At 39.6% G+C, this 144,179-nt stretch overlaps 2 protein-coding genes across 4 annotated transcripts; both read right to left on the bottom strand.

The window, feature by feature from the left end:
* Nucleotides 1–21,412: 21,412 nt before the first annotated feature.
* On the bottom strand, nucleotides 21,413–117,051 carry ARHGEF10 (Rho guanine nucleotide exchange factor 10; the record flags this gene model as incomplete). 3 transcript variants are annotated; one of them, XM_079550698.1, is made up of 28 exons in its annotated part: nucleotides 21,413–21,915; nucleotides 23,944–24,066; nucleotides 31,276–31,450; nucleotides 37,132–37,274; nucleotides 48,555–48,712; nucleotides 49,897–50,120; nucleotides 51,332–51,418; nucleotides 54,075–54,196; nucleotides 55,422–55,522; nucleotides 56,022–56,149; nucleotides 57,799–57,914; nucleotides 74,370–74,545; nucleotides 76,770–76,915; nucleotides 78,742–78,912; nucleotides 80,163–80,255; nucleotides 81,807–81,923; nucleotides 83,204–83,383; nucleotides 83,635–83,712; nucleotides 87,994–88,106; nucleotides 89,900–90,014; nucleotides 91,166–91,282; nucleotides 94,446–94,609; nucleotides 96,004–96,060; nucleotides 97,336–97,415; nucleotides 98,318–98,384; nucleotides 99,666–99,956; nucleotides 102,238–102,408; nucleotides 117,015–117,051. In XM_079550698.1, 28 exons carry the CDS (start codon nucleotides 117,049–117,051, stop codon nucleotides 21,413–21,415), a joined length of 4,053 nt encoding a protein of 1,350 aa, XP_079406824.1. The 3 variants fall into 3 exon arrangements, with proteins under 3 accessions (XP_079406824.1, XP_079406823.1, XP_079406822.1); XM_079550697.1 differs by having other exon boundaries at nucleotides 98,318–98,381; nucleotides 99,666–99,962; XM_079550696.1 differs by having other exon boundaries at nucleotides 99,666–99,962.
* Nucleotides 117,052–139,793: 22,742 nt separating this feature from the next.
* Nucleotides 139,794–141,054, bottom strand: CLN8 (CLN8 transmembrane ER and ERGIC protein; the record flags this gene model as incomplete). Its single annotated transcript, XM_079550045.1, has 2 exons — nucleotides 139,794–140,108; nucleotides 140,512–141,054. 2 exons carry the CDS (start codon nucleotides 141,052–141,054, stop codon nucleotides 139,794–139,796), a joined length of 858 nt encoding a protein of 285 aa, XP_079406171.1.
* Nucleotides 141,055–144,179: the final 3,125 nt, after the last annotated feature.

Here is a 144,179-nt window from a genome sequence, read left to right on the forward strand (position 1 = left end):
CTGCCTACTGAACTTATGCCTTCAATGTATGCACACTCAAGTTGCATATGCATCCTCCTTGTAACCTCTCAGGGTGCTTTAATTTTCTCCCAGTATGCACTGGAGGTATGCATCTTTTTATCTCTTAACTGCAACATTTTCATACAACCAAGATGAAAAACAAACATCTAAGAAATGCAGCTTATGACTACGGACCACACAAGGAACATGTGGGTAGCAGTTCCTCATCAGGAACTCAGAGGATAAAAAAGGGTATGAGTGCATCCGGCAGCATTAGGGGAGAGGAAATCAGTCATAATAAAAATGTTATCAAAATCTTGATGAAACAGATACTCTAGCTGGCAAGTCAAACTAAAAATACACAAGTTTTGAGGAGTCATCATGACCGCAGAACGGCTTTCTTAACAGCGATATCTGTGGAGAACAACATTCTCTAGTTCCAGTTTAGACTCTTCAGAAGTAGTTAAGGAGCAGTGGTGTCTCTCTGGAGTTCTCACACCAAAAAGGAAATAACACTCCCACAAAATCCAAAGCTAGGAAAGGTTAAGTGCAAGTCATCTCTAAGTGCAAGTCATCATCTGATAGAAGAAAAAAAGTCTAACAAAAAAGAAGGTCAGAAGCAGGGCTTTGCAGGGTTACAATGCCTCTGGGGAAAGCTCTAGGGCTGATGTCTTTGTCACTAATGGACTACAGAGGTAATGGTATGGCAACAGAGAATCCCCTCTAGTTCTAGAAATAGCCTTGTAATTACTGTTGAGATACAAAGTGAGAGCCTGTGGTCATGTCTATGACAAACTAAAGTTTGGTTACCTTCGTAACTGATACTGATACAATTGTATACCTAACCAGACCGGGACAGAGGCTAACACCACACCATTAAATGAGAAGCTGTACACGACCCACCAGTGTAGTGCTACAGCTAAAAAGACAAATGCAGTCCATGAACTGGGTACACTGGGAAACAAGGAGCAACAGAAGGGAGAAAGATATCTCTGCATCTACAGCATCAGTCAGTTTAGATGATCAGTCAGTGAAGATGGATAGATTGGATGGATGGATGGATGGATGGATGGATGGATGGATGGATGGATGGATGGATATTCCAGGACCTACACCTTGGAAGGAGTATAGATATTATAGACAGTACCGAATAACTTAAGAACCATAGAAAACCCTTCAGAGAGAGACAGTGCAACACTGCAGCCAGACACTTGGTTACTTCAACTCCTCACTGAGTGTGCTTTCCTTTGGCACCTTGCAGCTACACATCCATGTCTCGGAGAGCAGGAAGCTCATGCCAGCAGCTTGGAGAACAGGTAGTGCAAGCTGAGAAATGAAGTGCACACACTTCTTCAGGGCTTGGGGCTTGGTATGTTTGTTTTGTGACTCAATGACTGTGCACAAGTATGGATGCATGAAAAGTCTGCATATGGATGGTGCTCGTGGAGAAAAGCCTGAACAAACCAATGGATGGAAGCCTAAACAAAACATTTCTAGCACTAAGGAAAATTTAAAAAAAGGACTGCCAAAGCATATTGTGAATGCTAAAGGTTTGCATGAATCAATGAGAATGAAGAACAGGCTCATGGAAGGGAAGGTATTAACTGAAGAGATTAATGAATACACATGCTAAACACTAAAACTGTAACGAGTTTAAGAATATGCCGAGCTGAAAAGTGATCAGAGTATTCAAAGATAAATTACTTTTATGTGAGGAAATACATATTTTTACCTTGTTGCACATTTCTTTTAATACTAGATTGTGGTACATGTGGGAGGCTGGATGCTGGACATTTGATCTGATACAGGAAGACCCTGATTTTCAGCAAGACCAAATGCCGGGTCCTGCACTTTGGCCACAACAGCCCCAGCCAATGCAACAGGCTTGGGGGAGAGTGGCCAGAAAACTGCGTAGAGGAAATGGACCTGGGGGTATTGATTGATGCCGGGCTGAACATGAGCCAGCAGTGCGCCCAGGTGGTCAAGAAGGCCAGTGGCATCTTGACTTGCATCAGAAACAGTGTTGCCAGCAGGAGCAGGGCAGTGATTGTCCCCCTGTACTCAGCTCTGGTGAGGCCGCAGCTCGAGCACTTTGTCCAGTTTTGGGCCCCTCACTGCAAGAAAGACTTTGAGGCCCTGGAACGGGTTCAAAGAAGGGCAACAAAGCTGGTGAGGGGTCTGGAGCACAGGCCTTATGAGAAACAGCTGAAGGATTGTTCAGCGTGGAGGAGGCTCAGGGCAGACTTTATTGCTCTCTATAACTACCTGAAGGGAGGTTGTAATGAACTGGGAGTTGGCTTCTTCTCTTGTGTAACTGGTGATAGGACTAGGGGGAATGGCTTCAAGCTGCACCAGGGGAGATTTAGGCTGAAAGTTAGGAAATACTACTTCTCTGAAAGAGTGGTCAGGCACTGGAATGGGCTGCCCAGGGAGGTGGTGGAGTCATTGAGCCTGGAGGTGTTCAAGGAACGTTTGGACGTTGTGTTGAGGGACATGATTTAGTGAGAACTATTGGTGATAGGTGGATGGTTGGACTGGATGATCTTGAAGGTCTTTTCCAACCTTGCTGTTTCTGTGATTCTGTGATTCATTCCAGTGCTATCAATCTCTGAAACAAAAAATGAGAACTGCTGTGTTCTTTAACTCTAGGAGTTCTACAAACAAAAGTCTCGCTGGAAAGTACTTTGCAGCACAGGAAGGATTTAGTTTGACAGGACCTTGAGAAAGACCACACAATATGTGCAGGACAACAAAAGTATCAGACCCAGACAGAACAGGTTCATAAAAGGCAGGTCCTGCTTGACCAACCTTCTATGATTGAGAGACCCTTCTGATAGATGAGGGAAAGGCTGCTGACAAAGCCTACCTAGACTTCAGCAAAGCCTTTGACACATCTCCCACAGTATTGTTCTGTAGAAAGTGGTCTTGGACAGGTATGCTCTCCACTGAGTAAAGTACTAGTTGAATGGCAAGGCTCAGAGAGTGGTGGTGAATGGAGTTAAATCCAGATGGCAGCCAGTCACAAGTGGTGCTCCTCAGGGGTTGGCTTTTGGGGCCTGTCCTGTTCAGTATCCTCACTGATGACCTGGATGAGGGGATTGAGGGCACCTTTGGCAAGTCTGCAGATGACACCAAGCTGGGAGGAAGTGTGGATCTGTCTAAGAGTAGGAAGGCTCTACAGAGGGATCCAAACAGACCGAATTGATGGGCTGAGGCCAATGGGATGAAATTCAACAAAGCCAAGTGCCAGATCCTGCACTTTGATCACAACAACACAACAGGCAACGCTACAGGCTTGGGGTAGAGTGGCTGGAAGACTGTGTGGAAGAAAGAATTTGGGTCTGTTGGTTGATGCTCAGCTGAATACAAATCAGCAGCATGCCTAGGTGGCCAAGAAGATCAGTGGCATCCTGGCTTGTATCAAAAATAGTGTTGTCAGCAGGAGCAGGGAGCTGACTGCTCCTCTATACTCAGTTCTGGTGAGACTGCACCTTGAGTACTGTGTTCAGTTTTGGGCTCCTCATTACAAGAAAGACATTGAGGCCCTTGAGCATGTCCAGAGAAGGGCAATGAAGCTGTGAAGAGTCTAGAGTACAAGTTCTATGAGGAGCAGCCAAGGGAACTGTTCCCTCAGGATTGTTCCATGTGGAGGAGGCTCAGGCAGACCTTATCACTCTGTACAACTACCTGAATGGAGGTTGTGGCAAGGTGGGGGATGGCCTCTTCTCCTGCATAACCAGTGATAGGAATAGAGGAAGTGTCAAGTTGTGCCAGTGGAGGTACAGGTTGGACATTAGGAACAAATTCTTCTCCACAAGAGTGATCGGGCACTAGAATGGACTGCCCAGGGAGGTGGTGAAGTCACCATCCCCGGAGGTGTTCAAGATATGTTAATATGTCGTACTAAGGGGCATGGTTTAGTGTGGAAATACTGGTGGAAGGTTGATGATTGGACTAGATGATCTTGGAAGTCTTCTCCAACTTTGGTGATTCTGTTATCAGATTAACTGATCTAGTGATCCTTTCCAACTTTAACTTCTGGAAATTGCCATGCACCGGGTGTAAAGACATTGAGCAAGGCATCAGCTTGCGATGACTAAAAGCCTAGCTGTTGTATTAGTGTGGTTAATGTTGATTGCAGAAATGTTTTTGAGATTAAACACCGCTGTCAACAAATAAATAATTAAAACACATTCAAAGTCTCTGGAAACACTTTGGTAATGATGATCCTAACAAAAGAGGGAGAGAATATGCATCAGAAGGCCAAGTCAAGCAAACCAGCAGATTTTTACAAACAGATTTCAGGAAATATGAGAAGATTCAGGTTTTGTTGTGTGTTACAGTTTGATGTCAATGAACGCACTGAATTTTTATTTTTACACACAGAAGACAGGCCAATAAATTTGGATGAAATGAAATTCCTTGCTTAAGATAAAAATGGGTTTTGCTTTTAATATCATTACAGAAAGGAACACGCATTACAGAGCTGAAAGCATGAGCCATCTACCAAAGTCTATCACCACTGTGCTTGAGAAAGAACTTTAGAAGTAAATATATACTTCAAAGGACAGCCAACAATATCCCATTCTTCTCAGGCTTATACGTAGGAAAAGAAAGTAAAAGGAAAACTTCAAGAGAATGTTATAATAAAATCACTTCTTCCAGACAAAGTCTAAGTCAGGTACTTAAGGGAAAAAAGTTCCCCTTTAGACTGAACAGGCTCATTGATTTCTTGGCCAATTAGGTGAGTGATACTTAGAAATGCAGAGATCCTTCAGATATGCAGTGAATGACATCCTTCTCATTTTCTGACAACATGTAGTTTCCTTGCTATTTCTACCAATACATTTTCCAACTGAAGGTTTAGAACCACCCCAACCACAGCTAAAGGTCACAGTACATCTAGTTAGATTCATAAAATAGCTTTAGATTTCTGTAGATGTTATCACAACACAGCCTGTGGACTGGATTCAAAGATGCAGAGATGCGCCATTGCTCTGAAGCGTGGCAAAGGCTGACTTTGAGGGCAGTTCTATACAACAGATGGCAATACAACAGAGATAAACCTAAGAGCCAGAACAGACAGGAAAATATAGTCCAACATGACAATCCATACTCCCTAATCAGAAAGGAAGCAAAGATTTAGCTTGCACAGACTTCCATCTGCCATTGAAGTGCTGTTGGTATAGTACATTGTTGAACCTATTACCGTGAATTATTAGGTGACTCATGAGTCTGACATTTTTTATTTATTATTCCATGGAAACCAGGCCAAGGTAGAGAGGGATGGTGCAGGCCTGGAGCCATATTCCTACACAGAACTGATTTGTGGGTGGGATGCACCTCCCAGTTCTCCCACAGGAAAAGAGACAAATGGATTTAGTGTCTGAGATGTATGGTACTGCTGATCCATCCACATCCAGCTCCTGCAAAGGAATCTGCAGCATACAGATACACAGCATGCAGGTATAGATGTATGCCAATACAATGGGATCCCTAAGTAGCAGCACATGAGAGCTACAGAGGACTAGCCAGTGGAGAAATACTGAAGATTACAATGCTGAAACGCTTAACACAAGCAACTAAGAAGTGTTAATTCTTGGTTTGGGTGTCTTAGGCCAGAATTGTGTCCAAAATTTTAAAAGATACCAATAATGACACTGCTTCTCCTTCCTTTAACTGACAAGCTTAAAAAAAACCCTCAAATGAGCAACCAAATCATCAAGCTATGTACTATGAGAGGAAAGCTACTCTCCTTCATACTACAGCTTTTCAGAGAAACAATCAAAATGTTATGGAAAGAGAGAAAAAAAGAATATAGAGTTGTGCTCCCTGATGAAAGGGAACTTCCCATTTTTCTTCCCATCATACTCTGTGGGGCAGGGCTCAGCTGAGCTGTCTGGGGACACAGTCTGTCCCAGCTTGTGTCATGTTTTTAAAGTACTTTTGCTGATGTCAAAGCAGAAATATATGTTGGAGTCAAGGTATTTCTTGTGGCTAGACTCCCCTGCCAGAAATACCCACACAGAATCAGCAATGACTCCACCAAGCAGTGGGGATATGTCTGCAGCAACAATGAAACTGAGGTCTCAACAAATTACGAGTCTATGCCATGTCATCACTGGAACTAAACAAGGGAAGAAGAGAAAATTGAGTGAGATGCATGCCGTTTGCATTACTCGAAGGGAACAGTTTCTGGCCAGTCTGACACAGAAATACAATGGGTTCCTATTAAAACACTTTTGTTTCCACAGCCTGACACTTCCTGCATTTGGTGCATGACATTCTTTTTTTACCATATTGTGAACTTTATAAGCTGAACTGAGTGTTGAGGCAAAGGTTTTCTGGCTGCAGTGATTTCTCAACTTTGACATTTACAATTTAGTGTAATTCACTATTTCTTGCAATAAATAGATTTTTTTTTTTTTTTTTTTTTTTTTTTTTTTTTTTTACATAGCAGATTCGTTAACAGTTAATAAGCCTGAATTTAAAGCACAGAAAACACTGTCTGGTTATCTAATTTATTCCTCCAAGCACAAGCCAAAGAATTTTATTCCTGTACCAAGCCAACAACTTCTGGTTGAATTAGGTCAAAGCAATCTTCTGTTCAAACAATCTGTCCCTCAGCATAGAACTTCTCTGTTTCAGCTAATGACCTTGCTGGTAAATCAGGTGTTGAGTGGATCACTGTGGATACCTTTAAGGAATACACATGCTGTGCTTTACTTTGGGGTTCACTTTTTCATCTTCTGCAGTCTCGTACATGTTGACATGCCTATTTTCACCAAAAGATTCGTGCTCCTTCTGAACAGACATATCGACTGGCAGCATAATCATGAAGGATGATGATGATCACAGCTATCTTGGAACTGTCACATCTGCTCTCTGTCTTTCTTACACAGAGAAGAAGGCTGCAACATGGCTGCCTACCCTACCATTCCTTTGCGTACAATATTATAAAGCCCTGTTAATATATATGGTTAAATCTGCATCAGATACAGCAGCTGTGGTGTTACTCTTGCATTTGTTAAGCAGCAACCTGGGCAGAACTGAAGATGGCCAGACCTGTAGTAAGAACCGATGCCATTAAATCAGAACATGAGGCAGACAGGTGCTTGGTTTCACAGTTAGGATTCTGAAGCACAATCCAGAAATCTCAATTTGTGATTCTTGACCATTCTGAGATTTTGATCATTTGCATCCATATGTGAAGTTTTGTTGCCTCTGACTAGACAGAGATTTAGATACCTATCAATGGCATCTTCTCAAAGCAGATGGCAAGGTTTTCAGACACTGTTCTCTGCAAAGTTGCCTCTTTTGGGGGATACAACAGAAGTATTTATTACCTTGTGAAGCTGTAGAATGTCTTGGCAAGGATTCTGTCCAGACACGGGGCTAAGATACCAACAGTCTGACAGACATTTGCAACTGTGCTGCCCATTACAAAGACCTTCTGATCAATACCTCACAAAAGTAGAACACCAGAGTGGTACAGACCTCATCCTGACAAACCAAGTGCACCTGTGAAAGTCACTGCCTGAACAGACGTGAGCAGTCTGTGCCTTCCTTTTCCAGCACCACATTGCAACCATCCTGCAATATGCAGCAAATTCCAAAGTTCACAAAGCAGTACACTCCAACAATATTTACTCTAAAGCTTTGCTGTGAAAATCGAAGTCCTTTGAGATCCTAATGTCAGTTGTTATTAAACAAGAAACATGTTGGCTCTGCGCTGACCACTTCATCTCATTTTCACTGTGCTTTTTGATAAGGGCAGAATCTCACAACACATTAAATCCCACCCCTGTTGTAGCCAAGGGAAAATTCCTATTAACTTCTAGAGCATCAGGATTTCCCACACTGTATATACAAATGTGTACAGTAGCTTGTATTGAACTGAAGAACTGAAGGAGTGCAGTGAAGAAGAGATGAAAGAAAACTACAGGCTAAGAGGAAAGCTCTCCCATGATGAGATTTGTCTTTGACTGAGTGAATCAGAGCATTTATTGTTAGCATGCCATTCCCATAGCAAAGGGTTGGTGTTAGGTTCTTAGCACACAACACTAAAAAATAGGTCGCAGAAAGCAGAATTTATCTCCAGCTCTCAGGGCCTGTTCTTCCCATTTACTTACAAGAGAGAAAAGAAGAATTGTTTCCAAGGGGGAGAAAAAAAAAACACCAAAAAAAAGAAAAGCACAATACTGCCAATCTCTGACAGGTTGATAGTCCAAAATGAGACAAAAGCCTGGGAGCCTTCCAACAGCAGGGACCCACTCGGGAGGCTCACTCTGCTCCCAAAATATTCCTGGGGGAGTCAGTGTCCAGAGAAACAACAAACAGCTTTTGTTGTTGCATGTATGCACTCTGTGCATGTGTATGCACAAAATAATTTCGGGACTATTAATTAATGCCAACCTGGTTGTGATAGAACACAGCATGGAAGCTGCTTGTCCAACTCATGTGGATCTGTATGGAGAGGTCACAGTTTCTGGCGTGCTTCCATGTGGATTTACAAAGGCTGTCAGCTAGGGTGTGTGAGCCAGAGGCATAGCAGTGGCAGCTCATGAAACACTGCACCTGAAAAGCATTTCTGTGACACGTCTTTCTTTTCCTTCCGATGCTCTGCGCACAATCTGAGAAACCACTGGATTTTTTTTTTCAGCTTGTTTTGCATAAAATAAACTGACTGAACTGATTGTGAATTCCTGTCCATTGATGTGGCGTAAGGATGGAAACGTGCACTGCAGAACAAAGGATGCAGCCAACACTTTTTTGTATTGACACACAGTTGTATTAACAAGTAGATTACTGACAAAATTTTTCAAAGCCATAACTGCTGGTCAGCAACCAAGGAGGACAGAGAAAGACTACAGGATTGCCACCACCATCTGATTAAGAAAACACAGTGTTTATGGTCCCAGCCTTGCAGATTTAAATGCTAGAGACAGGATCAGCCCCAATCATAGTACTAAAGCAAAAACCTATGCCAGTAAACTGCTGAGGTCACTGCAGAGGGAGGGTGAAATCTCCATCCATTCACTATGTTGCCACATGCTCTGCAGCTGGCACAAGACAGGATCTCTCGGCCCAGGCTGGGGAAGGAACAAGGTCTTCTCTCATTTTATGATGTCTCAGCCATAGATCAGGTTAAGCTGGTTGTCAAACTCTGAACTGCTGTAAAGTAATTCTTCTTCAATAAAAATAATTCTTCAAATAAAAACAAATAAATCACACCTGTTCTCCAACAAAACAACACTCAGAACAAAAGCAAAAAAGAAACAATGGCAGATGACCATTCCAGCGAAAAGAAAAGCAGCACCATGTCCCAAGAAGGCCAATGAGATCAAACACAATAAAAACATCTAAAATGAGTGCTTCTAAGCACCTAAGCACCTAAAGTAGTAAGAAATAACTTTTCAGCTTCTGTTCTTGGGAAAGAAATAGCTTCCTAACTGCAGTGCTGCAAAACTTCACTAAGTGTCAATATGAAAATCCCTGCAAAGTCCACACAGGATCTCATAGGATCAAAACGAGCACCACCACCACCAAGTTTAATTCTGCTCTAAAAGAAACTGAAGTGCTTTCTTTCAAGTTTTATTACAGCCATCTTTTGCAGCCAGCTGCCCTTAACATCCTCTTGCAACAAGATACTGCAGGATGCTGAGCCCCCATTAGGCAAGATCTGGATCCAGTCATGTAACCACAGCCGTCTCTAAGGTAACCCGGGCTAGCCCTAAATACTATAATCCTGCTTTACTATAGTAAAGCTAGTTAATGGCTTTCATTGAATGTGCTTGCCAAACAACAGCAATCTAATATTGATTGATGTTTCAAACAATCATTCTGCCCGCCTATTTGGACTAGTTGCTACACACACAAAAAAGTGATGTAAGTGAAGAAGGAAGGAAGCTATTAAGGATTTCAGACTTTCTAATAATTGTCAAAGGCCCAGAGCTGCAAATCCCAGCTCCAAGTGTGATCCTGAGTTCAGTACCACTGCTGCCAGGAACAGGACCCAAAGGCTGAGGAGTGCTGGGGCAGCAAGGGGTTGGGCTTTAGCACTTCCATGGGTCCTGACCAGACAAAGCCATCAGTGCTGGATGGCTGGAGGACCTGCCAGCATGCAGCAGACGTCCTAATTACAGAGAGAATATACAGCGTGGGATGGGCTCTGGGAATACAGCGTGGGCAGGGAAGGTGGCAGGCCAGAGCTGTAAAAACCAGGGAGTACTGCAACACAGTACTTTTGTATAAGCATTTAATTCACTTCTGGGAGACAGGCGGTTAAATACGTAAACAAATGGAGGCCATTCGTTAGTGTCCCAAATCATATTAAAAGGATCGCTCTATTTTACTGCTATTCTATTCTTTATTGCTTTTCTATTTTTTTATTGCCCTACATTTTCCAGCTTTCTGTTCTAGTTTTTCTATTCTTCGTTTAATTGCCGTGCCAAAAGATTCAGAACGGTATTTGTAGAGAGCTTTTCCCCTTGCTGAGCTGGAGAAGTTGGCCGTAGAACCTAACACCGACTGTCATTTTCCGCACTACGTGTAAGCTGGGGTCGGGGAGCTGCTTTTGCAGCGCTGAAGGCGCAGACCTACAACCATCCTGTTGGCAAACCAACGCTATTCGGCGGAACTCACTTGTCACTGCCGGAGCCTGCCCTGCCGCGGAGCCGTGTGCACGCACACACCGAGTGCCGCACACGAGCTCTCAGCGAGCCGGGGGATCACGCCGTAAAGCACTTACGGCGGGAAGCAGCCGCCGTGTCGCCGGTACGCATCCCGCACACGGCTGCAGGGCGCACCGCCAGCAGGTCAGAGCGAGTCAGCACGGAGAGAAACGCGCAACGCTGTGACAGGCGGGGGCAGACGCTCGTAGGGCCGGGCAGCGAGGCGCATTAATGGGGACGGATGGCAAAGCTCAGCGCGATTAAACCCCGCGGTGCGCCAGATGCCAGCTACGAACGCGGTTACCGCGGGGCCGCAGCCCCATCCGCGGCTCCTCGGGGCGGCAACCCGCGTACTGCCCGGTCCCCTCCCCGCACCCGGGGACACCGAACGGCCCGGTCGCCGCCGCCGCCACCGCGCACCGCCTCGCTTACCTTCGGGCAGCGCGGCTCCGGCAAGGCAGCCCGCGGGCAGTCCCGGTCCGGGCGCGATGCCCGTCGCCCGCCCACCCGCGGGCCCGGCGTTGCAGAGCAGCTCCGCGGAACGCCGGCGACAGGGGGGGGAGAGCGGTGGGAGGAGGGAGAGGGAGGGGAGGAAGGGGGAGATGGAGACAGAGAGAGAGGCGGAGGGGCGCTGCCGGGCGCTGCAAATGGCTGAACGCGGGAGCCCGCGCCGCGCAGAAGCTGCGCTCGGCCCCTTTGTTTCCCGGCACAGCGGCGCGCACACACGCACGGAGCGGGAGGAAGCGGCTCTCCCGGCGCCGACCTGTTGCGCGTGGCGGGCAGCGCTGGGACGAGCCGCTGCCGGCCGGGGAGCGCGCCGCCCGAGGGGCGGGGAGGCGGGGACGGCCCCACCTGGCCGCGCTGAGGGGAGCTCCCCGGCGGAGGCGCCTCCGGGAGGGGACGGGGACGGAGGGCGGCTCGCCGTGCCCTAACGCCGCTCCCGCTGCGGGGCCGGGCCCCGTCCGCCAGCCGCCTCGGGAACCCTCCCGTCGGCTTCTGGGCGGATAGGGCAGCGGGAGCTTCCCTTCCCCTGTGTTTCGGTCGGCTGAAACGGCTGGACGAGGGCCAGGTGGTTTCCGTTTGGCTGCAGTTTGGGTCTGGGTTGCAAATTTATCGCGCTTTTCAAGGCTGAGGTTCTAATCAAAGTTCTCAGAATTAGAGAGGCTTCCCAGTTTCTTGAAAATGGAATGAGCCCTTTGGTCACGCTGCGCGTGCTCTGGCTCTGCTCTCTTGACGGAGTCAGTGGTTCTCAGACTTCCACTGTGACGGTGTGCGGTGCCTCCTGAACAACGACGCCGCATTTCCAAGCCTTCATAAACCATTAACAATGCACGGATATTTCATACTGCTTTCACAATGCATCGTTTTCCCATTGTGCTTTTCTCAAACCTTGCTTTTCTGCAGTTTTTCTCCATTTCCTCCTCTTCTGGCTCTGGCGTCCTGTTGGACTCCTCAGCAGCACCCAGAGGCTCTTCGCTTTCCTGAGCAGAGCTGCTCCCTCCTATCCTCTCAAGGACCCCATCCCTTCATTTCTCCTTGTGCTGGCCATGCCACCATTGTAACTGCACACTCCTAGAATCGTTAAGGCTGGAAAACAATGCTAAGATCACCAGGTCCAACCATCAACTCACTCCCACCATGCCCACTAACCCGTGTCCCTCGGTGACACACCTACCCTTTTCTTGAACACCTCCAGGGATCTTTCTGCTCCATGTTTATGGTGGATGAGCAGCGCTGCGTGTCTCCTCAGTCATTGTGTCCCTTTGCTCCTCTTTTTCACCTCTGCTACAACCCTTCCAACCCAAACCATTCTATGTTTCTGTCCCCAGGACGCTGCAGCTCCTGCCTGCAATGCTGGATAAGTGTAACCTCTTGAAGCTATTGGTTCTACTCATCTTATGCGCATACTTAAGTGCAGTGCTTAACTTAATGCTAGTTGTCAAGCTGAGGTCATGTCTCATCTCTGCTGAGAGACCATTGTGCTTTCTGGGACCATGAGGTGAATAAGTAATAATAATACAGTGTTGTGGGGGTTTTAGAATAATTAGTGGTTACAACATAAGTCTTCAGCATAATAGTGAATTTCCTGCTCTTCTCTCATTTGGGTCTGTTACTGTGCAAGGTTTCATTCCTGGCTTGTTGGAAGAAGTTAACACGTGATACTAGCAGATCCATTGCAGCCTGCCAGGAATGACTCTCCTGACATCAGGAACCAATCTTCCTGCTGTTTGGTGTGACTTTACGTGCTATATATTTCAAAATGGCACTGAAACTGGACAACAAATAGAGGTCTGGGAAATGATTTTCAAAAGCCTCACTTCTGTTTTCATTAACAAAACCGTGCCAACAGCATCATACCTGGGATCATTTAGGATCATTTTGGCTCATGTTTTCTGAATATACAATGACTTTAAGCACTACAGAACTTGTGTAGCTCTTCATCAAGTTTCATGTCACATCAAACTCTAGTCTATGTTTGCACAGAGGTGTTTGAGCTTGGGATGACTGAGAATGGTTTGTAGATAACCAGTGGCTTGGAGGTAGCATATTTGTGTGTATTACGGGGTCATCCTTGCCCTGTGGCCAGGGCCAGCAGAAGACCTGTGCAGTGAACTCTACGGAGGTTCCAGATTGAGAAGCCAGGTAGCATTTGGCTTTGCAGACTTTATTCTCTTTCCCTCATTGAGCATTTTCAGAAGTAGATCAGGTAAGATAACTTCTGTTCTTTTTTTTTTTTCTTTTCTTCTTCTTTTTTTTTTTTTTTTTTTTTTTTAATTCCAGTTTTTGGCAGCCCAAACTTTCTGAACTCCAGCCTAAAGCCCATTCTTTAATTTTCTTTCCAGTCCCCTGTGTACATTTGTCCTCAAACCTTTAAGTGTAAACAGATAAAACATATTAGCTGACATATGCTGACATATTAGCATATTTTTGCAATTACAGCTGCTCTGTGTTTCATAAGCTGGGAACGTCCCACAGAGAATAAGGCTGCTCATCAACTAGCCTTGCAGTTCTTAGTGGATCTGGAGATGGTGCTAAAATCTGTGGAAATCATCTTAGTTCTCATTCTGCGATTTCTCTGCAGTTCACTGAGGCTGCACTTATAATTAATGTACTGCAATAAACATGTCTGGAGGGCAATATTTCTCGCCTAACTTAGACATTATATCTTTGGATTAGTTGAATCGTCTTTTGATATTGCCTATTTCTCTCCATTAGCTGTAAAGTCATGCTGGTGTAGTAGTAAATGACTGATTTTAAACACCTAACTGAGAAATGAATTGTCCTAGTGTAGAGTAGGCACAACATTGGGAATAGGCATAGGAATATTGCACCTAAACTTGGAGACAAAATAGGCACCCTTCTCACTTTTGATTCCACATCGGGATAAACAACAGATTCCCAATTTCTTCTTCTTTGAAGACTTCAGACTGTGATGGCTCCAGTGGAGAAAGGGGCAGCAGAGCTGAATACCATTCTCCTGGCAGTGACACCCAATAGCACCCATATCCAGATGCACGTACAGGTGCTCAGATCTTATCAGAGCACAGCACAGCCATGCTGACAAGGACACAGAGCTGGGCACAGGTCTGTGCTCCATCATTTACCCTGCTAATTGGGTGTGTTGTGTAGCTTGCTCTTGCTGAGTCTGTCATGCTGTGGGCACACGTCCAGCACACCAGGTAGGACTTGCATGCCTATACAAACTAGACTTGTTTGCACAATGTGCAAAGCTGTTGGCAGACTATTCTTCTGTGGTTTGGATTGACATGTGGGTGTACTGGACAACTAAACATTGCAACACCAAAATTCTGGGAGTGGCACAGGTAAAACCCAGTAGTATTTCACCTGTGCACAGTGAGGTAAGTATCAGGTAGTTAGCAGTAGTAGCTGATAACAGTGGTTCCTGCAGCATCCAGAGATCTGGTTCATGGCTAGAAGCCAAAATGTAAGCAAAACAAAACAGGGGAAAAATACTGGCTTATTTTGCTCATCCTGTGTTTGACAGCTTACTACTTGTGTGCGAAATGCTTCTTTTTCTATAACATAACAGCCTCAAGGGTTGGTGTGATTGCTATTGCTGGCTCACAACAACAGCTCATTATACGTCTGCTGAGCAGCCCAAGACGACTAAAATAAATCCTGTATGTCTGGACTACAAACAGCATACATGCTGTAGGCATGTTACACAGCATGCATCATAATCAGAGAACAGTATTTCTGAGGACTCGAGCTGATCTACCTTTGTGTATTATATCCTTTGTATAATGCACTCAAATATTAGAATTTGAAGATCACTGTAAAAGTGATCAGGTTGTAGGAGTAGTAATAGCCATAAGGAAAAATAGATCATGAAAGTTTCTTCAGGGTTGGGTTGCATGCTTTTATGCACCAGAGACAGATCAGTATTATTTATAAGAGAAAAGAACAAGGAGCACAGCAAAAGAGAGTGGATTACTGAGAGCTTTATCACCCAGAACAGTGCTCTGAACAGGTAGAAAAGCTGTTAATTTGGTTAAAAGTATTTGGTCAGGTTAAGAGGTGGGGGACTTGCAGTGTTTACTTAGATGGACCATTGGGAAAACAAGCACATTTTCTCCTAATTTACTAAAAAAAGATCATAAAAACCAAAGGATTTGAAACAGAATTAAAACCTAACCTTGCTCTTTGCAGTAATATGAGAAATCCTGTCAGTGTTCTTTCCCAGCCATAATCAGTACGTCCATAATCAAAGTACGTCCATGGTCAGCACTACGGCTTGGGAGCAAAATACCTTGTGATCAGTACATTCCTTCCAAATACTGGCACGCCAATGAAATGTCAGCACACAGAGCTACAGGCTGCGGCCATCTCTGCTTGCTCAGGTAGCGGGGCTGGTGCAGGGGTGCGGATGGCTGGAGGATCCCACCTGGCACAGTGGGTGCGTGAGCAGCATTTGCTGTGTGCAGCAGCACAGAAGCAGCTTAACTTTACTGATGGCATCCATTGCTTCTGATCTGGATTAAGAGAGTCACAGGCTGCTTGTAGGAACGTTATAGAAAAGATGTTTACGCATCTTGGCTAACCTAAGAATAACCCATCTCATTAAAGGTCGTGGTGCGTGCCACCCAATTCTCCAGGAAATAAACCGTTTTTAAAAAAGCATATTAAACACTGAGCGAAGCCTCACAGGTGAGTTCTGAAATTCCAGACACTGGCAGAGGGAAGGAATCAAAAAGTCCACAGTAGACAGCCTTTATGATTTGCTTTGGTAGGTGCAAGTTAGCACATTTCTTTGTGTCAGCATTCAATGTGACCCTGATGCACAAGGTGAAACCCCATAATGCTTCTCTCCAATTAGGACTAACAGAGCAAAAATGAGAAGTCCATGCCTCTGCAGCCAAGATGCATCTGATCTCTTGAGTTTAAAGCCTTTCTTGTTGGTATTCAGGAATGCAAATACACAGATTTTATTTGTAACTTGGTACTTCTGTGCCTGCAAAAACTGCAAGCGGCCGACCTTAACTTTCTGATGTCAAAGTATCCCTAATGTACGGTTTCCAGTGAATGCTTACAAGGATTTCATCTTCCCCAAGGCGTGCTGTCTCCCTCCTAGGTGCTCTAGCTCAACTTCTGGGCTGAGACACACGTAAGTGATAACTGTGATTATCCCTGGAGTATAACAATACGTGCATCAGCAGAGCGTGCAGTTCTGCTGTCAAGGCGTGTTTTGCTGCAGGAAAAAAATCCCTTTGAACACCCTTGAAGGTTGTGCTGTGAATGACTAACTGCCTTTTACTGAGCAGTTAATGGAGCTTGGCCAAAGCACTTCTGGTGCTTTTGGTCATACGTCCACATTGTTGCATTTCAAATAGACTCACAGTAAATCTTCATTTGCCTGGGAAATTTTGAGATCCTTTCCGTGCTATTTCAGTGTTGCTATTTTCATGCTTTGTCCTAAAGGCAAAGAGTGTTCCTGGCAGTTTGGTAATGGCGTGCCTTTAAGGACAGCGCCGGGATCAAGTAAGCACAAGTACAAGGCAGCAGCAAACCAACTGATTCTGCAGATGTTGAGCCAGATTTCTCAAAACCAGACAGTAGACAGATCCAGCAAAGCACATACAGCACTTGTGAGAAAAGCAGATTGTAGATCCCCCACACAACTATAAAAATGACAAGTCTGAACAGTGATGGAAGTAAAGTAGAATTCTGAGCTCTGGCATAACGCAGGCAGCCTATTATCCACCACAGACTTGTGGTCCTCCTTGCACCAGTCACTGGTATCTCCATGGTAGGAGTAAAGTCTGTGCTGGTGTCTCTGCACACATTATAATATCATAAAATGTTTAAGAACCAGCCCCTGTGAGCACCTATTTCTATTGTCTCATGTAAGAGACTGCCCTGCTCCTGCCCAGTATGCAGAGTGGGCAGTGCTTAGCCACACACATGGAATGCCTGCAAAGAGTAGCATGGCTTAAAAGGCTCATCAAGGGCTTAGCAAGCTGTAATATCTTTAATCTGTTTTCTTTTTCAAACTCATCATATGGCTTCAAGTCACTTTACAACTCAGTTTCTTCTGAGCTACAGATAATAATCTGCCTTCTTAATACTTCCTGCACTAATAGTCCTGCTACTACTATGAAGATATAATAAAGCAATCAAAAATACTGAATTAACCCCATGGTATCACTCACTGAAATACAGATAAACTCTTGTAGAGCCCTCCATTAATCGCACCTTTCAAACTGCAAGTTTTTCCCACCCTTATTTATGCACTTTAAGAATCAAATTGGTCTTAGAGAGAGGAACCGTGAAGTTTAAGCACTAAAACACAACACAGGATCTTTCCCAGCATTCTGTCACATCTCAAAGGGGCAGTGCACAACCTGTAACACTCAGCATCCCACCCATACAGCAGTTGCAAATTTCCACTGGGACTGAACCCATCTTGAGGCGCGTGAGTTCACAGCATCCTGCAATCATGGAATTTGATTTTGTTTTTTTTTGTCTGCTACTTCAGCAATCAGAATGGCAGGAAATGGAATATCAGTGCACTTCAGGAGAGGGAATGAAGTGTCAGTGTTTTCCAGAGCAATACATAAAATAGACATGGTGTCAAAAACAAAGAACAAAGGGCAGGCTTTAATAGTTGTTCATTTTACCTCTTTTCAATAGCTCTTTATTTGTAGTAGTGCAGGTACACACGAAAGGCCATTCCTGAGCCTGATGAATACAAGTCTCAGAATTTAAGCACAATCATGGGATTCCCTATACATCCTTTAGGGCACATTAATTAGCATGAATTGCCAGTTACCAAATGAAAATTAATTTCCTCTGCTAATGCTGTGTTCTGCAACACTCACTTGGAACACTGCATCTGACTTTTATGTAACACGTGCTACTCAAATGGTGTGTAATCCTTGCAGACAGCATTGTGAAAATGTTCAATTTGTGTCCATTGATACAGAAGTCAAACTTACTGCGAGTCCACATCGTTTATAGAAATTGCATATGCAATTAAATCCTAGAAAGTATTAAAACTTTTGTTGTCCTAATTACATATTATTTCATTATTCAGTAATGCAAGTCCCAGATTCTAGCTCTCTTGTTAATATAGCGACCCAATAAATGCACTTCTGAAATTAAGTTGTAGCACATTTTTTATTAAACAATTTCTCAGCTTATACTTTGAACATAAATACGTACTTTTATGGCTCATGTTACAAAAGACCCTACTGTATGTTAGAAAACATATACAGAATATATCGTAGTGGTTACACTTTCTCCCCCTTTTCCCTAAAGTCTTCCATAAATTCTACAAATCTAGCAAAGCAGTACCAGAAAGCAAAATCCAATCTACCCAGCAGCAGTCAGAAATAGCTATAAAGTTTACTTGCTTGCTGTAAGAGAAACTTTGGTTCCTGTCTGCTTTCACTGCAAGGCAATACCTTATTATGGAAGCTATGTATCAGAAAACAAGCATTGCATGTCATGCTCCATCACTGAAGGTCTACTTCAATTCATATTTCCAAAGGTGTACAGCTTATCTTTGTTTTTTCCACTTGGTAAGACAAATACATATCTTTACTTTCAAAGCAGTATAGTGTAAATGAAGGACCTATTTCTGTTCTTACTGAAGTCAGTGGCAAAACATCAATGGACTTTCTGAAGGGCAGATTTGTATTTTGTTTCTCCTGTTCTCTTGACTAAACTGAAGAAAGCTACATTTCAGCTGGAAGGTAGGATGAATATCACTGAGAATTTTAAAACTCTTATGCCTCATTGCTAGCACCTCCTGTAATAACTCCACACGTGGGTTTCCAGCTTATTACATGGGTCTTGGCTTACCATTCTTAATGAAAAAGTAAGCATAATCTTCCAGCCCCAAAAGCATGGACATGGAAGCCCACACCTGAGGAGCATGCAGAATCACACCTGTGGTCTTTCTGCTCTAGTGTAGCAAAGAGACATCAGGTTATATAGGCTTTTTACGCAGGAGAGGCTTTATACACACCTCACACTGTACAATTTAGTATTTCCACACAGTGGGCAAAGATAAACCCCCAGGGCCTATGGAAGAATGTAGAAAACGCAGCTGGTCTTGAACCCTCAGGCAAGGAGACCAGGCACAAGGACAAGAAGAGGAAAACTTTGGGGAAATGTTGCTGGCAGCCTGCCTTGGAGACACTGCTTTTTATTTCACAGGGACTGATGCCGACACCAAGTCCATATCAATGCTGGGAGCACCCAGCTGACACGGTAAGAATCGTGGTGAAAGACACAGAATAAAACCACAAAGCAGTAAGGAAAACTCCAGACCTACAATCCAATCTCTAACAAAAGTTCTTTGTGACTTACTGGAGTTTGTGCTGTTATGGCTCAAGCTGCCTTTTCTGATAAGGATGTAGGATGTGAGCTGACCTCCTGGAAAGAAATGTAGGTGTGTATCTGATTGTTGAATCGTCTGTTTTGGTGGCAGCAGGAGGTTTGCTGCAGTAGCATTCCCTCTGTCCTGGTTGTGTGCCATGTGGCAGCAAGGCAGGACACCACCTTACTGCAGCACTCCATCAAACTCAGTGACTTTCACTGACTTTCACTGACTTTCACTGACTTTGGTGTTGGCTTGATACAGATTCACTTTTCAGAGCAGACCGAAAATTTAGAGTACATTTATAATTTACTGGGACAAGACAAGCGCCAAAACAGCCAAAACTTGCGCTTGATTTTAGTCAATGCAAACACCTGATAGACTTTTGCTTTGGATATATTTAGTTTATATTTTACTGAACTGATGGACAGTATTAGAGTTTTTAACACACCCAAATTAAGCCTAAGAGCTTTAATCTCTCTGTATCTTTCAGTTTATTGACAAGGGAAGAAGATAGAAGATAGAAGCCCTCATTTCACACATATTAAGTCCGTTGTGACTGAACAAGGTGTCTCATAACCATTTTTTTGCAATATCTTTCTGAGCTGAAGGCCTTGCCTTGTATTTCACATGCAGAGAGTATAGTGCAAAAAGCAGTGTCAATAGTATCCCCGAGTTCAAAATTCCTTTTGGAAATATCCATTCATTAAGAAAAAGAAGATTAACTGGGTCCCTATTTAAAATTCGGCCCTCTAAAACAGTACCAAAGCAACACCTTGTCCCACTCAGTGAATAAATGCAAGAAATTGTGCACCCTAGTTTTACAATATCTATTTATCAGACCATGCTTGGCTGAATCTCTGGGTGAGCAGATTGGACCATAACCTTGCTGTCTGCACTTGTGGACTGACATTATCTGATAGGTATTTGCCTGAGGACATAGCACAGATCCACCGATGTAGGACGAATATCCACAACAATTACTTGCGCCTCCCACAGATTATTTCAGTATATTTCTGAGCTCATTATTTACATCTGGGATATGCATACCTCATTAATAATGGCACAGTCCATATCTACCTTTGACACAAAATTGCCAGGAGGGGAACGCATTACCAGCACTACAATGCACAGCTGTTCTTTATCTGTACTTTCTATTATGTGTGCCACGATATCCTTACAACTTTCTCTGTATGACATAGATGAATAACAGACACATTATACCTACCAAGAAAATTAATGGACTTTTTATACTGCAACTTTTTTCATAATACTGAGCATTAAGAATACAAAGAAAAAATCTATTGTCTATGTTGAAAAAAAAAAAGTTTCAATTAATATAACTGTGTTTGTTCAGAGCAAACTCTGGCTTATGGAATGATATTACTAACTGTTACAGTAATTGCTAATATTAGCTTTCACATTAGGATTTTTATTGTTAAAAATTTTGTTGTGCTAATTTGTTAAAATCTACGGCCCATGCAATATGTCGGTTTGGAAAAGGAAACAACAGCTGATTTACATAAGCAAAAACCAGCATGTGACACAGCACATGTTCCTTGCCTTCCCCAAGTGCTATAGAACATAATGACGATATTTATAAATGTGAATATAAATAACACAAAACTCCTAAAATCTTTTAAAATGTCTGACAAATCCTTTCTGTTCTAAGTATCAAAGATAGCATCAACAGCTAGACATTTTCCAATACCCTGACACCACAGAATGTTCTACGTATGTAAAGACTCTGCTTTGTATCCCTTAATTCTGTGATCAAATCCTACTGAAATTGCTCCCATGTCATAAAGTCTTTTGGCTTGGGTCCTAAGCTGGCATTTGCTGTATAAAGATATCAGACTTTTTAATAGCAGAAAGTATCTTGAATTTAGTTCACTCATATATTTAATAGTGGGATTTGCCAGACCATCACTGAGGACACTAATTCATCTTGTCGTTGCTGCTTGGTCTTCTTGTTCACTCTTCTGTGTCCTTGACCACCAGAAATGACTAATACTGAACTTGCTTTCATTTTCTTGGATCTCTGTCTTTTATTTTTAAAAGAGATATTTTGATCCTTCAAAAGCTCATAAATGTTACTGTCCTCTGGCCTATGCTCTAGGGAACTTGATGTAAGGGATCCAGAAGACGAAGACAAGTCACTTTTTTGTGCAATGGATACTGCTGAACCTCCCAGCCAAACTGAAGTATCAGGGTTGCTGCTATTGGAAGAGCCTGGTCTGTCACTGTGCAGAACATTCCTCTGGTCTTTGTCTTTAGATTCTGAGCCATGAGGCAGGCTGTTCCTTAGCTTGTTTTTGTTTTTCTTGTTTATAGATGTAGCCATTACAAGAAACTTGACCGGCCCATTGTGCGCGTGATACGACACCATTCCTCTCCCTGCAGCCAAAAGAAAAGACGACAATATTTTAATTACAGCACTCTGCAATATTTACATCGTTAAATTTGCTTAGGAACACATAACTCTTAAAATCCTGTTATATGCATTCAGTCCATCCACAGACTGTCTGTTTCCTTGTACATAAACAATTTAAAGAACAGTGTAGGAAAAAATATTATCTATTGTGCCATAAGGATGTTTTCGGACTGTGTCAATAAACCAGTTGGAACACAACAGAATGAATTCAAGTCGACTTGTGCTGTGTTACGGCAGCATGAATACAGACATTTTCTGCTAACTTTTTTTTGGCATTGACACAAAAATAACATTCTGAGTTTTCTACAGTAATCCACAAAGAAAATATGTGGTTTTCAGTTAATCCTACCGTGCCCCTGTACCATTCTAGAAAAGCATACGAACATCTCTTTCATTGCAATACCTGCTAGTAGTACAAGGAAAAATTACACATGAAAATCATAAGAATATATGAGAAACAAATTGCATAATGCCAAATTCAGAAGCTCTAACAACATCAGTGTATGGGGCTCTTACAGCAAGAAAAAAAAGCATAGCATTATACAAAATCACCTATAAGATGAAAAGAAGTTAGGTTATCAAAGAAAAGAAACCACTACTCTACAGGTCACCCCATCCATCTCTAACTCCCTAATACATTCCAGGTTATGATTAAAAAAAAAAATAAAAATCTACTTTTGCAGAAAGTGCAATGGCATAAAGATGAATTATCAGGACTGAAAGCACAAGTGGGAGAAGTGCAATTTTTTTTTTTTGTTCAAATTCTAAATACTTGTATTGCATTTATTTTTACCTACTATTGCTTCCATAACTTCTAAGAAACATTTGTCATATGTAGGGGCCTATAGGAAAGCTGGGGAGGGACTTCTTCTAAAGGCAGGTAGTGGCAGGCTGAGAACAAATGGCTTTAAACTGTAAGAGAATAGATTTACACTAGATATTAGGAAGAAATTCTTTAATGTGAAGGTGGTGAAACACTGGAACAAGTTGCCCAGTGAGGCTGTGGATGCCACCTCCCTGGAAGCATTCAAAGCCAGGCTGGATGGGGCTGTGAGCAACCTGGTCTAGAAGGAGGTGTCCTTGCCTATAGCAAGGAATTGGAACTAGAAGATCTTAAAGGTCCCTTCCAACCCAAACCACTCAATGATTCCCTGATTATTGCTGCATATGTTGCTGAACACAATTCATTTTCATTCTGAAAAGTTACATATACTTTTTTTTTTTAATCCCTGAAGGAGGTTACAAATAACTTGCCTCATAGAATATGACAGCTTTTCTCCACAGCTCAGCAGCTCTAGTAAAATTGTGAAACTGAACTGTAGCATGGCAAAGTAGTACTTAATTGGAATTACATACATTTAAAAAAAAAAAAAATCTCACTTCTGCTAGCAGCTTAAACATTTACAAAATGATTCAGCAGCATTCCTACGTTTCAAACAAGGCAATATGAAACTAACTTACGAATGCACCAAAATGCAAAAATACTGGTGGTTGTAAAAAAAAAATAAAATAAATATATATATGTATGTGTGTGTGTGTGTTCTCATATGTTCCAAGTCTCTAGTTTTGGTAAGAGAGGTCACAAAAACAGTGTGCCAAATAACCAGTCAGAGAATGTACTGCATTGTCAGTACCCATGTCTCTAAACCTAATGCATCAACCTTCTCCAAGTATGGAAGAAAGAATCTTTGCAATGCCCTCTCTTCTCTTCTTGTATTTTTTTTACTGTACTCTGATAGGATTAATGCCTACCATGTTCTTATTCCATAAAGAAAAAATGCTGTCCTGACTCAAACAACTGAGACAAATCCAGATAGGCATGTGAAAATACTTTAATGATAAGGAAGAAGAACAGATAGAATTTCATCACAAAGCCCTGATGAGTACTTCCACAACACACATAGTTTGGCAGAGTCATTTGAACTACTGACAGCAAAAAAATCTTCAGCATAATGACATCCTACCAAATCCATTTGAGAAATGTCACTCACCAGTTACTTTGGGAATTCCCTGCAAGCGTGGCACTGGCAATGCTACTATTATCCCCAGATTTGTTCCAACCAGTAATAAGCCATGGCACACCAGCAGACTGGTCACAGAAACACGCTGCTGCCCTGTGAAGTGCAGGAAGTGCTGTATTATTTATGTAATGATCTTTGCCAAGGTCAAAGTAACCTCAAACACACAGTCAGCTGTACAGCTGCATTCAGCAAAGCACTCATCAGAAAGGCAAATGCACTGCGGGATTGTATTAAACTTTACATACATCATAATTTAAATACAGCTGAACTTGCATTATCTGCCCTACATCTCTGAACCACAGTATCTAAAAATAGACACACATTACCTTTACAAATATGCTTTTACAAATTTGACCGTGTTTGCTCTTAATAATAAAACTGAAAGGCATCCCACTTCCCAGTGCTCAATAACGTATTACAACAACACACTATACTTGAGACTCAAACTTGTTCATGATTAATTTTTTCTCATGGTTTTATTTTTGTGAAATAAAAGTATAAAAAGTATAAGAAGTCCACATTGTCCACAGTATCACATCCACACTGGGGTTCCCCTGTACAACAATGACATTGGCATACTGGGATAAATCCCAGTAAAAGCCTATTAAGATGAACAAGACACTGGGGTAAATAATGCACAAAGAGAGACTGAAAAATACAAGTTGTCTGCACTTAATGTACACAGAAGAGACTTTACTCAGATGTGCTCAGTGACAGGATAATACACCACGGGTCAAATTTGGAACATGACAAATTTGCTTTAAACGTAAGAAAAACCTTCTTCACCATGAAGACAGCCAACCACTAGATGCTCAGAGAGATAGCAGAGTATCTCTGTAACTGAACATACTCAAATTTGGACAAGTTCTTAAGCAACCAGATGTAATTTGCCTTGTTTCAAGAAGACAGACAAAATGAACTCAGAAGTCTAGTCTCTGACCTCATACAAATCTCTTCTATTGACAAGATTTTTGTTTTTCTTAGGAAAATAGTCATTTCTGCTTACAATGCTTGCTAAATATTTAATTCTGGGTAGTTGGACTTACTTTCAAAATGCCCTTGACAGGAAAATGACAAAAATAATTCCTGCCCAAACTTCTGCCATGATTCCATTTAGAAGCATTTAAACTGTGGTGAAGTCACCCAGGTTCACAGCTTACATGTTCTTGGATTTACAATTAACTTTACATGATAAGAGAGCAGTCATTCCCATCTTTATCATAGCCCTCAAGTTGTTAATCACTTCACCAGTAAGTAGGGAATGTGGATTCCACTTCTGATATAACTTAGATGAACCTACATGTTCCACACCTTGAAAAAATATCTTAATTACGGTACATCACAAATGAATGAATTTTCCATCTCTTCCTTTGAAGCTGGGCCAATTTACAGCTAAGAATGCATGAATCACAGACCCAGTTGGAAAGCAGGGGAGAAGCAGTTTGACTGAAGCCTGAAGGTTAAAGCACTCAACTGGAAAGCAGCAGGTGGACTGCAGTCCAAGTCTTTCTTCACAGAACTCTACAAAACCAAAACATTTATCCAGTAATGGTTTATTGTAAAAGGCACATATTACCTGCAGGGCCAGATCTGAATTCTCAGCTTTGACTACCCTAAAACACATTCTAAAATACCTTAAAGGCAATGAGGTCACAGTCAATAGTTGTAATTAGCGTGAAAAAGTTGAAGAGCTTCCATCTACTCATGGAGGCCTTCAGTGAGTGTGGTGAGCTAAGCTCTACCATATCACTCCAACTCCTCAAAAGAACAGAGAGAAAATGTGATGAAAAATGCTTGTGGGCTGAGGTAAGGACAGGGAGATCACTCACCAATTACTGTCATGGCCACATAAGGAATAATCAGCATGAGGGAAATTAATTTAATTTTTGCTTACTAATAACAGACTAGAAGAGAGCCACCTATGGTTTTTCCATAAACTATCATTATTTCTTTTTGTATGATGGCACTATCCCTCTTCAGGTAGATAAGCATACATGGCTTATGTCCTTAGACAAATTATTAACCTTTGGAAGGCTTTATTTATTTATTTTATGAGATGAATTTAGTTTCCAAAGCAAAGCACACAAGAACACTCTTTCAACACTGGTTAGTTAGATGGACAGTCCTCTGGGGAGGCACAGATTTCTACTTCTGGAGAGAGAGCAGTCAAGCGACCACACACTGTCCAAAAACACATCAAAACCCACAGTGATGACATGTGGTAGCCTTGAGAGTGAAAGAAAAACAGTAATGCACAATAAAAGTCTGCTTGCGCTGTTTTCAAAGCCGTACATACAACATGTGACAACCATTTGTCTTCCTCAATCATTTGCTAATACAGATTTTACATTTACCTTTATAACAGGTCAAAACAAGTTCAAATGTGGATGTTCAACAACCTCTGCATATTGGAGTCGTCAAAAATCAAGATTTGAACTTTGTGATTTAGAGTTCAGATCTGCTCAGGCTACATACACAGGATATTTAAGATCTCCCACAACCTGTGTCACAGCAAACACAAGGTAAACTGCAGGTTGGCCTAATCTCACTCCATTTCACTTACAGTTGTTTTACGAAGTGCAAACAGAAATATTAAAGTGCAATTTTCAAGTTTTTTTAACCGTGAAACACATCAGTTTTACTTCTGCCTGACAAAGCCTTTGAAGAAGATGCTCACATTTCTAACAATAGATCTTTAATATCTTTTCAACTGTTTAAAATGTAAAAATAATATGCATGACTCTATACACCAACCCTGAAACTATGTACAACTACTAATTGTTCCCAGTGAAAACCAATAATGCTCCTCACTGTTTCTGTAGGCGAGAACAGCAAATTACCAGCCAGCAACTTAGAATCTTAAACATGGAACACAGCCTTAAGCATGAAAGATCTACAGTGAGGTCAAAAGGAATGATGTTTGCTTTGAAATCTTTGAAAAGCAGGAAACATCTGCATTTGAAAAAATACTTTGAAATAGCATATAATAACTTAAAAAAAAAAAAAAGAGAGAGAAAATACCATTCAAATAAATAGTAATCTTAAATACTTATTTCTCTGCTACCCAAGGTTTGAACTCCTGCTTTTATTTGTTATTCCTTGACTTTGTATTTGTACAGATTTCAGATCAAGAGAAAAAAGTAAAACCAGTTCTCTACAACTTGTTGAGCAGTAAGGACAGAAATCAACGAGCTAACAGGGGTAAGTCAGAAAAACAAATCCCAAAAACAAACAAAAATTACTTTAAATAGGAAAACTGCTAGATCACACTGTTCCAGTGCAATGATGGAATTGTCAAAGTCATGAAATAATCTTACCAAGATCTTGAGTCTACCAAGAACTGAAGTCACCAATTAGGCTTACACAAGGACAAATAGTTTTAATATATTTCTGCTTTGTGTTCAGCCTTTCTCAGGTCTCATCTTCTGACTCAGATTCAACCATGTGCTCCCTAGCTACGTGCAAGGACATACTGGTGCATATCCTCTTACATGACCTTGCTCTTCCTGCTATATAAAAAACTGTCTAAAAAAGCAAATCAAATGGGCTGACCTCAGATTTTCATGCATCTTTTAATCATTTCTCAGCAGCAAAATCATAAAGCAACTACATTTTATGCTGTGGCATCTGGTGAGGTGGGAACAAAAGGAAACTAAGTCTCAATGTATAGTTTGTTTTCTGCAGAAAGGAAATGATACCATTTTTCTTTGCCTTTCCCATCTGTGTCCAGGAAACACACGTGTGCCATTAGAGCATACACAGATACAATCAGAGTACAGCAACATCAACAGAAATTGCCTCTCTGTTCTGCAGGTAACCTTTCATCATTCATATGAGCAGAGAAATACAGTGAACTAAGGTCACAGAAATCTCTTAAAAAAGCATGTCTGAGGAACATTTGTACAACAAAGTTATTCAAAAGTGTCAAATGAAATTCAAATGAAATTGAAAACAAGATTAGTAATAAAACCAAGAACTGTGTACTCACATGCTGTAAGATTTTAATTTATTTTCACTAACCAGGCTGTGTGAGATGTGACAAAGATGGGTGAAAAGTTACCTTTTAATCACTAAGATTCAATCACTGGTCATAAATACTAAGCTAATAGGTGAAGCACATTAGTGAGTTTTTACATTTGTCTTCAAATATTATTTTTTTTCTCCTACTCAGTATGTCAGTTAGCAGACAGCTGAGCTTAGGCCACTTAAAATCAGTCTCACTGTACTGTACAGTTGTATGGTCTGTAATGATGACGATGCTCTTCCACTCAATCTTCTTCTTTCATACTGTCCTTGTGCTTTTTGGAGATATTTATTTAGTTATTTCTAAAGAGAACCTAACTCTGTTATACAATATTAGGAAGTATTTTATGGCTTGTGGTTTTGATGATACAGCATACAACGCTTCCGTGGAGTGCTCTGTACTAAACAGAAATGCTATGGAAAGTAAGCTCACGTTTATTTTTCAGACCTGTGTCCCTACGTACAAACTTCCCACAACTCCAGAAAATCATCAGCTTGAGCACAGAACAGTCACTAAGAGTATTAGTTACATCCCTTGTATGTGGACTACCTAGTGACTGAGCACAGCTGAACGACAGCTTGCAGGGACACAGTTGATAGAGGGTGTTTTAGGATACAGTAGTTATTCAGAACCCACTCAGATGTCTCAGCAGATTAATTGGTCTTTTTATGCCATTTAGCTGACATATTCGACATGAAAATTACCAAAATATGACCTATATCTAGGTGGCACTTTTTTAGTCAAGCTCTTTCCTTAGCCAGACCTCTGTGAACACAGTATATAAAACATTTCCACAAATCAATCATGATTTAAAAATATATATATATACTTTTGGCTTGTGGTCCGTGGCTCTGTCTCCTTTTTTACATTATTAAATTCCACTGAATCATAATGACAGTAATTTCCTGTGCCAGTTCCTTTATATTTCATTATTCTTTGATTCTCTCCTACTCGGTGGGCTGCTGAGTTATCTTTCTCAAAGTAAAGGAGGCACATCCTTTAGGAAAAAGAAAGTAAGCAGTGATATTAAAAGCTGTCTTCTCCCCAAAATGGAAAAAATCTAACATCATGAGAACTGATTAACAAGGGTATGAAAACTTCCTCTCTTCTTAATTGATTACCACAAGTACCCTCTAAATATAGCTTTGTAATTCAAGTAGCCTTTCTGACACAGTAACAGTAAATTTGTCTTTTACTTCTACTGTATACCTACAAAATAATGATAATTTCATTATGTAAACAAGTTATGTCCACTGCATTAAGTGAAGATGCAGATGACCTCTCCATGCAGCCTATTAGGCCAATATCATGCATCGCTGCTCCTAGTAAGAACTTGGCAAAAGGAGTCCAGCTTCAAGAAGTTATATAATGATAATCATGCACTCTTCTTTTTAATCTCTCCTCCTAAGATCCTTAGCAATATTTTTACATCAATTTCTTCTGCCTCATTTCAATACAAGCTGAATTTTTACTTACGTGCTCTTTTTGCATATTAAAGAACTCCCACTGGATTTCAGAAAGCTAAGAGTTGTTTCTTTTAAAAAGTAAAAGATGTCCTGTTGCACATCACACTTCTAAACAGTAATCAGTTCATTAAAATCCACAGAAAATGTAAAAAACATGTGCATTTTGTAACTACGAAGCCACTTCATTCTTCCTCCTGTGTCAGATTTTTGTTCCTTTTTAATCTGAGTGTATACTACACAGTTTTATTTATTTTTTTGTTCCAAAAGCTCTTAGTGTTGCTTATTATGTAAACCTCCTACTACTCTGTCTTTTAGCCTTTGCTGGTGTAGCATTATTGGGATAACATAAGCATGCCCAAGAGCTGCTGCTAAATAATTGAAATTCATTTCACTTTTAGAATGGATTCCTCCCTTGGAACATTTGCTGTAATAAAAAGTGCTGTTCTACTTCTAAAATAAATTTCCATTTCCATTCACTGAAGTGCATTTTGGGAAAAGACAGAGGGGAAAAAAAAAAAAGAGATTAAAATGGGTAAGAATGACACCAAGGAGATATAATTAGCTAAAACTGTTCTACAGAAAAAAAAATAATCATGCGTTACATCATCAGTTTTATTACCATGGCTATGAATACCAAAGCTAAATTTGTTTGAAATTTAGCATAAAATGTGTGTAAGGGAGGCCCTACTTCCTCCCCCTTCCCCCACAGACAGCAGAACATTTTGAAAGTTAATCTTTTTAAAAACTGGTCTTGATTTCTTTTCATAACCACAATTAATTAAAGCATACAATCTATTTAAAGACAAGACATTTGCTGCTGGTTTGTAACAGTGCTACAATCAAACAACGTGTTAAAAACATCCTACCTAGAACACTATAGATGGACACGATTTAAAACAGATTTTTACTGCAAGGCTAACATGGTCATTCTCATTTCTCTTACCTGATGCACATGTGCTCATTACAGCATAGGGGAAAGACATCCCCAAACCTGTGTCCATTAGTACTGCATAGGTCTAAGAGTCATATTGGCCTACATCAGTCTGTAATAACATCTGTGCATGGCATTTGAAAAAAGGTGCCAGAAATAAGTTTATCTCTATTTGGTATGTGTCTAACTACCAGAGTCATTCACTTGTAAATCTGATACAGACCAGAACAGCTGTCTGTGACACTGATGATCTTAGTATGGTTGAACAGTTTCTGTCTTAAAACACTTAAAGGTTTGTTAAACATCACCCTAACAACCAGAGGTTCTATCTTTGCCTATAATACAAATGTTCTTAATTCAACAAACTAAAGCTCTAAACAAGAGAACACTGAACACAACACACTCCTAAACAGAGATGCGAGCAGTTCCACTGACTTCACTGTAAGCAACTGACACTGAGCAAGTGCTTTGTTGGGTGGTTCGGATCCCAGGCTGACTGACTCCATCACGTACTTTAATACCAACTTCCAGAAGAAAACACTAAAATTTGAAAAGGAAACACATTTTCATGATAGACTGAATCACTCTCCTGTTTTATAGTCACAAAAAAAAAAAAAAAAAAAAAGAATCCATCTGCTTATCTATATAATATAAATTTAAAACCACCGAGGAGAACTGACACTCAACAAGCTCATTGCACATGTCTTTCTTTTGGGCAGACAAAGGACTGTGATTTACTAAAGTAAACAGTCACACAATAGCTATCAAATACTGAAACAGGTGTTCTGATTCTGGCCTTATCTACAATCTGGAAAAATAACAGTGATAGAGACAAAACAAAACAGTTGTTTTTTTTTTGTCATATGGTGTGATTCAGCTACCTGGCAACATATTGTGAACAGGCGTGGCAATGTTAACATCCTGGAGGTGTTTCAGTGTCTCAGTGTGGAACAAACGAAGCGTAGATCCAGATGTGAAAGCAATCCAGACTCCCACTCCAGCAACAGCCATGTGAGAGATTACCATACCTTCCTCTTGATGTGCTTCAAAATGGTTCTGTAAGAAAAACAAATAATCTTTGAGGAAATGTTACATCATTCAACCTTCATTATCAGCTTCTCAGTACAGGCACTGTGTCTATGTCCTCCATGCCAACAACAAAGCTCATTTTCTTTGCTTTGCTCAGGATATGTCCTGACTGCTTCATAAGATTTGTTATTTTCTATGCTCCCTTTTTTTTTTTAAACAACAGATATATATGAATGCATATAATAAGGTGATGCACAAGCAATTGCTCACCACCTCCAACTGATGTCCAGCCAGAACCCCAAGCAGAGGAAAGGAGAGATGAACTCCCACCGCTTTCAAAACTCTTTCTGCATGATGTCACATGGGATGGAATATCCCTTTGGCCAGCTTAAGCTAACTGTCTTAATCCTGTTCCCTCCCAACTCCTTGGGCCCTTTGCACCATCCCAGACACTAAAGAAAGAAATTCCAACCTAGCTGAAGCTAAAACAAAAAGTCAAAATGCTCCTTCTGATGACAAATAACTATGCCAGACTTTCAGATCTAGTGCCTGAATTTTCTTCCTTGATCTAATGGCTTCATAGTTACAACTTCTAAATAGCTTTAGGAAGGCTGAAACTTCTCTACATATTTCTGTTAACATGTGAAATAAAATTGCAGTAAAGGTCTCTAATCATTAAGAGGAAGTAGCGATATTTTGGTTTCATTTTTTCTTCTAAGTAAGCAGCCTATGAAGTTAAACACAGCCTTTTAATGTTGTGCCAGCTATTATCAAATGCAGAGGGCTAATCTGATAAACATAACATTTCCCTAGCTAAATAAATGGCAAACTGTTCTTTGAATACAAACCCCTCCCAGAGGGATATAGGAAGTAAATATCTGCAGTAATATTCACAGTTCTTATTATATACTCTTAACTATATTCATAGATAAAATGCAAGAGTACCTCATTCCTCACTGTAAAATCACACTTAGATTTTCTATGCATTAGAATTAAGAGCTACATTTTAGTTACTTTGCATCCCAATTTAAATAACACAATTCTAAGGATAAGCTCTTAGCCTAACACAAGTGTATTTTGAACATATTTGCATTATGCAGTTCAATTTCTTCAACTAAATTCAATGAATAGATGAAGATCATAAATAAGAATAGAACTCAAAGCTTTCACAAAGTATAACTTCTGATACCTTACTTAGAGGTCCTTAAGTAATAAAGTATGAAAAGCAAATTCACAATAGATAATAATTCATAAACTACTACTTTCCACCACAAAATTGGCTTCTTACAAATAAGGGAAATTACTTTAAAAAATTGTTTACATTTTTCTTTTAACGTTCAGTTATAAAAACTTCTCAGGCCACTGAAGTGAATCCTGCTAGCAATCCACACTGTTTGGAGTAAGAGAAAAACGAAGCTGATCATAAAAAATTAATTTTCTTTGGTTTTCTGACCACAGACAACAATTGTGTGAGTGCAACTGTAAACAACTTCCACAGGCATTTTTGTCACATTCCATTTTTAACAGCTAACTTGTTATACTCCCACTTTGTCTACCCTGCAGTTGGTACAGCTGCTTGTTGAAATGTTTCAAGAAAAACTGTAATACTGTCAGAACCACAAAAAGCCTATAAAAAAAACTATTCTTCTCTTTCAAAGATGGAGCAGGAACATACCCAAACCTGAACATTCTTTTGCAATTGCTTATGTTTTTGTATAGAGGCTTTGACATCTGTTTCAATTACACATTTATGTGAAACACAATTTTTTTTCCAAGATTTTTTTTTCTCATGAAATACAATTATTTAGGACAAAAATGGCTTATTCTCTTTTTTAATAAAGGAATTGAGCTTCATTCCATTTTACTCTTCATAACTTCATTCCTTTCTGCCTTCTATTCAGATCCTTTTTCTTGTTTGTTTTTGTTTTTCTCAGACAGTCTTGTTCTAATTCTATGGCAACATCACAGAGGCAGAACACTTTCTGGATGCCACAGTGAGTGTCTTGCAGTAGAGTTACACATAACTAACTATTGTTTCAACAGCGTGTGGCATTGCTGAAATCTTTCTTTTGAAGGGTTCCGCACTCATACCGAACAGCTGTGCCAAGAACTGAACTGCAGTTTTTCAAGCTTAATGAGAGATGCATAATGGGCATCATCACTCACAAGGTGAAACAAATTACTCACTACTTTTAAAAAAGTACAATACTTGGGCAAAATGCACTCAGGTATAGGATTTTCACTTGTTCGGTTTATCCAGCTGAACATTTCAGCTTATTCTACATCCATTGTTAAAACAAGAATTGCTCATGTATGGTTAGCCAATTATTTAAAAACAAGACAAACCAAAACAAGATGTAATAACATTCAATTGGTGACTTTACTAAATTCTCTGGCTCTTTTCACAGTTGTTTTTAAACAAGCACAGCCTGCCTTTGCAGAGCCTAAGGGTCTACAAGCACAGAGAATACTCCAGGATCAAGGTTAATACTTGAAAGCAATACAGCTCACAGATCTAGGATCAAGACTAAGGACAAGTTTCTTCTTCTTAGAAAGAGTACCAGAAAATATAATTAATATTTAACAATAGTTGTTGCATTTCACACATGTCCCATCCCAAGGGGCTTGAGGTGTTGATGACAAAACCATTTCCTGAAATGAGGGAGACCTCAGTACCTAAAGGGAGCCTACAGACAGAAGGGGAATCAACTCTTTGAAAGAGTAGATAACAGGAGGACAAGGGGAAATATTTTTAAGTTGAAGGAGGGAAGATTTAGGTTGGATGTCAGGGGCAAGTTCTTTACAGAGAGAGTGGTGAGGTGCTGGAACAGACTGCCCAGAGAGGTTGTGGATGCCCCGTCCCTGGAGGTGTTCAAGGCCAGATTGGATGGGGCCCTGGGCAGCCTGGTCTGGTATTAAATGGGGAGATTGGTGGCCCTGCATGTGGCAGGGGGGTTGGAGATTCATGATCCTTGAGGGCCCTTCCAACCCTGGCCATTCTGTGATTCTGTGAATTGTTTTATCCAAGACCGAGAAAAAAAAAAAAAAAAAAAAAGAGTTGCATAAAGGGAAGACTAAGAGTTGAACACTGTGCAACATCTGGATTCTTGTTGACAAAGCAGAGGTGATTAATATGCAGAAATTATGAAGCCAAATCTTTACTACTAAGTGAATTACCTGTTAACTGGAGAGGACAGAGGGAGAATAAACATTTATTTGCTGCTATTTACCTCCCAGCAGGAAAACTTACACACTGCAAGATAAGAAAGACGTATCTCAAATATATTTTGGTTCTCGTGACAGTAAAATATGCATTTTTGAAGCAGAGTCTAAATTTCATGGAGTCACAGAATCACCAAGGTTGTATAAGACCACCAACACCATCCAGTCCAAGCATCCACCTACCACCAACACTGCCTCATAAACCATGTCCCCTAATACAACACCTACGCACTTCTGGCTCTAGGGACAGTGACTCAACCGCCTCCCTGAACAGCCTGCCCCAGTGTCTGACCACTCTTCTCAGGAAGAAATTTTTCCTAATATCCAACCTGAACCTCCACTGGCACAACTTGAGGCCATTCCCTCTAGCCCTCTCACTAGTTATGTGGGAGAAGAGGCTGACCCCCAGCTCACCAAATCTCTTTTCAGAGAGTTGTTGAGATCGATGAGGTCTCCCCTGAGTTTTCTTCAGACTAAACAATCCCAGTTCCCTCAGCCAGTCCTCAGAAGACTCATTCTCCAGACCTTTAGGTTAGTGAGCTGTTTAGTCTGGTGAGATGATGAAAACAAGATTGGTACCTGTATCTTAGGATCAGTAAAGAGGCAACAGAAATTTATCACTTATTTGTAGATCTATGAGGAAAACCATATGTTATAGCATGGCTATTTGTCTGAAATAAGCATGACTGTCAGCCCGTCATGGAAAAATTAATCACATTCTTAATTAAAACTATGTTATGAAAAGCATTATTCAACTCAGACAAACCATTTTCGCACTATTTCAAATATAACTATATATAGCTATAAAAGTAAGTGCATCTGATCTCTATAAACAATGGGTGGATTGGTTTAAAAAGCACTTTGGAAATGGAAAGAAACCTCCTACGATCTGAAAAATGAAATTACTAGGTCTGAGAGAGAGTGACAGAATATTTATTTTACCTCTCTGAACTTCTGCTTTCTCTACTATAATTCACTATTTCTCTACTATAATTCACTATTTCATTAAGCTTTATATATTCTTTAGTCCTCAGAGTCTGTCTCCTGCTTTTGTTCTGCTGTGCCAAAACTGCATAGCATAATCCAAACTTTATCCAAAAACATCTATGAAGAATTTTATTATTGAATTAGTTGAGAACTACCAAACTTATTTACAGTGATTTGGCCTTATATAGCCAAATTCAGGAATGATCTGATTGTGCTCTACTACTGTTGCTATGCATTTTTCAGTAGGAATCAATGAGAGTCATAGAATCACAGAATGGCCTGGGCTGAAAAGGACCACAATGATCATCTAGTTTCAATCCCCCTGCTATGTGGAGGGTTGCCAACCACTAGACCAGGCTGCCAAGAGCCACATCCAGCCTGGTTAAAGGAACCATCACAGAACTGTTTAGGACAGTAATTCTAAGTGTCCAAGAGGCTAATCCACTCCCCCAGTTAAGGTAGCTGGAAATCCATCACAAGTACCTATCCAAATCCCCTTCAAAATCTTTCCCTTATCATAATACCCAAGCTAGAAACAATATAAGCATTGGAGAAAATACAAAGGAAGAAAACATAAGGTTCAAACATTTACTTAGATGAAACAAGTAATCCAGAAAGCCCAGATACAAAAAACAAACAAAACAAAACAAAACAAAAAAAAAAACAACAAGAAGAAATTAGAACATTCACTATTTCCCTTCAAACCCATGACAGTGACTCACAGAATCAATTGTACTAAACAGACAATTGGTGGGAGAAAACATGATCATCAATGAAACAAAACAAAGCACACAATGAAGGAGGCCGTGATCTCACACAGATTCCCGTTAGAAAGAATTTTGTGGCTGTAAACATCGTGGCACTCACTGTAATTCTATCACAGATTGAAGGAGAGGTGTTAATTCCTCATATTTTGTGAAATAAACTTTAGGCCACTAAGATGTTCTGTTGATGTTATACTGCAGTTTTAATGGAAATTAAGGCCTTACACTTTTTGGAAAACATGGTTGTAAGCAGAGTCGGAATCCTTAACATTTTTCTGCTCTTCTACATGAAGAACATTTCTGTAGGCCACTGAGAACCAAAACTGATACAAATTATATTAGAAAGTAGAAGTCACATTTAACTATGCAGAGACAGTCTCTTTTAATTTAAGTTTTCTGTAGTTAACAGGCAATTCCCACATGCTGTTTCTTTGCTGCCCTTCCCTCTATTCGAATCTAATTTTTAAGCAAACCCCCAAAATACACTACAAGTACTTTATGGAAACATGGCAGGGAAACAGAAGCAAATCTACATGTAATCAGACAACAGCAGAGAACATTCCAGTAAAATTTCAGACTGCAGAGACTGGGATTTAACAGAACTGAAACCACAGTTCATGAAAACCTTCCTAAATCATGAAGCCTCTAAGAAGAGATTTTAATGTCTAGATTTTATCACTTTCACCTTGCAGCATAGTGTAGCATGTGAATAATTATTAATTTTAAACACATTACCTCTATAAAATGAGTCACTGTGCTGATTATAAAAATTTGTCCACCACATGCAGCCCAAATGGTATCTTCCATCACAAGCAGACTTCTAACAGGCAGAACCCCCAGTTTAACTGTCTTCTGAGGTTCCGTGTGCCATGTTCCATCTTTAAGAAAAAAAGAATAAGAAAGACTGTAACACAATAAATAAAATTGCAATCCATGTTTAAAAAACTTCTGAAAGCACTGATCAAGAAGCACCTAGAAATGCAGCTGCACAAAGAATCCTACAAAGAACGGCCGTAGTGATATCAGAGAGCCTACCATTCAGATCTTCATGAATGGCCACTTCAAGCTGCACTCTAATTTACATCTGTTTAATTTTAGCTTTTATGGATAGCTTGTAAAGGTAATACAACAATAAAGGGGAAAAAATGCTCATGTATTTCTTAACTGAACAATTTTTATCAGGATTAACTAGTAAACAAATAAGTCCACATTGCTGTTCTCATGTAACTGTTTTTCTTCCCAAAGAAAATGCAGCCAGAAAGCCACTATTCTCCAGAAAGCAGTACTCTCAGAAAGCAGTATTCTACAGCTCAGGGGCTCACAAGAAAACTATTTCACAATAAATCAACTTTCAACTGGTCAAAATCACATTTCATGTGAAAAGTAGCCAGCCAGTTCTTTACAGTAGGTTCTAATGAGCTCCAATAGCTCTCTAACTCTGCAAACTGATGTAAGGGACTTTCTGCTAGCAGATGCTTCACAAAACAAGGGGGGAAGGGGCTTGTTTATTTGTTTTGGTAGTTGTTGTTTTAATTACAACTGAGTGCTCTGCCATATTTTCACTTAGTTTCTATTATTCCCCTGTCCTGGTTTTGGCTGGAATGCAGTTGATTTTCTTCACAGTGGCTGGTGTGGTGCCACATTTTGGATTTAGGATGGGAATAACGTTGACAACGCAGAGATGTTTCAGTTGTTGTAGAGCAGTGCTGCAACAGAGCTGACGATGTTTCAGCTTCTGGTGCTGCCCACAGTGAGGGGACTGAAGGCGCACAGGGAGCTGGGATGGGACAGAACTTGGACAGCTGACCCATATGAGTCTAAGGAATATTCCATAACATATGGTGAGACGCTGAACAATAAAACTGGGGGAGCTGGCCAAGATGAGGGGTGCTACTGCTCAGGGACTAGTTCAGTTATGCATCAGTCAGTAGGTAGTGAGCAACTGCTTCTGCTTATTTTTTTTTTTCTTCTTCCTTTTCTTTGTCCTTGTCCTCTCCACCCATCGGTTCTTGAACTTTTCCATTTTCTCCCCATCATATTATGTGCAAGGGGGATGAACGAAAGGTCACTGGTGTTTAGCAGCCTCTGCTGGGTTAAACTTCAACATCCCCCCAGTGACAATCCATGGTATTTTCTGTCCACAGAAAATTTCTGTGCATTTAACAGGTCCAAATTACACCATGCACACGCACACTGCATAATCAGTTATTGAGACCTTCTAAAAAAGCTGCATGCCACCACTTACCTCTCCAGTCACTTTCACTTGCCATCTCTTTTCAACTAGGATGAGCAGATTATTCTCTCCAAGTTTAACAGCTAGGGACACGCATCTTACATATATAATTTTTTATATACAAAACTGACTAATCATTTTAATACTTTCATGAGTTTATTCTGGGGAGGAATAATTGCATGCACCAGTACAGGTTGGGGGGTGACCTGCTGGAGGGGAGCTCCGCAGAGAGGGACCTGGGTGTCCTGGTGGACGACAGGTTGGCCATGAGCCAGCAGTGTGCCCTTGTGGCCAAGAGGGCCAATGGCATCCTGGGATGCATTAAAAAGAGCATGGCCAGCAGGTCGAGGGAGGTGATCCTCCCCCTCTACTCTGCCCTGGTGAGGCCTCATCTGGAGTACTGCGTCCAGTTCTGGGCTCCCCAGTACAAAAAAGACAAGGATCTCTTGGAAAGAGTCCAGCGGAGGGCCATGAAGATGGTGAAGGGCCTGGAGCATCTCTCCTATGAGGAAAGGCTGAGTGAACTGGGTCTGTTCAGTCTTGAGAAAAGAAGACTGAGAGGGGACCTGATCCAGGTCTATAAATATCTAAGGTGTGAGGGGCAGAATGGCGAGGCCAGTCTCTTTTCAGTGGTGAAGGGTGACAGGACAAGGGGAAACAGCTGGAAACTGCAGCATAGGAAGTTCCGCACAAATGTGTGCAAGAACTTCTTTACAGTGAGGTGATGGAGCACTGGAACAGGCTGCCCAGGGCGGTGGTGGAGTCTCCTTCTCTGGAGATGTTCAAGACCTTCCTGGATGCCTACCTGTGCGACCTGCTGTAGGGAACCTGCTTTGGCAGGGGGTTGGACTCGATGATCTCTGGAGGTCCCTTCCAACCCCTACAGTTCTGTGATTCTGTGATTTCTGTAGCATGAACTCACTGAGCATCTCAAATCCTACTTTCCATCCTTTGTTTAGTATCAAAATCCGTTCCATCTGTTTTTATGTTGAGACTAAATGATCCCAATTCCTCACTTGAAAGCCCTTTGATCTACATAAACTGAAGAAATGTTGCTTACATTACATTACTTACATTACTGCTTCACAATAACAGTGGTAACAGCAACAATGATGTCTCTGCTTTGGAATACTTGTGATTGCTTCTGCCGTCTGCGTTATACAGTCTTTGCCGAGTCATTCTCAGGATGTGACTGAGTTCTCAAAGCATCTTTGTGAAAAATGGCATTCAGTTTCAGACTGTCAAAATCATTTTCACGATTTCAGTTTGCAAGAGAGAAGCATGTCTCCAATCATTACCCTGCGAGCTCTCTCAGCAATGTCAGTCACTCAACCTTCACAACTCATGTTTACCATTAGTAATATAGTAACTTCTGGAAAAGTTTGCGTTTGATAGAAATCACATTACTCTGAAATTAAATTGTTAACTGCAAGCTGCCCACACCCTGAGAATGCTGTCAAGTGCAAAGCCTTCCAAGAATAAAGCTGCACATGCATGTTTATCCTGGTTTTCACTGCCTAAGTTATACACAGTAAAGAGACCACTGCAGCACCTAGTACGTAGCACCCCCAGATTTCCTTTTTAAGGGATGAAACCAGCATAATTCCCATATATTCATATTGTCTCTTCTGAAGGATAAAGACTGAATTTGAACAGAGAACAAGCACGCTGAGGAAGAAGTTATCTTTTTCTCCTGTAGTTACACTTTCCACACTCAACACCACGTTACAGAGAAAACTGTTGATTGAACTCAATAGCTCTCAAACACATTCAATCATTAATCTGTACCTAATTCATAGTTGATTCTCAAGGAACAAGCGAGCTGGGATTTTCAAGATCTCAACCTGACTCTAAGACTTCAACTTTAAATTTCATTTCATTCACCTAAGGCACTTTTTGATTGTGTGTCTTAATGCCCTCAAATTCTGTGCAACTCCTCAGCTAAATGTTAATCTACTTCATTAATTTTGATCTAGTCTTTTAAAAAATTATTATCTAGCATTCATAGCAGTCTGAATGAAAAGGAAATCAGTATCAGTGCCAGGTGGATGTCAATTTTGAAATAAAATTGCTAAAACAATTTTCTACAAGGTAAGAAGATGGAGTTCAGATGTCACTGTTGAATACCAATATGTAGAATTTTGATTTGACAAATATATATCAAAACTCACCTCTCACAAACATATCTTCAGTACAACACTTTAACCAACCCAGTTAGTCTTAAGATTACAGAGTGGAAAAAAAAAGGAAAAAAATTGAGATAGAGACTGGAAGTCTTTTCTGTTACCATGACTTTATGCAAAGGAAAGGCAATCCCACTTGATATCATGCTGGGAAAAATCTGGATCTCAGTATCATGTTATCTACAAACCCTCACCATGTGATAAGGACAAGCTGTTGTACTTTTATTTCTTTCTGTAGCCATTGCTGTCCTCCTGATCAGACAGCATCTGAGACAGATGAGGGAAAAAGAGGGCACAGAGAAGACTCTCTAGTCTGGTAATGAGGGCAGTATTTAAATGAGCTGTGTTCTTGTCTCTGCCACAATTAATGCATAATTAATCATACAGAGCAGGGATAACACCAGAAGGAGAAATCAAGCAGTGCTTCCCTCTCTTTATTTTGTGGTGGCCAGGAAAATGGAAATCTCTTGAGAACTGGAAGCATGGGTACTAATCTTCTCAAGCAGGGCAAGGGATTAAGTCTGGTAATCCAACACGCTTCTGAGAATGCTGTAACCACAAGCTCTCAGCTAAAAGCAAGGTCAGGACTTTATTTTGCTGATCAAGACTTTTTTTTTCCCCTCCATAGCCAAAATTACTTAACAAGTCTGAATCTAGTTCACAAACTGTTTCAAGACTGTCAGAAACACACACTCTGCTTCTCCCTCCAGATCTCACCAGACCCTATTCAATACCTGCCTGCACAGATTTCATGTTTATGTAAACAGCTGCAGGTTCACACACAGTGCAACAACTTAATTGGCACTACTTATCTACTTAAAACTGGGTGCAGCCCTTGCAAAAGATATGAAAAGCTTTCATTTGAAGTTATAAATATTTGGTTAGTCACTCAAGTCATATATTGATTTCCTTGTAAGGAAAATTAAAAAATAAAAAATAAAAAAAGCAAGAAAGAGTAGCTGAAATAAAACTTTTATCAGCAAAAAATTAAAGCACACAACAGGACAAAGGCAGACCAAGAAGCTTAGTGTAACTTACTGTAGAGTTTTCTAAACTGTTTTGTGAAAAGCAGGAACTGATCAAAAGAAAAATAAGTGATGGAGGTGTACACATTGCTGCTCACAGAAACCTGGCAGTAGAATGCCTGTGACAGTGTCCACAGAAATGGGGCTTAAAATTCTTCTCTACTGATACCTTGTTTCTGTTCTCTTTAATCTTGCATAGATTTTCTGGATTTCCTCTGTCTCCAGTGTACTGAAAAACTACAAACTCTTTTTTTACCTACAAGTATACAGATACTGTAGAGAGACAATATGCAGTACATATATCCTATCTCCAGAGGCTTGTCTGCATGCAGAAAAATCAGTTGCACCCTGAGCAAATAGAAGGTCAAGGCCTGACACCTGTGGAAATGGGAAGAAACAGGGAAAAGTTTTCCTTCTACTCCATAAGAAAAGCCTGTGAAAGTATTAACTATACATAAGGATAACTATGTTTGTGAGATTTAGTGAACTCAGATATTAAACTGATCACATCAAAGCAGGAATCTATTATTACGGATGAAGAGCTAATCCAAGTAATATGACAGTCTGTGGCAGTCTTTATAAACATTACTGTAACAGAACAGTTATCAGCATAGACTGCAGGCACAGATGTTTGCAAGAATGAGAGGTGTCCACAGAGTACAGGATCAAATACAGAAATCAAATACAAGAGCCTCTATTAAAAACACGTTATAATTTCTGATATTTTCATCCTGTATGAATATTTAAAACATGAGGACAATTTTAAGCACCTCTGTACCTACACACCAATATATGTTATGTCATTGTTTATAATATCCTCTGAAAATTACACTTTTCCACTGTGACATAGTTTACATCCCAGCACTGAATAGTACCCTGCATTGCCCATATCGGGCTGCTCAACTGCCTCAATTTAAGATATCTTATGCTCATAACGTTATCTCTAAAATTATGCAATACTTTTGTAATTTGTTGGTGCTTTCAAGTCTTCACAAGATTACCTGATAAAATACAATTTACCTCCTCAGAAAGCCTTTTCAAAGTTTGTAGCAGCTTTCCCTTCTTTTATGCCTTCAGTAGAGCTGAACTATATACACTTTTTTTGTTGGTAACTTCCTCTCTTGTTTAGCAGCACTATTGATGATTTCAACAGAGCTGCCAACACAGCCCTGGGAACAGCAGTTGTTGGTTAATTTGTGCAGTGAAGCACAAACATTTTTTCCATCACATGGTACATAAACCAGCACTATTGAGGAGTATGACGGTAGCTACAGAACTAAAAAGAAGTTTAGAACATTTATTATTGCATGGCTATAAGCTGAAGGATCCAGGTTTGCTCTTGTAAACAAGGTGTAAATAGGAAAGTCCTGCACCACACATGAGGCAGTTGACTTTTCCTAGACATGTAATAAATTCTTCGTGCTATGTAGCTGACAGCACCCTACCTATAACAACAGATAGGAGTGGCACTGGAAGCTCCAGCATGAGATATGTAAACAAGACAAACAACATCAACATATTTCTGATATCAAGTATTAGGAAATGATGCTTACAGCAATAACGTAGTCACGACAACAGCATTAGTTTCTTTTTTTGGTATTACTGCTTTCCTTTAACAGCTTACTACAATTTCTTACTTCTCATAGCAATACCAGAACATCACTTCTACCTCAGGTGTTGATCATCACATGCCAGAACTGCACTCTCCAGATATGTCACAACAGTGCACAGACCCACCAAGCCTTGAAGTCTGATATCTTTCCACATATTCATCCTCTCTTGCATTTGTCAAAGTACATGTACATTCTTCAATTTCAGAAGACTTCCATCTTGCTAATGAAATGATCTGATCTCTCTTAAATGTTTGACACTTCCTTTTAATTTTGTTCCTTTTCCTTGCTCTTAATCCTCTCAAATATCTTCAGAGCTGCCTTCGTTTGTTACCAGTAAATTCTAGCTAAAGAATGTAAAATTCTGCCCCACACATAGCCAGAACTACTTCAGTTTTTGTTCTCATAGTGCATTTAAATTCAATTTTAATTCTTAAAGCTGAGCTTTCATTCATTTCTTAAACCTCAGGGCCAGAGCCAAAGGAACAAGGTCTGAAAAATCTACTGGCCAAACATTGCTTTCATTAAAATATATAAGATGCTTCCTCTTAAGGATATGTGAACTCAGTTCTCTCTATGGCAAAAGACGACTCAAATCAAGCATCTTCTGACTTCCTGAGGAGACCTCCAGTTACGTGGGTGAGGGCTACTCGAAATGGAATTGGCAATGCTCCCAGTCACTTCTTCACGTCAAAGCTGAGCAGCTTTTCAAAGATCATATTAAAAGACCGGGTGAGAGGGCAACAAAGCAGAAGTTTATGCATTCAATAATCATTTCACATAAAAGAGATTTCTTCAGTTGGGGATCTAGTGCCTTAGCCACTAGGATACTACATGAGAGACTACACATCTTCTTACTCCTATCTTTTTTTTTTTTTTTTTTTTTTTTTTTTTTAATACAAAAAGAAACAAGATTCACCCTAAGCTTAAGAAACTGATTATAGATGCAAACTCTGCACTGTGAATCACAAGTGGAGAGTGTCACTTCTCTAGCTCAGCAGCACCTAGAAGAAGGATGACATTAAGAAACATCACGTTTCAATTCCTCTTTGGCTCATGTGGAATTACTCAGAGAATGAGGTTGGAGCATGTCTAGCCCAAGCCCTGATCAAGCAGGGACACCCAGAGGAGAATGCCCAGGTGGCTTCAGAAGATCTCCAGGGAAGAGACTCCACAGCCTCCCTGGGCAACCCATACCAGTACTCTATCACACACAAAGGAGTTTACTGATATTCAGGCACTCAATTGCCTCTTGCTTCTTGTCCTGTCCCTGTGCATTACTGAAAGAAGCCTGGCTGCATTCTCTTTCCACATTTCCTTTAGGTATTTATATAAATTGATAACAACCTCTCCAAACCTTCTGTTCTCCAGACTGAAGATTCTCAACTCTCATCATCTCCATGCACTTTACTGGACTCCTTCCTACAGTTCCATATCTGTCTTTCACTGAGGTTCCAGAACTAGACACAGTATTCCAAGTATGATTTCATCAGTGCTGAGCAGAGAAGTATCCCTGAGCATGCCAAGTGCTGTGAATTACATTTTTTTGGGTTGAGCACACAAGGACTTGCTGTAAGTTGTAGCATATGCAAGTGAGAAGCTACAGACTGCAATTATGTGCCTAGAAATTAGGCACTGTAGTTAAAGCAGCAAGCCTTCCTATTGCATCTGCTCTCTCATCTTAATGAATTTTTGCTGAAAAGATTAATATGCTACCAGTATTTTTATGAGTAATATGTTATAGTCTTCATCATAATCATTCTGAGTTTTTATTTCTTTTTACTGTTTCTCTTCATATTTATTATAGGAACGTTATGAGAAGGAAATGTATATTACTGTCACAAAGAAAGGAAGTATCAGGAACTGACAACAGTACACCAGGAACAGTATATGTGCATTTCATAAAGACTGTGATTTCCTTTTCCTAAGACACTTCTGTGAATGGAAGTCAAACATGTGCTGACCTTTTTTGGTATTATGTCACTCAGAAAACACATCTGCTGGGCTGTCTGCAATCATCACAAAGGGATTTTTGTTACTTTTTTTTTTTTTTTTTTTCCCTAAACAGAGAGAATACAGTGTATTTTCTCCTTAACCTCATTTAGAAGTGTTTTTCCTGGACATATTCCTAATAATTTGGCCCGAAGCAAATATTGGATACACAATATTTTGGAATGATAGTCACACAGTTGCTAGCCCTATAAACAGGTTCTCAAATGTGAAGTGTCAAATAAACTTTACAGCCCACATCACCACTGTTCTTATATAAACATTTAATGCACTAGCAGTTTTCTGGTCCCTCCCATTACTTTTCTCACTCATAAAAGATTACAGATTACTGGGATAGTTATTAAGGCTCCTATTTCTAGGATCAATGTACTAGTTTATCCGAGTTTGTTGAACTTACATTCTATTTCCCATGATATTTTCACTGATCATCTATTTAGCTCAATTGAGGAACTGAGTGGATTTTAAGGTATCAGTTCCCATTAACTCTGCCTCCTAATTTGTTTGAATACATTCAGGTTCAAATCCTTTTTAACACGTAAGTACAAACACAGCGATACAGAGTTGTCTGAGAAAACATGACTGGTGTCCATAACGGAAGAAGTCACAGTGTGAACCTTCATCTTTCCCCCTAATACAGCAGGTGTTCCTCAGTTTACCATACGTGTTTTTTATTATCTGCTTTAAATTACTTCAAGACAAGGCTTTTCTATAACCAGAGAGCACTCTGGGTGATATCAACTGGAAGAAGCTCTGTGTTGTGAAGTTGTGAAGAAACTCAAAAGAGAATACTTGCTATTTTTAAATAAGCTGGAAGCTTACATGTAATAAGCCATCTAAAAAAGCCATGAGCAAGTAGAGTAATTTGCTTACTGAGCATCGTATAACAGAAGTCGTAGATCTTTGTACACATGAGCACTGAATTTCAGCAAATGAACAGATCCCTACACATTTTATCTATTTAGGAAGAAACACGGATTACAATACTAATAGAAACTGGCAGGTGGATTTTTATCCTGGAAGATTACTTCCTCCTTTTTATTCAGAGTATCACAATAGGCTGCAAAACCAATTTACCTGTGCATCACACAGCATTTGTCCTTCTCTATGTAGTCTTCATATCAGGATGTTCTGTAACACAGTTGGCTGTATTTCACTTTCACTTTTAGATATTTCCTTAATCTCCCTTACACTGATAGGCCAGGAAACAAGTTGGTTCATATATGGTTGCAATGTAACCCTCTTTGTAGAAAAGACGACAACACTGATGAATTGCACAAAGCTCCTATTAGGCTGCATTCTCTGTCCATCCTATTTCACTACTCAGACTCCTTTGTTTGGTAAAATAGGTCAGTGCACATAAAAACACTCCTTTAGGGCTGAAGAATCACATGACCACAGCAAGCCATAAGGAATACGAATGCTAATATGGGAGGCAGCTGATTTGCACTACTTTCATGAGGCCTGGAAGACTGAAATACAACAAACACAGACCAAACTGCAAAGGAAAACACTACATGATGAATCAGAAAAACAACAACAACAAAAAAAAACCACACGTGTTTCTCATCTCAGAGCTTCAGCTATCCTGAAACAGAATATGACAAATTCCTAGAATATTCAGCTGCAAAGAACGGTGCCTTAGAGGAAGAGAACATTATGACCCTCATGAATACAATATAACCCCCAGTTTATAATACAATCCTGTCTGATTAACAGCTCTGCTCCATTCTTAACTGCCTCTGCAGAAATGCAAGCCTATGCATCCTTTCTTATCTATGCTACTAAGGATGCTGCTCATGTTTTTCAAGTGGCCCTTTTCAGACAAAGTTGAGTAACAGCAATTGCACTCATCCCTTTCAGAGAAGATAGCAGTTCAACTTTCTACCCCAGACAGTTACACACAGAAAATGAAACATCAAAAATGATGCTGTGAGAGTGGGATCAAGCTCGTCTTCTCTGTCTTCAAAACAAGGAGAGATTTGCTATTTAGTGGGAAAAAAATGTAATAGTCTAAAATGTTATGTCTGATTTCAGACAGCTCAATAGGAAATCCACTGTATTGAAGATGGCAACTGGTAAAGGAAAATTTCTTTCTCAACCCATCTTTCAGATTCTTTGTAGCTTGGGAAAAAAACAAAAACAGAAAAAAAACCATACCCTTTCCCAAGGTCAGTGCTCATGACAGTAGGTAAGACAAATGATATATCGTTTCTTCTCCAGATTCTGGACCCCAAATCTGTCTTCCAGTTGGAGGCTGGCACAGACTCAGTGGACAGTAGTGCCAGCTTTGTACTTTGCGGGGTGTCTCTGTGCAAACACTTTGCTTAGAGCTACCTAGAAACTTGTGTTTCAGACTGAGCAAAACCCCACTGCTTTTGAGCTGATCTGTAGATGTATGCAGTACTGTATTTATGTGGGATGTATGTGGGAAAGTTCTGAGACGTCAGGAAAAGCACAGACAAATACACACACCAGCACTGAAGAAGCTAGCTCTGGCTCAGAAGCATTATCTGGGATTTTCCTTTACTTAGATTATTTTAGCCAATTATTTAACTAGACAGAAAATAACTGGCAATGTAAAAGGAGTTCCATGAAATCCATGAGATGCAGACATAGGAAACATTTATATCTGTTAAATAAAAATTGATTGAGTCATCATTTCAAATGAGATGTACAGAAATCTCTACCCATGGGAATTTGCATTTCAAAAACACAGCTATTAGGCAGTAGAGTGGAATTAGCATAGCGTTATGTAAAATACAGTAAACTGTCTGTTATCACATACAATTCAGGTCTTCTGTGATACCCCTGTGAGACAGGGGTTTAAACTGGGGCACAGATCAGTTCTCATACAATGTATTTTGCAGTAGCAAATAAAAAAAATAGAACACTATCAAATTATTTAATATCTTTCAAAATGAGAAGTGAAAGCATGAAACTAAAATAATTCAGAATCCATTTTTTCCCCTGTAATTGTGAGTAACCTTACAACAGAACTTGTACAGAAGGGAAAATATGATCATGGAAAACTATTTCTGCCAAAATATACTGACATGCAAGTTCCTCAGGATGTTATTGAATCACATCACTACGTTACCTTCTCCTTTTGTGTAGATTGCAATGTTTCCATTTACCAAGCCAGCAAACAGGTATTGTGACATATACGTCAAGCTCATGACAGTTGATTTCTCAGGAGTGAAGAAGTGTTGAAGTCGAATTTTCTTTGAGCCCTGGCAACTTTTGTAAATAGAAATGCTACAAAAACAAACAAACAAACAAAACAAAACAAAAAAAAAAAAAAAAAACAAGAAGAAGATAAGTCTGCAAAATTCTCAACAGAATATCTACTAATAATATACTGGGGAAAAAATATATTCTTCTTCTGTACATAGGAAGACAAATATGAAAAGAACTATTTTGACCCTTCAGAATATCTAGCTAGATAATTTGCAGTTACTTAACAAAGACACTGGAAGTATAGGGGAAAAAAAAGAAGCATTTATTCAATTAACAAAGACACTGGAAGTATAGGGGAAAAAAAAGAAGCATTTATTCAATAAAGAAACATAGTTAGAATCATGCTGCAAGTTCCTTTTACAAGTCTGTCCAAAACTTCCCATTGGTTAGAAAGAAGAAAAAAGATTGATCTAGGGAAAAGAGAAGAAACATTCACTATCACACATCAAATGCACTTAACATTCTGATACTTCTTACAGATTGTCACCATGGGTATGTTAGCAATACTGAATAATTAAATCTAGAATGAATTGCATCTCAAACTCAAAGGCAATTAGTGCAACCAGTTTTTGGAATTGTTAAGAAATACAGCATTTTCCTTACACAGATATTTTTTTTTCCCTGCATGTATACCGGTTGGAAACCTCTACAAAAATTGCATATTGTTGCATAGTTAAGTTCTCATGAGTCAAAGCAAGATTTCTTCTCTTACTGAGTCACAATTTTAGAAAATACAGCTTTTTTCAATTGGGCCATGACTCAGTAAGGTCATCAGCTCAACCAAAGCAAAATAATTCACGTCAACAGTAAATAGCAATAGTATTTATTTGCATGACAAATCCTGCACAATATCACACTGTAGGAGGTTAATGGGTTCCTCATTTAACACTTCTCCCATTTAAAAAACTTTCCAATACTTAACAATTATGCTGCAACACTGCAAAGATAATATTTATATTGTTCAGACATGATGTATGATGAATTAAGCCTCTTTCATTAAGTAAAGGTTTTATTTTTATTTTAAATAATACACAGTATATTTTAAAATCATGCAGAGCATATTTTTTCTTTAGGTGGACTTAGATAAAAATGAGGTAATTTTAAAAAAAAAGAACATTTTCTAGGAAGTAACTCAAATTTTTGCTGTAGAGTAATAAAACTAATGAATAAATCATACACAGCATGCTAAAAATGAGAATCACCTTCCTTCTTCCATGCCAAGGCAAATAGTAGGCACATTAGAAGCTTTTGTAGGAACATTTTCAGAGTTGAGAGACATATTTATCTCCTTCATTTTCTCTTCTTCTGGTATGTAGACCATGCAGAGAATCCGCGATTCCACATTGAAGCACTCAATAACCTTAGGGCCAGAGCTTTGAAATGAGACTATTGCGATCTGGCCCATCTGATTAGTACAACTGCCAATCTGAATTGGAAAGAGAAGAAATAAAAATAATAGACAGAGATTGATAACTGTCTCCAGCAGGAGCAGCATTAACAAGGAGGAATATTGGAAAGTTAAAGAGGGCAACTCAAGATGAACAAGAAAATAATTCAGCTCAGAATGTTTTAAAACTTTACATAAGAACACAGAATTCCCCTGTATACTCACAGAAACTTTTCTTTTTTTTTTTTTTAAAGGACAAATATTTTGGCCTATTCTGAAATGTACATACAGAATATATTACAATTAGAGTGAGCAGTTGTGTAATGTATTATTTTTAAAAACCAGCATTCTTAGTTGTCTCAGCTACTCTTGAAATTGATAATATAGTTGAAGCTTGTCCTTTGAAGAGTAATAGGTCTACACATAAATGCTCTGCTGCAACAGAACGGGGGATTACCAATATCATCAGATACTTGTTCTTCAATTTCTCCTTGATCCAAATCTAGATATCATCAATATGTTCACAAATATTTTAGGAAGCTGGGAAGAGCAGAACAATAAATTGTGCACCTAAGCACCAACACATGTTTATACAGTGACTCCCTATGCATCTATGAAATGAAAAAACACGGCAAAGAAGAAGAAAGAAAATTATGCAGTAGTAGAAAAACTTCATTGACATGTATTTGTGATGACTGTTTTCAATTAACAAAAAGAAAATACACAAGTCATCCTGAAAAAGACTGCTGACAAAAACTACTTTTAACTTTACCTTTTAACTTTCAAGGGTTCCAAAATGATGTCCCTTAAAATCTCAGTTTTGCAGTAACAAGAAAACCTGATGAAATTTTTAGCATTTAAAAAACAAAATAAAAATAGGCGATGCCACTTTGCTAGAATATCAGCACATTTAGGTCATAATAATGTGCTAGTACATTATTTTCCTATGTATACACTTAAACAAATTGCGTATAGCTAAAACACTTTTCAAATATGGAACAGACAAAAGGACGGTGTGAGCACATACGGCTTTAAATAGCATGTAACTCAATCTAACAGTGCTCACCTGATTTCATTCTGTGCAACAGTAACAATCACACATAAATAGAGTACAGTACTAGTTATCTTCTACAGAAGTCCATCTTAAATAATTAAACAAAAATAATAATGATAATAAAATCCATATGCTGCTGATTGTCACAAAAAACATCTCCAGAAAGAGACAAAGTTCTCTGCAAGACTAAACTTACCCAAAGAAAACCATGCTCCACGGAACAGGAATCTGACTCTGTTTCTCCAGAGAGGTACAGTTCAGGGTTATAGGCAGCACATTCAATCTTCAAACAAAAAAAAAAAATGTGGACAGTTAAGGTTAAAAAGATATGCCTGATTCAGTTCTATTCAATCTGTAATTAACTAAATAAATCATTTAAGGATATCACAACGTCACAGAAAAGAAGCCAAGAAGTCAATCTAGCCCATCCAGTTCCAGTGGGCAGGGCCAACTGCATGTGTATCATTCCTAGCACATTCTTGTCTACTCTTACAGACATTAAAAGCTAAAGACTACAAATTATTCACCTGATCTGTACAAAGGCTTCACAGAGCTTCAAATTTCATTACTCTTTTTCCAACCTAAAGTCATCCCTGATGTAAATGCTAACCTTCTCATCTTAGCAATCAGATATTACCTTCCCTTCTATAGCGTCCTTTCACATATAAGGCTGCTATATGTCATGACCCCCTTTGAGTCTCCTCTTCGTTAGGCTCAGTGAGCACAATCACTAATTCATTTAATTATTTAGCTAAATCTTGTTTTAAACTTTTTAAGTTAGTTTCTAAAATTCTTGCTTATGACTGCTGTTTTACAACTGGCATCTCCCTACCAACTCCATATATTTGGAAGTGCAGAACTATGTGAACTAAACACTCTTCTTTAGCTGACCTGTTAAATACTTACTATGTAAAACACTACATAATGATTACCTTCTCTGAACCTTGTTTGGATGCATTCCATTGGTTATTCGCACTTTGTAACAATATCACATTTTTAACCAATTCTTACCTTGTTGCTATCTTAGAAATTGCTTTTATGGACTTTCTACTCAATCATCTCCTCAATCTGTACTTGTGTAGGTACTTAATTCTGCAAGAGAATACTGTGTGCCTGTCCTAATTACTACCACCCTCTTTTATTTCTTCAAATCACTCCTTCAGGTGTCCTACTCATTTTGAATGTTAATGCTATGCTTCAAAATACCTTCACTCCCTCCCACTTCTTGTTATTGTGTCACTGTCAGTAAACTAAAAACTATACTCAGGACTTTATCATCCAGGCCAATTAAGGAAAAAATAAAAATAATCAACCCAACCCACTCCTCAAGAATTCTGCCAGATTCAAGATCAATGTAAGTCTTTCCTTGCTCAGAAAATGAAACACCAGCGTACAAGCTCTAAAAAAGGCCTTTTTTGTTATTTGTATCTATTTTCTCTGGTTTCCCCTAATAAAAAGACTACATAAGCACTTCTCTATTATGAACTACTTGCACATATTTTTAACAGAGTAAAAAGGTTCTCAATGAGGTATGATATCATGCTTTTAAAAAAGACAGCATCCTCTACAATTCACACTCATGTGCTTGTCTCAGACATCAGTGACATAATATTACTTGTGATTCTGGAAACAAGTTGCTTAGCATTAACTTACACACTTCAACAGAATCTCGCAACATCATCTCACTACACTGAGACTGTTTTTTTTTTATTTATTATTTTTTTGAAGGAAACAAGGGGTCATAACTTAAGAGTTCTAAATTTCCAGTTTGTTTTTCAGAAGTGCAAAGAATTTCAAAATTCTCCCTGAAGTCAGCAGGCATTGCCGAGTGACTAGAAGTAGTAATAATGGTATGTATTCACCAAAGCAATACAGAACAAGGAAAAAAGACAAAACAGAAAAATAAAAGAACTATCTTTGCCAGTCTTAGCCTGTCTTATTTAACAAATACTGATGCTGTGTACTCATAATGGTGATTTACAGTAGCTGTGACAGCTAAGTACTTCACTAACCAACGAAAAAGTTAACCTGCTGGCTGGGTATTTCTCAGGCTATTTCTTACATCTCTATGTCACTTTATGTCTTACTCAAAACGGATGATGTTTTTCACAGTCAAATCCTAGTAGTTTAGCTCTCCATTTCAATAAGCCTTTTACATGATGATGTAAATGTGCTCTGATGGCTATTACTGACTCCCTGTACTACCAAGCAGTCTGAGCAGTATGCTAAGAGATAGCAGGATCAGCCAAGCAAAGGGCTCTTCCCACCCCAACCTCTACCCCTACATCAAAACTGCAGCTGAAGCTGCAAAAAAGCAGAAGAAATATTTAGGTGATTTCATCCAGGAATATCAAGGCATCAAGAACACCAGGTGTGACAGCTGGGCTTCTGTGTTCTCCTTTGGATCTGTAAAACTACCAGAGCCATCTCGGAGCTCAGGCAAACTCTGCCTGCAAAGAGCATTACATAAGTCCACAGACACGTGACCTTCCCTTCCTTTTAAAAGAAAAAGACCCTTTTGAAACTTGATTACAAGGGATGAACCTGAGCCTTTAAGGCACTTGGCACAGACCTACAGAACTTACGAATACACAGGCTCTACGGAAATGCAAGTATTTAAAATTCCCTTTAAAATAATTGGTTTGGTTATTTATCCAACTGTGACACAGAAAATATTCAATAAACATAAATCCAAGTGTCTAGTAAGATATGAATGACATATAAATCTACATACTTTGTTGTTTGAGGGCTCAAATACTGTGTTCCTGCAACCCTCTTGGACTTTCTATCGCTGCTGGTCTTATACCAAAGTATACATTAGCAGTAACTTAAGAGAACTAATAGGTGAGAACTAATAGATGTATTTACATTACAGTTTTCCTTAGTAGTGACATCATGAAAGAAAACAAACTGTAATTTCGTATAATCGTTCTATTCACCTTAAACTCCTGCTGCTTCGCCATCATCACTGGCATGTGTCTAACAAGGAGAGGATGTTTCTCCTTTTTGATTTGATTCCCATCATCTTCCACACAGAACCAACCTAAAAGGTTATCCTCCGCTGTAATGGAAAGAACAAACAAACATCCCACAGCACTTTCATTGAATAACTGCTTACATCTCTCTACAGAAATAGAAAATAATTATCTTACAATTGGCTAGTAATAATCAGGCTCTTCTCATGTCGTATATACTTTTGTTGGAATAAACAATAAAACTATGAGCAGAAATTCAATATAGTAGATTATGTAACTACTGTTAATGCCAAAAAAGCAACACTTAATACTAGCAAAATGTTAATGATCTTATCAGTAGCTTATTAAAAGAGTAAAGGTACCCTTCCTCTTCCTCTTTTGAATCCTTAAAGGATACCAAACTTTTCCTCAGACCTACCAAATCTATCATCTGCAAATATGACAATTTTTCTGCAAAAGTAAAAGCAAAGTAGCATCACTACAATCTGCTATTTATCATCCTTACAAGGATCCACTTCCTGCACTGATGATGTCCAGTTTTCTTTCCTTCTTTGTTGTTTTATCTGCCTATTGTGAGATGCCATAAAAATACCATATTTTGAAAAAGTGCTGACAAAAGCTGCTTTCTACTTTGCATATCCTCAATGTTTCAACTTAAGCATTCAACATCCCAGGTAACTTTCGAAACTTAGGCACTCTGAGGAAACACAGGAAACTAATAATATCATAGGACAGCACATTCCTTGTTGCTCCCACTTAGATCAGACTTGTTAGTGATAATTTCTCTAGTGAAAACTAAAAGCTTATACTAAAAAAACTGACTCTGGTCCCAAAGAGAAAAACTTATTTCCTATATCCAACTAAAGAAATATTTCATCAAAATGTCATGAATGTTTATTTCATGCTCAGGAAGCTAAAAACAAATGAACCAACAGCTTTACTATCATTTCCTAGCTAAAATTTCTTGAGCTAAAACTGAAAAATGTGAACCTCAAAGGCATATGGCTGAAAAGATTGTAATATCTGAAAAGATATGTACACAATGGATGTCATGTATCATCATCAGTCAGACATGTAGTGTAACTTCATTCATTTTGATTTAGATATATCAAATAAAAATTATTATCATAGATCATACAGATCATCATTACTTTGTAAGTCAATCATTATTATCTACTGTATTGCAATTTCAAGATCTGTAGATAGAACTTTGTTAAAAAAAAAAATCATTTTGTATGAAAAAAGTATTACACTGTACATCTTATATATTGTATTGTAACTTGATAGGAAATGTAAGAAACCAAGAATTACCAAGGGCTAGTTTAGCCATTTGCAAATTGTTGATCCAAGACTGTTTGATGGCAGGGGTAAATGTATTGAATACAGCTGTAAAGAAAGTAGGCCGCCCAGACCTGCAAGACAAAAAAATTTAATAAAATAAATGAAAAACAATTACACAAAAAGAGGCCATTCTAAATGTACTAAGTATGAGATTCAGACAGGGCTAGAAAAGTCAAGCAAGACAAAAATCCAACCATCTTCCTTTATCTTAAAGGACATAGCTCAGATGGGCAACGATAAGCCACACGTCCTTCTTCTCATGCTTTACATGAAAAGGTATGACAAGAACAATCCTCCTTGACAAATTAATATAATAGCGGCTATTCCTTGTCAAGTGCCATCACCACAGTTCCTCTCTTATCTTGCATCAGGAACTAAATGTTGAGGAACAGGAGTAAAACTACACTGCCGTTCTGAAACATGGAAGTTGCAAAAGCTTCAGTACAACAGTGCAATTTAGAGGCTAACTGTACAGGCAAGAGAGCAGGAAGACCTAAAGATTCCCTGGTACATCTCTATCTAACACACAAAGCCATTTAGAAAGTTTCACAATCAAGAATTACTACTGACTTGTCCTGTTTTCCTGGAAGCTGCAGCTGAATTCTACAGCGATCTGCTGCTCTGATTTCATCTTCTTTTTTCAAGATCAATTTTTGTAAACCCGAAGTCCAGTCATGTGCTACCGATTGGTTTAAGTTCTGAAAAATTGAAAAAAGAATGCTAAGGATCAATATTCATCTACCAACCTACTTCCAATGAGCTAAAGGTGATCTTTGTGTACAAAGAGTTCCCAGTACTTGGCTCTCATTTAGTTCTCATTTTTTAATCATGTATAATTTAGACAGATTTGTAAACATGCTTTAAAAATGTCTGTAAAGATTGTTAACACATATTAGCTGATGATTTACTTGCACACTGTTCAGATTTTGATGATACATACATAACACTCCCAAGGATTTGTCAAACTATGAAATGCAGATTTGCATCAATTGCTCGTACAATCCTTTTACTTCATTGCAGTGAACAGCTACCAAGAATCTATAAATTCTCTTTCTAAAGGAAGTCTCAAGGAAACCTCTGTAAATCACACTGCCAGTGTTTTTGTTCAAATCTTTGAGGCAAAATGTTTACGTAGCCATCGTGGAAGCTCTGTATAGTTGCAGAGCTTCTTAATCCTCCCACTTAAGTAGGATGCTGAAACACTCATTCTCTGTAACCTAAACATAACAAGTTATTCACATGCAAGAGCACATGAATTACCCATTGTTAAAATTTTATGAAAATTAAAGTATTTTTTTTAAATAAAGAAACTGACCTCATTCCTCATCTAAATTATTTGAATTATTTTAAGCAGCTCTGTCTGGAAACATTGATTAAACGTTATATTTTTTAAATGTAGTTGGCACTGACTGGTAGCAAAAGTGGAAAGGTTTTGTATATTTTGATTCTATCATTTTAGTGGACGAAAGTCCTTTGGTATCTGTTGCACACCTCATTCCAATAATGCAGCTGAAATTCACCTCCACATTCTGGTGAAATTTTTGTCCTAACAGACTGCTTCCATAAATGTCCTTCACAGTACATATTTTCATCAATTTTTATGTTCTACTTAATGTCCTTGCCTCTGAAGTCAGGATATTCCAAGAGAAACTCAGCTTTCATATACACAAACATTTACTTACAGTCTGTGATGGCAGGTAGGAATTTTAAAATGTACTCAAGCATACATAAAACATATAAAACAAGAGGCAAAGAAGAAAGCAATTAAAAATATATTATTGATTTCTTTTTAAGTCTTATGAATGCGGAGAATGGAGAATTCATTCCGAAATTCAGTGTTAATGTTCTATATCTATTTGCTAGAACAAAGGCTAAATGAAAGCAATGTGAACAAAACCAAAGCAAATTGCTTTCAAAATTCATCACAACATCTATTAACATTTTTGTGATTTGCATTTAAGTACAATTTCTCCCCAAAAGCTAGAATTATAAGCTCATATGAGCATTAAGAGCTTCCTCCAAGCAACCATCCTCCTACTACCTCGTCTAACTATAGGAATCTAATTTCAAAAGACCAAAACATAATTCTGTTTCCATATAAGCTTATCAGCTACTGAGGAAATGTAGACTCTTGTTTCCACCTACACTTAAAAACAACGAAGCAAAACAAGATTAAAAGACAGCTGTAATCTACTTACAGCATGAAACATTTAAAAGCAATTGAATTACTGGAGATAAAAATGATTTCTTTACAGAGAGAATATCTTACATTGACCCCAGGGAAAAACAACTGGGCTATTTTACAACAAGAATACATTTTAAAAATAAATCCAGCTTTGTTTATTACCTGATAATTTCCTTTAAGGCTGCCTATTAATTGACTAATTTGACCAACTACATTCAAATCATGTAAAAGGTTCTGCAGATCATGGTATAGTTGCCCTGGTCCCATATACAGCTTGTCTAAAATGAACAAGAACATAATGTTATATATAATAAAAAGAAGTAATTCTCAGTTAAAGGAGGAAAGCATGACAAACATAATATTATTAACATATATCGCTACTTCTTAACACTATGAAAATTAGGTTTATGAAAATAGGCTTTGCTCTTTCTAGATCATAAAAACAACTAACGCATCAATATGCAGATAGGATCATCCAAAAATCAGTGTTTTATTTATATGTATACCATAGCCATCTCACTTTCCTGCTCCAGGTGCTTTCGGTGCTCCTATAGACAGATACTTATGAAATGCATCATGGGAAGCGGTAGCAGTATATGTTATTGTATACTAGCTTTGCATATACAGGTGTTACCATTCTCATTTCCTTGTAGTTCACCATATATTGCCTTTTTCAGTTTGTTCATCTATTATGAAGGACAGCATCATCTGTAGCTTTACTAGGAATGCACTAAAACTATGACAAATAGCAAAGTTTCACCGAGCCTCAAATCTGTAGATAATTGAATTTTTGCTTAACACCAACCAGCGGGCTTGCTGTTACATGACAATGTGCACATCCTTCAAGAGGGCTGCTTCTCATTACGTGACATAGCCAAAAAACTTATCTGTAGCCTATACTAAGGTGGTTTAAAAGTCCAAATTTGTTTTAGCAAAGTAATTCAGGACCTTATAGCTACATCCAAACTCTATCCATAAACCTAACTCACAAACCTATAACTTCGTTGAACCACATGAAATTTTACTGCAATCAGACAAGTGGAAAAAGGATTTGCACTGAAGATAGCACCAAGTATTAGCAGCAGCAGAAATATCTTGCCCAAGCCATTAGTAAGTACATATGTTTACAAAGAAACACTAACTGAGAAAAAAATATTCTGACTAATAGGATCAAATAGGCAGTTTAATGTGCAAAATTTCTGAAGCACTGCTAACACCTTGGCTCCCAGACATGATTCTAGCAGAGGGATGGCTATACAGCTCTTGCAGAAACAACACTCTCTCCCCCCCAAGCCCCACACTGACTCACACAGAGTCGGCATGTTTCCCTTTGGAATGACAGGAACCAGGCTGGATTATTTTTCCAGGAAACCCCTGCAGATTATTTATCTCATGCAGTGCAGCATTCAAGATACAACTCCAAGCCACAGTTTTGGAAGCTAGTCTGCGGGAAGCAAATCATCCTGACCAGGAGGTTTTCAAGACTGTGCTGGCAAGAATATGAAGTAAATCTAATTCTAGCTACGTAGACCACGTCTATGTGCCAAACCCCGTCATACAAGGAGAATGCTCTCAAAATATGGTTTGAATTTTGAGTGCTCCTGAGGACTCAGTGGCTCTTGTGGGTCCCTTTTAACACAGGATATTCTGTGATTTTGCTATTAATCTGAGGACTGCAGCTGGTGGAAGACCAGGAGCACTCACTGGCATGCTGCTGATCCCAGGCAGCCTCTTCCTCCCAGGTAATTCCACAGCCTGCTGCAGGAGCACAGGGGCCAGCAGCACAGGGATGGCCACAGTGTGCCATGTGTGGTGGGCAGGGCAGATGGATGTCAGCACTGCGTGGCTGGGACCAGAATGGAATAAAACACCAACCAGGAGCCCAACAAAATACAACAGACCAAACACAACACTATCATACAGATCAAGGCCATCACTGGACATTTACATAATCCACTACATTAAGGCAGGAATCCGTCTGAATTCTTGAAGGCTGAAAAATCACAAGATCTAAGGGAAATGGTAAGGGTTACTTAATTTACGAATTCTCCACTTTACTGCAGGAAAACACAATGTAAACTGGAGATCTTGCACTTTTCTGCACTTGCCCAGAAAACTGAAAGTTACTCTCATGCTTTTAGATGTTCTGCTAAATGGAATGAAAGGATTTAGGAACAACTGCACTTACACCATTTACCCAAGCAGAGAATAGATGCAACTTTCATCCACTCTCCTTTGCCTGTTCTGAATGTTAATTGAAAGCACAATGGAGCCTTTCTTATCCTCACAAACAAATCAGTCTTTAGGAAAAGATCATTATATTTACTGTACGCAATGAAAGGAAATAAATCCAAAGTAGACAGACCTAGGAGGAAGAGCTTTTAGGTGCTGTTCAGAATTGTTTTTTTTTACACATATTTACACATACACAATACAAAATTTTAACACTTCTGCAATTGTAGACCATGAACTTTCATTAGGCTGCATTTTCATTTTCTCCATTCCAAATACTTGAAAAAAGCAATATCTGAAAATCTCTCCTTGAATCTCTCTTCTTCTGCAAGGTTAAGCCTTTTTACTAAGTAATCTCAACAATAATTACCAATTAGAATTCCTAGTTCTTAGTCAAATCAAATTGCTGATTTCAACTGGGCAACACTCAGGGTTATAAATCTGGTAAAATCTGGTTGAAATCTGAATAATACATTCAGCATTGTAAAGAACACAAATGAAATAATTTTTGCCACAGATTTCTGCACCAGAAGTTTACAAAACAAAATTAAGCCTGATTCTAAGTAATTAGTAGTTAGCCGAGTTTCTGGCAGAAGCCTGTTCACCTGCACGTCATTTATAAATTCCACAGCTAAACAAAGCAAACTGCTGCACTGAAAAACACATCACAAATACTTCCAAAATTTATACTCATGGGGCTGACCAACACAAAACATAAAGCCACAATGTCGTGAAGAGCTGAAAAATTGTGATAATTCCCTTGTATAGGATGGATACTTTCACCTGAGTGAATTTCAGCTATATTACTGATGAGCTGAGAGAGCTAGAGCTCTTCAGTACAGGGAAGAGAAGTCTCTGGGGGGACCTTATAGCAGCCTTCCTGTACCTGAAGGGGACTGACAGGAAAGCTGTGGAGGGACTTTTTACAAGGGCACGTAGCAACAGGATGGGGGGAAATGGCTTTAAACTAGAAGATAATAGATTTAGTCTAGATATCAGGAAGAAATTTTTTATTGTGAGGGTGGTGAGACACTGGAACAGATTGCCCAGTAAGGTTGTGGATGCTCCATACCTGGTGTTCAAGGAAAGGCTGCATGGGGCTTCAAGTTACCTTGCAGGTTTAATTCCTGCCCATAGCAGGGGAGTTGAACTTGACCTTAAAGGTCCCTTCCAACCCAAATCATTCTATAATTCTATGACTACTTCTGAAGTTTAAAAGCCAGGATCACTCCTTGCAGCTTCATAAAGACAGAGTTAAAAGCAAATCAGAAATAGGACACTATTCAGCAATGTACAATAGCAAGCATTCAGTCAGAAAGACTTTGTGCTGTAGTCTTCAAAATAGGCCATACAGCAAGTTTTAACTACTTATATCTATGGATTTTCCTTGTGCTGCTATCACACCAGAAAACAGATCTCCTCTACTCCCTCCTGCATCTCCAAATGCTTTTATAAATATTCTAGTTTCAGCCTTGAGAATAAGGGATAAATCTTGAATTTCATTCACTAATGGCCATCTGAGTCTATTTTGTCTGCATCATGCAAGTTTTATAATATTTTAATAAATCAAGATAAAAAGGAAGCAAAGAGAATGTCAAAGCAAATAAAATAACCTGGCAAATGAAATTCTGTCATTTAGAAAAAACAAACTGAAGTCATTTTAAGATCAACCATTAAAGGGCAAGTTCTTAGTACAGAAAAGAAAACAACAACAAAAAACAGTAAATAAAGAGTGCCTGTTTCCATCTTTGATGTCCCAAGATGACAAATTAAAATGAAATTGTAATGGTCAGCCACAGCAGATATCAAAAGCCATGGCAATTGTTCTTTCCTGGAGGTCCTTAGCAGGCAGAAAATGAAGCAGAAAAATAACTGAGATCATAACAATGTCCTCATTGGGAGAGAATTCTCTTAGATTTCACCACTTGATTTCTGTCAGGATGATGGATTAAAAATTACAGCAACTTCACCACTGAACTGGGTCCTGAAAGGGCTACATCTTTTAAAACAGAATTGGGTTGCAGAATCGTTGGTGGCTAACAATACATTAACTATCAGTTGACTCAGCTCAGAATTGTCTGATGGATGATATTTCCTGGGTGAAAGTAGGTGGTAGTGGTGAGTTGGGGGAATGCAGTCTGTTCATCAGATATGTTTCTCAGTGCAGAGCCAAAGTTCTGCCCGCTAAAAATGTTCCCTGACCATTACATTGGTGGGTAGCTTGAAGAGTGTTCTCTCTTTTTCTCCATAGAAAGCACTGATAAACTCTTGGTTTCATTCCAAGGTGGATGATATGGTAGATTATTTTTTTTGTACTTTGAAAAGTTTTAGAAATGATAAAGTCATTTCCTTCCCATTTCTAAGCCACTCCTGCTATCAAGCTCCAAAACAATTTTATTGTATTTTAATGTGGGAAAAAAAAAAAAAAAAAAAAAAAAGCAGGAATTCAGGGATAGTTCTTCCCATCTCCGCACATCCGCCATGCTGCAGAGAATGGTGTGCTTGGGCAGAAGGAGAATGCCATCTGCTGTAACCAATAACCATGTATCTCACTTAGGATGCAAAGTTTTGCATTCCACCTACAGATCAAGGGTAAAATCTTGGCATGACACGCAAGTCAGTAGAGGAATTTTTTTCATCAAATCCTTTGTTGCTAAGATATCACCAGAAGAATTTGTGCCTCCTTGCAGCAGGCAAGTTTAGTGCCAGCAACCAAAAATTCATGCAAAATGCCTAATCCCTTACTCAGCATTATTTTTTAAAGTATTCAAGACAGATCCATGAAGAAAAAAAAAAAAAAAAAAGCTACCAATTTCTTTAAAGAGAAGGAAAAAAAAATTAATTTAATTTTTGCTGCTAAGTTAAACTGATCCTTGGTAGAGTTTATGTGAGTATAATACTAAAACTTCTACCTGCTCATTTCCCAGCCCTGTGTTCTGGACCATCATGTTAAATTCACCAGCTTTACCTGATTTGAAGTAATTATAATTGAAGCAAAAGCAATTTCAGCCCATTAACATCAATCCACTCACAAAGCCCGCAGGAAACTCCCTGGGTGTGGTTAAAATCTGCTTAACTTGGTTCAGGCAAAATTAGTATTTGTGCATAAATATACGTATAGAAAAAACGCTTAGATGTGGTCAAAGGGGAAAATGACTCCTTACCATCTTTATTTAGAGGAGCTCCGTCATGCTCTGGGACCAACACGAGCCAGGACCTGAATTAAAGACTCATTCCAATGGTGTTTTTCCCTTCCTAGCAGCCAACCTTCCTGTGCCCACCCCTAGCTGACCCGCCCTGCACCACACCGGCAGACCCACAGCTGCACACTGCTCTGCTATGGAGCGTGGCCAGCAGCTGCAGATCTCACTGCATGGCCAGCACAGCAGCAGCTGCTTTAATGGGTGCTGGCACAGCACCAATCCCTCGGGATCGCCGTCTATCTGGCTCCACACAATTTTAAATTCTCATGGGTACTACAGGCATATTGGGTATTGTACTCCTGAACTGAACATGCCCTGTTCTTGATCTCAAAGAATTACCACGGGACTGATTTATTTACCATGATGATTTGTTACTCAGACACATTTTCTACAAGCTTCTGCTGTCTTCTGTTTCTCAACTGTGAGTTGATATGATAGATTCATGCTGCTAAAGGGGAAAAAAAGTGTTGCCATGCCTAAAGTAGATGCAGACACCTATAAATTAGATGTCTGTTACTAGATAAGCAGAAATAATGGCTCAGGCGGTCCCTTCCAATTCAAAACTTCTATTTAATTCCTGATGAGGAGGATTTTTTCAAGTAATATTACATATATCCAAATGACAAATACATAAAACAGAAGCCTCATCTAGTATTAGTCTCAATAATGCAAGTACTCTTGCAAGTATTTCTGTATTGCATGTCATATTAAAGTGGAAGATGGTTAACAAATACCTTCCTGAGTATCTCATATACTGCAAAGTAACTAATCTTGACAAGATTTGCTTCAAGCATAGTTATAGTGATGACCTTTTCCCTCACATGGATCAAAAATCAATATAAATTGCTTTCAAAACAACCTCTTGATGTGAACTGAGAACCAATGCATCAGAAAAATTCAGAGTCCTCAGACAGATTATTTTGACTGAGAGATGCAGAGCACTGAAGTCAGGCAATGCATAATACTAAATGCAAGTTCACGAATACGGTGATTGAACAAGGAGAAATGGTTTCAAGCTTGAAGAGGGTAAATTTAAATTAGATATAAGAAAAAAGACCTTTTACAGAGAGGGTGGAAAGGCACTGGAACAGGTTGCCCAGAGATGTGGTTGATGCCCCATCCCGGAGACTTTCAAGGTGAAGATGGATCAGGCCCTGGGCAACCTGACTGACCTGACTGATGTGTGTGTGCCTGTTCTTTGCAGGGGGAACTGGACTACATGGCCCTCAGAGGTTCCTTCCAAGTATAAAGTTACTATGATTCTGTGATTCACATGTAAAAGCCATAACCAACTGAGAAAGACTAAAGCTTCCAGACTAAAGCCGCAGCATCATTGAAGGGCAACACGAAGTTAATGACATGCTTGAAGAACATGCCAGATTTGAAGAAAATGCTGAAAGGCTGATAGATCCCAAATTTGACTTGCCATTTGTGATATGGTCTTTGAAGCTGAGCACACTTACATTGCTTCCTCCCACTGAGCCATCTGTGCGTAGCCAGGCAACATACTGAAACATCAAGAGTTACGAAGGAAAGAAATTTGGAAAAGATTCAATCCTCATTTTGAGCATAAAAATCATCCGGGATCTGAGGAGAAGTTACGTATGTAGGAGGTAACTTGAAAAGCTGCTGTTGAGAAAGGCATAAGGCATTGCTACTTGAACAGAACTACGCACTCGGAACAAATAATTAAAAAACAAGTCCCTTCCACAACACTTATGTCTACATTTTAACCTAATACATTTGTGCAGTGTGCTGGAAATGAAATCATCATGATACCAGATGAATTCTTGATCACTTCACAATAAACTGGAAGGATGTCATGAGACAGTTTATCCTAAATGTATTAAAAATGATGATGTGGCAATAATATATTTAAAAATATTTCCACGCAATCAGAATTGCTCCATTGCTTTGTTTTAGATGTGGGATTTTCCTGCAAGTTTTTCTGTGATTTTCCTTAAAAGGAACAGCAGACAGAGAGCATCCCACAGTTCAGTTTATAATGTTCGCTCTTCAGGAAGGATGAGGTTGGAGCCAGAGGCAGTCTTGCACCTTAAGGAAGATAGTTTCTAGTTTTCCAAAGATCTTGAGAATTAACTTACAGAAGGAAAACCAGAAGGCACTAATAAAGTCCAAAATTCAATTACTGCAATTTAGGAATTCTTCCTATACAACTTGGTATAAGATCCTGCACTTCTGAATACACCGCAATGCAAAATACAGAGGACAAACTCTTTCTAGCTGCTATGGATAACAGATTAAGAAAAATATTCTCCCTAAGATGGTCAAGTGGAATTAGTTTTATTGATGCAAATAGAAAAGATTATTTACATGATATGATGAAACTCAAGCCATCTATCTCAGCAACTGATCAACTCAGCTGGGAAAAAGATACAGAATACTGGGAACATTGGTGATATTGTAATTTACTTAACAGTTGATACTGATGCTCATTGCTAAATACTACATCCTTTCCCTTTGAAAACAAAAACAAAAAACCTTTTTAACAAAACATCCCACTTTCACTGGAAAGCGGGTGGTGAAAACTGCCCTGCTGTACCCAACGGCAGCAGTATGCAGTGAAAGTCTCTTCTTCTATCTTCCAAGTCCTTCTGTCAGAAAATTCTTTACAAATCTTACAGCCAGTGACAAAGAAAACAAGGATTTTATTTTTAGATGCTGAACGAGCTTCCTGCACACACAGTTATGTAAGCCAAGCACTTGACAACTCCTCCCACGACATCACTCCTATTTGTGCCTTTTGCCTTGCTTACACACGCTGGTCCTGTTTCCATAGGCACCTCAGCAAAGCATGCGTGCAGGTTTTGTTTTCAGGTTTTCTTTGACAACACTGTTTCAATAGCCAACTGAAATTCCAGGAAAGTACCAAAAAAGTAGTCTTGGGAACCCAAAACCCCAGCTTCAGGGAGAGAATCTGAAGGCAAACAAGCCCATAGATGAATGGAAAAAAAGAAAAGCAGACTTCTTCTTTAATGACATTTCGTTCTTTTATGCCAGATCAAACTCATGATCTCAATGGTTGCGTACCCCTGAAAAGTATGAGCTGCTGTAGTTCAAATCTAGTTCAATTCTGGTTTCATAAAACTATCAGATCCAAACTCCATAATGTTTACAGGGTTGTACTGGTCTCTAGGTTTGGAAACAGAAGCAAATGGAAAACCAGGAATAATATTAGAAAACAAAAGCTCAGTTTGCAGCCATCAACGAAAAGAGGAATAGCTGTACTCATGCAACTTTATACCATGACCCTAAATTATAACTATCAATGTTATTAACAACACTGTACAGGAAGAAGCAGCACATACACATACTACTAAGCGACAAGCAACAAAATCCTGAGATCAGCAGAACATAAATTAGTGAATTCAGACTTAGAAGCTGGCCTAATTACCAATACAGTCTGGACATACCATCATCATTGTCCAACATGAGAAGCATTATCATAAACATGAGGAGGCTTTATTGAGCCTAACCCCACAAGGGAATAAATTCTAATCACACTTCAGTCATGTAGGAAATTAAAAGTAATTTCTAGGAACTTAATTATTGAATCTGATAATCTGAGCTTACAAAATTCTTTAATGTATTTATTCTCACTGCCATGCAAGATGGGAGTTTTTGAGGCCTTTAATCACAGATAAAGAACGGAGTCCCAGAAGCCACCAATCACACTTAAAAGAGATCTGGGAAACAAACCTCCCAAGTCTTAACTCTGGCAAGTCTTTTTAACATGCTTTGCCTTTGTGACAGCTCTTAAATGGTAATTACGTAATGCTGAGACCTACCCCAATATTGTGTCAGATCTGAGCACCAAAGAAACAGGTTGCACAAAAATTACTGTCCAACCACAAAACTGCTTATTCACACAGCTTGAGTATAATATTAGCACAAATAATATCAACAGCTTGCAAGTGCAAATAGTGTGCAAGGTATCAAATGCAAGCAGTTTATAGTGCTATACTACTCACAAGTAAAATTACGCAAGAACACCAAGCAAAACATTTAAGAAGAAACAGAAGTAGCTCATACATCATGAGCATGGCTTAGGGATTATATTAAACTCCAGATAATCCTGACAGTGTGGGGAATTGTAGAGGTAAAACATGATAAATATTTTTTCCTGGTGACAGAAACAGTTATGTCAGAAGACAGGAAAACAGGAGGTCCAACGCAGCGACAGGCACGGAGCATGCAGGCAGTTGCTCTGTGGTACACCAGCAGGACAGCTGTGTTTTCCTGGGCTGCATCCTGAGTGCAGTTACAGGTCAGAGCTCCTCCCGTCCCTCTGTCTCCATGAGGATGGAACATCCTGGAAACAAAGGGACTGTGGAATGAAAGAGGTAACATTTCTTTCTCAACCCTTCCTCTTTCAGGGTCCCAGAGGGACCAATGGAGGATGGAAAGGAACTGGAAACCTCTGCCCCATGAAAAGAAAGAGAAGCTGCACGCAGCCTCTGTAGTGCAACTGCACGGGTGTAAAGAGTGAGAAAGGAACTGGATGTGAGAAGACAAACACCAACATAAACAGGCAGAGAAAGTACATGCATGAACATGCTTACACAAAGTACTGCATTAATCCTGAGACAGGTCTGCAAGTCACCAAGCTGCCAGAGGTTTCTATTGGAGTTCAGACTAGATTATCTGTAACTCGTGGAAACCATGCTGTGAGGAGCTTTACCTCCCTCTTCCATACTCCCTTGAGCATAGCTAGATGTCAGCTTCTTTCACCACTCTGTGTCAAGATGTGAATGAGAACCCTGGCAAACCAGGAAAAGGATTCTAGGAACTGAACATGAAAAAAATCATTTGAAAAACAAAGAGAAGAGTCTCTTCCTAAGTAGGTGAGACAAAAATGTAGCATCTGATTTATTCTATGCATAATCCACCAGCTGAAAACTTATCTTCTCAAGTAGAGAACTATTTCATGTCACCAGTTTGCTGTGTTTGAAGTGAGATTTATTTAAAATCTCTGGCCTTTTGTTCACATATATCAACGGCAGTTTACATTTATGAACATGTTACATCTGCTTTAGCACACAGACTAGCTTTGAAACAAAGATTTACATTGTTAGTCTACACATATGTCACAGAGATGAAAGTTGGTTCAACTAGCAATTCATGCTATTTTCATCAATTTAAATCCTTATCACCAATGCTGAAGTTGATATGCCATTTAATACTTAAGTCTTGCTTACTTTGGACATTCTATTACAGTCATCCAAGCCTTAAAGCTATGACAAAACTTACTATTTCCTTCCTATTATTTTCCTTCCTTAATTCTACAGTTCCAATTAGACAAACCAGCAAAAGTCAGCTTCAATGGCAACAGCTGACAGCAGCGCTACTTCTGCCCTTCCATTGAGTGAGACACTGACAACAGCACAAGCACAAACTGTGGCCCATCAGACACCCCACCTGTTTCCCTGGTAACACTCCGAGATCTACAAGAACTGATTGCATAAAGCAGAAGTATCACGTCTGCACGTCAGTGTGTTACTACTACGTTTGACAACAAACAAAAACAGCAGAGATCTAAAAAACAAGCAAATGGGAAGAGAGTACAGATTTAACCTTCTAAGTCCCATCAGAAAAGTAAAGAAGTCATAGTTTAGCAGAGCTGAGGTTCAATTGTTATTGTGAACTGCAGACCTGCGAAACAAAAAATAAAATTTTGTCATGAATAAAAATGTGCTAATTATTTTTTTTTCATTTTACTGCCATCTCCTACACTGATCACTGCATGATATATTGCTGTACAGATGGGTCTTGCTCATTTTCTCTTTCATCTTTTTAATTAAAATGAAATACTTCTTTCCACATGCAATAGCCTATGTTGTGTATCATTCCTAATAAACGTGATTAGCAACAGAAAGCCGAGATGCTGCTGACACGCACAAGCTTCTCACACAGTGCAATATGTTTATGCCTCTCTCTCTTTGTTTCTTTGGAGCATCTACTGCCTCGTATTAAATGTAACAGTGTGAAAAACTTTCACAGCTCACTTTTTGTTTTTTGAGCTGCCTCGAGGATCAGAAAACAGAAAACTCAGTGCAGTCACTGCCACAGCAGCACCAAGCAGGATTTCATCTCAGCACAGAATCCACATTTGACCATCCATCAACAGTTTGAAGAAATTGCAAACTCAAAACAATACATGCTGGGGTCTAAGAAAAAAACAGTATGTTCCTATACTCATCTTCAAAGAGCAGTGAAACAGACATATTCTCAGTTACTGTTTGTAGAAGGATGATCTACAAGTGAAGGTCAATTTCTGATTCTTCTAGAGTAGAATATAGTGAACATAGCACATTTTTATAATAAAATTACAAATTTGCCTTTGACTGTATTTTTTATAGCTTTTGGAAAGAAATATTTAGGACTGGATTAAAAATAAGTTGTATTCACCATTCTTTTACCCATCCTCTTTTTCATCTTAAGAACACTGGCAGCATTTCATTTACTAATTGCGCTCTTTTCACAAATTCAGCTTGTCCTCTTTGACTGAATGAATACCATTCAATAGGATACAGCCCTGCAGTAAGCTTTCTCAAAAGCCAATAGAAGAACAGAAAATCCCTAATAAACAATAAAACAAGGAAATGGTCAACAAGTAAGATCCTTCAACTACTACAGATCACTGAGGGGGCAAAAAAAGACATCATAACAAATGCAGCGATTAATTTGGAATCATAGAATGATTAAGGTTGGAAAAGACCGCTAAGATCAACTAGTCCAACTGCTGACCCATCCTCACCTTGTCCACTAAGCCATGTCATTCAGTACCACAAGTACCCTTTTCTTGAAAACTTTCCAAGGATGGTGACTCCACCACTTCCCTGGGAAGCCTCACCATTTTTTATGAGAAGAGATTTTTTCCTAACATCTAACCTAAATACTTACAATGCTTAGATAATCTAAAATAACAAAAACTTAAAATTGAGGTTAGCAATAAGCTTGTGCTTGAACAGTCATGGATTACCCTTCAGTTCTTCTGTGAGAAAGCACAATTATCCACGGTACTCAATCAGATGTGGGTGGTTTTTAGAACTGTAGTCTCTAATAGATCCCTTCCAGACAGATTGTGCACAGCATATTTTATTGGTGAGGAAATCAAGATGCGGAACATCAAGACATACCCATGAGGAAAAATCTAAATCCATGACAGAGCAAATAATAAAATTCAGGATCCCTTAAAATTCAGGAGCCTTTAAAATGTTCATTCTCCCAGAACCATAATAAGTAGGTTACCTGTAATCACCCTGGACAAAAGAAAAAAAAAATGAAAGGAAAAAAAACAAATAAAACTAATAGGTCAGATGTGAATGTTGAATCCATCACTTTCAGTAATTTAGACAGAGAAGGCAAAAACAATGCATGTATCAACAAAATTGTCTGGAAGAATGGAATTCACTAACTGACATTAAGTACTGAATCTGTGTAGTTAACTGTCTCTTCTTTTGAGCTTTCCAACCACTTATTACCTCAGTTTATCCCCATATTATACAATCCCTTTGCCAAGTTCCTTTTAGGTCCTGAATCACAGTTCTGATTTGTCACACTAAGAAACTTTACTGAGTGTTATAGTATTTATTATATCTTACCAAAAAAAAAACAAATCAAATTTTTCATAACCACCTAAAACACACTTCAAATACCAATTACTGAAATACATCATACAACACAATTCTTCCAGTAAAGTAAATAGAAGTAAATAAAAATCAAGAATATATAACTTCCTGTTCATAACTACAATACTCTTTTTTTCCCGAATTAATTCAACTTCTCAGCACTATAAATGGGTCTCAGCTTCTTCATATGATCCAGCACTATTAAAGGGATTGGAAAATAGAGTAAGCAACAGCCTCACTGTAACAGAATGTGGATTTAGTGGGAAGAACTCCATCTTGCAACCTGCAAATGGTTCAGCTGATGAAAATTAACACAATAGACCTCACAGCATTAAGGCAATGATTCTGCTCGGGATGCTAGAGGCTCATCCTCACAGGCTTTCAAATAAGACTAACTCCAATACAGGGAACAAGACTCATCCTGATCTACTCAGAAAGAAAAAGAAATACCATAAACGTGCTGTTTTTTCTGTTTGTGAAAAAAAAGAAAAAAAAGTGAAATGTTTTGTGCTTCAAATATTGTTACAGGGAACAAACACAAGCTATAACTTTACTCCACTACAAAGCATACTAAGTTCCATACAAATACAAGAACTCCACCAAACAGCCGAGGCTTCAATCTTTCTCTACATTCATTAACTAAAAGAGATTGGTTTTGGAATAAGGCAAAAGCACATCAAAGACAGAAAGAGCATAACAGGTCAGGCTAAGAAAAATGTTTTGCTTTCCCCACATACTCCTTTCCCCTTAGGCCACACAGTATCCCCTGGAAAATGACAAGAAAGCTTAAAAAGAGATGAACTGAAAAACCCATAAATGGGTTCTCCAAAATTCAGAGACGAAAAGTACTGTTACACAAAGCAGAACTGAGTAGAAAGCTGCAAATGTATAATTTTTGCCACTAAAGAAAGATGCTCACACAACCTTTTTTTTTTTTTTTTTTTCCTTCTATCTATAGCAATGCTGAAGCATGCCCTTGACTTATAGGTACTAATAAAACTTTTCAACCTTTCAGCAGTTGCATATTACAACCTACACAAAATAAAAATCCAGCTATTACTTTTTCCATAGCATCAACAGTAGTCTGTATCTTTAAACTATCCTATCCTTTCTTGCAGCATGGTAGACAGCTTAAGGTGCCAATTGCATTTAACCAAGAACAGTGAGATAACTTACGGTAGTTGCTTTCTCATAGCAAGAATTTTGGTGGAGAAAAACATGCCACAATAAGACCAGTAATCCTCACAAGCACACAACCAAAAACTATCAAGAATCCCTGCTGATCACAGCAATAACATGAGAGTCTCAACCTTACCCGCATGTAACCTAGAATACTGCGGATAAAAGTGTTCCTTTCTCAGTTCTCCAGAAATAGAAGAGATGTCTCCTCATTATTTAATGCTTTTACACAGAATCATCACTACTCTGCATCTCTCCAGTTCGCAAAAACTGGAAACAAGAGCTGAAATCACAGCTCTGCAAGATTCTATCTCATGGGAACCCAGGATTTTGCCTGTAGCATCCCAAAGTGCTACTGACCATTAGATATTTAAGCTGTCTTGATAACAGATAGAGTACAACCACACTGTATGAGGCCACAGCAGTATCTTGATATAGGTCAACAGCAGAAGGAAACACAACTTTATGGCGATTAGGTCATATTTAATGCTTTGTCATTTGTGGTAAAGCTTTTTTTTTTTATTTGAAGATGACATCATCTTTGTCTTTGTTGTGCTGCACTATCAGTGAAATTTCTGGCTATTTTGATAAGCACAAATAAGCAACAAAGAACAATTACACAGTCTAAACAGTCCTTTCTCTCTACAGGACGACTATTTTCTCAGCTTCTTTAATCTTTAGAAGCCAAGAAAGCTAGAACTAAGAGGACACTGCTACAGAATAACTAACACAATTAAGTGTCTCTTCAAACTTGTCTATGCAGGCCAATTCAGGCAAGTCTGCATTTGGAGTAACAGCTAGTGCTGACAGTACCACAGGTGAAAAGCAAAACTACATTCTTCCCCCTTTCATGAGTGATCACCTTTGATTTAGTTGGATCATTTGGGATAAATGTTTGATCAAAATTGGGGGAAGATGTATTCATTTCTATAATTAGTATCCTTTCTATGCTTTTTAATTTTTACCTTTTGATCCTTTCTATTAGAAGACTGAATTAATTACATGATCAGAGCTTAGTAAGAGAACAGTCAGTTCTGCTCACTTTTTACCTATTGAGCACCGTTTAAGCTAACGTTTGAGACAACACATGATGTGCTAAGTCATTTATTTGTGATGTCACCACATACCATGAAATTCAAGCAGGTTCTATAGGATGGTTTGGATAAAGGATTTTCTTTTTTTCTCCCCTCATCTCCTACTTTCCCATCTGATATTGCTGACTGGGAAAGACTTGGTATATTCAGCAATGAAGCTGCTGCACAAAGTTGCACAACTGTTCCACCTACATGCTCCTACAAGAGAAACTCTGATTCTAATTAATACGCTCCCCTTATGCACTTTATTCTTGGTGTCATGCATACAGCAGGTGATAAATAATAAGAGTTCTCATCTCATTATTTAAGCAGCCCCTTGATGTTTTAAAGGAGTTACAAGAATAAAGACATCCTTGAAAATGAGACACAAGTACCCATAAAAGTGTGAGGCTACTTGCGGAGGGAGGAGCCAGAAGGCTCAACACTAACTGCCACTAAAAATAAGGAGGGTATTAAATGCTGCAGCTGTCCCTAAGATGGTTCTAAAAGATAACTGTGAGAAAATTCATGAGGCAAAGAGCACAATATAAATAAATGCAGTGTAAAAATTGCCCAAGCCAGCACTGAAAGCAATTTAAATTACAATCCATTAACAGGGATCACTATCTAGATATATTAGACATGCTTACAAACACGATATTTAGACAAAATATATAAAAATAATTCTTTACACATAAAAGGCAAGCTACTGAGTAAACTTTTGAAACTCATATCTCTCGAGGGTAGTTGGCAAGCTTATAGAAGGGATTAATGAGCACATAAAGAGTTTGCAAACTTCAGAGCCAGAAGTCAATTTTGGAGAGAGGCTGGGAAAAAGTTACCTACTGGAAGATAGTTTCAAAAATATTAATTAAAGTTAACATTAAGTGTTTTTTTGTTTGTTTGTTTGTTTTTCCCCTGAAGAACTTGATACTGCGTTTGGAGGATACTACCCACTTCACAGAAATAACTTCTGCCCTCCAGTAACAATTGTATTCAGGCTCTTCTTCCACAGCAACAGGGTGGCTTGCCATCTTCACAGAAAAAAAAAATCCTTGTTTTAACTATGGAATGAGAACATTTGCACAACCACGGGAGAGCAAACCACACCAAAGCAAACCTTTTTTCATGTACATACACATTCGTGGCTTAAAACTCTAGAACTGTTTATGCATTCATGCATAAAACCCTGAAATAGGACAAATATAAGTAATTCATTTTGCAAGGCAAGAGATTGTCTATCACTCCTGATTTACTAAGAAAGAGGTTGTATTATTGTCATGTTACAGAGCAATTCATGCACCACATGTTCAGTATTCCATTTTGTAGTCCATCACAATTGAAATATAGATTTTAACAAAAAAAATTATAAGCATAGAACAGCTGTCACTTACTTGGCTTAGAGTTCACAATAACATTTTCAGCAGAGTGCTGGGGTGGAAACCTGCAGTTCTCTCCTTGGCCCTCACTGCTCCCATACTCTATAACTTCCACTTGTCCCAGTGGTACGCTCCATTTTAATAAATACCTCTGGCCAGTTGTCACAGTGCCGCTGCTTTCATAGGAAGTGCTGGAAGATACATAAATCATTCAGTGTCAAGTCACTGTGTTTTATAGCATCCCATTTGTTAACCTTTAAATCTGCCATTTATCAGCCTGAGTTCTGTGCACAACTTTAAATAAATACACGCCTCAGGATGACTTCTGTGACTAACTTCTGCTGTGAGCGCAAAGATCAGCTGTGCAGGTGCAAATAAACTTATTTACAGGCAACACAGGACTACCACAAACAGATCCTCCATTCTGTTACTTCTATAACAAAACATCAATTACCATTTTTAAGATCAACATGCACTTGAACACCTTAAGTGCTTGGACAATACTGTCATTCTACCTCTTCCTGATTCTTCTGTCTTTCAGGACAATACCCTCAGCAGTGCCAAAAAGTAGTAACTGCTGCATATAAAAGTCTGGATGGTGGGACCTTCAAGTGACCACTGGGAGGAGGCAGGTCAAGGCAACCTCCCAAAGGCTGCCCAGCCAACATTTCAGCTGAGCCCTACAGGACAGGATGCTCTTTGCAGAAGACTTTTTGCAATTGCTGTGGTTTCTGAGAGCCATCTACATAGGAGCTGCTGTTAACAGAAGTGTATATCACAACAGGCATTTCAGAGGAAACAGCATGCTTGGGGAGTTCACTAGAAATAGAAATGGTATTAATGCTATTTTTCATTTGTTTCTTTCATTCTTTTCATTCCTTTATTCACACATTCAATCACACGTAGCAAACATCTACTATCAAGTACAAAAGAGGCTAAAGGAAACAAAAATTTTGGCTGAGATGGCTAAAATCTACAAGTTAAAAGCTTGGCAGAAATCAGCTTAGTGTATTTACTTGGAACAGTATCTGAATCCCAAGGTTCGGCTAGTCAACTACCTATTCACAACACAGTCACGCTTTTGTTTCGTTGAAGAGGCACATATGAACAGAAAAAAAATCAAGTGCCAGAAATTAAACAAATATTTATGAGCTCCAGATCTAGTTCAAAAGAAAGAAAAGAACAGCAGCACACAGCTGTTTAGCTGCTAGTAATAGTATCCATCTCGTCCAACTCCTGCTTCTTAAAAGTTAGGTCTCCAGTTCAAGCCAGTTATCTAGATTACATATGAAGAAGGTCCTACAGAGGGTCATGAACTCTGTGTAAATATGTCTCTTGCCAGCTATAGTTTGGAACCAATGGTCCCCAGGCTCCTGGGATATCTGACTATTTCTGTAAAGACTGACAAAAAGTGGTCAAGAAAATTGAGCTGATTCCACCAGCATGTGTAAAGTTTCTGAAGAAGCCTAAATCTCCAGGGGTGGATCTGTAGGCATGCACACATCAGGGAGTTTGAAAATGACTGATGCTCCACAAAATCAAAAGGTACATTCAATAACGTGCTTTTCTTTGGACCAAAAATTCTGGACTGGATACTGGTGTAATACATGAAATTAGGTAGACATCTCCTTCAGTCCCTAAAATGCTTGTGCATTTTCTGAAGCACAGTCATTAGAAGGTACTTCTTGCTCACTGACATAAGACCAAGCATTCACAGAAATGTAAAAATATGTACTGCATTCACACTTCACTAATGAACTAAGATATCAACTCATATTATCCTTAAGAAAAGCTTAAGATTCAGCCTGCAACTTCTCTGTCAGAATTTACCAACACGTAAAGCTTTTTACAATACAAGCAAGACTGGAATGTGAGTATGACCTTGGCTGCACAGTGGTATAGTAACAGTAATAGCTACTGCCAACTAAAACAGAAGGCATGATGGAAAAATGCCTTCTTCAAAGTACCTCAGCTTTCAACCTTCAATGTTTGGCCTCAGAGATAAAAACCTTTCCTCAGCTGGAATTTCTTTAGCAAGTTCCAGCTTTTTTTTTCTGGCTACACGCATTAGCTTTGGTTCTTGTTTTGTTTTAATTTGGAAATTCTGTCAAGTTACAGATGTGTGGCAGTGTGAATTTAAGGAGTAAGAGAGAAAAAAAAAAAAAATCCTGCTGCAGCATGCCTCCACTCCACTAAACACTAATGCACGAGTGATTATCAGCATAGAACACCTTTACTTGTAATTTCCAACTTATTTTATATAGATAGATAGATAGATATGAAACCTAGCTGTCTATTCATTATGACAAGTAAGAGAAATCATCAGCCATAGCAAAAACAAAAAAGCTTTTTCACTGTCATTTTTTTCCAGCTTAAGCTTTGGTGGCCATTTAAAACATAGGGAAGAAGTCTTACCGCACGTTGACAGTTGCGCACATCAGCACATCGTTTAACATGAAAAGTCGTCGCTCTTTGGTTTTGATAATTTCTCCCTTGTCATTGTAAACTGTTTCCACCATATCATCAGTCCGTATGAGGTACCTGTTTCCACTGCTGAGTAGCTAGGTTTTAAAAACAATCAATTTTCCATATTATACATATTATACAGAATACCTAACATCCAGAGCAAAATAGATAAAAGAAAATACAACCATTTGCCATAGTAATATAAATGCTCCCAGGTGGGTTTGCCAAATAAATTATGCTTTTTTACTGATTTAATTTTCGTTTACAGATAAGTTTACAGCAGCAGTGACATATGCCCCCAGAAGTATGGCCTGCAGGGGTCTGCAGTCTTTATAAGGAACATGCAATTCCCTCTGAAAGTCTTCCATACTGGTAAAGGAGTCTAGTGAGAAAAAAATCATAGCTTCCACAGCTCCTGTTGTTTCCCTCCCTCATTTCTTCTTTCACAGTGCATTTAAATGCTATGCACGGTTCCAGGCATCCCAAAGGGACATTTCCCACAGGAGTGAGTGGATAAAGAGTGCTTTTACCTTCTCTGTCTCCACTGGCTCTCAAAGTCAGCTAAGGAGTGCAGCTGACATATTTCCACAGACTGCCAAGACTATGACATGTACAAAAGATGCACGACATGTGAATTGTTCCTGCAATTTTCTTTCAAGCGCTAAGGCTCAACAATGTGTGCAAGAATGAACCAGTTCCTCACAGGTCAAAGACATCTCTGCAGCAGCCAAGAGAATGAAATGGCCTGTAACTCACTCGCCTCCTATCTATCCACATCCTTTCCTGCTTGTTTCACCATCTGGCACTGTTCCAAATTTGTATAAGCAAATATTAGGTCACAAGACATATCTCAGTGTCCTCTCCGTACAGAATTTAACACTGTACAGTTAAGATCATTGGATAAAAGAAATCTGGCCACATCTTAAAGGGCATATTCTATAACTTTAAATCCTTCAATCACTTGTACATGATAATTAGTAGCTAATTCAAAAAGCAGGAGTGTAAAGATCTAGAAAAGAAAGTAAAATCACAAAATCCATCCCGCAACACACATAGAATGGAAATATGCTTCCAATATGATAATAAATTCAGTCTCTCATTTTTTGATAAATATGTTAAGACAAGCATATTCCATTTGACTGCTTTCTCTCCTTAAAACTACAAGACTATGAATCACAAACAGAAATACTCCTTGCATGGTTTTAGCACATCCTCATTATTCCAACCCAGAGTAAGTCCACAGCACAATTATCTGTAACTTCATTAAAGCAATAATTAGAGCAATAGGAAAGACAGAAGCAGTTACAGTGCAAATAAGCACACATGTTTTCACAATACAGATATCCACTAACAATCTCAAAGAAAACTGCTCCTCCCCTCCCACCAAATACCTTCTATGGTTCTTTAAAGATTATTCTATTGTATGATCCAGGTGTGTGAATGAAACAGCCTGTGATGTTCCTTAAAACAAGGAAGATAATGAACATGTTCCATAACACACCCAGAACTGCTCCATTGTTGGAAGCACTGCTGTATGAGGAACTGGCTCCTTCCTTTAAACAGGAGTAACTCCGTAGTTCTAGGATAAATTCAAAGTTGAATTTTCTCATGCAGAAGATCTGCATGAAAACTTACTGCAGAAACAAGAAACTTTATTATCCTATATTGCTGTTATTTCAGCATCTATTTTCCCCTCTCCTTCTCCCCTCCCCCCCCTAAGCACACAATGATTAGAACCAGCAGACCCATTCAATCCTGGAGATTACCTACATCTCACATCTACCCCTAGAACCCCACAGTATTAAGCACCACAAAAAAGCCCACAGTCATCCTTTCAGCGTCCGTTCTAAAGATTATTCAAGGCCAGAAACTAACAACAACATTAAGTCTTTCACCACACATTTCAAATACATTTCCTAACCTTGTTCAGGTAACGTTCGTTCATTGCTTTTGCTATTTGTTTTATTTCACAGCGCTGATCTGCATCCCTTTTTCTTTCATTCAGCTTTTCTGCTAGTGTTTCAAGTTCTGTAAGAGCCATCTGCAGGGGTAATCTGTCAGGATGTCCTTTATTTGTGTTCTTCAACATATCCTGAGGAGTAATGATAAAACAAACAGACAAACAAAACAGGTTCAACTTCAAACTCAAGTCTGAAAGGCTAGAGGATGTCCAATGGAATTGTATGTTAAGTTAACGCCACATTCTTTAAAGAATAAAACCAATAAATATCTAATGAATATTCAGACAGTGCTTTAGCTATTTTCCAAAATATTTTAATAGTTTCTAAAAGATACTGAATGGAGTTGCATACATCTCTTTATTTATAGAGAAAGTAGTGAGAAGTAACCTGAAAATAAACGTAAAAACATCAAATGCAAAAGTAAGCAAATAAACACAAGTTGCACGTAATATTTAGTAATTTGAAAATCAGTATTAAAATAAGTAGGTGTATAAGCAATTATTTAAAATTAAACTTTTCTGATACTTTCTACTATAATATTTTTACAAATTATATAATATATATTATTATAAATATCAATAATATCTGTGCTATATTCCCTTTATTATTGTCATTATTCCTCACTAGTATATTGACAAGCTTGCTCATCCCAAAGTAGCAGACCACACTTATTCCACAGAAGTCACAACAGCTTCTAGAGAAACCTTCCCTTCTGTAGGCATACATTGGAGCAATGCTCCTTTCACACAGCACTGAAAAGTCACCACGTATTCACTACAACTTCCTACTATTGTAAACTCCATCTCTTCTGCTACCTTAAAAACATTTGCCACGGCTACCTAACCTCATGCTCCCACCACAACTACCTCTGAATCTCACCAGTAATTCCTGGACCTTCATCCCAAAGCCTGCCCTGTGTGACACTGCAAACTTCGCACTCACTGTGTAAACCTGTCATGGGCTGGAAGATTACTAAGCTGGTCTGAAGCAAGGAATTCTGTCTGGCATTTTGCTTAAGCAAAAAGTAATACCACACCATTGCTACTAGTATTTTAAACTGCTATGAACAAGTAGCACTTTCCAATTACAGCTTTCATGTGAAGGGACTTACAAGCTACATCTAGCTTAATAAGCCTAGCAGCCTAGAGTATATCAAATTTACTGAGATTTTCCTGCAGTATGTGCAATCAGACAAAGAGATCAGTACATTATGGTGCACTGAAGTTCTCTTCCCTGTTATTTCCTCATGATCCAGTGGTAACTCCTACTGCAGCATGCTCCTCTCCAGCAGAAGACAGCTACCCAGAAAGCCCACAGGCAAGCCACATGAGAACACAATGAGAACATTCTTGGGTAAATCTATTTGGTAAATATTCTTTACCTGCAATAGCAGAATGAACTGTGGGAAGCGCTGGATAGGTTTCATCATTAAACCATACAGTGTAATCCGATCAGGGCTTGACTCCTGGCACTGCTGCAATGCAAGAATATCACACTGTTTACTTCTGTATTTCCATCAGGCACAGAATGAAAGGAAAATGTTCTGAAAGTTCTTCAACATAATTACCATTCATTACAGCAGTACTGCAAATATTCTCATTTTCATTTAAAAAAAATATATTAAAAAAAAATCATTATTAAAATGACGGCATGGTCACTCAACTGAGATCTACTCCCTAAAAAAGTACAGCTGGGATGGAGCCCCACCAGCAAGGCAGCACATATATATATACACTGTTAGAGCACCTTCATGCTTCTCACATAACCAGCACCATGAAATGTCTGCTTAACATCAAGGACAATAAAGCGAATGTACTTGTTCAGGGTCTTAAATCTAAAATTCCTAAGTGATGTGTTGATTTATAGTCTAATTTACTGCTGTTGGACTGTTTCTTGGGACTGAGACCAGAGAGCTGTAACAAGCAACGTGTTTTTTTAAGAGAAAATCTAAAGAAAATATAATCACCTCAGTACTACAGAAACAAAAAGAGACTTTCATTTTCTTTATTAAAAGAAACTAAGGAAAACAGCATTGATTTCTGTTTGGAAAGAAATATATAAGAATTTGTCATTTCGATTATCAGGACTAGTAGATAAAAACAAAAAACCAATCATTTACATACGCAGAAACCCTGTATGTATAACTCACTCCAACATTTGGAAATATTCTGATTAGAATCACAGGTGACCCAACCCAAGAAGAGTAGAAGAACCATTACAGTACAAAAACCAAATAAAATTAAATGGGTATAATGCTCCATTTCCTATTTATTTTCTATTTTTATTATCAGCCTCACAGCAATTCTTTTTTTCCCTATTTATTTCCAAGGCACATACATGTTTTTTTTTTTTTTTTTTTTTTTTTTGTCCAGCCAGCAGCAGAGAAGATTCTGGCTCACAGTCTGTTAGCTGTAGGTGGGCAGAAGTAAAAGAAGAAAGTATAGAAATTTATTGTGTTCTCAGAGCTCAGCTGTGAGACCAGCTCTGAGTACTATCAATGCTGGTACTGACAAGGAGTGACACGAGGTAGTTACGCCACTGCTGGAACTGATAGCCTAAAAGCCTTGCAGTGGATTCTGCCTATCCTCTATAGGGTATCATCCCTAAGACTTCCCAGCAGTTCTGTTGCATGTGGCAGGCTTTCAATAAATATTACTGGAAGCATCAGGGTAATAAGCATTCTGTACAAATACTTTCAATTTCACCCCAGCAGATTGCAAAAAAAATAAAAAATAAATTCAAAATAATAGGAATTTAATCTGGAACATAAGTATAGTTGTATGACTCTGCACAACGCAATAAGGAGGTCAAATATAAAATAAATCCCAAATAAGAGGATTCAAATGGTGAACTATTCTTTGAAGGTCATCTGGCATGAAAGAATTCCAGTCTTTTCTCAAGTATAGTCATACAAACACCAGCCAGTAAACTGAGCAAAAACAAAAACACTCTGCTCTTCAACATACAAGCAAGATCTAAAATCACGTTATCATCCTGAAAATACAGTAGTGAAATAATAACTCACCTTCAAGAAATCTAGAAAGGCAGGTTTGGTGGCACATGTTTTCTTCAGAATCCCCACAGCTGTACTGAAGTTGTTTACGTATTCACTGTACGCATCCAATACCATCGACTTCGAAAACTAAAGACAAAAGCAGGTAAAACTTATGTATAAGCCCAAAAGACATCTGAAAGCATTATTATTTAGAGCCCTGACAGATTAAGGACTCATTTTGTTAGGTGCTGAAGGCTTTTGCTTGGCTTAGTGCTGCATCTACAGAAATACTGATGATGCCTAAAATAACTTTTCCACAAAACACAGGCTGGAGATCTAACGATGTAGCAGCTGTGAATTACAAAAATGTAAATTTACAGAAATAGCATCATCTTGGCTACAATAGTAGGGCACGAGGACTGAGTAATGAAGAGGCCTCCAAGTGAGAGTCAAAGCAGCTGGTGGGATCCCATGATCTACAGCAGTAATGCACTGCTGCCTACCTTCCTGATTTGATGAACAAGTGAAGTCCCAGTCATATTAATGCCCCATCTTCAGCTGGCATTTATCAAGAAAGCAGATGTTGCAGCTTGCAAACTGCCACATGAAGGGAAAGATCACTGCCTATTGCTTACTTAGTAAAGATTATCCCTCTCTTTTGCAGAGCTGGTCTAATTAATACGCCCCAACTTGCTCCAGTCAAAACAAGACAGATCAGATTTAAAAAGAAAATCTTTAGTAAACATTCCTTTTTTATTAAAGTGGGGTCAAAGCACTCAAAAACACAGATCCCAGCTCTCTTTTGGATGAAAGGAAAAAGCTGTAATACCCATCAGCTGGGAGGCAACAAAGCAAAATACTCAAATCAGCAAGGTAGGTAGCCTTTTCAATCACACACTTACAGAAATAAAATCTTTCTACCAATTGAGAGAACATTTTGTTTCCTCTAATTCAAACAGTCCTCCACTGGATGGACTTCCATTAAGTGTTTTATAAATATTCTTCATCAGTGCTCCAGGCTCAGTTCAGACTGAGGAATTCAGGACGTTACCTACTGTGATTTTTTTTTCTTCTTTGTTTTCTCAACAAATATTCTAAGTCCAATGTACGTAGGTGTTTTTTAAGAGATAAAGAGTTTCAATCTCACTAATTTTGGTAGGTTTTTGAATCACTCTACTCTGAAAAAGAAACTATTTAGTTAAGCATCTCAAAGCTTCATCAAAGCCTGAAAATTTTAGCCACAATCTTCTCATCTGCTAAGCTAGCTGAAGACACATGCTCCTTACCAGAATGGTACACACACATTCTGACAGTTGCCGCAGGCACTGAAGACCATGGGAATAAAATGGTCAAATTAGACAGAAAGATACGATTGAATAACAATTCTAAACTAAAAATAGATTATCTGTTCAGATGTATTTGCTTACTGAAGCAACAAAGACATCGCCAATCATTTCAACAGAATCCCACTCAGACACACGACTCGCCAGGGCTATTTGAAACATTGAATGGCATTGAAGAATTTCTTTAATTCTATAGAAGACCATTTTGAGTTTTCTTTCACTCAGTAATTTTGGTTCCATTTCTGAAAGGGGCTTCTCATATTGCTGTGGAAAAAAAAAGACATAGATTAAAACCACCTAAAAATGGGGTCTCCTATACACAGAAGAAACAATAACAATTTATGTAACAGTATACACAAATAAAATCTCTCGAAATGTTTGGCATAAAGAATCTGTAGGAAAGTCTGAGAGTCACACTACAGATTCATTAAGGATTAATTTCAAATTTCAATTATTTCAATTATTCAATTAATTTTCATATCTCAAATCATAAAATGCCGAAGTTAACAACGTACCTCCAAGATTCTTTTCAGAGCATCCACATAATTCTTTTCACTATCAACTACAGAGCCCAAAATATATCTTCTCACAACCTGTTGAGGAAAAACAGCTTTCTCAGGTAAACGTATTCATTGTAACAAGGAATATTCATCATCAAATTTTCACATAAATAACAAGCAAAAAAACACAAAGCAATTCCGGCACTGCCATAAAATAAACTACTTCTAGTTTACTCTACTTCTTCAAGAGTCATTAAATTTATCATTACTCTAAAATTATTATTAGGACAATAACAGTTACTGCAAGCCTATGTAGTCTTTGTTTACTGTTCAAATTCCAAGCTTTAGTTCTAATACAATTTAATTGTAGATATATGAATTTAGATATAGACAGCAACAGCTACAGAAGATATTGGCTATTTCAGTAAATAACCACAATAAAACAAGTTAATGGTGTTCAAAATCAGTCTTCAAGCAGAATTCCTTCTTTCTACTTGCTTCTTTTTTTTTTTTTTTTTTTTTTTTAATATTATATAACATTTATAGGACTGATTTGTGGGACAAATAAGCAAAAATTAATCGCTTTCTTAAGGCAAGGCCAAAGGAAAGTAAAGTATCTAAGTCAGGATTTGGGCTCAAGGGGTAGAAGGTGGCAATATTACCATGCTGTCATGGTTTTACGATTTTTCTTATAGGTATCCCATATCACAACATCATGTAGAGCACTGGGAGTTCAAGAGTTAAATGCTCCAGTTCTGTGGACTGCCAATTTTCTGGGTACCTGGTTCTCAGAAGAGAAGAACAACTACATACCCCAGAGGATTTTGCATTTCCATTTTCCATTCAGAAGGAAAGATAAAACTGCCCACAAGCCATAAGACTGCTCTTTTTTGCTGCTCGTCTTGGCTGTGCTTGCTCCCTAGCCATCTTGCCTTCAGCTTTACAGTAAGGCCTTTGGTTTGGGACACGCTCTCTCTCATCTATTTGGTTTATTAGCTTCAATCCCAATTAACTTGTATTTCTGTTATCATAATTAGTAAGCTAACTTTCCTTCTCAGATCGTTGCCACTGTTTTTTTTTTTTCCCCTATTCATTATTATTCATTTCCCTCTTTGTTTCCCCCCCCCCCCTCCACCCCACTTCCCAGCTTTTCAGGCCAGTGTGCCTGTGGGCCTGCTGTCCTGTCCTCATCATGAACACAGGCAGATCTAGAGACAAGTGAAAACCTTATTTATATTCATACCAACTGGCACAATGAGATGAGTTTCAGGAAATACTATCGCATTTTATGTTTACATTTTATGTTTACAGACTGTAGGCTACTCATCAGATATCCTCCTTCACTCCCCCAGTTGAAATGCATATTGCATACATGGAAGGATGGAGAAATTGATCTGATTCAAAAGTAAAACTTTTAACTGATACGCATTATATTTCTTATTATTTTTAAGGATTTATTTTCACCTAAAAGAACTTTCTAATCCAACTCATCCCGAGGCTTTCAAAAGTGGTGTTCTGTTTGAGGGAGAAAGTAATACGAGGGCAGAAATACAACATTTCCCACAAGCACAAGACAAGGCAAAATTGCTTCTTTTCCTATTCTAAACTAGCATAAGTTACCATGAAACTCAAATCTCAGATTTGCTTCTCTTCTCTGTGGCCTCCTGCTTTATTCTCTGCAGCTGCCTTTAATTCTCCACACTTGTATTTCATATTATTAAGTTATATGCAGGTCATGTAAGGATTTACTTTCAAGTGCTGGCATTTCAAAAGAAGATTTTAAAATTATGCTAGACCTTGCTTAAAGATAAATATAGTAAAATTCATTGTGTCTAATTTGTATTTAGACTGGATTTAACGGTTTCTTATTGGGTGCAACATATTGGCTGCACCAGTAGGAGATAGTATCTCCACTTTTTGTCGCACTTCGTTCTTCTGGAAAGAATCAGTATGTTTGCAAAATGTTTTTCAGGCTCTACAATACAGAAATTAAATATTTTAAAGTGCCTACAAGCACTTAATCATAATTTTCATAGCTTACAAGAGGCCTACATGCAAGCATTAGCACTTCTGCTAGTTGAAGTATCATATAGACATAAACAGTGAACAACAAGATTTCATGTCACAGTCTTAAAATGATGCAAAAGCTAACATGATAGTCACAGAAAGCAGAATGTAGCAGTCCAACAGGAGCCTGATTTAAACAAAAGCTATCCTGCCACCTACTGTTTAAAGAAAGCACATTCATAAAGTCAGCTTATTCATCACAGAGTAATTCAGGTTGCAAGGGGCTTCTGGAGTTCACCCAGTACAACTGGGACACCAAAGGCTGCCACGTAGTCTGCTGTACTCCAGACTGTGTCACACACAGGGTTATGCTGTCCCTAAACCAGGAGTCCTGTTTGAATCTGCTGAAACACCTGGATTTTCTGTCAGATCAGCTCTTCAGCTCAAAGTCAGCCTGAATGGCAGCCTTACTTCCCAGCATATTACCTGCAGCTTATCCCACTTCAGTGCTGTCTGCAAACATGCTGAGAAGTGCCTTGCAGCTGGTATCCAGATTGTTAATGACATTAAACAGCACTGGCTCTGCATCAGCTCCCAGAGGACACTACTAACACTGGCCACCTACTGGACTTTGTACCACTGATGAGTGTGATGTCTAATTTTTTCCAAGGCACTGATGATAAAGGCCTTCCCTTCAGTACCACTAAATACATGTCACCTAGTTTTAAGGACATGCATAATTCCAACTGGCCACAGCACCAGCATCCCTTAGCTGCATCCTCTTCCACTGCAGGTAATAATTCACAGGACCTGTCTGTAGGGTTGGAGGCTCTGAAAGTCTGAGGACAATCCTTAATTAGTAAAAGCTGAGCCAAAAGTGGCACTGACTTTCTCAGTCTTCTCAGTGTCCTTTGACAGACCTTACTTTTCTTAACTTTCCTTTTTCTTACATGTGCATCTATATATATCTATATATATATACGGGGAGGAATAATTGCATGCACCGGTACAGGTTGGGTGGTGACCTGCTGGAGGGGAGCTCCACGGAGAGGGACCTGGGTGTCCTGGTGGATGACAGGTTGGCCATGAGCCAGCAGTGTGCCCTTGTGGCCAAGAGGGCCAATGGCATCCTGGGGTGCATTAAAAAGAGCATGGCCAGCAGGTCAAGGGAGGTGATCCTCCCCCTCTACTCTGCCCTGGTAAGGCCTCATCTGGAGTACTGCGTCCAGTTCTGGGCTGGGCTCCCCACTACAAAAAAGACAGGGATCTCTTGGAAAGAGTCCAGTGGAGGGCCACAAAGATAGTGAAGGGCCTGGAGCATCTCTCCTATGAGGAAAGGCTGAGTGAACTGGGTCTGTTCAGCCTTGGGAAAAGAAGACTGAGAGGGGACCTGATCCAGGTCTATAAATATCTGAGGTGTGGGGGGACAGAGTGGTGAGGCTGGACTCTTTTCAGTGGTGAAGGGTGACAGGACATGGGCTAATGGCCGGAAACTGCAACATAGGAAGTTCCACACAAATGTGCGCAAGAACTTCTTTACAGTGAGGTGACGGAGCACTGGAACAGGCTGCCCAGGGAGGTGGTGGAGTCTCCTTCTCTGGAGATGTTCAAGACCTGCCTGGACGCCTACCTGTGCGACCTGCTGTAGGGAACCTGCTTTGGCAGGGGGGTTGGACTCGATGATCTCTGGAGATCCCTTCCAACCCCTACAATTCTGTGATTCTGTGATATACCTATAGAGATACAGAGATAAGGAACCTTTCTTTTCTTCCACCACACTTCACTAGATTCAGCTGAGCTCTGGCTTTCCTAACTCCATCCCTGCTCAGTTGGGTTACTCCTCCTGGATAGATAACCAAGAATAGTAGTTTATTCCAAACTAAGAGCTCTCTCTCTCTTTTCTGAAGAGGATATATTTACTTAAAATTTGCCAAGTTTTAACATTTCATTTAAACATTTATTTTAATATTTTATGAAACTTGAGAAAAAAAAAAGCCCATACAACTCTTTTCAACCTCTCCTTAATTTGTTTTCAAGAAATACCATTAGATTTGCTGCACACTTTCTGAAGGTACTGACCAACTCAGTACTTCACACCACAAAACACTAAAAGCTCACATCCAGCTATTATTACTTACCATAACAACACAGTAACATGAACTCACAGGATTTATTTTCAGTCAAAAATTCAAACTGATGCTGATAGTTTCCAGCATTAATATAGACCGTGAGGGGGTGACACTTCTCTAGACTCAACTTCATCTTTTTTTAAATCACAAGAAAACTTAAGATTCAGAGAGTATGCAGAATATTCTCCATATTTAAAACAGAAATCTTGGAGCTCCAGAAATTCCAAAAGCCTGCTACCTGCTGTTGTGATAATCCTTCAGGCATAGGGGTCATAATTGCTTCTGTATGCACACAGTCCACATCAATAAATAAATTTAGCTCCTCTTCTTCCAGGCATGATGATCTATGATCTAAAAATAATTGAATAACCAAAACATCAACCTTTAGAATGTATAAATTAAAAAAAAAAAAAAAAGGAACTAGACAAAGATTCAACTGTCCAAGAACAGTATTTACAGAGAAGACTTAATTACTATGCAAATGGAATTTCTCAGCATTTCTATAGCATCTGTGAAGCACACTAACACAGAGCAACTTACAAAAGACAGTTCAATGTCCTAAAACTGCACAGAAGCAGATAATCTATGCATCTACTGCTTGACCTTTCTTCCCTCTTCACAGATACAAGCACAGGGCTGTTCCGTGTGACAACTAGGACTAAAGCTGTAGGGTCAAGGGCCTGTAGTTTTGAAATAAATTATGTTTGGAAAGAAATTAAACATGTTCATAATGTAATTCAGTGCAAGAAATTCCATATAGCTGTTCATAAACTGAATTAAAATCAGTAGCCAAATGTACCAAAATGGCACTTGCAAGAAGAAAGGATTCCACATTGCTCCCTACGTATTTCTCAGAGCCACTAATTTTACACAAGAAGCATAACAGAAGTGTGGAGGTAGGTGGCAGCACACAGCCAGTCAAACAGCCAGACACCAACAGAGGAGAAAGAATGGACTGAGAGAAACTGCAGCTGATAACAAAAACGGAATTAAGAGAAGCAGTTCTGTTGGCTACTGGAATTTATGAGCTTAATCAACAAATTTATCACACGCTCCCTGTTGATTTGGTAAGTGGCCTAAAGTATTAAACCATCCACAGATATCCTACATCTGCTACCTAAACTCATGATAAATAAAGCAGAAAGCTGGGTCCATTGTAACATTGCTGTGCTGATGAAGGTCATTTCCTCCTTGCAACAGAAAGAAGGTGAGAATACATTTTTTACCACTACAACTGCAATCTACTTTCTTTCCTATGGTGGTGAATCCCCTAAATTTAGCCCATGACAGGAATGTGATATGTGCACTAGCCCTTACAGATACATACAACACAGCTTTAAGTTAGCTTACTTGCTAAAAGCCATCTTACGCCAATCTTGTGGTTTTGCCTTCTTAAAACTATAGTTCTAAAAGCTCTGAAGTTACAACCACTTAATAAGCTGAGCAGAAACCTAAGCAGAAGAACAGGCTGCCACTCAGTTTTACCATTGAGAAGAAAGAAGTTTCAGTTTTCTTACTACTCCCTGTCCCATGAAAAAAAGAACTGTGGACTGTGGTCTCTGTGGGTCATATCAGAGGACTGATGCTTGTTTGAATTTAGAACTCCTGTTTTGACAGCTCCTCCCATACTTTTTTTTTTTCTAAACTAAAATCACTAAAGTGTGATAAAGCTTCCACTATCAGGCAGAGTTATTCAAGGCAGGGAAGTAGACAAACTGAATACCCTAATCAAATTTCTATAATCCCCATATACCAATTTCTAGCTAGCATCTATTACACTCATATTTTTTTAAGTGGACTCTTCTGTCTTGCTTTCAGATTCAGAGGTCACTGCACCCTAAATCCAAAACTACTCAAGATGCAGTGACTGTACAGTGATCTGAACTGAATGCTAAACTATTATTAGCTGACATAGAACTGATTTGACATTCTGATCTAGTAAGCGGTGTTCCTGCCAATGGCAGGGGGTTGGAACTAGGTGATCTCTAAGGTCCTTCCAACCCAAATCATTCTATGATTCTATAATTCTGTGCATCCAGTACTTGGTTCCTAGTACAAATAAAAATCCTACTCAGCTATTCACACCCTTCCTCAGAAATAACTAGAAGAAACAACATTAACAGAGTAAAATAACAGGCACATACCTTGAGAAATAAAAGACTTAGTTCTAATGAAAGAACGACCCTTCTTCACAGCTGCTTTTGTCTTTTCAAGTCCATCTTTGGTACCTTCTCTAGCAGCTCTCATGAGCTTTTGCATCTGTAAGATAAAAAATACAGTCTACATGTTCAGTGAATAATGGGAATCCACTTCTGCATACCATGCAGAGTACTTTTAACATCTTTTTAAAAATACTGTCAAGTGGGGGCTATATAGCCCAAAGTCAAATAAATATACGGGAAGTACACACAGCCATCAAACTGCAGATGTGAACATCCGTACTTCTTCCTAATAAAATCAAACCTGAACAAAGGGTCTTACTTTATGACAACCTTGCATGTATGTTCAAAATGGTTTAAGAACCCTTCTGCTTCAAAATATCTGACATCACAATAAACTCAATAGCTCAGCATTCTATTATATAACAAATAAATACTAAGAAAGGTCATACATGGCAAGGCTTCTCATTCATCTGCCACTAGCTCTACCAGAATATTTCCAACTTAAAGATTCAATTTTGTATTGACTACATTCTTAAATAACCACTGTGTCTTGCAGAAAATGTTAAAAACAATAATTTCATTAATTGAAGAAATCAGTATACTGGTTTAATTAAGTAGAATTTTATAATACATTTCGACAACATGGAAGTTCCTTGGAGGAAAAAGAAGAAAAAAAAAAGAGATGTTTCACTAGGAAACTAAACTGGTTTGTACTCTTCCTTTCCCAGCGGCCGCCAAACCACCACTGCCAGAACTGTGCTGACATCATCAGCTACATTAGAATACAAATAAAGCTGTCTTGCTGCAATCAGGCAGGTTTTTTTCTGCCTGAGATAAAGTTTTTAGCATTAAAAAACTCCATAAAAATAGCCTTTGTATGCTCATTCCATTCAGAAATGGATAGCAGCAACATTCTTAGTCCTACAATTTTTATGCAACACAGACAAAAAGCCAGGGTCAGACGTGCCCTGTGGAGCTCACTGGGGTTGTACTCCTAGCTCAGACTCTGGGGTAAAGGCAGGACAATGTCCTGTCTGATCTGCTGAAACTGCTACGATTGATAAATAAGCATGAGAAAAAGTTACTGACAAAATATTTTCAAGACAAACTACTGCTACATTTAGAACTCATTTTAAACAAACTATTGTCCATTTTTTTCAAGCTATTATTAAAAGAAAAAGACAACACGGCCTGCGTTGGAAAAGCAATAATTTAAACATAGCTAATTACAGAAATTAACTACGCTACCTTCAGCTCATGTTTTTGCTTTAGTTGCTGAATCTCTACTGCTCCCACAGTGTTTGCCATCAAATCTTTCATCTTTTTCTCATAATGCTCCTTTAAACGCGTAAGGTCATGAGAAAGCTACAGTACACAAAAAGACACAATCTTTTCAAACAGCCCGTAGTGCAAACTTCATGCTAAAGTACTCAAGCATATCATGCATGTTGTCCAGTCTGCCTACTGAAACACAGACAACTGAAGGAGAGAATATTCACACAGGGAAGCTCCAGCCCGGCGAATGGACCGTTACCCCTGCAGTTCACTGGACTTGCCGAAAGTCAGCCAGGTACTTTTGCACTATGCTGGCAACTATGTAAAGAGAGAGATAAAGTCACTTAGTCTAAGCTAACTGCATATTAATTGTATTATGTACATTTCTTACAAACCATTTGGAAACACATCAGTTTTAACACGAGCATCATTCAGCGGAGTGCAAAGCCTACCCAGAGCATTTCTGACTCTCCTTCAAAATGGTGAATCAGATGAGTTCTCAAAGGTTGATGAAGCTGCAGAAGTTGCTGACACCTGAGAAGACGGAGATCTACAATACTAATGAGTTGGGAAAGGAGAATCTAATAGGGGAGGACACAGAGACTTGTTCCCAGTGTTTGGGAACTGGGAAGCATGCGTCTTTCCTCTGCTCTATCACAGCCTCATTGCATGACCACATAACCACCTCATGCACAAATACATTCATTTGCAAGGTAAGTTATCATGGAGAAATGCCCTGGAGTACTAATTAACCATCACTAAACATTTTGAGGAAGCCAAATGAAAGGAGCCAACATTTCAATAGGGAAAAAAATAGATATTTGGTGTGCCTTATAATAGAAAAGAAGCCCAATGGAAAAACCCTCTGCTTGATGCCAACAGAGTTATTTGGCAAATGATCAAAGCATCAGGAAAGAGAAGGCTTACTGAGCTGAAAACAAAGGGGCAGGTCCCACACTGAGCTCTACTAGGATGGGTTAGGATGCAATTACCTCCAACATGATGATTCTGGTATTACAGCAGTATAATTAAGAACAGCATCTGGTTCACAGCCTAAAAATATTTGATAGTATAAACACTCTCAGTTCTTCAAAATAAAATTTAAAAATTAATTTCAAAAGCTGTAATTAAAAAGTGACTTTGAGGGAAGTCATATTATCACTTACAATTAAAATCATGCCTCCAACCTTCCCATACTTTTCAACCTACTGAAAAAATAATAAGTTAAGTCCTTTACAGGTTCTGAAAGACTATAAAGGAAACATGCTGGGAAAATACTGTTAACATCCATCATAAGACCTGAGGAGAAGCGAGAGTTAGTCAAAGGATTGGACACAGGGAATAGGTAAAAAGGGGAGCTGCTTCTGCCTATGCTGAAATGCCGATGCAGGAGCTTGTTTGTTTTATCTTAAAAATCCTAAAATTTTGGTCTTTCCTCATCCTCCTCCAAACCCCCTCTATAGTTTCCCAACTTCTCCAGCTCCCAGTGACCCATACAGGGGCAGCAGTCTCTCCGACTTCTCCATCCACCAGCTAACATACTCTAAACTCCTCACCTCTATCCTCAGAAGAACAAGCAGCCACATCAAGACTTACATGCTGAAGTGCAAAGTACTTTCCAGTCTCTTCCAAAGATACTCAACAACCAAATTCAGTTTTCTTCAGGTTAGTTGAAAAACTTCCTCCCCAGAAAGAAACTGCTGCAACAGCTTAAACTTGTTCTAGTCAGGTCAAAAAAAAACAACAAAACAACAAACCAATAACAACAACAAAACCACAACATCAGCACCCAACTTACAAAGTGCTGATTTGAGTGGGATCAAGTTTTCCAGCTAATTGCTCACTCCCTGATTTCCAAAGCACAGGCAGCAAGGATGGAGGTCAAGGGAAAGCAGATAACGGGTACTGGAGGGAAACAAAGAAATGAGGCTTTTGTTTTCATTAAGATAAGAAGCCTGTAAAATTCAAAATAAAGGCGCCATAGAAGAGCAAGTGCTTCAGTATTCCCATCTTGAATATGTGCTCTCTAAATTTCTCACACATTTTCTGTTTGAAAGTGCACGTGTACAGGGACTGTATTTCCTGGAATAAAGGTGAGATAAATGTGGTAGCAAGAGTAGTAGTAGTATTTAAAACAGGATAAAAAGAATCTAGGGCCAGAGAAGCAGAAAGCAGCTAAAGCAAGCACACCCAGCTTAATGAAAAAATATGTAGAATGTACAAATTTGGTCCTCAGTTTTTGGTATTTCCCCTTCCTGCCGCTGCATTACTGCTACAAATTTCTGAGTGCTGGAGCACTTCGCTCACTGACTGTACTCAGTTACAAAACAGCTCATAGCCATCTATTACTGGTTAGCAACATCAGAGAAACTCCAAGTTTTCTGTAGGATCTCCAAGCACCAAAACCTCCTCCTCTTATAGAAGCTGTGCTCTGGCCAGGCTCTGCACTGCACCTGGGTGCGGGCATTCTGCCTGCACTCAGAGCAGGGAACTGACTGCTTCCCCAGATCACATGCAGGAGTTTTTGTTTTTTTTTTTTCCCCCCCACAGTAAAGGCATAACAGTAAAAAGAGAGGAAACGAAGTACAGAGAGCATGAGAGTGCAAATTTCCTCCTGAAATGCAGCCAAAAATATGCAGGAAGGTTACATTCCCATGTGGCTTCCTGGCACAGAGCATAGATGTCACCCATATAGCATTTTAACCACCACCGCCTTTATTCTGTCCACAATAAGACCACAATTCTGTCCACAATTTTGTGGTCACACACAAAAAAGATTTTTTTAATTTCTTTAAATTCAGTCACCATCAAATGACCAAAGCGATACAGATCTAAGGCAAACAGGTACGGAACATGTGACAATTTTGTGACTTTTGGGTGCCTGAAGGATCCCAAAACTTCAAGCTTACCCCAGTTGTTCTTCACATTTTCTACACTCATTTAACACATACACTAACCCAGAAGCTGCAAAAAATAAAGGAAGTGAGGAACTGCCCACATGGAAAAAGGATTCAATTTTTAATTCCACTTCTAATTAGTTTGAGGTTTTCTCTTTTAAGGAGCTCCTGTTTAATACTTGTATCTTCTCCCTGTTGCATTTTGTTGTAGACTGCTGCTCCCACAGATTTACATCCCCTTTATAAAGATGATGGCATTTGAAGCTGGACGGAGAAGACGGGAAATACAGGAGAGAAAGACAAGTGCTGAAAATCAGAATAACCTCAATGACTGAACAGCACTGCAGGATACATACATGCCTCTTGTGGTTGCCTCGCAAAAAGGAGCTGGGAATTCCATTTTTACACTCAGAATCACTTTGTTCTTCATAGCTTTCAAACTCACTTGAACTCCATCCATACTCCAGCGAGCTGTTTCCACCATCATCACCATTTTCAACATCATCATAAATCATTTCCTCTGCAAGAATTAAAACCAAAATAAAAGAAAGCTACACTGAAATACCTGTTTGTCTAAACAACAAAAACCTTGTTCAGGATGTACCATAAAGAACAGTGCAGACTTTCATATGCACACTTTTGCATAATATTAATCCAATTCAATATTAAAAACAGCCAAAGCGAGTGTGTCTGTTGAAATAGTACCAGAACACACAGCCAGTGTTCTTGTTACACACCACAATACCATTGGAAACATGCCTTACTCAAACAATATTGCTATGTCCAAATCCCACAACATATTAGAAAGAATTCACAGCTACTACTCAAACTACAATTATATCCTGGCTGAGAAACCACAGTGCAAAGACATCCCTGCCTAGTCCACTAAGGGACTTCCCACTAATAAAAGCATTACCTATAAATGCAACATAATAAATTCAAATTATAAATGAAACAAATTTTAATAATACATTTTGTAAAACATCTTGCCTAGATAGCACTAAGGACAAGAAATGAAAATGTTAAGGTTTTAAAGATAAACATGTACTCTACACAATAAACTGTTTTGCTGAATCGTTAACATGGTTATAATCAATTTCAGTAACAAATGAATAGCTATGAAAAGCAGATGCCAAATTCCTAAACAAGCAGATTCATTCAAACATAATTTGTTAGTGACAAACAAGCCTTTAGTATAGTCATCACAATGAAGAAAAACAACACAACAAACCTCAGCAAAAGTTTGTTTTAAGAAGCTTCTTTATCCCTAACTCCAGCGTTCCCAATAAAGGAAAAATCTAGGTTCCACCAACTACTTTAAGATCTTTGCTACTCCTTTCAAATACAGTAAGGAGCTAGAACACTGCCAAGCTGAAAGAAATCCTTTCTGGAGACTCACAGTCAAGATGGTAAACACCTGCCCCACATCTCCCCTGATATTCAGTAAGCTGAATACAGTTTTCCATCAAACAGCAATCTATGTGAAAGGAAACTTCCAAAAATAAACAAATTCCCTGTACAACTGTGATAATGCTGCATTATTATATATCAATAGACTATTTAAAACACTCTTTCCCTACCCACTCTGCCTTGTTTAGGTTACTACAGCTACAACACCCAACACTGCCATCCTCTAACATAAAATTACAGTCACTCAGGAATTTTGAGGTGTATCTATAAAATAAAACAGAATTCACTGCCTGGACATAGAGGAGTACGAGACATGCTGAGATAGATATCAAAAGTCAGCTTTAATTTTCAACACTGTAAGATCTACTGATGATTGTTAGGGCTAATCCTGCTTACATAGAACTTAGTTAATGCATCTGTTCAGTATACATGCACATAGGTTGAATTACATCGATTTTAACTTAAAATAACATCTATACAGTTCATATCACAAAGCCTTCAAACCTGGTTCAGAGTCCGAATTTTCTCTTGGCACGTCATCATAAATTACTTCATCTGGGTCTGAAAGCAAATCAAAACAAGCAAGAAGGAATGAGAAAACCCTTAAAATCCAAGTGGGACCATGAAAGAATTTTGGCTGTACTGGTAGATTCTGAAAGAGATTGTCCAGAGGAGTTGTGGACTGTCACTCCCTGAAAGAGTTTGATGATGTGATGGAAGATGTTCCTGCCCATAGCAGGAGGGTTGGAACTAGATGATTCTTTAAAGGTCCCTTCCAACACAAGATATTACATAATTCTATAATACAGCGGAGATGCAATTCATTTTTCCTCAGCATTTCACTAGTACATCTAATAACGGTTATTCAAATAACGCAATAATACATAGGAACTGTAATTACATGGTATGTGTGACATTTCAAGTGCTTTTATCTGCATTGTTTATTATGACCTTCAGTAGCCTGAAAAACAGAAATCTGCTTCCACAGCTAGCTCTCTCCTTTTCACATCATAGCACTTATAAAGTGCTGCTCAACACCTTACCAGTTAGCTGTAAGAAGCTGCATCTGACATTTTCAGAAAAAGAATCAAAACCGTAAGTGACATAATGATTAACTTAGAAAGTCAAGAGGCAGGACAGAGGGTTGGAGATTCAGGATCTTTGGGGTCCCTTCCAACTCTGGCCATTCTATGATTCCGTGACAGAAATGCAAATTCTTCAACTGTTTCAAGTGACATTAAGATGAACCTCCAGCCCAGTAGGATCCCTCACATTGTTGTATCTGAGAACAGCCAGGATAACCCATCAGCAACCAAACCATATCGTCTATGTTCTGCTTTTAGATAGATGCATTTGGACTTGATGATCTTGCAGTTGGACTTCCTGATCTTTAAGGTCTTTTCCAACCTGAGCAATTCTATGATTCTATTAACAAATTATGCCTATTCCTTCCCTTCCATCTTCTCTAAGAACTTGTTTGTCAGTTACTGTAGGAGTGCAATTTCATACACAGTCACAGAGAACACCGTGAACTTAAGCAAATTTCCACCATATACATGAGAGCCAAATGTCCTTTAGACAGTGATTAATTATTCTGTAGACTCCAAAAAGGAATGGAAAAGTGAACGTTAACTTTAACTTTGCTTTATAACACATAATTTTATTACACTACTGGATATTTTAACTGGGTACAGTTGGACTCCAGAATACTCCTGAAAAAAAATACAAGTGAACATGGACACTCCTGTAACATACAATGTACATTATATATACTGTTTATCACAACTTAAAACTGACCTTCTTCTATGGCTGTATTCTGAGCTCACTGATACTTACTTTCCATCCACGCTGTATTTGCAGGATCTGCAACCCACTTGGCCAGAGCATCATCTTCTCTCTTGTCCTGGTTATCTTCACTTGAGGGGGAAAAAAAAAAAAAAAAGGCATAAAATAAAAGCACTAAAATCTACACAACAATACATTTAAACATCCACAAAAACAAGTCAATAAATAAAAATATCTCACTGTTTTCCAGCTCTCACTCTGAGGCTGATGATTCCTTAAAAACCCTGCTTCAGCATGTATGTAATCCATTGAATAGTCTGACGACTTTAGTCAATAAATTGAAAACACTTCCAACCTCAAGAAATATTTATTTCTGGATTATTTTTTACCAGAACACAAAACTCTCTCTTTGAAAATGTTTTCACTATAAATAAAAATAAAGACATTCAAGGCTACAGCAACAGGTGCACAGCCTCTTAATGGTCTGGGGGAGGCTATTTTCCTTCTCTAGCTGCCACAGGTGGGGCTCAATCTGCAGTAACCCATCCAGGTTTAGCTCCCCAAAATTGCTCTTCTAGAGAGATGTGCAGAAATTGGGACATGGTAGGCACACAGCCTACAACCAAAAGGTTGAATACAGGGAACTTTTCAGACTGATAAGAGTGATCCAAGAACAGCTATAACTAACTGAAAGAGAGCTATAGAAGTGATGGAATTCCATCAGCCACAGCTGGTCTGACTGCACGTTGGCAGTGGTCCTGCTGCAGCTGATGACTCTATAAAAATTGTTTCTTTTTTCCCCCTCAAAATGTCATGGACAGTTATATACACTAGACCTTAATCTGTGTAGATTTTGGTACACAAGCAAAGTTAAGGAGTCAAAATAATAACAAAACTTGAAAGCTCCAGACATGGAAAATGAAAAACAAAGTTTTTGATTTATTGAATCCAAGGTTTCTCAGGAATTAAAGTCTTATAGATCATTAAAACATATTGAGTTTAGATCATTAAAACATATTGAGTTGTCAATCACCTATTTTGGGGCTCCTCTGAGTTTAAAGAATTACAATGACATTCTTCAGTTGCTGACTGCATACCTGCTAAATAGAAAAAAACACATACAATCATCAAAATGTTTAGAATAAAATGTTAGTCTAGTTCAAATGGCATAAATTAATGAAACTGTTTTTTTTTTTTTTAATATTGCTAATGAATAATCTATGCAGCATTTTTATTCTTGATCATAGCTAAAAAAAGTTGTGCTTCTTCATATCTATTTTCTATCATGTCTATTTTCACAACTCAGATCATTCACAGGGACAGAGCAATTTGTTGTAAGAGTTATCAGAGAAAATTACAGTGCCTGACACATTTAATTCTTCTCTCTCAAACATATATTCCTCAACAGGCAATATCAATCACAAACATAAGAATATATTTGCATAAATTCTCTGATATGCCTAATATGCAAAAAAAGTGTCATAGCACACAGAATTACAGTAGGATTGCAACCTAGCTGAAGAAAAATATATTTGAAATAAAAAAAAAATTAACAGCATATGGAAAGCTTTCTGTTCCTCCTGCTTTCTTAGCATTAAGCTGTCAACTTTGCCAATTCTGTTTACAAAATAGGGGGGTTGTTCCCGTTTCTGTAATAATCCATAGTTATTTCCTCTTCTGTCTCAGTATTTTATTAAAGGACAAGCAGAGTTCACCAAATCATCAAGAAAAAAAAAATCACAGCAAATCTAAATCCACAAGGTCTAGAAAAACAAATAAAAAGAAGTGGATACAGAAAAGGTAAAAGAGACAGGAATTCTGATAGAACCTAGCTCAAGTATTCTAAGGGTTTGAGGAGAAATCATTTGGCTTGAATACATAATCATGACTCTGGAAATTATTCTGTGACATTAGAAGGGAATTAGCATTAATCATTTTTAATGGTAAGAGAAGACAGGAGTCCTGACTTGTGCTTTATAGTGCAATATTGTGCCAACAAAAACAAAGGCCAAATATCACAGATGTAAAATGTTGGGATATAACTGACTTAGTGTTTATACATTTTTTCCTTATGCATCTTAGCTTAGCTATCTCGATCCTAATGAGGAAAGCAGAGTTTTATTAGAATACTTTTTTCTTTTTTTTTTTTCTGTTGTTGTTACTCACAATTTGTGTGTGTTTTTCAAATAAGCTGACACTTATTGACTAAGTCCAGCTAAAACTTACCTCCTACTCCATGATGAAATTATTCTTCTATTTTGACACAAAATCTCCTAGACATCAAGTCTGAATGCTACGTAAGCATTTACAAAACAACACAACTATCTCACATTAAACAAGAATCCCCCCTTCAAAGAAAGTAAGTTGCAAAAACACCCTACCTTCCTCATCTACAGAAACGCTACGTATTATGACAGGACTGGAGTATGCTGGCAGTATCAGAGGTAAATTGGATGGCACTGCATAGCCACAGGGCACAGGGACAGAATATCCGCTGGATGTGTTTGGACTGGCAGGTTCATCCTGAGGACTTGGATCTGGTGAGGAGGATGGATCCTTTTCTTGCATTGGGGAAATATTTATGACTGAGTAGGGATTTACTTTCCTTGGAGTATCTTCTGCAATAGGTTCTGATGCTTGTAGCTTCTCACTTTTTTCTAAGCTATCAGCTCCTTTAGCTGAAAAATTAAACAAAGTTTTATTTTTTGTGCCTGTCCAAGATGCTTGTACTGGTATTTAAAATATCCCAAACATTTATATGACTTTATATACAACTTATAATCTGTGACTCAAAATTTCCACATTGTGGTGCTCTCCTCCCCATTTTACAGATGAGGAATGCAACAGCAGCAAAACAACTATGTCACAAGGATGGAAAAACTACACTATGGAAAAACAATAACTTGATCCTAAATACTAGACAAGGAGATTTCTGACAGGTTATCAGGATACCTTCTTGCTTCCCATAAAAACATACCTGCAAACAGCCTTAAGACCTGAAATCTGAAGTCAGTTTGTAGTGGAATTTATATCCTATATATACAAATATAATAAACATTTTAGAAATAGCCATGAGCAAAAAAATGCTCACTGGAAGGACACTCTACAGGGAGCTGAAAATGCTCTGCTAAGAAAAAGGAAAAGAAAATGACTTTCCAAGTTTTCCTCCTTGAAAATAAACTCTCTTCTTTCTGGTATCTTTAGAGAACTAAAATGCAGTGGAACTAAAGGCCATTTTAAAGCAAACTACAGAACTGGATCCCAAGTGATCAGAAGTTTTTGAGCACGGTCAACTGATCAGTTATTTACCTCTCATTGCCATGACCACAGTGCCTGTTGACAAAAGAAAACTGGATCAAAGTCAGCAAAATCAGCTGTTGTCAATTTGAACAGAATACAGTAATTTCCAGAACATACCTCAGGATTGAAAACATCTGCAAGTGTTGTAAAAAAAAATGTTTTAATCTTCAATAAAATAAGACTTCTGTTATGAACAAAATTCTGACACTCTGACTCCATTTTTTTAATGCATATCAGCTTAATATCAGCAACCAGAAAGCTTAGCTGTGAAAGCAGCTCATCTGGATTCATCCACACCTATTACAGTTGCATAGGCAAAGTTTTATTGTAGCATGGCAGTATGACTGAGACCAATACACTGCTTTTTACTGAACATGGATGGGAAAACTCACAGGAACTGCACTTGTTCATTGTTTGCCTTATCAACTCACCAGAAGTATAGCTAGCACAAATAATCAAAACACATGCACAGCTGTTCCACAGATCTCTCTTCATACCATAGAACTGTATCACAGGTTGGGTTGGAAAGAACTGTAAAAATCATCTTGTTCCAACTCCACTGTCATGGGCAGCCACTAAATCAGGCAGCCCATCCAAACTGGTCTTGGGCACCTCCAGGAATGGTGCATCCACAGCTTTTATCGGCAACCTGTTCTAGTGCCTCACCACCCTCTGAGTAAACATTTAACCTAAATCTCTCCCCTTTTAGCTTAAAACCATTCCCCCTTGTCTTATCACTATCTGCCTGCATAAAAAGTCAGTCTCCCTCCTGCTCACAAGCTCCCCTCAAGTACTGGGTAGCCAGAGTGAAATCTCTCCAAAGCCTTCTCTTCTCCAAGCTAAACAAGCCCAGCTCCCACAACCTTTCTTCACAAGAGAGCCCTTTGATCATCTTTGTGCCCCACCTCTGGACCCACTACAACAGTTCCCCATCGTTCTTGTACTTGGGGCCCCAGGCCTGGATTCCAGGCGGGTCCTCACAAGGGCAGAGTAAAGAAACAATTACTTCCCTTGCCCTGCTGGTCACCTCCTTTTTGATGCAGTCAAGGGTACTGTTGGTGTTGCAGGCTGCAAAAGACCTGCTGGCTTGTGTCCAGCTTTTCATCCAACAAAATTCCCAAGTCCTTCTCCACAGGGCTGCTCCCAGTGAGTTCTTCTTCCAGTCTGTAGACATAACCTGGGTCTGCACTGATCCAAGTGCAACACACTGCCCTTGGCCTTGCTGAATTTCACTAGGTTCACATGGGCCCACTTCTCAATCCTCTCCAGGACCCTCTGGATGGCATCCCTTCTACAGTGTCAGCTGCACCACTCTTCTTGGTGTCATCTGAAAACTTGCTGAGGGTACACTCAATCTCATTGTCTACATCACTGATAAAGAGGCTGAAGAGCTCCAGTTCCAAGACGGACCCCTGGTGGACATCACTCATCAGCCTCCACCTGGACATTGAGCTGTTTACAACAACCCTCTGGCAGTGACCACCCAACTCTTTACCCACCACCACCTTTAAACTCAATTCAGAGATAAGGATGCAGTATAGGACCACATCAAAGGCCTTGCACAAGTCCAGGTAGATTTTTTACATGTTTTTTTAATTCTATGATCAATCTCGACTCAGCCTAATGGAGGAAGAACCCATCAGGCTGACTCACCTGTGACATTAGCCTCTTGGTGCTCTGTGTTACTTCCAGGATCAGGAGGAGGTGGCACGAAGGCTTGTCTGTCTGCTTCCGGTATCTCATCCCCACTGTCAAAGTCAAACTGTTCTCCCTCATCCTCCTCTTCATCATTTGCACCCACAGCTTTGGGTTCATGCTCTAGAACTGTGCAAAAAGACAGTCTTTAATTTAAACTGTTTTTACTCTTATTAATGACTTCACATGACCAGCAGGTGCTGTATGCTATGAATGGAACTCAGACAGCAATGCCTTAGAATGTTGAGTCACTGGAACAAAACAAAGTTCTTGACATACTGATAACCTCATTGCTTTTCAACAAATCCTCTAGTATAAACAATAAAATTACTAAGAAAGCAATAGAAAATATACACAGTTGTACAGGGACATCTGGACACCAAGTCATTTTTCCTTTCTATTTCAAACTTCTAAAGCAGAATGCCAGCGTCCCCAATTTTCTTCTTGCACATCATTGAAGAATACAGAATGTTGTTCCTACCCCAACTTGGGACAACACATTACATAAGGCTGTTGGTTTAAACCTGTTAACCCCATTACCACTCATTTCAGTCATCAAAGTGCATTTTGCTGAAGGAAGGGTTGACATTTCAGCTTTCACCTTTGAAAATGGTAATGGCTGAAACCATTACCATCCTAATATGGCTAGGACAAGGGAGTGTTGGAAGTATTTTTGTCTTTTCTTAGGAATATCCTGCAGGACAGACTTGCCGCTCCATCCAAGTGTAGAGTGGGAAGAAAAGCTGAACAATAGTTTGGTGCTATTGTTTCTATTTGCATGAGCATGCAGAAACCATGAGGATTTGAAAACTTGCCCTGCATTATCTACTGCTATTTTCAATGGGTGTTTGTATCGCAGGAAACCTGCATACACCCAAAACTCATGCTGAAGATCCCGTGCAGCTACAAGGAGAGAAGATAAAACTTCCCAGGCCTCTCTGTGTTCCAACATAAGGGCCTCATCCCCTGCCTAGACCTGCCATAGCTGCTTTTCTACTACTTGGAGGGAAAACTCTTTATCGGAAATCTCCATTCAGAAACATCATCTGTGGAAAATCTTTGGCTCAGCTGACCTTTCCACCAAGCTCCTCCTCAAAACCACTCTTATACAGGAGTTCAGCCCTGTATCAAAAATGTTATAACACATAACTACAGAATAAAAATAAATATTTAACTACAAAAATACACAAATACTTTATAAACATATAAATAAAGTTTGTAGGTTTCTCTCCCTCCTTCAGATAACACACTATTAAAAAAGTCTTGTGAAGGTGCTTGGATCTCCTGAATCAGGATGATATTATCAGCTCTTCTACCATCCAGGACTCGTTTTATATCTTTACAATAAAACCCACGCAATCTGCAACTCTAGACTGCTTAGATTGTCATGGTAATCAGCATTCTTGCCAAGGCTTCTGTTTCTTCAGGCAGGCTGAGCCAGCATATTTTATCACAGCAACAAATAACAAGATCTTTCATGCAGTCTCTCTGTAGGACAGAAAGTGAACTAATTGCAAAAATATTAAGGAACAAGAAAGGGGTTATCCTGCATTTATTGTCACAGTTTATGGCTGAGGCAGCAGGACACTTAATTTAATTATGATGCTTTTTAAAATTCTTTTGTACCAAGTCAGCCTTTAAATTAAGGCTTTTCATATTTGCCTTTGTCCATTAACATATTTTTTTCTGAGATGAAAAAATTCTACAGATCTCTTCCAAGTGACCCAAAACAACCACAGAACTCCTCCTGATTCAGCATCCACCCAACTTGACTTTGTGCTGCTTGCTGCTCAACAATCAGAGGAAAAATGAAGGGAAGAGGTTTTGCTGCTGTTGTCTTGGTTTCAGTATATCTCTACAATTCAAACTTACTAAGATAGGGGTTTCCAAGCAGAATGTTTTGGCTCTTTTCTTTTTAATGACCAACATTTGAAGTATTGGTTAGTCATCCAGACTAGACAGATAAGTAAGCAGATGCAAGAAAATAACAGAATACCACAACTTTTAGCTGCATACACTGCCACCTGCCACTCCTCTTGCTGAACTACAGAAGTGACGGAGAGCTCTTCTTTATTTTGTATACTGGGAACAGGAAGGTAGGGTTACTGGAATTAGTTGAATGTTCTCTGATCATTTGTACAGGATTTGGCCACTGTGGAAACTTGGGCGTTGCTTGAGGAGGGCTTGAGTAAGAACACTGAATCTATCTGCTCACTGGAGGTCAGTTCTAGAAATCAGCAAAATAGCAAAGATTTAAGAAATATCCATATCAGACAAGCAGACATCTAGGAAGCAACATGAAGTTTTATGGCTGCTAGTTACAGTGCCTTCTGGACCCATTATTTTCCTTAGGGCATATAAAGGTAACTTAGGTATCAGATGCCTGGCAATTCTCTACTCCAGCACTTTCACACCGATGCAATTCCCCAGGCACACAATTCTAGCACAGTGTCATTTGTCAGAGAGAGACAAGAACTGCCATCAGCAAAAAAGGTAATTTGAGACACTAAAAGCAAAAGCAATGACTCAGGACCCAGGAGCAAATACTGGTCAACTAATGGGCAGCTTCTCTTCAACCTTTCTATCCATCTCCCACAAAAACCAATAACTCATATTTTATGTGGAAGAAAGAAAATATAACGTAAGAATCAAGTATACCTCAACTCAGATAAAAAAAACTATCAAATTACTATCAAATACTTGTTCATGAACACACTTCTTTTAAGGTTTTAAAAGTGCCTTGAGAGATTGAAAGACAACTCCTATATAATTAGGAGTGCAGTCATAGTAACACTTCTCTGTATTTAAAAGAAAAGGTAATAACTTACAAAGCAAAACAAACAGGCATAACAACTCAAGTGCATCTTGACGCATTCCAGATATCCTCTTTAACCCTCATATAAAACTAATGATATGTTCACTTTTTCAGATTCTTATTTCTCAAGAGTCTGCTCAGATACAACACACAGACCACTCCCAAAGCTAAGTGGGCTGTAGGGCTGTTCAGTTTTTATTTCAGGTGAAGTTTTGTAACAGGACCTTGACATTTGTCTGCCCTGAGAAATGCTAGGAACGGCCTTAATTGCTCTTGTAAAAATTTTCAATTTGGCCAACTTGTAAATCTTTCAAAAGCTGCAGATGATTCATATTCAGCTGAAAGTTTTAAAGGGCGTTAACAGATTATCACTGGATAATCTTACAGCTTTTCAGCACAAATTAGACTCCACTCCTACAGCTAGCAAGCAACAAAATATTTTCTACCCATTCATATCTTTCAGGTGTGACTGTGATTTCTTCAGTATCAGAAAAGAAAACTGAACTCAAGTATTTTTTTGCTCTGATACTTAGTTTGTGCCTCTCTTGTCTGTGTTAGTCCACTTAGCACCCGCATAGGGAGAAAGGTACAGAAGTAAGTCAGATAGTTCGTGCGTGATGTGCAGAACAGATGGACAGGGAAGGACAGAAAGAAGAAAGCTGATGTAAGGAGTGCTTATTGCATGGCTGAGGAAGACAAGTGCCTGGGAACCCCTTGGCTGGAAAGAAGGAGCCTGGAGAGCAAGGACAGGGCTGAGACCAGCTGAGGGAGAGAAGACTCAAGACCAGAAACACCACTGCCAACAGCTGCTTTAAAGTAATAGGCTTTAACTCCTTGATTGCGTATTTCCACAGGCTTGTATCGTCCAAGGAACTTTCACACTCGGATCTTCTGTTTTCCATTAATAAATATCCTTATGTCCTTTAGAGCATGCATGTGTAATTTTTTTCCAGGACATGCATAAGCACAGATCTCTGTATTCCTCAAGGCCCGTACAGTCACATCCAACTGCTAAGGACAAAGCCAGGCTGCAGAAACACTCATGGAACATTTTTACTCACCGGCATCTTTGACAAGACATGAACACCCAGGAGCTAACCTCATCACATGAGGACTTCGGGGGGAAGTTCTTTACTATGAGAGTGGTGAGGTGCTGAACCATGCTGCCCAGCGAGGCTATCGATGCTCCATCACTGGAGGTGTTCAAGGCCAGGTTGGATGGGGCCCTGGGCGACCTGGTCCAGTATTAAATACGGAGGTTGACAGGCCTGCCTGTGGCAGGGGGGGTTGGAGATTCATGACCCCTGAGGTCCCTTCCAGCACTGAACCCCCAGAAAGTGAGGCGGTGCATGGCCTCTTCCCACATCTCCTCCAGGCTCCAGCTCTTCCATCAATGTGGGCAGGAGTAGCTCTGAAGCCTGTCCTGGCTCCTGTCAGGGTGCCGGGAGTTGCAAGACAGCCTCAGTGCCTCCAAGCCACAGCCAAACCTCCAAGTGACACAGAGTCAGGCCTGACAGCGCCAATGGAAAGCCTTTCTCCACAGCAGGAACAAGTGCCTCTGCAGTGCTCCTCACACTTTTCCAGCACGCCACCAGTACCCATAAATTAACTCCTTGTACAGTCACACAGATGGAAAGTGTCTGCTTTGCTGGAAAAGAAAAAAAGTCTAAACCAAAACAGTGTATTCAAAACCACGTGCAGGCTCTCTTCCATTTCCTTCCCTGGAAAGCAGATGAGAGCCAGAGGCTATCATTCCCCAGTCACGTGCAGTTGTGCTAAGCTGGCATTATAGGAAACAGAGGTCCCAGGGGCATGAGCACGTTGCTAATTACTCAAAGCTCTTCAACATGTCCAAAGAATGACCACAATGTGAGCAATAAAGGTCTCTATGGAGAGTAATCACAAAAAAACAACAACAAACAAAATAGCACATATGCATTCAAGGAGTATTTCCAGTGATGGAAACAAAAGCAAAACCACACCAATTAACAGGCTCTTTCTCCAAATAAACAACAAAGAAATAAGCAAAACCTCCTCTCTCGTATGTCATAAATACACGTATTACATACTGATACTGTTGTGCAACCATGTGCAACAGACATCACTCTTCTGGACTGAAAGCGAACTCCAAACTGAAGTCAAATAAATGACGAATCTGCCTGTTCAAGTCTAAGAAAAGGAATGCAGCAAAAAGACAACAGGAAAGATTTACAAGCACCTTACACACTTACCTTACACAAGTCTTATACACTGCTCACTGTGTTAAAAATTAAGCTTTAAGTTAGCTAACAACTCAAAGCATCATCCAACAGGCTAAAACAAAAATGTTCAGTATGAATTAGGCTGTTCAGCAATGTAAACAGCTCACCTCTGTAATCCTACAGGATGCTTTTCAGTGCTGACTACATTGTATTTACAAAACCTGACACATAAAAATCGGCATTTTGTGACCATTACATGAACTGCTTTCACACTCAGTGCTCTGGTGACTGCTGGCATCAGTGCTGTGACCAGAAACAGCCCAGCCTGGTCCCTGGATAACTTGACCTTTTCCACTTCAAAACTGTACATGTAGATTCTGCCACTAAAATTTCACCAGGAAACACTGTGAATGCACTGTAAGCTAAGTCCTCAAAACAAGGTGCTGTGATGGCAGCTGACAGTGATACATATAGCAGAGCTCAGCTAGGGCTGCCGTGCGTAAGAATTGCTGAACTCATTCTGCAATATGCTGCCAAAAGGACAGTACACATATGGAAAAAAAAGAAACGAGCTTGAATAAAATGGCAATCAAACAGCAGAAGAACAAGTCATTGGAAAACAAAGCATTCATCTTCGGAAGACAAAGGAAGAAGCATGTTGGCTAAGCACAGGATACACATGCCATGTGAAAAAACAAAAGAAAATCAAATACAAAAATAAAGATTTTCTAGGAAAATTGTTTTTGACCACATAGTGGATGTATTTGTGGTAAAATAAGCATTTGCTAAAGAAATCGCCACAAGACAGCATAATCTGGCTTGGCCTTTATTTCTCCACTTTTTAAATCTATTACAGCTGTTTTTCCAAATGATTACTTTTTACGCTGAAGCAGTTCTTGTTTAATTACTTGAGGAATATGCATTTCTCTAATACAGTCTGTTTAATTAGCAACATGAAACTGCTGCATCATCTGATAATACCTTAGACTGAAATGACTGTTGGCTAATGAGGCAAAAAGTGTGACTTCATTATAGGGGGGCTGAAACAGGTGAACCATGAGGTCCCACTTCCACAAAAAAAACGCATAAAGTTCAAGTATAAAAACATGTATCATATTAAGAAGAGCTGGAACCCACCCAAAGTAAAATCTGAAACATGTTATGTCTTGGACATTAGCAAAATCCTTCCACCACAGTGTGTGTTTTCTGGATGATTAGACCAGGGCTGAACAACCCTTTAACTAGCAATCTCAAAACTGAAGCAGCTTGCAATGTCTCCTAAAAGCAGAGCTTTCTGCACCTAAAAGCACTCGACTTCCTTGAAAGCCTTCACATGCTTAACCTCCTCCCTTCAGTGGTAATGGCCAAGGTGTGGCCCACAAGCTGCTTGCTGCTTTGAGGAGTGATTTGTCTTTTTGGACACACTGAGACAGGCAACTCCTTCCCAAAGATAATTCCATCTAATAGTGCTCTCAAAGTAGCACAGGCAACCAGTTCACATGTTTAAAATTAAACTGAGATTTAACTACTATTTGCATTTTCCAATGTATTGTGAAGAAATAATCTATAAACCTACCTTTTACAGAAACTATCACTTGATACAACAGAAAAATATAAGAGCTAGAACAGAATGGTTATGTCCTGTAAATTAAGGAAAAATCTGGAAATATTTTGGATTTCAGCTGGCTTCTCACCTACTCAATTCTCTTTCTCCAGCCCACAGAACACTAAACAGATAGGCTGACACATAAGCAAAGTTTAATATACACACCAAGTCTGACAAATCCATTATCTCAGAAAAATCATGGGGAGGAAGAAGTCAACAACAATGTAAACATTAATCCTCTGTTTATAAACACCATTTCTACCTTGTTATTTTAACAATAAAGATCAGCAACATTGTCTGCCTGCATCTATGGGCAGCTTGAAGGTGGTATGAATCATCTGGCTTCGGTTTACAGGCTCAGCAGGGCAACTCCCCAGACACAAGACAGCAGGAGCCCACCTACTCCCAAATTCTGGCTAATACAGTTCACTGAAGGGGGTATAGGTCACTTGTAAAGTCAGTCAACTTCAAGTTGTATAATATTCCCTTTCTTAGCATTTGTTTTAATTATTGTTTTAATGTGTCTTTAGAGGTCTTTTTTTGCTCAAACAAACTGAGGTTCAGCTGCAAGTCAAAAAGGTACATGCACAGAATTCAAGCAAATTCAGTGTATGCAGGCTTGAGTTGGGCAACAATAATGCTTCTTTATGAGCTTACAGTCCATTAGCATCAGATCCCTTCTGCTGGTCATGGAGCGGAAAGGAAGATCTCCTGGACAAAAACAGGTGTCACAACCAACACACATGCTTCAAAGCTGCAGCCAGTCCACACAGGACATCAGGAAGGGATTTCTTCCAAGCTAAAGAGACATCTTAAGCATTTAGTTGGCAAACGTTCTTCATGTAGAAATACAAGGGGAGTCACCAAAACAGATAATTAGATGTGTAAAAATGCTCCCAGCCAAAGTTAATTTTACTTCCACTTTACTTTGCAATATAAGAGACTGCAAAGACCCTCTGGACACTTTCCCCAAACCAATTTAGTGCTCACAGGACAACACTGTGTGTCAACATCCAAATTTCCCCTTGTCTCTCCCTGTGACAGCCACGGAGTCTGGAAAAGACACCTATCAGTGTGTGCATCTCCATGGAGCACAAAGGTAATGACCTTACAGACTCTGAGGAAACCTGTACAGCTTCACAGAAGACTTCTCAGGAAGCTGCTTTCACCTAAGTAAGGTCACTGAGCTAAAACCCAGACTATTTAACAACACAACAAAAGAGCCTTTCTTTGGCAAACTGAATCATCTTCTGTATTTCATGAAATTATGAAAAGGTTGCCTTTTTGGAAAGCTTATTTGAATGGGATAGGATAAAGAAATTAGTCATAGAGGGCTATATGGCTTCTTTCCTCAAATATTTGTTAAGTATGTTTCCCTCAGATTGATTGTTCTATTCCTCTCTATGGAGAAAGTAAGCAGCACCTGATAAACGTTCCATTCGGTAAATCAGATGCTTTATCTAAGACATCATAATGCAAACAAGCTTTTACTATCTCTTACACACAAGATAAAAGAATTTCAACAATGTATTAAAAAGTTACTCTGTCTATGTAAACTCTACAAATGCAGTCAGTACAGAGGTTTTAGGCATGGTTGGTGAGTATCTACAAGGATTGGTGACATGGGAATAAACAAAAATCCCTCCATTATTTGGCAGCAATTTATCTATTATCTAGGCCAGTTAGTGCAAGATGCAAGCCACAAACAGGAGAAAGAGGCAACAATAATAACAATAATCCACTACTTGTATGTTGGCTCGCTGTTTGAAAATTTTAAAAATTCATAATTTACATAAATATTCCTTGCAAGAATACTCAAAAAAATCAGTACCAACCCCTTTACATTTTATTTATCTCTTAAGGAAAAAATATCAGTTACCCCAAAACAAAGATTAAGTTTTGGTGGCATCCCTTTGAATCTCTTTATCTCTTCAACAGTTGCTCTTTCCAATCAGTGTATCTGGGCCCTGTCCTACACATGTCTGAGCAAGTTAAGTCAAGCAGTAAAGTCACATTGCAAACTAGCTGAGAGAACAGAAAAACAACAGCAACAACCCCTACAAATTATTATTCAGGAAAAAAAAAAAACAAACAAACAAAAACAGATGTTATCAAAACATCAAAGTTAACCTCTCAATTCTATCACAGTGAAGAACCTTCCATCTAACAAAGTACAGAAATACAAATATAGTACACCTAGCAAATATTTTACATTACTAAAAAACCGGAATTGCATCCCGAAGAATTATGTTTTCTTTGTAGATGCTAAAAACAGTAACAAGTTTAATCTCTTTCCACTTTTCCTCCAACTCTCAACTGTGCCTGGCTCGAAGAAAAACACATAATTAAGAGTGACATGTGACACCGTAACTGCATTTTCGCAATGGGAACACTCTTGTTACTCTTTGTTGCACAGCTTGTCTGAATTGTCACATGAAATAATTGATGCTTACCTTAACCAGTGCATTTTCCTTTATTTACTGAGAGCAACGTGATCTTCAGAAATAAATAAATTGTTCTATTATAAATGGGATGTCAGACACCAGCAAGTTACTGCCAGCTTCAAAAACAAGGGACCATTCATAACTACAATTCATATTCTGTTCTCATTCTTCTGAAATCTTGGCTCCCCTTTTACCATCGTTTGTAACTGTCTGTATGTTGAAAATAGATATCTAACAAACAATGCCATTTAGCCTAAGACCAACTCCCTGTGTAGATTCTATTTAATTTGAGCAGTGTTCTTATTTCAATCCCCCAATCACGCAGAGTAACATCTTTTATCCTACTCTAGCCTGAAAACAAGCACATTTCCCCCACCGTTCTTTGCTTCCATAAGCTGAACTGTAAAATGTACAAGTGATTTTCTTGACAAAAGGTCTGATTTAACTGCATGATTTCCATCTCAGTTGCAAAATCAGCTTGTTAAAACAGCTAAAATCTAAATAAATTACATCATTAACAGGAAAAAAGTTAACTGAATAATCTTATATGTTTATATACAAATATATATACGAAGTATACAGGGGAAAAAAAAAAGACAGTTCCTCTAGCAGAGAAATACAGTCATCTCTACAGCAAAACATGGCAGCCACTCAGCAGCTCCCTGCTAGAGCTAATAAATGTTTTTTTTGTTTGTTTGTTTGTTTTTTCCCAGCAAACGCAGTCACCCAATGGGAACTTTTATATGAGGACTTTTATGAAAGTATAGATGTTTCTACTTCTGTCTTGCTGGAGAGTGCTCTCAGATTCAAGACAGACTTCCTGGTTAGGCACAGAGGAACTATGACTATTTTAGTGTTCCGGCACTGGCAGACAAATAAACACACACAAAAAAGCAGGAAGACACAATCGCAGCACTCAATCATATACAGGATATCCAGATTTAAGTCCTTGGCCTCCCTGCTTTATATCTGGACATAATGGGAATAAAGAAATACCCCATTTGCAGCTCTAGAGAGCGGACCATTTCCATAAAAAGTTGTATAAAATTCTTTTACAATTGGAGTCTTATAGATACCGTCAGCCTGTTTTCAGCTTAAAGAACATCAGGAAATGTCTTTATTACATCCCGCTGAAGAACATCTTAAATATCCAACCTTCAGCAGAACAGAATGAAAGCTTCCCACCTGGTTTTACTCACAGTATTGGGAACAGTCAGCAAGAGGTGAGGAAACAGCCCTTCACCACAGGCTGAGGAGCCTTAGCAGCACCTCATCTTTCCCAGATGACGTACAGTTATGAATGACTGTCACTCAGGTAAAGAGTATTTGGCATTAATATGGAGACAATGCAGTCAAATTTATTCTCATTATGTCCTTTTATTGAATTGTGAATTTTCACTATTTCATTCTAATAACAATAATATATATTTATATATAGAACTATAAATAGGAAGCAAAATGGGAAGTCCCTTCCTGATTCCAGAATTGTACTGCAATGGAGCCATGCTGCAAGTCTTATCACTGTACATAAACCCATTTTGTCAGACTCAGTTCATTACAGAACAGAGTTTAGGTCTCAGAGCTGTTGTGGAAGGCAACTTTGGATTACTGGAATGAATCACTGACAAGCATATTCAACGTGAGGAAATACACCCTATATTTTCTAATAGTTTCCAAACAGAAATCATATGAGGGATACTGCCATGTATCAGAAGAGCAAAGAAGCAGCATGTTCAGACAAGAAAGAGCAGACTCAGAAGCCTGTTGGACACCTATCACCCCACCCTGCCTACCTTAGGCAGAGGCTCCTCAGGTATCCTGCAGTACTCAAAGATGCCTCCCCTTGTGGAATAACCCTGATCAAAACTTATCAAATCCTTGCTAAAGAGTAAGGTTTTACTTGCAAGATCAGAAGATGATTTTCAAGTAAATAAATGAACAGCCAGAGATGTTATCTCCTAATAAAGTAATAGCATATGCACTGAGTACCATAACAGAGTTCTGGAACAGGTTGCCCAGAGATATTCAGGACCTTTCTGGACTTCTATCTGTGTTACCTATTGCAGGATACCTGCTTTAGCAGAGGGCTGGACTCAATGGTCTCTTAAGTTCCCTTCCAACCCCTGCAATTCTGCGATAAGCAAACATCCTTCAAGCATTAAATACCCAATTCAAATTACTTTGTCAGCATGAAGACAACTTGTCTACAGTGTAATGCAGTTCCTGATTCTGGGAATTGCAAGCTTTACACTCCTAGCTGCAGAGTCTGCAGTCCACATCATGTCCTTTTTGTCTAGATGGGTTTGGATAACTACACTCCATTACAGCAGTCAATTAAAAACATAATTGTAACTTCCAGTCATAATCAAATTTCTTTATGTTAAGTACCAATTTTGAAGCACTTTCCAGATAATTCTTGTAACCAAGGAAGCCTCTGCAGCCATCCCCCTCTCCCTGATAACATATATATTCAATAAAAATGTATTCAAAGAAAAATACAAGGGAGTTTTTAATCAATCTTAGAAAAAAAAATCTTTTTAGAGTAATGTATTTTGAAAGAAAGATTACATATGGTGTGTTTCTGGCTTTCTTAAATAGTTCCTAAGTACTTAAATTTGCTCTGAGGTAAGGGAATTAACTAGCACAAACTTGTCACTGCCTAATTTAGCTGTGCACGAATGGAATGTCCAAACAGCTATAAGCAAAGATGTTGCATAAGCATAATAAATGAAGTAAATAAAGGTTAATGCCTTTTTCCTTTTTCTATCAGATGTAGTTGTTTTTTTTTTTAATCAAACAGTGGCAGAGGAAGCTCTATTACTGACCTTAACAATACTTTACATCACATTTCTCAAACAATATAGAGATTCAGATGATTATTGCTGAAGCCATTTAACATAAACTTAATTGTATAGCTTTTATATACATTCTTAAGCTGTCCCTTTTGCAAAGATGCAGATTTACTATTATTTTTATCCTTTTTAAACACTAGGGTTGATACAAATAATCTTGTGGAAGTAATTTGTCCAAAAACAAAGAAAACCACCTTGACAAGATTAAAGTTTGGATTTATAGTAAAAGTTGAACACCTTCAAATAACAAAAAAAAAAAAAACTACACAACTTTCAACTTACGAAAAAAATAGCAAGTGATTTGATCTGCTATCCCAGTTCAGAATTTTAGAATACTTATACAGCAGCAATGAAGGTTTGCACAGTTGCAGGAGTCCTGTAATTAGCACACCAGGGGAGTCTCATCCTCACTGCAAGCTGTGGTAATTCACCTATTTGTCCACTGTCTGAAGGCATGGAAGGATGCTGCTCTTCATTTCTGAGCAGACACCACGAGTGGCTGGTGCTTATGCATTCCATGAAAACACTGACCGTTATAAACCATATATATAAACCTACACCCCTTCTTTCTTTAATTCTGGTATGTGTTCGGCCCTAAAACTCTCACCTGCTTCCCATCTGCAAAAGGAGTTGTGAGAACTACCTACAAAGTGAATTAAAGTGTATTTTAGTGTAACTGTTACAATTCACTGATTAAAATTCACTGATATTCCCTCTGGAAACACACCTTTTAAAAAGAATTATCACAAGTGAAGTAAAACAATAGTTTAATTCTGATAGTTTCTGAGAAAGCTTTTGAAATGACAAGGAGAACGCAAGCTGACACAAGATCATGCAGAGCAGCATCTTGAGCAGAGAATCATCTTATGTTAATAGGTTTCATGCCAGCATATTAAGGAGCAACAAGCATGTGATACACATAGTTCTACATGTCATTAAGAGCTTTGAATTCTGGAATCATACTGAACTACGTAACCCTGGATTTTTGTCAGAGTGCCCCAACACTGACATACTACATGAAGTTACAGCTGCTGCCACGATTATTGCTTGTCTTTAAACACTGGCAGCTCCTGCTCAAGTGGAAATATTGATTCCTTATGGATGACTCCTCCTCCACAGCACTACATTTCTTTGGAGATGGATTAACTGATAAAGACAGTTTCACAGTATCCGTCACTAAACAAAACAGAGTTAAACTCAGAGTCCTGGCAGCACGGATTAGGACGAGCACAGGAAAAGCATTATGCCAGCAATAACCTCAGCAACATCTCAAGCATAAATAAAACTGTTAACAATGCTGTCCAAAAACTAACCCATTAAAAGCTGATTTCACAACTCTGCTTCTCACGTTCTCTATTTCCTAGGTAGTATCTAGTAATAGACCCCTGTCTATGGCAGTGCCTAAGCTAGAGAGAAAGTAATTTTAATGTAGGACGATGATTTCTAAATTCCTGAAGATTTATAGTTGAACAACAATAAGATAAACTCCCCTTCACATTTGAAAGTTTTCATACAGCTATATGAACAAGTAGTAAAATGCCCTTTAAGTAATAACACTTATTAGTAATACACATATGCTAATACATGCTTACTAATATATACTGTTGTAAATATATATATATATATATATTTATATACATACAAATACATACATGAGAAACAGACCAGAAATGATGAGAAGACTACAAAAGTCACTTTCTATGCAGTACTTTCTGTACTATCAACTTTATCAAAATAAGAATGGCTATCCTGAGTTCAACAACGGGTCCAAATAATCACATCTCAACAAACAGCAACGCTGGGAAGAGCAACATCAGGACAAGCATATATGATATTACTCCTAAGAAGTCTCTTAGCATCCAACCAGACAAATCTTTTCAAGATCTAAAATATACAGACATCAAAAACTATTCAAAGATGCATTTACAAGAAATCGAATGGGAAGAAATAGCTACAGGCAATAGTCTCTTTTAGCAAGAAAGAATGCTGAAGACAGTGATAAAGTGTCTCCATAAATCCTGCCTTTGTTTCATCCAAAACCTGAACTGTACCAGCAGCCATACAGTTGCTGGCATACAGCAGCCAAGGGGCACTGAGAGGAACACTTTATTGAACTGGCTCCATTGCCCAGCATACACAACAATCTTCCATAAATTTCAACACTCTGACCACAGAGAGGTTTAGCCATGTATGTTTCCCTTCTGCTTCATATGAGGACACACACTGGCTGAGCACCATGCTGAGGACTTGGAGCTAGAGAACTGCAGCATCAGGTGGTCCCTCAGCTACACCCCTCAGCAGACACTGCTGTGATGTAACACGCCCTGTGAAAGTAACACATGCCCCAACAGCTCACTCCTCTCTCAATTCAGACTCCAAACTTGTCCAGACGTTTGAGATGCTGGCCTGAACATCCTCTCCACACCACAAGCTTTGCTCGTTTGATCTCTACAGGGCACCACATGCAGGAGGGCTTGGGGTCAATAAAGTACAAGACAAAGGTGTGATAATATGGTCCACACTAAGTTGCCTTAGAAAATGTTTATTTGCAGATAGGGACTGTAAAGACCAATCAGTCTCCCAGTTACTTCCTGCTATGGTGTTGCAACACCAGAAAGCAATATTCAAGAACAAAACAGAGCAGATTGGAAGTTCATGTTTCAGTGGGGCACAGTTCAATATTTCCACGAGAAAGTTCCAAGTTCATATGGGGCAAATGAGCAAAAAAAAACAAAAAAAACACTCAAAATACATTTGAAAATAAAGCTGCATTGTTACAGTGGAAATTACTTGCAAACCAAAAATTATTTGAGTTACCTTCTGGGGGTGGGGGAGGGAATTCCTCTGTGTCCATCCCAGTGTATCCACCACGCCTTCAGCTGACCGAAAAACCCTGCAAAAATGAAGGGAACATTTTTTTACATGAATATCATTTCCAACTATACAGACACTCCTTTTCAATTTGGCCAGGCTCATAGCTAATAATACGATGGAAGAGAGGAGATGTGCCTGGCTTCTTGCTTCAGAACACATCTAGTCCAAATTTTTACGTACATAGTTCTCAGTACTTGAGCCAGAAAGTGCAGTGACCTCAATAAGCCAGATGAATAAAGTTGAAGTTTTCAAACTATTTGGTACTCTGCAGCTCCCACTGTGACAATTACAAACAGATTATTAAAACATGCTATGTTGGTGTCTGTTTGGTGTACACGCTCTACTTCAAAATCATCCTGAGGATAATGGGAGAAAAATCCTAGGAAGATCAGAAGTTTTTATGATGCTTTTCTCCATTTGGGAATAAGAAATCACAATTTTTAACTTTGGGTTGGGAGAAAGGGCTTTAATCTTAAAAATGTTGCCTGAGCCATTCTAATCCCACCTCTTCTGAAGAAAGCTGAAACACTTGTGAGCACTCCCCATGCACACCTTCTCTTTTCTCCAGTGGAGTATGGCTGTTTTGGAAAAGATAAACCTACAAAACACTCCTGTACTTTGCTCCTGAATACACACTAAGAGGGAGCATACATTTTCCTTGCTTCCTCCAAATGGTATTTAATAAGAATACTCCAATGTCATCCAGAAGGACAAACTGGCACACAACGCCCCCAAACCATTTTTGCTCTAAGTGGAAAGGTAGCATATAAGGGTAGCATAAGTTTTTGTCCTACTCCTGAGTCATCTATCGATGTTTATCTCAAGGAGTCAGTGTTTCTGCACACAAAACAGCTCAAGTGCTTGGAAAATCTCTGTAGCCAAATTATGGAAAGGTTAAGTTGAAGGAGATAGTGAAATTCAGGAATGGTAGAGAAATAATAAGCTAGATGAATTAGAGTATGGAGGCAAAATGAATTGCCAAGTACAGAAAAGGTGGCAGCGACTGAAAGGATTGCCTCAAAATGCAACCCAGCCTTAGAAGGTAATCAAGTCCTCTGTGAAAACAAGTAACTTTGGAGCCAGGAAAGGATTCATGCACATACACAACATGTCAGTCACATACAAAATACTCCACTGAGTGCTTATACTACACAGCATGCCACCAAAATCCTCTCTCATTGCATGTTCTATCTACAGAGCTTAAAGGTTGTTCCTACTTACAAAGTTCTGGAATGCATTTTGCCTGAAACAGTCAGGCAAAATATGGGAAAAATATGGTTTGAAGAGAAGGGTATTTTTCTTAATTCTTTTATTTCTTTATTCTTTTAAAGAATAGATCATTCTTTACAACCATCTCTGAAACACATATTTTCAAATCTGAAACGTGTTGGCAAAGCTCTGGAAGTTAGTCTCAGCACCTCTGCCAAATGCATCTTTAGGAAGGCAGCGTAAAGGCCCTCTTATTTTTTTTTTATTTATTTCAATTTTAAACAGGATGTCAGTTTTTAAACACATGTGGAACTTGCTTCAACAGTGATTTTAAAAATACTCTTCTTCCCGACAAGCAACCCTTACAATAAGCATATATAGAACTGTGGAAGCTTTCAACTTGTTTTCTGTTTTGATCTAGCTCAGTGACATGCTTCAAATTACACAGGAATTGTGTAGAGGAAGGACACAGACCCAGTGTTAGAGCCCTAACCGCTGACCTGCTTTCTCTGATAGGAACAGTGTGGTTATTCACAAGAAGAAAGATGTACTTTCTTACTTAAGAATGCCTTATGAGTTGACTTATACATTGCATTAATTCAAGTTCCACAGATTTTGCTATGCATTTACATGCTGAGATAAATGTCCCAGTGGCAAAGAGAGCTTGTGTGCTGTGAATTTTGGTAATACTCTTCATAAGGATAAAATAATCCAAATTTTATGTGCCAGAAATAACCACACCAGCGTTCATGGAACATTCTCCAACAGCACCATACATAAAAATCTTTTATTCTTCTGTTGAGAGATCAGGGAGCTAACTGGAATCAAAGGGATTTAAATCAAGATTAAGCCAGGCAATTCAATTCAGCCAGGAGTACACAACTCATGTGGCATGTGTTTGCTGCAGTACTTCTTCCCTATTGATTCCAGCAGTTGTGACCACTAACAGAAGTCTCAAACTGTGCAGATACACAAGTTTAAGTGGTAATCACAGAAATCAAATATCAAATCAAGTTGGGAGGGACCACTGAAACTTCTCCCCTATACTCAAGACAGGTGTATTTATAAAATTAGATCAGGTTGCTTTCATCTCCACACAAATTCTGAAAACCCTCCAAAAGATGGAGATTTCTTGCCCCTGCACCTCACTAAACACGTCAGGAAGAACTCTTCCATCACATCCAGCTGGGATTACCCTTGCAGCAGCCTGCGACCATCGCCTCTCATTCTTTTGTTGTGCACCTCTGAACAAAGTCTGGCTCCATCCTCATTACTACTCCTCCTGAGAGAGCAGAGGACTGCAATTCAACCGCCTTAGTCCTTTCTTCTTACAACTACACAAACGCTGCTACTGCAGCATCTCCTTATCTTTTCCAATACCCCAGCCATGGCAGCCCTCACTGGCCTAGCTCCAGTTTGCCAGTTTCTCACTCATACTGGGTCCCAAACTTCACAGTATATACCACATAGAATACCACCAGCATTAAGTAGATTTCACTCAGTTTAACACAAGATCATTTAAGAAATTTACCTATGAGAATACCAAAAATATGTGTCAAAGTAGCAAATAGAAAACAAAAATCTATTAAACATGAAACACAAGAGCTATTACATTCATGTGTATTACATTATAAAACTATCAATTTGAACAGCTTAAAAACAGGCTTGAAATACTGCAAATGACAAAAAAAAAATAAACATTTTACCAATATACAATTTTTTTTTCCTCATTCAAAATTGATTCCTCAAACACACAATTACCATTAATTAATGACATAAACAACTTCCAGGCTTCACAGCAATCACAGAAACACAAGTGCAGAAAGAACCTCCTGAAGTTCACTAACCCAAAGGTTAAGATTTCCCACTAGCTTCCAGCTTCCCATCTACTCAGTACTCCTTACCTTCTTTCTCCAGGCTCTGGTAAAGAGTGGGTGTTGAGGACCATAGTGGTGGCCTACTGACAGTTTCCTTTTCATCTTTTTCCCCTTTGTGACCCAACGTACAGCAGATACTAGGAATAAGACCAAGATACACCCAATTCTTTGACAAAGGCAGACAACCCTTTTTGGCCAAAAGACTAACCATCACTTCCACCGTCTGCTTCCTGGTACTCTCACTTGGCCCCCTCCTCTCAAGCTGTTAAGAGCAGTAGGCAACATTCATATTTACAGACTGAAAGTAGGAAGAGAGCTCTCCAACTTAACAAACTCTCAGTTCAACTCTCCACTCCGAACACTCAGAAACTATTGTAGAAGCCCTAGCACTTGTACAGTGAAGACCAGGGGCCTGGCACGTAAGACTGAAATTCTGCTTACACAGACAATGGCAATTTTAGCAAAGAAAATAAGACCTGTCTGAAGAAGGCTACAAAAGAAAGCAGTACTCCTCTCTGTGACTCAGTTTCCCTCCCATGGCACTGCTGAAATTATTCCTGATAAGCTTTCCTACCTCCAGGACTAGAAGGTCTCTCAGATGAGGCTGCACATCAAAAATTTCCTTTAATTGTGCAATAAACAATAGACCACCAGTTTTCAGCTACCAGGACACAAATAACGATCAACATCTGCATTTCTACTCCATAAAAACTAGTTTCTAGAAGTCATTACTTACGCAACAGTCAGAAGGACCAAAGCAAACATCTCCAAAGCTATAAGGCAGCCCAGTGGTCAGAGCTAATGGCACAGTTATCTATCCACTGAACTTGGCAGAGACACGCACTGCCAAGATTTCCAATTCTAAAACCTAAGAACAGTAAAGGCTACATGTATTTTCTTTAAGGAAAGTGAAACTGCAGAGATACTAAGATTCTTCATTCTTAACAGTGCAGAAAAAAGGAGCAAGCTAGCATTTTTAAAATAAAAACCAGAAAAGATGAAACTAGGAGACTGATTTCTGAGGGACCGCGACTCAAAAAAGAAATCTTAGTGTAGGTAAGCTGCAAAGTAACTTCTCTTAGAAAGCCTCTGATACTTTTGTGTCCTTGTCAATATATATATAATATATTATATAACTGTGTTTCGGAGGCACAGAGCAGCAAGAACAGAAAATAACACAGGAGGAGGAAGGTTAATTTTTGTGTGTTTACTTTTCCATATGTATAAACACAAAGCCTAATTTGTGGCTCAGAAACAGTCAAGGGAAATTTTCTTACCAGCCACAATGCAAACATGGTCAGATTTGCAGATACACATTTTTCAGAGCACAAACAAAATCCACTTGTCTGCTGACTTCTCCCACCACCCTTTCTCACACCAAGCAGCATTCTGCTCAAAGCTAGACAACAGCATGGCAGCAAGCACTGAACAAGAATCAATCCACAGGGACACTCTGAGAACACAGCTGAAGATTGGTATTCTCTTTCTCCTTGTCTTAGAGAACATCACTTACAACGTTCTTAACCTAGACTGAATTCCTGCTCCGTACATCATCAGAGAAAGGGAAAAGAAGACAGCGAGGATTCCATTTGCAGATTTTTCTGAAAACTCCTTCTTTCTCCTAGAGAAAAATACTGTTCTTGTACCTAGATAGAAGTCTGATAATTTTAGATTTATGATCGCTGTCTGCAATCCTGCTTTGAACCTGCAGTTGGGGGTGAGCTGCCAGGAAGACCCCCCAGTGTCACTCTTCCCCAGGCTGAACAACCACAGCTCCCTCCAGCCACTCCTCACACAGCAGCATCACAGCCTACCATCATCATTGCAGCCTTGTGCTTGGCTTGCTTCACTTTATCCACATCTTTCTTGTACCAGGGCAGGGTGAGCCGGGGACAGAACACTGGGTGCAGTATTTTAGGTGTGGTTTGACAAGCACGGAGCGAAGGGAAATCCTTCCTCTTAAAGAAGCTCTTCCTTCCCACAAGCACAACCTTGCACTTGTCCTTGATGGCTTTCCCAAAGCTCTTGTCAGCCTGTTCCTCTGACCTGACCACCTCCTGCTGATCTCATTCACTGCTCTCCTCTTTGCCTGATTTGCTGTCACTGGCAAACTTCAGAAGCGAGGACTGGTCACGTTTCAAGTCACGTAAAATAGTAAAAAGACTACACTGTGCAGCAGATGGCTGGTGCAAACCTCATGTCACCAGCCTCCAGGCTGGTTACGACACACTTAGCTACTCAGTTTTCACCCCTCTGGTAGCACATCCACATAGATCATAGTGGTATTCTGTGAACAACCTTGCTGAATCCAAACCAAACGTTAACCCAGACATTAACAAACGTTAAGCTCCGTAGCGCTAAGCTGTTTACAGATGGGGAAGCTGAGACCTAGAAATATTTATGAAATAAGGGGAAATATGGATTAAAAGTAATTGAAACCAAGGAACAGAACAGGTTCCTGAGTGTGTCCTTGGGGAAATGGACTTTTGCTGAAAAAGCCTTTGGTTCTTCTGTCTCTCATGATGGGAACAGCTTGAATACACACAGGTAAAACAGGAACGTCACCCTGGGTTTTGGTTTCCATCCTAAGGACCAGCTGTATCAAAACAATCACAGGCACCATAGGAACTACAAGTAATGCCTGGGTCACACACCTTTTAGTCAGGACTGACGCCTTTGTTCTATGAAACTAGAGGATTGTGTTGCCAGCTCACAACCAGGATCTTCTGCGTCACATGAATACTAGGAGCTCATAGAAAAAAATGCTCCAAATTTCATTGTAATCAAGTAACTAACATCATCTGGAAAAGCAATCTTGCTTCCAAAATTTTATCTTACAAACTTGATTCAAAATACTCTCTACCAGTATTGGAGATTAAGTACTATATTTGTTGGAAACACTCTCATGAAGGTTTCTAAGTCAAAGAAGACCCTCACATGCTTCATGACACTTCAATTCTGATGCAAAATTATGTATGATTTATATGTATATATGCTACAATAACAGACAGAATTATTATGCAGAGACTTCTTAAATGTTATTTACAAACATGCATTTCTCTAGTACTTCTGATGAGCCTCACGTGTAGCACAGTACATCTGTCACAGGAGAAGCTCCAGCCTCCTAAAAACTAGTTTGATTTCCCAGCAAATCAGGTTCACGCTACACAAGGATCCTGATTTCTTGTCAGGGGAGAATAAACAGAGGACTGCAGAGGATATCTTCTATAGATAGAGCTGGCAATTTTTCCTACCTAATCCATTCCTCCACTCAAAAACAAAGGTCAAACCTGCAAGAGTGCTGGTTTTACAACCACAGGTTGTCATTCAAGATACTGATGGCAACTGTATCACGAGATGTATCAGAAGCTCTTTCCAATGACTCAAGTGAAATGATACACTGCACCGAAGATTCAGTTCCCACAGCTTTAGGGCAAACCAGTTCTGACAGAGCCACCTTCCCTAAAAATTTCTAGTTTTTTGGTTACTACTGTCCTTGGAAGAGTAGCAACCATTACTTTTGTTGTTACTACTTATCCCTGGGGGGTGGGGGAACATTACAGATAATTATATCTGACCATTAAGAAGTGTTAAAATTAATTTTTTTTCACCTTGTAACTCAAGTTATTAAGAATATAAATACAGACTCTTATTCCTGTGTTTCTAAAGCAACTATCTGGAGTAAAATATGGAAGTACATTTTAAATCATAAATTAAAGTCATAATGCATGACTTAAGAAAATTAACACAGCTTTCATTTCTTTGGATCTTACAACAGCAAAACATTACTTAAATAGATAAGAAATTAGGAAACAGCCATTAAAGACTAATTAGAGTAAGGAAGAAAAGTATAAATCACATATGCACAGAATAGCTCTCATCTTCAAAAATATAACAATAAATAAATTGGAGGGCAGTCTTCCAAGTAAGTTCTGCACCTAGTTCTAACATCATTGGTCTCCACAATTTCCCTGATTTGAAAATGATTAATTAGCTCACTTTTTAAAAGAGTTTTTGAGACTGAAAACAGACGATCCTCGGCTTGCAACACAAAATATCATATATAAAAAGGAACTCTGGGCATCAGACACACAGAACGCTTTAAAATGGTGTAAAATACCAAGTCCTAGGCTGAAGACACACTTTGGTCCTAGCAGAAGATTTACGTATTTGCTCTTTTTTATAACTTATGATCTAATCTCACAGATAAGGAAATAACATTTATCCCCTTGAAACTGTATACTTGTTATGTATATTTAATGAGATGATCACAAGAAACAGCTCTGCAATCGTAGAAGATACACACATTTTCACAACTTTGTAACTAGAAACAACATCCACATTATTTTTGCAATCATTTTGAAAGCATTTCTAAAAAACAGACCAGAGAACAGAAATGAGAGTGAACGTTTGACCTTGATCTTGGATCCTAATAGCTTGGATTCATGGTTCAGTCCCAAGTAACAAGTGCTGTACAGAACAGTAAGTCACCGAAGCAGACATTCCCCAAGATAATACCCCTATTCACCACTGTGTAAGTAGAACAATTTATTTTGCTCTGGTTAACTGCTTCACCCACACATTTGACATTAAGCTTCAGGCTTCCTGAGCAGCTAACGTGTAGGACATGAATCAGTGTTGTCCAGTTATGCATCACTTCCCACATTCTTGCTGATTTGGGCAGTTCAGAATAAAAACATGAATCCAGTTTTTGATTGAAAAACACAGGTTTGCAAAAATATTTTTCAAATTTTGCTTAGCACGACTTATTATTGTTCCCTTTGAAAGCAACTTGTACTTTCACATATCCCTGGTCTCAAAATCAACTTCAGTATTTTGATGAGAGTAAAAGTCAGATTTCTGATTACAAGAAAACATCCAAGAGATGTAAATCTCAAAAGAAGCTCATAGTGCAGCAGCTTCCTTCCACAGGTGCAACTGATCATGACTGCCCAGATTCTGCTCTCTTCCAACGACATACACACACAGTGATCTTACTGAGAAAGATATGGAAACAGACAGAAAATTAAATCATAGTTCCATAGCAAAACGTAGTAAGAATTTGGCTTCGCCCTGCTAACATACATCCATTCTCATCACAAGAGCACCTCTCCTTAGAGCAATCCTGTGGCCTCCTTCCCTAATTCCCAGGCTTGGTTTTGAACCCCCCATAGATCAGTAGGTTGAGGGGGCCATGGCTCTCCTGCATTTTTCCACTCTTTAAAGTACTTATAGAGCCAGAACATAACTTTTCAGTATGAATTTTCCACCAGCGAGGTAGCAAGGAGATTTTATACAAGTATGAACAAGGGTGAAAAAATATCCATAGTGAGTTGCTACTATAACAAAAGGAGGTCTTGGATGTCAAAAAGATGCCTCACTCCCACTCTGCAGAATACACACAAAATGAAAGTAATTCATGACACTATCACTGAAGCCTCACTTCCTGCCCCACTAGAACTTACAAAACATTCCCAATTAACTTTCCATAAAGGACAATTGCTGCAATATTTATTCCACAAGTAGCCAAGCACAGTATGGAAACGCAGTTGCAGATTAAAAAGCCGCCAAGAAGCTGAACTTATTAAGACAGTTTCAAAAGTGCCTTCCAAATTAGAGGCCATAAAATGATTTCCCACAATATCCCTTATACAGTTCTAAACTAAATCTGTAAAATGGACAAACCTGATGAAACAAGAAGTCACCTGACAGAACCAGAATGAACACAACTGTCCCACATGCAGAAGGAAAACTGAGTGTTGCACACTGCTACTTTCTCCATGACTCACAAAACTGAGGGCAGCGTGGTATTAGAAAAGCATGAAGAATGTAACAACCATAGCTCTGTACAGTGCATTTTAATCCAAAATATCAAATCAAAAATATCCCTTCCCTACAGACTGCAGTTGTTTCCTGACTTGTTCAGAACTAGACTGAAATTTACGAATTTTTCTACAGCAGAGTCCAAAAATAATTTCTACTTTATATAGAAGCAATTAAAATACTTCCTGTTACACAAATGAATAATGTACTATTCCCAGTTGCAACAAATTCTGTCAACAATTATGAAGTCTGACAAAAGTTTTTTAAGGTTTAGAGAACTTTGCTGTCTCCTTTCAAATGTCTATAAACTACACAAGGACCCCTGAACAGCTCAGAACAAAATGACAGAGTCCTCTGATGTTGGTCTTTCTTTGTAATGATATTTATTGGTGCTGACACTAAGTACATTCAAGCAAAAAAAAAAAAAAAAAAGAAAGAAAACCAGAAGAGAACCATCCCACATGAAGAAGTAAATACTAGTGTATTCTAGCAAAAAAAAACCACAATCATTTATATTATTATAAAATAATAATAAAATCAGTACAAGCTTTTATACTCATAAAACAACAACCATTAAGTAAATACACAAAAAGTAATGCTGAGAGGAGTGATTTACGTAGATGTACCAACATAGGGATGCTGAGAATCACCAAAAGCCGAGATATAGATGCTGAGTCACCAAAAGCATTTTCAAAAAGTTGCGACTTGACATTAAAAATTCAGTCAACTAAAAAACTAAGGCTATGTGCCTCATAAAGTTCAGATCTTGGAAATCTTGAGTTAAGACATGCTATAGAACTACTAAATTTAGGACAATATTTGATGTATTACTGAAATTTCAAGAAGTTCCAGAAATTTTCTTTTTCATTTCATTCTGCTCTGAGAAAGGATCACCAGAGTTGACACGGGCAGATCTGTGCCCTCTCTGCAGAGAGGAACAGCGGTTTCCGGCCAGATGGGGGCATGGAGACAGGGATCTGTTCACAGGGCAGAGTGTTTCCCATGCTGTGGTGCTCTAACCACTGACCTGTCAAATCCAGCTGCCCACAACCTGCACAGCTGATGTCACAGTCACAGTGACAACCACTGTACAGCGGTATGGCTCCTCTCCATGTCCTGCAGCAAACAGACTGTAAGACCTAGGGGATCCTGCTTTGACAAGTGCTGAGCAGGAACTGCTGGACAGCATGTTCTCAGAGTTACAGAATCACAGAATGGCCCAGGCTGGAAGGGACCTCAAGGATTACAAATCTCCAACCCCCCTACCACAGGCAGGGCCACCAAGCTCCACATTTAATACTAGACCATGCTGCCCAGGGCCTCATCCAACCTGGCCTGGAACACCTCCAGGGATGGGGCATCCACAACCTCTCTGGGCAGCCTGTTCCAGCACCTCACCACTCACTCTGTAAAGAATTTCCCCTGACATCCAACCTCAATCTTCCCTCCCTCAACTTCAAACCATTTCCCCTTGTCCTGTTGTTATCTACCCTTTCAAAGAGTTGATTCCCCTCCTGTTTGTAAGCTCCCTTTAGGTACTGAAAGGCTGCAATGAGGTCACCCCGCAGCCTTCTTTTCTCCAGGCTGAACAAGCCCAGCTCCCTCAGCCTGTCTTCACAGGAGAGGTGTTCCAGCCCTCTGATCATCTTTGTGCCCTCCTCTGGATCCTCTCCAACAGCTCTATGTCTTTCTTGTACTGGGGGCTCCAGACCTGGATGCAGTACTCAGGATGGGGCCTCACAAGAGCAGAATTGAGGGGGACAATCACCTCCCTGTCCCTGCTGGCCACCCTTTTCTGATGGAATCACATGAGTTAGAAGGGAACCTTAGGGCTATCCAGTCCAACCCCCCTGCAATGGACAGGGACACCTACAGTTACAGCAAGTTGCTTACAGTTCCATCCAGCCTAGCCTCAGGTGTCTCCAGGTTCAGGGTATCCACCACCTCTCTGGGCAACTTGTTTGTCCTTCACTACCCTTATCATAAAAAAAAAACCTTTTTTCTTATATCCAAAATAAACACATTTTCCAGCTGTAGCCTGCTTCCACAACCCGTTTTCCCCCGCATACACCCATGGTTGTCAGCCATAGAAACCCCACATGCTGGACACAGAGCACCTGCCCCATCACAAGCCTCATCCATGCCCATATAACATTCCGTTTTTCATGCAAAAGTAAATCGAGCTGTGCCCAGATTGCACTGAAATCTCACTGCAGAGCCTTCATAAATATCCAATTTCAAGGCACTGTCTAAAAAGCTACTGTTCGTAGCCAGATAAACACACGTAACTAGTTCATGGGCTGCTGAGCCAGGGGGTGGAAAGAAGAAGACAAGATGGATTAAACCAAGCAAGTCAGACAGATTATCAAGATCAGAGTGCCCAGGTGACAGGAGCAGAGGAGAGCCAGCAGCCTGACCTGCAACAGCCTGGAAGAACGGCCCCAAGTTCCAGCAATAAACCTTATGCCTTCTCAGCACCAACAAAAAATCTCACACAAAAAAATTATATATACATTTTACTGTGACAGTGAAGTTGTACAACTGAAAATAATAATAATAACACATTTTTATCTTGCAATTAAGCAAGATTAAGTTCATACCTGCCACCACAAGACAAAAGCCATGCTCAGTAGCTGTGGGTTGAACAAACACCAAAATCACAGAATTCAAGACAGATAAAATCTTGGGTCAAAATGACACCACCAGACGTGCTGTGACACAACCCTCTACAATGGACAGATTCTTAATACCTGTTCCCTCAAGCACCCACTCCTGTCTGCTGGCAAAGCCCACCAGGCCAATGTGTGCACTCAGAGCTGCTCCTGAAATAACTACATGCTCTGGGGTCTCCACCAACAACTGTGTAGCTGCTCCGATACCTAATTACTAACAAACGAAAGACAATTTTAATACTTTTTTCGGAAAAACAAACAAGTCGTTACTACAGCACCAAAGTGTTTTCCCGTGTCTCGAGAAAGGCAAAGCAACTGCAAACCCTCATTACAAAGTCGGTGCTGCATACACGGGCTTTGTTTTTTTAAACAGCGTTCCGGAGGATAAGACAGCCGGGTACCGCCGAGCCGGGTACTGCACTGGGCCGAAGGGCCGAACGCTGCCCCGCACCCTGCGCCCACCACGACTGGATGCCGCCCGCACGAGCAGAGCCCGCTGGAAAAGCGCGCAGCAGAAACTTCAGGAATGGGCGCGCGGCGTTCAGCAGCGACCCCCGCGCCCGGCATCCGCGTCCCAAGGGTCGAACGCGTTCCCCCAGCCGGGCGGAGCTGTGTCCCGTTACCCTCGGGACTCACCGGCGCCCGGCAGCCGCCCGCCTCCCCGCGCGGCCCCGGCCAAACCATCCACGTCCACAGCCGAGGGCGGTGGCCACCGCCCAGAGCACCGAGGCCGGCGGGGCCCTCCCCGCTGCGCTCCTTCCCCCGCGCCGAGCCGGAAATCCCGCCGCTCCGCTCCGCGCGGCCCCGCTCCCGTACTCACCGCCGGGCCGAGCCACTAAGTCCCGGCGGGGCGCCGCTCGCCGCTCGCCTCACCCCCAGCCCCGGCCCACCGCGCCCCGCCCTCTGCCGGGCCTTACGGCAGGGCCCACCACCATTGGGGCGGCGCGCAGCCCCGCGGACGCGCGGTTGGCGCAGCGGCACGCCGCTCGCGGCGGGGCGGGCCCGGACCCTCTGCCCCCGGCGGCGCTGCGCGGGGCCCTGCGAACGGGGCGAGGGCACCTGCCGCGCGGATGTCGGTGCCGGACGAACAGGAGGTGTACGCGTCTCGCTGCCGGGACGGAAAAGTTGGACACGTGCGGAATACAGAATCATAAGGTTGGAAATTACCTTCAAGATCATCTAGTCCAACCGACCTCCCATCACCATTGCTACCACAAGCTTCTAAACCGTATCTTGTAGCTCCTCATCCAGACGCCTCTTGACATTACCTTTTCTATTTTATTTATCCCAGCCTCGTCCTTAGGACCAGTCCATTAGCATGCTAAGCCACGGGGGCTTTTTTAGAACTTAATCTCATTTGTCACTGGAAATGCAGTCCTCCTGTAGTTTGCAAAAATCGAACTTGTTTCGGCACAGCAAAATAAAGGTTTCTCAAGGATACTGGCATCTCATCCCTAACACACAGGTCTCATCCCCGACGCAGGTCAGTGCTGCGAACTGCTCCCCTTGGTTCCTCACAGTAAGAGCCCCTGTGAGGCAGTGCCGACTGAGCCAAACCCCAGTCCATCATAGCTGCCTAGGATTAGATGTAATGCCTACCCCTAACATACCACTAACCATTTGTATGCCCACATGAAAACAAGTCACAGTCCCCTTTTATCAAAATTAAAAAAAAAAAAAAACCATTTACAATTATTTTGAGAATGTACTCTACAATATACCCACGTACACTTGTTACACCTTGATGAAAAACATTCTTAAATACATTATAATTCTTCAGTTCCTGCTATAGGATCATAGAATCATTTGAGTTGGAAGGGACCATTAAAGGCTATCCAGTCCAACGCCCCTGCGATGAACACAGATACCGACAGCCAGATCAGGTGCTCACAGCCCCATCCAGCCTGGCCTTGGGTGTCTCCAGGGCCAGGATATCCACCACATTTCTGGGCAACCTGCTCCAATGCCTCATCACTCTTATCATAAAAAACTTTTTCCTTATATGCAGTCTAAATCTCCTCTCTTTTAGTTTGAAATCATTTCCCCTTGCCTCGGGCTGTTTTTCTTTTAGTGCAGCCCAGGCAACAGTTGGCTTTCTGGGCTGCGAGGGCACATTGCTGGCTCTTGTCCACTTTGCCACCAAGCAGTACCCCCAGGTCCTTTTCAGCAGTCCAAAAATTATTTAATATTGGTGCAACTAATTCATAATGCTATATACAATTTAAAATCTGTAGAGTACTTTTAAATATGAAAATGTGAAACTGAATGTTACTCAAAGATCCATGCATCAGGCATTGATGATATTAACCTACTCAAGTGTATTTATGCTACTGCCAGTAATGTAATATACCCAAGCACAGTAAGTATATTATCATTATGTGAAAATTGTAAGATCTTTCTTCCATTTATGTAGAAAATGATGGTATTTCAAAAGAAATTTGATCATTCCACTTTTTTCCTCTATGTTTTTCATTTCTCTATAGCCTAATAGAAGGTACATGCAAAACAAATTCATGCTTTTGTGAGTTCATATGAATTGAAATCCAAATGAAACATTTAAAAGTATTACTTTCAAAAATATTGCAGGTTTTTTTTTTTTTTTTATGAAGTTATTTCTTTTCAATGCAATTAGTTACAGTGTGAATGTAATGCGTCTTCCACTATAGCTGTATAGGCTTTATGTGGGAAAGAAAATGAAGAGAGAAAATTGGGTCACATGGGAAGGTTAAGGCCAGAACTACCATTATGGTATTCAGTTCAATTTTCTGCAGAGAGATGATTTTAGCTGTCATTTCTGTAATTTCTTAAAATACATTGTATTTCACTCATATCCAGCTGTCATTTCATGAGCTGAAATGGCAGGAAATCATCTTCAGCAAAACTTGTTCAATTCCATGATTAAAAGTATCATCTACAAGCAATAGTCTTCTTTGGTAGGAGGAGGATTTCAATATATTTCTTTGATTCCAGTAGAAAATTGCAGGGGAAACCTTGTTGGATAAATCCAACAGTCATAATATCTGTTGGATAAAACCAACAGATCATATTATAATACAGCAAGATACTAAATTCCAAAATATCTTCCACTCTTCCTAGTATTTTCCTACAGCAATGTCCTAGTAGCAGTTATCATTTAATAATTACAATGAAATTCATTATTTATCTACCCATAATTAGCTGTCAATAACTACAGCACACCTATGGCTGCTGCCAGAGTTAATAGGATCAGGCTGTACCAAGCACCATAAGATGTTTAAATCAGTTTTACAGGTGAAAGATGTACAACAGGACTTCACCAGCATTTACTTACTGTCATCCTCTCATTACTGCTTACAGGAGCTCCAGCGAAAGTCTCTCTCATCTCTAAGCAGCGAAAGGACAGGCATCTACTCCAGCACAGGTGCTGGGCATCTCAAGGACACCGTGGCCACAGAGCAGTTTTCTGGCCCATGTGATGCTCTGCTGAAAACTGAGATGCTTGAGTATAGACTCAAATAGTGTGACTCCTAAGGACATACAATATCATTCACGTGGTTTGCTTTCCAAAAACTTGCGCGAAATCTGATCAAGATGACTTAAGTTACCAGATTCTCAAGTGATGCCTGGCTTCCTCAATTTCTTTCTTCTGTTTATCTGCTGATACAGCAGGCAACTTCTCTGGAGGAGTTTATGTCCAGTTGCTTCTCCTGTTGCTCATGCGTCCTCCACAAAGAACACATGCTGTAATCCCCCAGAAACACCTCAGAACCAGGACACATGGCAGTCCTGCTCATTTTAATCTCTTGCAGAACTCATGCTGGAGCCTTGTAGAATGATAGGTCTTCTCCATCTCCCTTATCAAACATAATGATGAGTCATGATACACATAGGCAGTGCTCACAAGGGACAGAACTTTACAGGACTGATGCAACTAGTAGGGCAACACTTGCTTCATGGCTGTTTTCACCTGCAAGGGCTAGAGTGGTGCTGCAGAGTGCAACTGCTTTCACCCATGTAGAAACAGCCACTGATGAGTCAGAATATGGGAATAGCTCAGCTGTCAGAAAAACAAAGACCCTGGGCTCCTGCAGTCACTGTGATTGGAAAAGAGCAGCTCCCTGTTATGCATGCCAAACACACCTGCAGAACCCTTTTTCCTCCTTTAATTCTTTTGTTTGCCAGAACTGCTGGCTGCGGAACACAAAGTCCAGAGGAGTGTAGCAAGAACAAAGAGAGGTACAGCAAATGAATCCTGACAGGAAGAAGAGAAAAAAATAGCTTGGTTTAGCATAGATAGAGTGAAAGAGATGCATGATAACACCCTTTAAATACATAAAGGTATTGCATAGAAGGTAACAAACTCTTGTGTGGTGCTGTGTGGAGCCACAAGTCGGACTTGACAATCCTAACAGGTCACAGAATCACAGAATCACAGAATTGTAGGGGTTGGAAGGGACCTCCAGAGATCATCGAGTCCAACCCCCCTGCCAAAGCAGGTTCCCTACAGCAGGTCGCACAGGTAGGCATCCAGGCAGGTCTTGAACATCTCCAGAGAAGGAGACTCCACCACCTCCCTGGGCAGCCTGTTCCAGTGCTCCGTCACCTCACTGTAAAGAAGTTCTTGCGCATGTTTGTGCGGAATTTCCTATGCTGCAGTTTCCAGCCGTTTCCCCTTGTCCTGTCTCCACTCACCACTGAAAACAGTCTGGCCTCGCCATTCTGCCCCCCACACCTTAGATATTTATAGACCTGGATCAGGTCCCCTCTCAGTCTTCTCTTCCCAAGGCTGAACAGACCCAGTTCACTCAGCCTTTCCTCATAGGAGAGATGCTCCAGGCCCTTCACCATCTTCGTGGCCCTCCGCTGGACTCTTTCCAAGAGATCCTTGTCTTTTTTGTACTGGGGAGCCCAGAACTGGACGCAGTACTCCAGATGAGGCCTCACCAGGGCAAAGTAGAGGGGGAGGATCACCTCCCTCGACCTGCTGGCCACGCTCTTTTTAATGCACCCCAGTAAGCCATTGGCCTTTTTGGCTACAAGGGCACACTGCTGGCTCATGGCCAACCTGTCATCCACCAGGACACCCAGGTCCCTTTCCGCAGAGCTCCCCTCCAGCAGCTCATCCCCCAACCTGTACCGGTGCATGTAATTATTCTTCCCCAGATGCAAGACTCTACACTTGCTTTTGTTAAACCTCATCCGGTTTTTTTCTGCCCAGCTCTCCAGCCTATCCAGGTCTTGCTGAATGGCAACACAGCCTTCAGGCGTGTCAGCCAATCCTCCCAACTTCCAATAGGGTCCTTTCCTACTTGGGATATTCTATAATATATATGAGAAAAAAAAAACATTTCTCAAATGCAAAGTATTACATTAAAATAGCATTTGGTTTAATAACAGCATTGCTCATTCATTTTCTGATATGATGCCCACTGCTGCCCAGTCTTCCACATCTCTCTGAAGTACCAGCACTAGGGTGCAGGAACACTTAGTTCTGAGCACACCAATACTTACCCTGACAGTTAAGAGTTATAACTTCGTGATGTTCTACCAGCAATAGCACGTCCTTCATGAACACTTTCAAGGACTCTTGATTCTAAATCTGTTTTTTTTTAAACCTAGATTGAAGTATTATCTAAGTAAACCTTAGCAAGCAGTATACCATAGCACTTTTTTTTTTTTTTTTTACTTAAATAGGATTCATTAGGTGCTAAGGCTTACGTAGTTGATACTTTGATAAAGAGATATTAAAAATATAATTTACCAGTACAGCATCTCCCAAATTGCAGTCTGAAAAAGGATTCTCTCAATTGGAAGTTAAGATTATTAACGATTTTTCTTATAATGTCTTTCCTGAAGTCTATTGTGGGAAAAACAACAACAAAAAACCCACCCTAGATATATCAAAGATGGGTAACCTAGATAATCTGACATCACCCATTTGACAGAATCTTCAGAAATACAGAATAGTTTCATATCTAGGGACTTAAAAAGAAAAAAAAAAAAAAAAAAAAAAAAAGAAGTTCTACTAGCGGTAATATCCTTTGTAGATAAAGTAGCAAGGAAGGAAAAAAATGGCCTCCAGAAGAGGGAAAAAAAAAAAAGTGAACAACAGTACAAGAGTAAGTCACTATGAATTAGAACACACTACAGATCCCTTTGGCCTTAGGAGGTTTGATGTCCTAAAACGGGTCCTCAGACTCAGTCTCAGCCACTGTCACAACAATACTTAACACAATATGCTGCTGAGGCAAAAACAAGAGTTAAAACATCGGACAATTTCCCATTCAGTGCCCAGCAGCAATCTCATCCTAACACATCTTTATTTTTTTCACATTTCTTAAGACTCCTGGGCAAAGCTGCTGCTTTCAAAGGATACTCTTTCACCTTGTAAATGCAACTTTTACACAAGCTGACCAAGCTCATTAGATGTTCCTTGCCTACTCTACACAAGCCACTTCACCATAGATTTACAGACTGCCTGTGTGGCTTCACTCTTCAAGACACTGCAGTTGTCACCTTGGTTTACTCTTAAAAGATTCTGCCAACAGAACTGCACAGTCCAGAAATGCAGGAAAGTCAACCCTCTTATACACAAACAAGAATAAACACATAATCACTAGGGCTTTATCTAGCATTTTTCCCCCTCATTTAATACAAGACCCATACTTCAACTTTAGCGAACACAGTTTTGGTGACAAAGTGTACACAAAGCAAAGTGTTTCTGGCAGACTTTTGTGGGTCCGCATCAAGAATATTAAAAACAACAACAACAAAACAGGCCCTGATGAGCACCTGGAGCAGCTACAATCAATTACCAGTGTTAAAATCATGCACATACTCGTAAATCTGTAAATGTCACTTTTCTGGTGAAAGCAGTGTCAGTTTAACATGAACTAAATATCCAAAGCAGGAAGCTAAAAAGAGAATTACATTAAGAAACAAGCATTTCAGCTCAGAAGTAATGTGTACAGTGTCAGATGAATCCAGCATCAGCTCCCTCTGCTCAAGTCATACCTGTAAAGGACTCAGAACTCACCATAACACACACACTAACAGCAGCAGATGACTGCACTGTCCATTTGTTTGCTTGCTTCTTTGTGCACCTGTGAGCAGACCCCATTCCTTTCATATTGGTTTGTCTGCCACCTTGAATGTTGCTATGCTTGCTGTGTCATTATCTTTGTCATTCCTCCTCACTCAGTACTGTTTTGCTTAGGGAGAACAGGAAGGCACAACATACTGTGAGAACACTTGTTTCTGTGACACTAACACTAGCAGAACACACTAATTAGTCCATCGGAGTCTGAAATGTCTCTTCCAACACTGGAAATCCATCTGGGGGCTGCTAACTAGAGCAACAGGCATAATTTGCTTAATTAGAGACTTTCACTTATCAACCAGTGCCATGACACGGGATCAAAAGATCGTAATTGCTGAGTAACACTGTCAAAGTAAGTGCATGCTAATTTATTTCTGGGTTTATGGCAAGAACTACAAAGTAAAATACATTTATCTATTAATTGAAAACATCTGAATAGCAAAACATCAGCAAAGTTTCTTTTACAGATTATTTACAAAAAGGACTTTATTCACACAAGTACTGTTATGTATTGTTCTGCTCCCAGTCTGTACCCACACACATTCCACAGCCAGTGGAGCTTTATACTTGAACATCTCTTCTTCTGCTTCAATTAATCTTATGGACTTGACTCTAGAGGCAGCTACCGAAACCATGCCAGCCGGTTGCTTGCACAGTGCATTCTTTTCAGAATAGTTGAAATACCAGCAGTTATGCTGTTTTCCTTTAACTCACTAATGCTAAAAGGATTAGGAAATAAGTTCAGCAGAGCACTACTGAAGATGGGCGCATTCAATGCTTGTAATTGTTATTTTGCTGTTTAGCAACTGAACAGTTTCTTGAAAAGGAAAAAAAAAAAAAAAAAAAAGACGGTGGCTCATACTAAACCATGAAGCATCTCTTGACACCAAGTCAAGTGTCTTCAGCCTAATGCAAAAAGAGATCACGCTTCAAATACAAGCCAGATGTGTCATTTCAAGTGATACTTTTTAGTACATACTCACATACATGGTGCACCTTCTTCTGCTTAACCACTTAACTGAACTTGCCAATGTTAAATGGTGATGAAGGTACAGTAGCAGTAGCACACAAGGTTTTAGAGCTACTTCCACAGACACAACACCACTCCTGCTCAGTCAGGGAGATTATTTCAAAATAAGTCATCTTTTAAAACATTCACTACAAAAACAATGAGCTACAAGCAGCAAGTAAAAACAACAACAACGAATAGAGGCATTACTTTAATCAGCAAATGAAACTCAGGGTATACAACTGCTCAATAAAATACTTATATTCATGCACTCAGCATAAAGATGCATTCAACAAATACTACATTGTATGAGGAACAGAGTTGAATTCATTAATTCATTAATACTTCTAAATTCACTTTAAGTGCAATTTCCCTGAGGTTATTAAAAGCGTCTTTTATAACTGTACAACATCAATAGCTGAGCAGTGCTATCAGGGAAAAAAAAATCTGGACACAGGCATTTAACAAAAGAAAACTCAGCAGTAAGTGCTAAAAACTATTAGCCAAAATCACCGCTGGAGTATTGTGACTGCTGCTGGATCATGACCAGTACTGCAGACAGGAATAAACACCTTAGGCAGGTTTTGGAAAGTGACAAAAGGTTTTGAAAAAAACATGACACAAACAGAAAAACAAATTCTGATTTAGGAATGTATCAACACAGAACTAGATGCTTAGATAGGGTCCAACCCTCAGATCAGACATTTTGTTGTTTTTTTAAAAGAACAGCAGAAACACACATGCACTCACAAAAACCATACCCCAAACCAATTATCTTAAAAAAAAAAAAAAAAGACACAAACTGCACTCCTCAAATACACCCACCCCAAGAAGAAAGCAAGACAAAGTATTGCACAGTCACCCAGGCTAGCAAAATCATACTAAAACATCATGCAAAAGTTTTCCAAATCATGGCAGAAGCACAACCTGTGACCTATCCCTACTGATGCTGATAGCAAATTTCTTTATTAGACTGCAGATGAGGCCTTACAAAAGAGGCCCAAAAGATCTGGGATTTGTTTCAAATTAACAAAATCTCTAAGCCAACTGTAGCTAGTCTTTATCTGGGGGAAACACAGAACTGTAAGAGTAATTAGACACTAGAACCTGCAGTGAACAAAATAGAGGCTCTGTGTAATAGCACTGAAGAAATGTTGTCTATTTTGATGCTCTGTACTATTTCTATAAGGACTGTAAAACCCTCTCGCCCTTGAAGCCAAAAGGAATATAAAGTGAATACTATTATTTCTAATATTGCATAGATCTCCTGTTCTAGCAGGTCCAGCAGCATTGAGGTTAACAGATGCTTTTAGGTATTGTACATTATATTACATAGGAAGAGATGCAAAAGATCTTATTAGGGAATTAGGGAACACAGTAACCTCCTCAGCCTCATCCAAACAAAATAAAAGACATTCCCACCAGGTGTAATGGAATGGGCTTGTTTGCACCAAGACAGTAATCTCCTCTCCCCACTCCTCTGCCATTTTAAACACTACGCTCCCACACAGGGCAGGACACAAAGCCTGGTACAAATGCCTCAACCTGAAGCTCTTCACAGCTTTAGCTTTTCTGGTCTTATTACTTTGGTAAATAAAACTGTGTCATATCACAGCATACGATGAAGTTTCAAATGACATGTTTTTTTATCTCAATAGTACATCAGCATTAATTAGGTATCTTTGTCACTCTCCTGCCAATAGGTGTCACTCTCTTCTATCATGATCTTTATACACTGATCTGCTGCCCCAAACTGCATCCAAGAACAAGTGGGAGAAAAACCTCCACAACTTGCCAAACTACTATCCAAACACACTCTCTGTTCCCAAGGTCAATTAAAAACTTAAAAATATGCTAGATAAAGTGCAAAGAATTGATAACCTCACCTTCTGCGTTCTGCAAAGCAGAAATAAAAACACTACAGGAATAACAGAACTTCTAAAAGAGGTGACAATAAGCTTTTCTCCAAAGATGAGTGCCCCATCCCTGGAGGCATTCAAGGCCAGGCTGGATGTGGCTCTGGGCAGCCTGGTCTGGTGTTGGTGACCCTGCACATAGCACGGGGGTTGAAACTGGATGATCATTGTGGTCCTTTTCAACCCAGACCATTTTATGATTCCATGAGTCACCTCACATTCTAAAACCCTCTGTAACTAAGAGGTTTTCCAAAAATAAGAGGAAGTATAACAGGAGCACTAGTGGAACTAATTGCACATTTATTCATTTGTGACCTACAAAGAAGATAATCTTGCCAATCACCCAACAAACATCATTGACTCTTGTCTTTCATAGATTTCAAGTCCTGAAAGGACCACTATGATTACCTAGCATGACCAGCAGCACAATGAGCAGGTGTTCCCACTCCTCACCATGTGCATGTTTGCTGTGGATATGAAGTCTCATACTGAAGGCAACCTGGGTACTACAATTTCTTTTGCTAGCAAACACTTAACTGTCTCTTCCTTTTCATCAAGTGCACTTAAGGAAAGACCCACAAACTGAGCCATGACTACATTCTGCCACTTGACCAATTCATCCAGCGGGAAATATTTAATAGCACACAGGTATCCACACCATACCTATTTGGGGTCAGAATTGATCTTAATCTTCTCAACGTTATTTTCAGTAGCAGTATCTCCAACATATGTGAAATGAGAATAAAGCTAAATTCAAGTCAAGCTAAGATTAGTGGACAAGTTAGCAATAAAGCCACTTTGAAGCAGTAGGATGAAGGATATCATTAGAGCATGTCATTGCTAAACCATGAAATACTATCAAAGTACAGACAAAACCATTGGCATAATTCTTTGCTAAGATGCTGAAGATTTATGAATATGTACGTATGAAATACAGACAACATTTTTAAATACCACTGATGCATTCTGAATACAAACAGCAAGGAATGTCTGCATCAACGAGCTTCTTGCAGAAGCTTTGATTTCATGGGCCACTTAGTTTGCAGCGTATTCTTCTGCTGTAGTCCAATATCACTTAGTTTGCAGCGTATTTTTCTGCTGTAGTCCAATATCACACTAGGAAACAGATGTTCTGGTGTTACATCCTCTTCTTTTGGGATGTTTCACCATTTAACTTTCCATTTTCTGTCGCTTTATTTTCGAAGTTCCAGTCAGTTGGGCTGAGGAGCTGCTGAGTTTTTTTGTATGTCCAGTATGGGTTAAGTATTAATGTGACAGCAAATAATCCAGAGAATAAAACAATAAAATGGAGAAGTCCCAGGTTTTCTACCACAGAATTCCAGTTGAAAATACATACCCACCACATGTGGTAAGTGAGAATCATGCGGCAGTGAAACAGGTGGATCATTACCCACTGATTTGCCTTCCAGAAAAAGGTATTTGCACAGCCAGCCTGGAAAAAACAAGAACAGAAATATGCAGAAGTGTGATTGTTAATTCAAGATAAGAAAGTAAAGAATCCCCAGAACTAAAGCAAATTCCCCAGTCTTCGCATACACATCCCCTCAGGCATTTTTTCACGTAGAGCTATGATATAGCACATGCACACATCATTCTAAACTCAGGCTAGACATAAGCTGTCTCAAGCCATATGCACACAGCACCACATAGAAGCCTACCTGCAGAACTGTCAGGGTCATGTTTCTGTACAAGTGGGTAACACAGTAACATAGATGTCAGTTAGACAAGCTCAGCCTTGCTTCAAACTATCCAGGCAAACTGCGCACAGTATTTACAGAGAAGTGAGATGCATGAAAACTGTTAGAAACATACTTTGTGAAGTCTCAAATTCTTACCTTTAGAAGCATCCAGGAAATGCAGGTTGAAGGAGTACTCATCTCCAGCAACATTCCCATCAAAGGTAGGTAATGTCCAGATTTTACATTGATTACTAGACCAGCTAAGCCACCAAAAGCAAGTAAGTGATGAACCACGAGGAACACATCAAACGTTCTAAAAACGATGTTGGACATATGAACAGCTACATTTTCAAGCAAGAAAAATCCAGCAGCTATTAAACAATTAAACCAGCTCCACTTTTGCTGTGAATGCACCTTGTCAGCATGAAAAACGGGATCTATGAGCAAAGCCCATAACCCAGCAACACAGCTCTGAAGTCCAAACGCACCCCGTGTGACTGCCATATTCCAAAACACCTTCTCCTTTGCATACAAGGCACGATAAGTGGTACTCATCCGGGAGGATAACCAGTGAGACAGAAGAAATACTCCCAGGTAGATTAAAAAACCAGCAGCTAAAAACGTCAAACGAACTTCCCATAAGAGATAGTCCCAGTCAAAAATGGTCCCAAATGCTTGATCTTTATTTGTAGGATTCATGTCTTCTTCCTTTTTATTTTTTTTTTTCCCCTTTAATAGAAAAAAGCCTTGCAGGGGGTTTGAGACTTCTCACTCACACTATATATGCTCCTTCATGCCCACTCAGCCTCCACTATTATGTGGACTAGCAACCATGAACTCTTTTTTTTCCATCTGGAACAAAAAGAAAAAAATAGAGTGAGTCTTTTTAAAAAAGTCATCTGTGTACACACCTAAACTATACAGAACTCACTTTCATTGCAGTTACAACATCAGCTCTGCTGTCATTGAGCACAGTCATCCCAAAGACAGGTGTAGATGAACAAAAAAAAACCCCTCAATTTAAGCAATGTGTTTAGGATTAGCAATTGGCCTGCAAATTCTTTACTAGTACTATAGTAAAGTAAACTTTGTTTTAGTAACGTACTAAAGCAAAAGTGGAAGAGAGCAAAGAAGGAAGGCAAGAAAGAGGAAGGGAAAACACAAGAAGAAAATCCTGTTTTCTTACTCACAAAATTCACATTTGAACAGCAGTGTGCTGTCACTAACCATTATTCTTTTACTCTTCTGCTTTTCCCTCACTGATTTTCCACCACTGCTTATATCTTTGGGCGCAAGTCAGAACCTCACATACACACTTGGGACATGAAAAGAGAAAAACTTATCCTAGTACATGGGACCACTAATACAAAAATAAGCTTTCAGGATCATATCTCAAAACAAGACTTAGCAATCAGTTTCCAAACATTACAAGACTTTCCAACAGAAAACCAATTCCAGAAACGCAACAGGAGTACGGAATGCAGACAAGCAGCATTAATATGTATGATTAACAACATCAGCATAATTAACCGAACAGTCTAGCAGTCAGTGCCTCAAGTTAGCTGAAACTTCCTGAACACGCAGCAGTTAAAGATCATGACTTCGTGGGGTGGAAAGAGCTGGGTAATGTTTAAATATTTGAGTACCAGGTCATTTTATGCATGATTTAGGTTGTATCAGCCTGGCCACCAAACTCAACACTGTCTGTAAAAGGCCACAGACAGGAGCTGGATAAGAAAGCCACTGTAGCAAGGGAATACAGAAACCCCAGTGAGATGTTCCTGTTTGCCTCCACCATGCAACAACCTCCACCACAACACAACAGACCCAAGCCTTTGGCACCGTAGGGATCTGTTCCATTTGAACATGAACAAAAACTTATTTACTGTGATGGTGACTAAGCACTGGCACAAGCTACCCAGAGATGTTGGGAAGCATCCTTTCTTAGAGATCTTCAAAAGCTCCCCGGACATAACCCTCAGCAACACGCTCTTCGTGACCCTGATGAGCAGAGCAGTGGGACCAGGCAGTGCGCAAAGCTCCCTTCCCACCTCAGCCATTCCGTCCCGCGCCCCGCTCGCCCTGGCCCTCGCTCCTCAGTGCCCCCCAGCCCACAGAGCAGGACTGCCGACAACACCTGGCAGTCCTACACCTGACACAACGGACCCGAAAGTGGAGCCAAAGCTCCTCCCTCTACGCGACGAAGGGCACCAAGCCGAGAGCACGGGCAGGGCACGGCAGGCCCCGAGAGCCCCGGCCTCACGCGAGCGCAAGTACTGACAGCCACCCGCTCCCCGCCGAGCCCCGAACGCAGCCCCGGCGCACAGACCTGGCTCAGCCCCGCCGTTCCTTGCTGGCAGCGCTGCCTGCGATGGCGGCCCGGCCCTCCCCGGCTCCGGGGCTGCTCGGGCGGCGAGCCGCCCCCACAGGCCTCCCGGGAGTGCCCAGCCCGGCCTGGCCCGCCGCGACTCTCGCAACAGCCACCCACCGCTCCGCCGGCACCGTGCACCCAGCGCGCATGCGCACGACACACCCTCTCCCCTCTGCGTGCTAACCCAATGGTACGAACCGCCTTGCAGCTGCAAGAGGGCGCGGCCATACCAACTGCGCGCAGAGGGGGTAACGGCCGTGCCCACCGCGGCGGAGGAAGGGGGCTCCTGAGGGAGGGGCTGGCAGGAAGGCATCTGCAAGGGGCGTTAGGCTGCTCGGGTTGGAAGCAGAAAGGTCTCTAGGAACAGCAGGCCATCCTCCCAGATTTGCCATAGCAGAAAACCAGGAGGATCTGTTGTGTATATATGTGTAGATATATATATATTTCCGATTTAAGTTGGAAAAGACCTTGTTTACGAGATTTTTTTTTTTTCACTCAACAGACTCATCAGCACCACTGAAAAGTTAGTAGCGTTTAATAGGTGCCTGTTGGAAAAACAGAAAAAAAGGTAGCAGTGATGTCACAGCACCTGCCCTTACCTGTAATTACACAGTGTCTAATAAAGACAACAGATTACAAAATGCATGTCATGGAGTGCTGCTACATGATTCTCTCTGTGCTGGTGTGAAGAGCAGTTGTGTCATCCCAGTGAGTCCCAGGGAAACCACACTGGGGGGGTTTCCTCAGCACTGCTCCAAACTCATGCCCAGGTTTTAGTTTGGTGCCTATTCAAGTGACTGAGCTGGCTGATGGTTTTGCCCCTGAAAAGCTCAATCCCACAGCTGGCCATGTGATTCCACCAAAAACTGATAGAAAGTAAAAAGCAAGCCACAACTTCCGTCATACAGAGCATTGGGTGTAGAACAGCTGAGACCTAAACTCAGGCCTGCTTGTGGTGAAAGACCGGGCTTGGGACGTGAACATCCTCAAGGTCTGACCTATGTTCAGCTACCAGCCTGAGAGGTGACTCGGAGAGATCTGGGCACTGCTACAGCAGAGGCAGATCAAGGGAGAAGGGTTTTTGTTTGTTTGTTTTGGTTCAAGTGTTTTCTTTTAATTGGTAAATGATAACTCTGTTGCCTTTGGACTCCCTGAGCAACGTGGAAAGTGAAATTACATCAGGAGTTTGGACACGGTCAGCCATCCTAAGTTATTTTTATGCTCGGTGTGAGGCACTGCAAGCTGCCAGTAGGGCTGCTCTGAGTTCCTCTATAGACAGCCCCAAGGGATTCCACAGTTTGACTGAAGTCACCCACCCAGACAGTGTATATGTGCCATTTGGGTGAGTCACGTGTTGGAGCATACCTGTGACATTTCTAGAAGTAACCTGGTTTCCGCCCAAGAGGCACAGACTCAGCAGTGAGAGGGATTTCAGCCAAAACTGTTCTTTTGT

Source organism: Tetrao urogallus (assembly GCF_951394365.1).
Source record: "Tetrao urogallus genome assembly, chromosome: 2".
NCBI lineage: Eukaryota > Metazoa > Chordata > Aves > Galliformes > Phasianidae > Tetrao > Tetrao urogallus.